The sequence below is a fragment of the Portunus trituberculatus genome, chromosome 50 (assembly GCF_017591435.1).
Source record: "Portunus trituberculatus isolate SZX2019 chromosome 50, ASM1759143v1, whole genome shotgun sequence".
Taxonomy (NCBI): Eukaryota; Metazoa; Arthropoda; class Malacostraca; order Decapoda; family Portunidae; genus Portunus; species Portunus trituberculatus.
In genome coordinates, this window is record NC_059304.1 from 25,929,678 (window position 1) to 26,052,825 (window position 123,148).

General features: G+C 40.2%; 1 protein-coding gene and 1 pseudogene across 3 annotated transcripts; both read right to left on the reverse strand.

Moving 5' to 3' along the window:
- Positions 1–29,866: 29,866 nt before the first annotated feature.
- Positions 29,867–34,358, reverse strand: LOC123500102 (annotated as a pseudogene).
- Positions 29,867–121,593, reverse strand: LOC123500101 (solute carrier family 66 member 3-like). Of its 3 annotated transcripts, XR_006673173.1 has the most exons (6): positions 121,276–121,593; positions 104,180–104,402; positions 77,715–77,835; positions 76,991–77,185; positions 47,711–47,916; positions 29,867–30,192 (listed from the first exon to the last, which is right to left on the reverse strand). XR_006673173.1 is itself a non-coding variant. In XM_045248762.1 (4 exons), the coding sequence occupies exons 1-4, from the start codon at positions 121,425–121,427 to the stop codon at positions 77,055–77,057; spliced, it is 627 nt and encodes a 208-aa protein (XP_045104697.1). In that variant the 5' UTR covers positions 121,428–121,592; the 3' UTR covers positions 75,121–77,054. The 3 variants fall into 3 exon arrangements, 1 of the variants encoding a protein (XP_045104697.1); XR_006673174.1 differs by lacking the exon at positions 47,711–47,916; XM_045248762.1 differs by lacking the exons at positions 29,867–30,192; positions 47,711–47,916 and having other exon boundaries at positions 75,121–77,185; positions 121,276–121,592.
- Positions 121,594–123,148: the final 1,555 nt, after the last annotated feature.

Consider the following 123,148-nt stretch of genomic DNA (forward strand, 5'->3'; position numbering starts at 1 on the left):
ACACCAGTCTCACAATATTTTTGTTTACCTCATCTGATAAAACTGCTGATCACAATAGCTATAGTGGGAACACCTACTATAGCTGGCAAAAAATAATCAATAACTTGTTAGAATTTTTTTTATATATTTATCCATTTTTTGGCAGGTGAAAGAAGCCCCATGTAGATAGTTTATAAGGCAATACTGTGAATTTCCCTTGAAACATGACACCTTTCCCTCCTCTGAGTCGTTCTTTCCCATTCTCCTCACATGAACAATGAGATACTGGTACACACCTCACAACACAAATAACGGATTTAAGTTTATTTTTAGATCACTTTGCAGCATAGTACAATACCTCTGTTCCTCCTTTGGTAAATGATGAAGTGATAGGTGTGGATGTGTGCCTTTGTTTGAGTGGCACAGGATACACGTCGGCCCTCGTGAAATCTTCATTTCTTATAATTGCTGCAATATGTTGTTAAGGATTTGAAAGGGATGTTGTTGTTGTTGTTGTTGTCAGGGCCACGAAGATCTTGAAATCCTTATGAGACCTGGAGTAGTCCTGTGTGGATATAACAGGCGCGATAGCTGGCCGGTCTTCCTCAAGAAGGCACAGGTAAGGCGAAAGACAGCAGATTGCCGGGAGGGATGGACACCTGAGCGGTCCCTCTTAATACCGAAATACACTGAAAGTAAGTATCACCAAAATATAGGTTCAGTATAGTGTGGTTTTGTTTTTAGGAAATTTTACCAAGCAAAAAGTTTAAATGATTTAATGACTGGTTATTAGGCTATGTCAAGGTTTGAAAAGTTAGTCTGATGTCCATAAAGTGTCCAAAATAATTTGTTTCTTCATATTTTCACCACCAGATTAATTTTCCATACTTAATGGTGTGCTGGCCTAAAGATTTACAGTCACTCCGGCCCCTAGTTCCAGCGGCCATCAGTCACTGCGGCCCCCAACCCTAGTAACTCCGGCCTACCACCCTAGTCACCCTAGCCTACCACCCTGGTCACTCCGGCCTCACCAATTATACTATGTAATCTAGAAAGTGTTACGTTCACCGGTTAAACTGGTAAGATTGGCATCGGAGAGCCGGTGAACAATAACAATAAAAAAAACACTGCAGGTTCAACTGGTGAGGAAATGTAAAAGGGGGTCACTTTAAAAAACTACTTTAATAACCCATAATGAAATTGACACATATATAACAAGAAACATGAAACACAGATATATAACATGAAACACAGGAAAATGACATACACATATACATATAACACAGTAATAAATACAACAATAAAGAACCCAACTTAATACCTAACAATAATCCTAATCCTATATAGAGGCAATGTGGAAAACACGGACGAGGGAAGTGATACTTATGCGGTGTCGCAGTGGTGAAATGCTGGGTGATGGTTGATCCCACGGTAGACCCAAGAGGCGTTGTGTTCACTGGTTGAGGCTTGGATCTCAACTCCCAATCCAGAAAACCAAGAGCTGGCTCAACACTTTCGGTTGAGTCGAAAGGGCCGCGTGAATCCAACTTCGGGACAGTAGCGGGCTTCATGAAACGGTGACGTGGAAGGTTCACGAGACGGTGGCGTGGAAGGTTCACGAGACGGTGACGTGGAAGGGAGGCGGAGAGGTGGCGAACGAGGTAACAAGCGGAGGAGGTGATGGTAGTAATGCATGTTACGGGCGGGCCGTAACATTTCCTCCCCCCTAAGACCTCCGTAATGGGCTCATGAAGGAGGTGAGACGGGAGATCTTGATAAGGCGTCGGCGATGATGTTGTCCACCCCACCACCAGACACAGCACCTCGCAAAGGAAGAACCTGCAGAAGCTTGAAGCGCACATCGGAGGAGACGATGACGAGGAGGCGATACATGAGCCAGACAGCGGTGATGGTGGTGAGAGAGACCAGCCAGAACCAGATGAAAATGTAGATCTTCTCGTTAATGATGTTAACCGCCAGCACACACATGGTGTCGTGGGTCTCGATGGTTCCCGAAGGGCCGAACTTCCTGAAGGTGCACTTGGTGACTCTGGGGGAAGATGCGTGTCATGGGATCGATGCGCTTCTCGGGGTCCATGTCAGGGAAGTTGATGACCTCCGTGCCGTAGGTGAGGAAGGTGCCGCCCAGGAACAGGTCGGTGAAGTAGATGTTGCCCTCCAAGTCCTGAGTTATGTAATTTATAGCCCTCTGGAAGGTGGTGGGAGCATTAGACAAGCAAAAGGGCATCACTGTGTATTGGTATAGTCCGAAGGGGGTGATGAAGGAGGATATTATTTGGGCCTCGTCCGAGAGGGGAATCTGGTAGTAACCTTTAAGTAAGTCTATAGTGGTTACAAATTTGGCTACTCCTATACTATCTATAAGGTCCTCTATCAAGGGCAATGGGTAGGAGTCTGGCACCGTCACTTTATTTAATTTCCTGTAGTCGGTGCAAAATCGACTACTACCATCTGGCTTAGATGTTAACAGGCAGGAGAAGCCCAGGAGATATACTAGGTTCTGCAAGGTGATGACAGAGCAGATAGTCTACCTCTTTTTTCATCAAGTCTCTTTTAATGGGTGAAATGCGATAGGCTGGTTGTCTTATAGGCTTGATGTCATTAGATGTTAATGTTATGTCATGTTGGATAGTATTACAAACTCCTGGAAGGTCACCTGTGATTTCAGAAAAGTCTAGCAATAACTTTTTAAGATCAGACTGTTGTGAAGGTGTTAAGGAAAGAAACACCTCATCAAGGTTGGACATGATTTGGCTGTTTGAGGGGCGTCCTTTAGGTGACAAGAAGAGGAAGTCGATGTCGGACTCTTCCTCGGGGGGCACAGGACCAGACTCCTTCCCTACCAGACATACAGGTACAGCGCGAGACAAGTCGTCCTCTGGTTCTCTGGAGTGGTAAGGTTTCATTAGATTAATATGAACAAGTTGGGAATCCTTACGACGGTCAGGAGTGTGGACCACATAATTTAATGGACTTAGTTTTTGAGCCACAACATAAGGTCCCATGAACTTACTGTGAAGAGCATTGCCTGGAGTGGGAGAAAAGTAAAACCTTGTCTCCTGGTTTGAAACTTCTCATGACAGATTTGGGAAGAGAATTCTGTTGCATTTTAGTTTGAGATTTGAGGAAGTTTGATTTAGCAAAAGATCTGACTTCACTGATTTTATTCTTAAGGTTACTGATGTAGTCAGACACACTGGGGCTTGAAGGAGTATTTTGAGTAAACCATTGATCCTTTAATATTTTGAGAGGCCCCCTGATCTGTCTACCATAGAGTAATTCAAAAGGGAGTAACCTAAAGAATCTTGAGGAGATTCTCTTAAAGCGAAGAGAAGGAAAGAAATACTTTCATCCCAGTCTCCTTGATGCTCCAAGCAATACTTCTTCATCATGGATTTTAATGTTTGGTGAAACCGCTCCAGACAGCCTTGGGATTGGGGTGGTAAGCCGAGGAGGTAACATGGTCGATGTTTAGCTCATTCACTATCTGTTGGAAAAAATGGCTAGTGAAATTGCTACCCTTGTCAGACTGAATTTGTTTTGGAATTCCTACCGAGGTGAAAAAATGTATTAGATGTTTTACAATGGTCTTTGATGTGATGTTCTTAAGAGGAATGCTTCAGGGTACCTGGTAGTGGGATCCATGAGGGTTAACAAATACTGATTCCCTCGTTTGGTTTTGGGTAAGGGCCCTACGCAGTCTAGTATGATCTTTTCGAAGGGCTCCGTCTGAACTGGAATAGGCGTCAGAGGAGCTGGCACAAGGCGTTCGTTAGGCTTACCCACAATTTGACATATGTGACATGTTTTACATAGTGTGACACATCCTTTTTCATTCCTGGCCAAAAAAATGTTGAAGAGCCTTCTTGTAGGTTTTTTGGATGCCTAGATGACCTGACAATCCATCATGAGCTAGTTCTATAATGGCTGGTCTTACAGACAAGGGATGACAACTTGATGTGTTTCTGACCAGGTGTCTAGTTGTTTCAGTTCAGGAGGTCTGTAGGAACGCATCAGGACTCCTTCCTGATAATAAAAACAAGGCAATTTAGACATATCCTTTGTCTCACTGGCCACATGTCTGATCTTAGCCAAAGTGAGATCCTGTTCCTGAGCATTAATCAAATTCTCCTTTGAAATGATGTTATTATACAAGTTGTCAGTAGAGGCAATCATTGGTGGAGGAGGTGATGAAAGGGCAGGGGACTTGGACTGAGACCTGGTGACTGCACACACTGGGAAGAAGTGAGGGATGTTTCGTCCAGGGTCTTAGTGGGACTTTCTGTTAAGGGAGAATCAAGAACAATTAAGTTTGGAACAGCCAAGTTACCCGCAAGATCATTACCCAGTACAAGATGTACCCCGGTACTGGCAGTTCACCAGGTTTAATGGCTACCTCAACCTCTCCTGAAATGAACGGGCACTGTAAGCTAATATTAGCCAAGGATAGGAGAGCTGTGATTCGAGACCTGTAAGGATCACCTTCTCCCAGTGAAAGCCTGTTTGATGTTAGGGATGACATCTTCCCTTAAGATGGATTGGGCAGCACCTGTATCACGCAGAACCTTGATATTTATTGCCTTGTCTTTACCATCAGTCAGGGACACTTTACCTTGATACATGTACGAGTCATAAAGTTCTAGAGGAGAGTTGACAGGGTTAGCTAGGGCCACTGGTTTCTTGTTCTCAAATGTGTTAGGTCTAGGGGACACAAAAGAAAATTGACGTTGAGAACCCTTGCAATTTGGGTGTCTACATTTCTGGATCGTGTGACCTGGCTTCTTACAGTATGTACACCAGGGGGAATTATATGCATTTGGCGAGAATCCGGTTGGCTTACCACCGCGCCCCAAAACCTTCCCCAAAGGAGGACCTAACATTAGACAGTGAACCACGACCTCTACTACCCAGGGATCCCATCAACAAAGCAAACGCATCAGCCACTTTAGCGGCAGACATAAGATCACTCTCTCCCGTTCTTCCACATGCCTCAGAATATTAAAGGTAACTTGTTCTTCCATTCTTCCAGGACCATTAGATTGAGCAACTCCGAAAAGGTGGTAATGTTAAGGCGGCTAACCATTTCTTAAATTGTCTTAGTTTCTCACTAGCGAATTCAACATAGGTGTGAGACTCTGGTTTCACATACTTTCGAAACTGCTGTCTGTATCCATCAGAAGTGATAGAGTAGGCGTCTAGAATGTTACCTTTGATCTCTTCATATTCTACCTCATCACTAAGGCCGTTGTATACCCTATAAGCTTTTCCTACTAGCTTAGGGACAAGGAGAGACACCCACTGATCCTTGGGCCATTTATTCCTATTAGCAATGCTCTCAAAAGCGCGAAATGACCCGTCAACATCAGATTCATCAAAAGGGGGAACTAGCGGAGCAGCTGTAGCAGGATTAAAGCTTGCTAACTGTTTCTTTATATCTATTTCTTCCCTCTAAACTTAGCGTCATTTCGTAGGGCTAACTCCTGAATTTCTAACTCTTTCTCCTGCCTTCTAAGTTGTAACTGAAATTCTCTCTCTTCCTTTTCTGCCTGTAGTTGCATTTCTTTCTTCTTTTTTGCCTGTAGTTGCATTTTCTTTTCTGCCTGTAGTCTGCCTTTGTTTTCCTGTAATTCTCTCTCTTTATCTTTATCTTCTTTCTCTGCCTGTAGTTGCATTTGTTTTCATGCATCCGGTATTCTAGTTTAAGCTTCTCAATTTCCCATTGACTTATCCTACTCTTATCCTGTTCTTCCTGGGGACTGTGTATTATAGTCCTCGTAGAGGCTGACATGGGAGTTAACTCTTCTATGGCATTTCCTAGCAACTGACCTTCTTGCACTAGATGTTCAACAACTACATTCTTAATGACCTCTTTAGTCATCTGAGACGTGATGGGAACATCAAAATGTTTAGCGATGGTCTTCCATTGGTCCTTCTTTATATTAGCATATTTAAGTTGTTCCAGAGAAGGGTCGGCACAAAATCTTCAACGTTAAACTGAGCGGAAGCCATATTAAATAGATGTTAAACCACAACAAAAAAATGATAAGCGAATTACTTAAGTGAGGAACTTGGCAGAGTGATAATAAAGGCAACCTTGAAATTACCTAGATTATACTTAAGTAAACACTTATGAGTACAATCACTAATGAGGGGTAAACTAGAGAGTTACGGCATTAAGAGGGATCCGGATTACTCTAGTTACGAGACTTGAGAGTGAGGAGCGAATTGTACTGAGACTTGTTATTGATAAGGAGGCGGATTAGTCTGAGAGACTAGTTAAAATGGCCGATTCTAACTAGCGAGAAAAATGATCCGCGAAGTGAGGGGATTGAGGGTTCGCATGAACATATGATGATCCCAACACTTGGATAACACTTATTACACACCTGCCTATGTGCAAAAATAGAGATAAGTGCTATCGGTGAACACGCCTTTCTACCTGGTTTCCTGCTCTACCACTGCTATGCGATACCAATGAAAGTCACGAAGCACGTTTAACCCAAAAGGAGCCACTTGATCGCACAAAGGTAAATTTAAACCACACGCAGAGTAAGTCACAGAAAAAACACATCAGAGTCACAACACCACAGAAACACAAGCAATCACAGAAAAAAGTCACTGGAAAAATGGAACACTGAACATGGGTTATAATGGTCCTGTCACGGTCGCCAATTGTTACGTTCACCGGTTAAACTGGTAAGATTGGCATCGGAGAGCCGGTGAACAATAACAATAAAAAAACACTGCAGGTTCAACTGGTGAGGAAATGCAAAGGGGTCACTTTAAAAGCTATTTTAATAACCCATAATGAAATTGACACATATATAACAAGAAACATGAAACACAGATATATAACATGAAACATAGGAAAATGACATACACATATACATATAACACAGTAATAAATACAACAATAAAGAACCCAACTTAATACCTAACAATAATCCTAATCCTATATAGAGGCAATGTGGAAAGCACGGACGAGGGGAAGTGATACTTATGCGGTGTCGCAGTGGTGAAATGCTGGGTGATGGTTGATCCCATGGTAGACCCAAGAGGCGTTGTGTTCACTGGTTGAGGCTTGGATCTCAACCCACAATCCAGAAAGCCAAGAGCTGGCTCAACACTTTCGTTTGAGTCAAAAGGGGCCGCGTGAATCCAACTTCGGGACAGTAGCGGGGCTTCATGAAACGGTGACGTGGAAGGTTCACGAGACGGTGGCGTGGAAGGTTCATGAGACGGTGACGTGGAAGGGGAGGCGGAGAGGTGGCGCACGAGGTAACAAGCGGAGGAGGTGATGGTAGTAATGCATGTTACGGGCGGGCCGTAACAAAAGGAATATAGTAACAGGCTTTCTCTTTTATTAAATGATTACGTAGTAGAGTCATACATATACACAATAACTACAACTAGCTTAATTCACCCTGCCCACAACAATATGGGAGCGCTGACTGGCTTCATCGTGACATAAACAACACCTCGCCACTGATACTAAAATATATCTTTATACAAAAGTATGCGTCTAAGTAAAAAACACACTCGACCATAAGTTCCCCGCGTATGATACGATGGTAATCATCCTGGTCACAATAAGTTTCAATCAGAGTTGCCACTTTTAAGCGTGTTTTGCTAACATGAAACTAAACCAAAGTTCGACCCAGGTCACTCCAGCCTCCCTGGCTGCACGCATGTGTGTGTGTGTGTGTGTGTATTTACCTAATTGTAACATACGGGAAAAGAGCTATGCTCGTGTTGTCCCGTCTCCATATCTATTAATGTCCAGCTTTTTCTTAAAATCATGAATATTCCTTGCGTTGACCACTTCCACGTCTAAACTATTCCATGCTTCCACCCTTCTATGAGGAAGCTATATTTTCACATCTCTCCTATAAGTGGCCATTTTAGTTTTTCCCATGCCCTCTCGACATTCTTTCATTCCACATACACAGATCTTCCCTATCCATTTTTCCATGCCAATCATCACTCTGTATATTGCTATCAGGTCTCCCCTTTCTCTTCTGTTTTCCAGGGTCGGAAGTTGCATTCTTTTCAGTCTGTCTTCATAAGTCAAATCTCTTAAGTCAGGCACCATTTTGTTGCAGCCCTCTGTACTTTCTCTAGTTTCCTTATGTGTTTCTTTAAGTTCGGAGCCCACTGTATTGTTGCATATTCAAGCCTCGGTCTTATCATTGCAGTAATTATTTTCTTCATCATTTCTTCATCTAAATATACGAACGCCACTCTTATATTCCTCAATAAGTTCAATACTTCTCCAATTATTTTGTTTATATGTCTCTCTGGCGATAGGTCATTGGTAATTGTCACCCCAAGGTCTTTTCTTCATGACTGGTTTTATGTCTTCATTTCCTATCTTGTACATACTCCTGATTCTTCTTTCACTCTTGCCAAACTCTATTTTCTTGCATTTTGTCGTGTTGAACTCCATTTGCCATGTACAGCTCCATTTCCATATTCTGTCCAAGTCTTCCTGGAGTAGTTCGCAATCTTTGTCACATCTCACTTTTCTTAACAATTTTGCATCGTCTGCAAATAGGCTCACATAACTGGACACCCCATCCACCATGTCATTTATGTAGACCGCGAACATTACTGGTGCCAACACTGATCCCTGTGGAACTCCACTCTCCACCAAGCCCCATTCTGATGGTCTGTCCTTAATTATTGTTCTCATTTCTCTTCCTACTAAAAAGTCTTCCATCCATTTTAGTAAACTGCCATGCACTCCTACCATTTCAAGTTTCCAGATCAGTCTCCGGTGTGGTACCTTATCAAAGGCCTTTTTTAAATCCAGATATATTCCATCAGCCCAACCATCTCTTTCCTGTATTACATCTATCACCCTCGAATAGTAACATATCAGGTTTGTCGTGCATGAACGCCCTTTTCTAAAACCAAATTGACACTCACAAAGTATGTCATTTTTCTCCAAGAAGTCTGTCCATCTATTCTTCACCACCCTCTCACACATCTTAGCTACCACACTTGTAAGTGACACTGGTCTATAGTTCAATGGGTCTCTCTTGTTACCTGATTTATAGATTGGGACAATGTTAGCTCTTTTCCAGTCTTGGGGCACTACACCTTCCCTTAATGAGGCATCAATTACTTCACAAACTTTTTCTGCCAGTTGCTCCTGCATTCTCTTAAAATCCATCCTGATACCCCATCAGGTCCCACAGCTTTTCTCACTTCTAAACTCCCCATCATATTCTTGATCTCCTCCACAGTTACTTGAAACTCCTTCATAATCCCTTTCTGTTCCATTACCAGTGGTTTGTCAAAAGCAGTCTCCTTTGTGAATACCTTCCGAAAGCATCCATTCATAGCCTCTGCCATTTCCTGGGATCTTCACTGCATACTCCATTTACTTCTAAACTTTCAATACTTTCTCTATTTTTGATGTTGTTGTTCACATGTCTGTAAAAAGCCTTGGTTGGTCTTTACATTTATCAATTATATCCTTTTCTTGTTTCTTTCTTTCTTCTCTTCTAATCAACACATATTCATTTCTTGCTCTTTTGTAACTTTCCCACTGCTTAATCCGTCTTTTCCTTCTCCACCTCTTCCATGCATCCTCTTTTCTTGTTCTAGCCTTTTCACATCTATCGTTAAACCAGTCCTGCTTTCCAACTTCTCTATGTTGTCTTATTGGTACAAATTTTTCTCACCTTCTTTGTATATTTTTATAAATTCCTTCCACTTTTCATTTGCTCCTTAGCACTCTTGAATTTCATCCAATTTGTCTCTTGAAAGAATTTCTTTAGGTTTCCAAAATCTGTCTTGGCATAATTCCATCTTCCCACTTTATATTCTTCATTTCTTCTAGATTTCTCTTCATCTATCACCTTGAACTCCAAAACTGCATGATCACTCTTTGCTAAAGGGCACTCCACCCTCATCTCCTCAATGACCATTGGCTCTGTACTAAAGACCAAGTCCAGTCTTGACGATGCTCCTCTCCTCCAAACCTAGTATCTTCTTTGACCCACTGAGTTAACACATTTTCCATTGCCAGTGTCAATAGTGTATTTCCCCATGTTGTCTCTGATCCTTCCATTGACCAGTCCTCCCAACACACCTCTTTACAATTAAAATCTCCCATCATTATAGTTCGTTCACAGCCACCCAACATTTCTTCCAGACATGTTCCTGTATCACTTATCATTTCTTCATATTCCTGTACTGACCATGCATTTGTCTTAGGTGGTACGTACACCACTATGTAGTGCCTCTTTTTCCTTCATTAGTTTCTGCTCTGATCTTTAGCACTTCTGCCTTTCCCATACCTTCTTTCACTTGATCCACCTTTATATCTTTTTAACCAGCAACATCACTCCTCCTCCCATCTTACCTACTCTATTTCTTTTCCAAACATTATATTTCCTTCTCCAACCATCATCAGGTCTTCTCCTCTCTCAGTTTTGTTTCAGTAAGACCCACAATATCTGGGTTCTTGTCCCTCAAGTAATCGTTGAGTTCTAAAATCCCGATATCACTCCATTTATGTTGGAATACATTACATTCCGCTCATACGTAAGTTTCTTTAGTCCTTTCTTGCTGTACTTTTCTGGGTTATGAACCACTTCCTCAGTCTCATATCCAAGATTCTCCAGAAAAACTCTTTCTTCTCCTCTTCTGTCCTCTCTTCATTTTTTTCAAAGCCTCCTTTCTCAACTCATTTAACATTTCTCTTTCCTTTTCACCGAGATCTCTTCTCAACCAAATCTTCCTTGTTGTTTCCTGCTGGGCTAGCCTCCATGACTTCTCCACCAATTCATCTACATCCTTTTGTGACTTAAGTTTGATTCTTATTGGCCTCATACCTTCTCTTGTGAACTTTCCAATTCTATGGAAGTCCTCTATTTCTTGTACTAGGTCTTTTCCTCCTCCTGCACCACATTAATGATATTATTTATCACCTTTTTATGTTTTTCTCTCTCCATTTTACTCGGTGTCTTATCCTCCTCCACACCAAATATCACCACACATCTCTTTTTGTCTACAGTTTCCTCACCAATGTCTCATTTGATTTAATAACCTTCACCACTTTCTCAGCAATCTTCTCTTCTATGATCTGTTGATTTATAATTTCAGCAAGGCCCAAAGTTTTCTCCCCAGACTCTTTGATTTCCTTTTCCAGACTTGCAACTTTGTAATTTACCTCCTTTCTTTCCACTTCCTGACTTTTTTTCCATTCAGCCTGCTTCTCCATCACTTTTCCTAGAGATTCTCCACATTTTTCGCAATTCACTTTAATTAGCTTAACTTCCTCTTTCAGTGCTTCATTTTCCTTCTTCATATCGGCACACTCTTTCATTACATTGTCATAACTCGTTTCCAGGCCCCATACTTTTCAAACAGTTTTCAATTTTACCTTCAACTCCAGAATTTTCTTCACATAAGCGCTCTTCTCCATTATTCCTTGAAATCCTGTGAAGTCTGATTCATCTTTCGAGTTCACGGCCGCCATGTTGCTCAGATGTAAACAAACCAGCTGATGGCTCAAACGCAGGCTACAGTTTATATTTACCTTCCCTGGACATTATTTTGCTAATCAACAGTTAACATGACTATATGGAGACGGGACAAACATTACCAGCTCCTTTCCCACCTTGGTTACTCTTAGGCAATGGTAACTGTAGAATTAGAGATGATTGCTCTGGAGCTCAGCGACCACATCCGCCATCGACGATGTCCCGTGTGTGTGTGTGTGTGTGTGTACTCTTGTTTGTTATCTGTTATTTGCCAACACGTCTCAAGGTCACAGTTCCCACTTCCCCTCCCTCCCTCATCTTCTTATCTCCCCTACTCGTATGTCTCTCTCTCTCTCTCTCTCTCTCTCTCTCTCTCTCTCTCTCTCTCTCTCTCTTACACGTGTAATAGTTTCGGGTTTCGAAACCAAAAATTACTTCCTGATCAGCGGGTATTGAACTTTAGTTTGGTTTCGTGTCAGCAAAACACGCTTAAAAGTGATAACCCTGATCAAAACTTATTGTCCACTTTACTTGTTTAAACTCAGTGCTTCCATTTTAGGGTAAAATACCCTAAACTAGGGTAATTGGACCCTTCTTAGGGTAGTGTTTAGGGTAATGCATAAACTAGGGTAATTTTAGGGTAATCTGCCGTCCTATGGATAGGTGTGCTTGGAATGGTGCCAATCTGGTGGCAGGCTGGTTCTCTTATTTCCTCCCAGTTAACGTTTTTAAAATAGCTCTTGAGGTTCTCAATATTAGACTTTCTGTAAATTAATCGGTCTCCTTTGTATGAATCGTCTCTATCTTCCTTTCCCTCTTCTATATCCATTTCTAATATTACATGGTCACTCTTTCCCAATCGGTACTTATGTCTTATATCATCGTTCATTTGTATACCCCTTGTAAAAACTAGGTCTAATCTCGCCGGCTCATCATTTCCTCTGAATCTTGTGTTTTCCTTTATTCTTTGGACCATCATATTATCTATCATTAGATTCAGGAATCTATCTCCCCAGGCTTCTTCTCCCATACCACTTTCATAACTTTCCCAGTCCACCTCCTTACAGTTGAAATCTCCTACTAATATCACTTTTCTCCTTTCTTTAATGATTCTCGTTAGACTCCTTATTGTGTCATCTATCATGTCTTTATATTCTTGATTGGTCCATGAATTTGTTTTTGGTGGCACTATATTTTCCAATGATTGTTAACTCCTTTTTATTAATATGTATCTTAATATACAGTATTTCTGATTTTCCTTCACCACATTCACTAGGTTTACCACCATCTCTTTCCTTAACATTATCATGACTCCTACTCCTCTTTCACCCACTCTGTCTCTCCTCCATATATTATACCTTTTATCTATGTCTATTTTTATTGCCTCATTTAACTTTGTTTCCACCAGGCATACAATATCTGGTTCTTCTTTCTTTATGTAATCTCTTAATTCTAATGTGTGTGAGTGTCTGTGTAATTCACCACCACCACGGTCATCTGTTGATCACCCAGCCAGCCTTCACCATTACGGAGCGAGCTCAGAGCTCATAGACCGATTTTCGGATATGATTGAGACCACAACACACTCCACACACCAGGAAAAGCGAGGCCACAACCCCTCGAGTTACAACCTGTACCTATTTACTGGTAGGTGAACAGAGGCTACACATTAAGAGCCTTGCCCATTTGACTCACCGCTTCCCAAGATTCAAACCCAGGCCTTCTCCATTGTGAGCTGAGTGTGCTAACCACTACACTATGTGGTGTGTATGTATTTACCTAGTTGTATTGTACAGGGTTCGAGTGGGGCTCATTGTGTCCTGTCTCCATATCTCCATTTATCTAATTTTTCTTTAAAGTTATGCACACTATGTTCTGTAACAATTCCATTATTCAATGCATTCCATTTTTCCACCTTTCTGTGTGGAAAACTTTATTTTCCAATATCCTTCACACACTGCCTTATCCTGATTTTCTTTTCACGTTCTCTTGTCCTTCCATCTTCTTCCGTCAACAGTACCAGGTCTTCTTTGTCTATTTTTTTCAATATCATTATCTTATACATTGTTATTAGGTCCTCTCGTTCTCTTCTATCTTGTAAGGTTGGCAGTCCCATTTCCTTCAGTCGTTCTTCATATGTGAGGTCCTTTAATTCCGGCACCATCTTAGTAGCAATCTTCTGTATCCTTTCCAATTTTCTTATATCCCTTTTAGAGCTCGGAGACCATACCACTGTTGCATATTCCAGCCTTGGGCATATAATGCTTGTGATGATTTTTTTTCATCATATCTTTATCCATGTAGTGAAATGCCATTCATATAACATAACATAAATAATAGGATAACAAAGGGCCACCAGGGCCCATCTAGGTTATCCTGTATCAGTCGCACAGCGACCTCGTCATCAGTCAACATCTTATGTGATAGTCCAAATATCTTGCTTATGTATTTATCAGGGCTCAGATTTTCTTGTATGATCACTCCAAGATCTTTTTCCTCTTTAGTCTTCATTATTTTCTCCTTCCCCATCAAATAGTTCCATGCTGGTCTTCTTTTACTCTTTCCTAGTTCCATTATGTGGCATTTCTTGGCATTAATCACCAATTTCCACTTCTTGCTCCATTCATAGACCTTGTTTAAATCTTCCTGCAACAGCAGACAGTCCTCTCCGGTTTTGATAACTCTTAGCAACTTTGCATCATCAGCGAATAAATTTATATAACTGTTTATCCCAATGTGAATGTCGTTTACATAAACTTGAAACATAATGGGGGCTAACACTGACTCCGCTAGTTACTTTACTCCAAGATGAGCATGTATCTCTAATCACAGTTCTCATTTCCCTATCCTTCAAATAATCTCTTGTCCATTCGAGCAAGGTTCCACGCAGTCCTCTTATATACTCTAGTTTCCAAAAGAAGTCTTCTGTGCAGGACTTTATCAAAAGCCTTTTTAATGTCCAGGTATGCTGTGTCTACCCATCCATCTCTGTTTTCAAGTCCTGTAATAGCTCTGGAGTAGAAGCTTAACAAGTTTGATACATATGATCGCCCTGTCCTGAACCCAAATTGTCTGTTCGATATGACTTGCTCCTCTTCTAGAAATTTAACCCATTTTTCTTTCGTAATTATTTCACGCAACTTCCCCAAGACACTTGTAAGTGACACTGATCTGTAGTTTAGTGGTTCAGTTGCCTTTCCTCCTTTAAATATCGGTATTACGTTGGCTCTCTTCCACTCTAGTGGAACTTTCCCTTCATTTATTGAACTTGTAATTATTTCCTAAATTGGATCCAGTAATTGCTTTTTACATTCTTTTAACTTTCAACTTGTCCAGTAATCTTCCAATATCTTGTTTGTGCACTGTAATCTCCTGGAATCCTTGGCAATTCAATGTCCTATTAGGTTCTGTGAAATCACCATCTTCAGTGAATACCGTTTTGAAGCTCTCATTCATTATTTCACACATTTCCTTCTCTGTTTGGTATGTCTTCCCTTTTTTAATTATTTTTTCAATTGTTTCCTTATTCTTTATTTTGCCGTTTATAAACTTGTAGAAAAGTTTTGGTTAATCCTTGCTTTTATCCACTACATCTTTCTCAAACTTTCTTCTTCCTCTCTCCTTACTCTAATATATTCATTTCTAGCATCTTTGTACTGCTGACTATTATAGTAATTTTTTCTGCTTTAAGAGTTTCTTCCATGCTTTATCCTTTGCCTTTTTTGCTTGTAAGCATCTAGCATTGTACCAAGTATGTATATATTTTTTTTTTTCAGAACTCAATAAATAGGAACAAACTTTTTTACTCCATTGTATTCCTGTAAGAATATGTCATATTTCTCTTGTACAGTCTTCCTGCACATAATATTACTACACTCAATATCAGCAAAATAACTTTTTCAAAATCCGCTTTTGCATAATTCAATCTCTCTCCTTTATAGTCCTCTCTATATCTTATCTCATTTTCCTCCTGCATTTGCATCTCTAATGTCACATGATCACTTTTCCCCATTGGACTAAGGTATTATTGTATGATTGGAGGGAACTCTGGTTTCTTTGTGAATACTAGGTCAAGCAATGATGGTTCTTCTTCCCCCCTGTACCTTGTGGACTCCTCCACCCACTGGTCCATTGTATTAACCATAGTCAACTGTAACGCTTTCTCACTCCACTGCCCAGCATTATCCATTACTTCCATCTCTCTCCAGTTTATTTTTGTACAGTTGAAGTCTCCAACTAAGAGTATTCTATCTCTTCTTATCATGTTATCTAGGCACTTTATTACCTCTCTTTGCATATCTTTATGCTCTTCTGATCCCCTTGTATTAGTATTTGGATGAACATATGTAACTATAATCTTTCTTTTCTTCAAGTTTTCTGTTCTGATTGTTACTCCCATTACATCCACTTTGTTCTCCCCATATTGCACATCCTCCACACATATGTTATCACGAACCATTATTAGCACTTCTCCTCCCCTTTATCCTTCCTGTCCCTCCTCCAGGTATTATGTTCCTCCTCTTTAAAGTTGACATGGATCTCTTTTTTCAGTTTTGTTTCAACAATACACATTACATCCGGCTTTTTCTCTTTCAAATAATTCTGAACTTTCAATATACTTGATAACAAACCATCTATGTTAGTATAAGTCACTCTTAATTTATTGCCTTCTTAATGACCTCTTCTTTTTTCCTTAGGTACCACTTCTTTAGTCTCATATCCAGAACCCTCCAGTAAAAATTCTTCTTCTCTATCTCTGTCCTTTTCTCGTTTTTTTCCTTAGCTTCACTTCTTAGCACTTTCTCCTTTTCCTTTTCCTCTATGTTCATATCTCTATTTATCCATATTTCCTTGTGATCGACATCATCAGCCAGCTTCCCTTTCCTAGCCATAATTTCCTCTACAGCCACTTGAGATCTCATTTTCACCTTCATTGGTCTCTTACCCCCTTCAAAGTACCTTCCCAGTCTAATCACTTCCTCCACCTCCTGGTCAAATTCTTGTGTGCTGTCTTGTACCCTTTTGATAACCGTTTTGGCCATTTCCCTTTCTTCATTTTCTCTTGTGAATTTACTTAGGTTTTTCTTTTCCCTCATCCCATAAATAACAAAGCTTTTTTTCTTGTCCACTGCATCCCGCACCATATTTTCCTTTTCCTTGATAACTTCTATTACAGTGACTTCTGTGTTCTCTTGAATTTGTCTCTTTACCACTTCTGAAAATTTGACTTTTTCTTCTTCTTACTCCAGTTTCCATTCATTTCTTAGTTCTTTCAATTTGTTATCACCTAGACCACCTTCTGCCCTGTCTATAATCCCATCCTGCACTTTATCCTGCAAGCTCTTTAAAGAGCTTTCATAATTCTGGCATGTGGTTTTTAGAGCATCATTTTGCTTCCTTATTTCTAGAATTTCTTCTTTCAATTCCTGGTTTATTCCACTGACCTTTTTACATTCAGCTACTCTTAGTTTCAGGGCTGTGTTTTCCATTATCAGTCTGTCTTGCTTGTCCATGAGACTGGACATCACCTCTTTCATATATCTTAATTCTTTTTCTACATTAACAAGCCTTCTCATATTACCTCGTTCATCCCAGAAACCCGAGAAATCCTTTTCCATAGTATCTTCAGTCAGTTTCCTTAAACTAATAGGGGTTTCTATAAAGCATTGGTTTTCATTCAGCGTATGTTTTGGTTCTGCCATGTGCCTGGCAGCGCTACTTGGTTCCATCTCTCTCTCTCTCTCTCATTATTCATTCCTTAGCTATATGTGATCTAACACTTATTTCATGTGGAGATAGGAGAACCTATGGCCCCCTCTCCCCCTGTACAAACGTCTAGGCCTGAGTCCAAGTCCTTTTGTAGTATCTCTGCGAGCTGCTCAGATGCGTGTGTCCTGTTTGACGGCTCTGCTCCGTGTGTGTGTGTGTGTGTGTGTGTGTGTGTGTGTGTGTTTTATGAAGGGAAGAGAGCCAGCCAAGGGCAAAAAAAAAAAAAAAAAGAAAAGATTAAAGAAAAAGGTCCTCTTGAGTGCTGGCTCTCTACAAAAGGAAAAACGTCAGCCAAAATTAGGGAGCAAATGCCTTGATATGTGTGTGTGTATGTGTGAATATGTATTTATTTAGTTGTATTGTACAGGGTTCAAGTGGGGCTCATAGTGTCCTGTCTCCATGTCTCCATTTATCCAATTTTTTTTAAAGTTATGCACATTATGTGATGTAACAACTTCATTATCCAATGCATTCCACTTTTCCACAATTCTATGTGGAAAACTGTATTTTCCAGTATCCTTCACACACTGCCTCATCCTGATCATCTTTACACGTCCTCTTGTCCTTCTGTCTTCTTATGTCACCAACACCAGGTCTTCCTTGTCTATCTTTTCAATGCCATTGACTATCTTGTACATTATTATTAGGTTTCTTCATTCTCTTCTATCTTGTATTTCCTTCAGCTGTTCTTCATATGTTAGGTCCTTTAGTTCTGGCACCATCTTTGTAGCTATCTTCTGTATCCGTTTTAATCTTCTTGTATCTTTTTAGAGCTCGAAGACCACACCACAGCTGCATATTCCAGCTTTGGATGTATAATTTTTCATCACATCATTGTCCATGAATCGACTCTCGTGGGCGGCGGAAGCGAGAGGACGTGCTGGCATTGCTCTCCACCTCAACACTAGCGGCTGTTTTTGAACTTGCCCTGCCTACCTGTAGCCTATAGCTACCTCAAGAATGCAGATTACCATTCTACTCTTTACCTATGGCTGAAGGACTACTGTACTGGACGAATTGATGCTGTCCGGCTCTAGCAGTGACTCTGATGCCCATTACTCTGGTGAGGAAGATGATGCTGGATTTCTTGAGGTGGTCAGCAAGTCGGAGAAGAAGAGGAGGCGCAATGTGGCAAGACTAAGTGAAGACAGTGATACTGGCAAGATGAAGAATGCAAAGAAAAGTCACGCTGGTAGGGGAAGCAGTTATGGTGAGAGGGATCCATGTGGTACCACTGTGGGGATGGATGCCTCCTGCAAGAAGAGGATTGGCCCAAGGTTCACCGATACAGCTCACTCTTGCCTGAGTGACAGTGATAGCGAGGATGAGAATACTCCAGGACCTAACCAGGGCAGCAGAGGATTACCAGAGTCGAGTCGTAGTGGACGGCAGAGGGTGTATTTTCCTCTCACGGAAGGCTTAGACTACAACAAAAAACTTCAGTGGACAGTCAAGCTTTGTAAGTACCACAAGGATTTTGAGGTTTTGTTCAAGGATGGGAAACACAGGCCATATGCAACTGTTAAAGATGAGCAGGCTGTTGATTTTTTAACAACTGAAGGTATTGATGGCCTTGTGATGGAAAAGCCAGATGGAAGGGAGAAAAGCCAAAAGGTTATAATATATGATGTTCCTACCTGTATAGATCCTGATGACCTTCCATTTGATGAGAGATATGTGTGGGTTAAGTGACGTGAAGTGAAACTGAAAAATGCAGTCTCACCTAAGCCGCAGCTTATTGCTTTGATGAAAGGATCAGTCCCTGAGGTGTTTATTCCTTGCATTGGATATAAGTATGTCTCTCTTGACAATGAAACTCCTGTTTTGTGCTATAAATATAGTAAGTGAGGTCATATGCAATATAAGTGTTACAATAATTACTGCTGTAGGTTCTGCGGTAAAAATCATGACTCCAGGGAATGTATTGCTAAATTGAAGGAGAATGTCAAGATTGTACCTACCTGTTGTAACTGTGGTGAGAGTCATAATGCTAATTCATGGCACTGTAAAAAGAGACCTCAAGGAAACCATCACAAAAATTCTGGAGATAAGGCTAGTGAACCTACTAGACATGCTCAGACCTTGCAGGGTTCACAGCCAGATATGTGTGGCAGCGAGGGCTTGAGCAAAGGCAGGTAACAGTTCAAGCATCTATGCCAGGAAATGTAACAGACCAGCTAGGTACAGTTCCTCCTACAGCACATGCTAATGAAGATGTTTCCTTGAGGAATGAAATTGATGATTTAAGGAATATTATGGTAGAATTACAGAAACAAATAGTAGAATTGCACACTGTAATTATGAGGCCTAGCTCTTATGTAGATACTGCTGTGGATTCTGCTGCTGAAACTGCTATGAACAGTACTGTCGAGACTAATGGATCAAATAAATGATAATGCTGTAGTGTTGCAGAAGGAGAACAATCTCCCAGTTGCCACTAGTGAAGTGAAACACTTACTGGAATTAATCCGGGCCTATGTGGATAACCCTAAGAGTAAAGTGAAATGAAAATTGTTAACCCCCTCAGTATCATCCCGTACACCCATACGTGATGGGGAGGTATGGTACTACATACCATCACATACACTGGTACGGGATATATTCGGAATAAAAGTTAAAAACGGTTTGGCTGCCTTGTTTGGCATCTGGCATGGTGGTATTAGCAACTAGGATGGTCTAGGCTCCGCCTACTCTGTGACAGCAGCAAATCAGAGAGTGATACATCACGACACGTCACGATGGGGTAGCGTGAACCAAGAGTGACGTAACGTAGTGCCGGTTTGTCTGAGTAGGATTATTGTGCTCTGTGCTCCTGCTTCCATGCCATTTTTGTCCAAGGAACTGTGCTGCCTTCTCTGATAATGGAGGTGGATAGTGACTGTAGCTCTGGCTCTGAGTACTTGCCTGGTGCAGTCTTTTTTTGAGAGAGGGAACACCTTATACTATAGAGTTTTTTTAGAATTATTATTATGTGTTATTATAGTGTCTATTATGTGGAAACCATTTATATTCATATGTACAGTGCACTTATACAATAAAAATGAATGAAAGTGACAAATACGAGCAAATTTAGTGAGCGATTATTCGGGCGGTATAGAGGCGAGTCTCACGCCTAAGGCGATCAGTGCCGAAGGGGTTAAAGGTTGCCACATCTGTGGGGAACAAGGTTCAGCAAAATGAAGGTTAGAAATCTGTGCATACTATCATGGAATATCAACAGTTTACAGAAATGGTCTACTGATGTGCATGCCTTTGTTCTTGAAAATAACATTGATGTAATAGCAATGCAGGACGTTGAGATGAAAACAGATTGCATGACCTTACGAGGATATCAACGCTTTGAGCTTCCAGCTGATTTACATACTAACACGCGAGGTTTAATCATATATGTCAAAAGCTGTATTCCTGCCACCTTACACTCTGCTTATAAGGTTAATGGTACAGAGATATTGTGTGTAAATGTTCACGTTAAGGATTGTGTGGTAATTATTCAATTTGTTAATATGTACATACATGCAAATATGCTAAGATCTGAAGACCTTCCTGATTGTTTATTTAGTGATAAAAGTCTTTTGGTTGGAGACTTAAATGCAAGGCATAGGAGTCTAGGTAGCTTATTTGGCAGCCAGAATTCCAATGCTTTTGCTCTATATGATATTCTTGATGCCTTTGGGAATGTACAGATATTAGGGAATGGTAAACCCACTCATGTCAAAGGTGGCAGACTTGATTATGCTCTTATTTTTAATATGAATGAAGTTCAAGCCTGTGCAGATATCTTGTATGAGCTTGTGAGTGATCATTTTGCTTTAAAGGTAACTCTTGGGCTAGATAAGGTGTGTGGTCCTACCACCAGGGCAAGGTATAAGCTGCAGGATGGCCAGCATAGGCAACTCATCATTGAAGTAAGTGGTTGGTACCAAGATTACAAACATACTGTGCATAATGTGGATCAGTTTTGTGAAGATCTGGTGGAAATAATTGACTGTATTTTAAGTAAGGCTAACAGTCGGCAAACTCATTCAGGTAGAAGGTATAAGTCAGCTTACTTCACTGATAAGCAAGTTAAAGGATGGAACACATTGCTTAGGAAAGCAGAGTCAATGGAGTAAGAATCCATGTGATATCCAGAGTAGGACAGCCATGATTCAAATTGCTGAATGTATGACGGATGTGAGACAACAAACACGTACCAGGTATTGGAATGATTTCCTAGAGAGCATATCTAAGACAAAGAATTTGACAAGCATATGGAGGGAGGTGAACAAAGTTAGGGGAATAAAGAGTACAACTATTGCACATCCTGACCCACAAACTAAAGCCAGTAAACTTATAGATAAGTGGGCTCAAGCATCCAGCATTGTGAGTTTGCCAGATGATACTCAAGAATGTCTGAGAAGTTATCAAACTGGCAGAAGACATCTTTTTGATGTACAATCTAAACTTTTAGATGATTCATATGTACCAATCACTAAAGATGAACTCCTGCTTGCTATAAAAAAGGGGAAATCAACAGCTCCTGGACAGGATGGGCTGATCTATGATATACTAAATCACCTTGTTGCCATAGAAAACAGTTCTTTATTGGATTTATTCAACATGTCTTATGAGACAGGAAAGTTACCAGATCAGTGGAAGGTTGGTCTTATCCGTCCCATTCCCGGTTACAGGCCTATATCACTAACTTCTTGCATGTGCAAAATGATGGAAATAACTGTGTTGAACAGATTGTTGTATAAATTAAGTGATCTTATGTCTGATAATTTATTTGGTTTTATCAAAGGTAAAAGTACAACTGACTGTGTTATAAAGTGCTTGGATAACCCTAACATTAACTGCAGAGTTTTTGTGGATTTAAAGGGTGCATTTGACAAGGCAAACCCAGATGTTATTCTTGAAGAGTTGATAAATAAAGGCATCAAAGGACGCTTGCTCAAATGGATTGGTGACTATTTGCTTGGACGCAGAGCAAAAGTTTCTTTTCAAGGCTTTGAATCTGAAGAGAAAAGTTTTGAGTTAGGCACCCCACAAGGTGGTGTTTTAAATCCAACACTTTTCAATATATTAATGGATCGGATAGGGAGACACACTTTTCCACAAGGCACTCAAGTCTTGATTTATGCAGATGACATCCTATTAAAATGTGTTAATGAAAGGATTATGGTGCAGGCACTTGCTGAACTTGAATCCTTGTGCTTATGTATGGGATTAGTGGTGAATGTAAGCAAGACTAAATTTCAATCACGAGATGTGACTGACAGAGATCTCATGCTTAATGGACAAAGCCTTGAATGAGTAACTACCTATAAGTACCTAGGAATGCATGTTAGCTTTAGTTCAACCCAAAGTGCTGTGAACTATATTAAGAATATTTGTAAGGCAAGGTTGAAACCTTTAAAAGTAATAGCTAATAATGGATGTGGGGTAGGTATACCAGTATTACGGAACATGTACATCAGTACTGTTAGGTCAATTATCGATTATGCCACTCCTGTCCTTGTATCTCTTCCACAGAAAAGCCTAAAAGCTTTTGGAAGTGGTGCAGAATGAGGCAATGAGAACTATATTAAGATGTGCAATGACAACTAGAATTGACATTATTTGAATGGAACTGTATCTTCCAAGTATTCATTATACGGTTAAAGAGTTGGTGGTTGCTGCTGTCATTTGGATGGCTAGAAGAGGTGATGATGCAATAATATCCTTAGTGAACACCTGCCAGAATACCCGTAGCTCTGTTAAAGTTAACAGGTATGGTAAAAATGTGTATGCAGCCCTGTATGAGTATGGTGCAGTACAATATTGTGCATCTTTGAAGAAAACTGACAGTATTCCACCCTGGTTGCAGGATAAAATCAAAGTGGATATTCTGCAAATGCATGCTAAGAAAGATGAATTGTGTTCTCTAGAGCTAAAGCAAATTTTCTTATCTAAAATTAATGTTTTGCCAAGATATAATGTTGTTCATATGTATTGTGATGGTTCAGTAAGTGGTGCTAAGGCTGGGTGTGGTGCAGTAATTAGGGAATATTTTGAGGAGGGTGTATGTACTGATCAACATATATCTAAGAGACTTGGGTTTTTTTTTTGTCTACTACAACCACAGAACTGCAAGCTATATATGAAGGATTGCTAGTTGCATCCCGGAAAGGCAAAGATATTTATGTTTTTGTAGATAGTCAGAGTGCTTTGTCCTCTCTTAATAGTTTTAATGGTGTAAATGAGGCCTTGGTGTCCCACTGTAAAGTTATTGTCTTCCAGCTAAAAGATGCTGGGCACATTGTGCAATTTATATGGGTACCGTCTCATGTTGGCATTTGCCTCAATGAAACCACTGACAAGCTTGCAAAGGAGGCATTAAAGAAGACCTCCATTGATTCTGAGGACACTATGAGTCTAAGCAGAATCAAGAGTGTCTTGTCAAGTAGGCGGAGACAATGGGACTATGAAAATATTGGCAAACTCACGGATAGTGGAAGTGAGAGTGTGAGACACTATGTGACTGTTTACAACAACACCAATGTATGCTACGGTAGAACATCCACCCGAGTTTATACTGTTGTTATGAGGCTAAGGTTAGGGTATAAGTATTGTTGGCAGTAGGCCTATATCACTAGTGAAGATGGCATACCCTGCAAGTTATGTAATGAAGAAAACTCTCATACTTTGCAACACTATGTTTTTGTCTGAAAACTGAAGAGTTCAGGGATCCTGAAATCAGTGGTGCAACCTTGCAAGTTGTCACTTGATAAATAATAATATTGTGCCCAGCATCTTAAAAAAGTACAAGTACTTTGCCTCAAGAGTTTAATTTATTGTAAATATATAGTGGACATACATATTCAGCTATAATTTTGTATGTTAAATATTGTGTAAGGCCTTTCAAGGTCAGCTGGGTGGGCATCTCAGCATGCTGACTGCCCCCTTTGATGTTTTTATGTCAATAAACCATTTGAATTTGAATTTGAATAGTCCATGAATTAAAATGCCATTTCCATGAATTAAAATGCCATTCTTATATTAGTCAACATTTTATATGATAATCCAAATATCTTGCTTATGTGTTTTTCAGGGCTCAGATTTTCCTGTATAATCACTCCCAGATCTTTTTCCTATTCATTATCTGTTCCTCTCCCATCAGGTAGTTCCATACCGATCTTCTCTTGCTCTTTCCTAATTCCATTACGTGTCATTTCTTGGCACTGAACTCCAATTTTCACCTCTTACTCCACTCATAAATTTTGTTTATATCTTCCTGCAACAGCAAACAGTCCTCCCAGGTTTTGATAACTCTTAGCAGCTTTACATTATCAGCAAATAAATTAATATAACTACTTACCCAGTGTGAATGTCATTTACATAAATTTGGCACATAATGGGGGCTAACACTGACCCTTGTGGCACTCCACTTCTTACTTTACCCCAAGATGAGTACACTTAACCCTCGGCTATCGCGCCCAATTGGGGCCGAAATAGCCGCAACATAGCCGAATTGACCTTGGCGGAAAGGCGGTTTTGGCCAATGAGTGCTCAGATATTCCGTGACGTCATGGCTGGGCGCGCGATAGCAGGCATCTGAGATCGCGATAATGAAATTTTAGCAGCTTTTCATGGGTGCGTGATAGCAATAAAACGCGATAGCCGAAGTCGCGATAGCCGAGGGTTGACTGTATGTATCTCTAATTACATTTCTCATTTCCCTGTCTTTCAAATAATCCCTTGTCCATTCTAAAGAAGTTCCTTGCAGTCCTTCTATGTTCTCTAATTTCCTAAGTAGTCTTTCATGAGGGACTTTATTAAAAGCCTTTTTTATGTCTAGGTATACTGTGTCCACCCATCCATCTCTGTTATCCAGTCCTTCTATTACTCTCAAGTAGAAGCTTTATAAATTCGACACACATGACCATCCTGTCCTGAACCCGAATTGTCTGTTTGTTATGACTTGTTCTTCCAGATCTTCAACCTATTTTTCTTTGATAATCATTTCACACAACTTTCCCATAATGCTTGTAAATGACATCAGTCTGTAATTTAATGGCTCATTTGCTTTTCCTCCTTTAAATATTGGTATTATGTTGGCTTTTTTCCATTCTAGTGAAACTTTCCCTTCATTTAGTGAACTTGTAATTGTATTCCAAATTGGACCCAGTAGTTGCTCTTTACATTCTTTTAGCATCCAGCCTTGTGGAAATGTGGTATATAAGTTTTGTATCTGGTACAATGATGCACCCTTTGTTTACATTCCACAGGTTGCCAGCTAGAGTATTTCCCACTCCACTCTCCCTCCCTTCATAAATTCAAGATCATCAACATTATAAAGTTACTTACATACATACATTAGTGTACATTATAATGACTTAGTCTTAAATCAAACTGCTTAAATATTTAACTTTATAATTTTTACTTTCATTAAACCTTTCACTGTACTATGATTCACTCTTGCTTTGTTTACTCTCAATGGAAGCTCAAGTCAGGGGTCAAACTTGTTATAATTGGTTCGCTTAACAAAAATTCACTTAATGAAGGTTTTTTTTTAGGAACGTAACCCCTTTGTTAAGCGGGGGTTGCCTGTATGTTCCCAAAATGAGATCCAGTGAGAGGAAGAGAAAGGAAGACTGTTATAACACAAGATGCAAATTAGCAGAAGGGAAAGGAAGCTGCATGAATACTCGTAGATGAAGAAAAAGAGGACATAATAACTGGGAAGAATTTAAGGTAGTAAGAAATTAATGTGTCTAACCCTTAAGAGAAAAACAAAGGAACTATGAAAAAGATATAGTTGACAAATGCAAGAAATGAGCTGAAACTCTTTTATAAATATGTTAATGGGAAGATTAAAAGCAGCAAATAATAGATAGATTAAAAGTTAATAATGGCACATACAAGGGTGCAAGGTCACAGGTAGATATAATGAATAGGTGCTTCCAATCAGTATTCACTAAAGAAAATTGAAAATAAGTTTGAGGGGGCACAAACGTGTCACAAGGACAATGAAATGAAGGAGATCCATGTGGAAGTCAAAGAAATCAAGATTATGAAAACCTTGGATATGAATAAGGCTCAAGAACCAGATGGGGTGTCAAACTGAATACTAAGGGAATGTAATGACCAGCTGGCAGAGATATTACACAACATCATAGTATATTCCTTTAACCCCTTCGCGCCGGATGTTAAAAAAGCCCGCCTGTATGATATACGGGTGGTAGTGCCGCGCGCCCGAGCACGGGAAACTCGTGCAAGCTTGTCATACTTGTCGTCTTTGTGTATTATGCTGCTATTTTTTAGTTACTATATCGCCTTCGAAGAGGAAAGTGGACGCTTCTCTCTTCGGAGAAAGAGAGAGAGAGAGAGAGAGAGAGAGAGAGATTAGAAAATTTGTTGTGTGTGTTGTGTGTGTGTGTGTGTGTGTGTGTGTTTTCATGAATGTTACAAGGCGGGACGCATGTAACTTATCTTTCGAGAGGAGAGGGAGGAGGAAGGGAGATGGGGAGGAGGAAAGGAGATGGGGAGGGAGGAAAGGAGATGGGAGGAGGATGAAGAGAGAGAGAGAGAGAGAGAGAGAGAGAGAGAGAGAGAGAGAGAGAGAGAGAGAGAGAGAGAGAGAGAGAGAGAGAGAGAGAGAGAGAGAGAGAGAGAGAGAGAGATGGGAACAGTCTATGGCATTGGGTAATTTTAGACACAAGGCGGGATGCATGTAGCTTATCTTTAGTGATTGGTGGAGACAAGGATGGTGGGAGGAGCACTAGGATTTCAAGGACAGCATACTATGGCGTGTGTAGTTGGTATCCCACACACTATACAGGACAACTGAACTGAAAAAAGCTCAGAAAAGAAATATGACGCCTACGTAGGTGTCACCGTATATGCTACTGGGGCTTCATAACGCCTACATAGGCGTCACCATATTGAAGGGGTTAAGAGGAAAAAGTCCCTCTAGACTGGAAAAGGGCTGATATTGTACCAATTTTCAAGGGAGGTAATAAAGAAGAACCACTGAATTACTGACCAGTGTCCCTAAAAAGTGTGACTGCACAAATGGCTGAAAAAATAGTCAAAGGAAGATGAATGCAACAGCTAGAAGAGTCATATATAATAACTGGAAGACACTTTGGCTTCAGAAGTGGAAGATCTTGTATCACAAACTTATTGAGTTTCTACAGTAGAACAATAGATATAATTCAGAAGAATGACGGATGGGCAGACTGTGTCTACCTAGACCTAAAAAAAAACTTTTGATAAAGTACCACATCAAAGATTGCTATGGAAAATTAAAAAACATAGGTGGTTTACAGGGAAAAGTACTAGATTGGATAACAGACTTCTTAAAGGACAGAGAAATGAGAACAGTGATAAAATATGAATCAAAATGGTGTAGAGTTATAAGTGGAGTTCCACAGGCAACAGTTCTGGCCCCTGTAATATTCATAGTATGTACATATATCATTGATATGGTTGATGAGGTGGACAGTTATATAAGCTTATTTGCAAATGATGCAAAGTTACTGAAACGAATGAAAAATGACATGGATTAAGAAATGCTACAGAAAGACTTGAATAAGATACACGAGTGGAGCAAGAAATGGGAAATGGAATTTAATGCAAAAAATAACATCTGTCACTTCACAATCTTCTGTCTGATCGCCAGTATGGCTTCCGTCAAGGTCGCTCTACTGGTGATCTTCTGGCTTTCCTTACTGAGTCTTGGTCATTCTCTTTTAGAGATTTTGGTGAAACTTTTGCTGTAGCGTTAGACATATCAAAAGCTTTTGATAGAGTCTGGCATAAAGCTTTGATTTCAAAATTACCCTCCTATGGCCTCTATCCTTCTCTCTGCAACTTTATCTCAAGTTTCCTTTAAGACCGTTCTATTGCTACTGTGGTAGACAGCCACTATTTTTCTCCTAAATCTATTATTAGTGGAGTTCCATAGGGTTCTGTCCTGTCACCCACTCTCTTTCTATTATTCATTAATGACCTTCTTAACCAAACTTCTTGCCCTATCCACTCCTACACTGATGATACCACCTTACTTCTTTTCACTTCCTTTCAGAGACAACCAACCCTTCAGGAAGTCAACGGATCACGCAGGGATGCCACAGAACACCTGACTTCCGATCTTTCTAAGATTTCTGATTGGGGCAGAGAAAATCTAGTAGTTTTCAATGCCTCAAAATCTCAATTCGTCCATCTATCAACTCGACACAAGCTTCCAGACAACTATCCCCTCTTCTTCAATGACACTCAACTGTCTCCCTCTTCCACAATGAATATCCTCGGTCTGTCCTTTACTCATAATCTTAACTGGAAACTTCACATCTCATCTCTTGCTAAAACAGCTTCTATGAAGTTAGGTGTTCTGAGGCGTCTCTGCCAGTTTTTCTCGCCCCTCCAACTGCTTACTCTGTATAAGGGCCTTATCTGCCCGTGTATGGAGCAACCCCTACTTAACAAAGGTTCACAAAACGAAATTTCGCTACAACAAAGGATTCCTTTTACTACCATCTGCTCGTTTAACGAACACCAAACTCGCTTTAACGAAGTTTTATCCAAGTAATTTTTTCCAAGTTTGAAAGGCCTGCCTTATCACGCAAGCCGACAGGCTTTTGAATACACCAGTGCCTCTCGTGGAAAACACGCGCACCACTCACTCTCCCTGTTCAAAACAATAACAGCGTCAGCAGCAGCTCATCTTCCCTCACTCAACTTACCACCAAAACGCTCTGCAATATCGCCAAGCATTGCTAAGAAGACCAGGAAGTCTCTTACTCTCGAAGTACAGCTGGATATTATTCACATACACGAGAAGGGCAAGAAAACTAATAGCATTGCTTGCCACCATCTTGACTCCATCTACTGTCTCTACTATTTTCAATTCAGGAGACTCTATTAAGAAGGCTGGTGAGACAGTATTTTTCTTGCAAGCTAAAAGAACCACCTGAACTCGTGACTCTACAATGGATAAAATAGAAAGCCTTGAGAAAATGTGGTACATAAGTTTTGTATGTGATACAATGATGCGCACTTTGTTTACATTCCACAGGTTTCCGGTTAGTGTCTTTCCCATTTCACTCTCCCTCCCTTCATAAATTTAAGATCATCAACATTATAAAGTTACGTACATACATACATTAGTGTACATTATAATGACTTAAATTAAACTGCCTAAATGTTTAACTTCATAATTTTTACTTTTATTAAACCTTCCACTGTACTATGATGCACTCTCGCTTTTAGGAACGTAACCCCTTCATTAAGTAGGGGTTGCCTGTACTCATGTTTGAGGGGGTTCCAGTCACACAGTTTTACTAAATAGGGTGGAATCAAAAGCTTTTTGTCTCACCAACTCCCCTCCTCTGACTAACTGTCTTCAGCCTCTATCTCACCGCCGAAATGTTGCATCTCTTTCTATCTTTTATCGCTATTTACATGCTAATTGTTCTACTGATCTTGTTAACTGCATGCCTCCCCTCCTCCTGCAGCCTCGCTGTACAAGGCTTTCTTCTTCCTCTTATCTCTGTTCTGTCCAACTCTCTAATGCAAGAGTTAATCAGTACTCTCAATCATTCATCTCTTTCACTGGTAAACTCTGGAACTAGGGCGTAACTCGAAACACTGTTCTCCCAATTGCAGTTTATTACAGAGCACAGAACTAGCAGCACAGCAGGCACCACAGTCTTGGTGATCACACGTCTCCAACGTCGTGTCTCCCTCCTCTCATGGCCGTCTCCTCCACTGGCACGGCGGCAACACATGTAGGGAGTCCCACGCACTCGTAAGGGCCCACAACTCGCCCACACTGGCTCCTCGTGCTTGATCCCGTCGCTCGTGCCTCTCCTGCGGCACGACCTCGCACACAATCTTCGCTGGACAGAACAGGGGTAGTGGTGTGTATGGCGGCTGGTGTCCGTCTGCCGCTGCGCTGGCTAGCCTGGAAAACGTCGCCTCCTCTCATAGCTGCCGGCAAGAGCCACGTCAGTTTGGGGGGTAAACTACCTTAATTTAACCACAAACGAGCGGTAGTGAGCCAACAACACTCCGTCAGTCCACACTCCCCCCTGATATCTAAATCACCCAGGCACTCAGTCACCCATCTTCCACAAGCCCTCAATCACACAGCAGACACCTGGTAGATTGTTTGATTCTAGCAGAACGCCTCAGCACCACACTCCCAACATCTTCACCGTTTCTCTCCGGGTCCTCCTCCTCACGCTGCTCTTCTGGAGTAGGAAACGTAACCACCAGATCCTCGCAGTTATTGTCCGAGTTGCCTACTACTCTGTCCTGGTGTCTTGGTGGTGAAACGCGATGTCGCAGATCACGAACGTGACGAGGTGTACCATCAACTTCGGCGACTTGATCCGATACCACTCCAGTCACGACGCCCTCTTTGTATTGCTCGTCGCAGCGCACGCCGGGAGGCTTTACCCAAACTTCTTCTCCTACATGGTGAGGGTTGTTTTCTACTGCAGGGTTGCTTCTGCTCGCGTCTTCTCCCCGCACTCTCACCGAATACCCGTACAACATGCTCGCAGGCGCAGAGGTAGGCGAGCAGTCATCCCCGGGCGTGATGTTGTAGAGGTACACCGCTTCTGCTATGGAGCATCCTTTTCTTGCCGCGATGACCTTCACTGTCCTGTGACACCTCTCAACGACACCATTTCCAGACGGTGAATACGCTCCCGGAAGTGCATATTCACGTTCCAACGCAAGGCAAACTGAGCGAACAACTTGCTGCGGAAGGCGGTGTCATTGTCAGTCAGAATCTCGTCCGGAGCCCGCGCTCACAGAAAACTGCTTCCAACTGCTCGATGATGTTATCGCTCGTTTGTAGCCTCAGCGGGCGCCAGATGGTGAAGCGAGAAGGCCCGCAGTCGATGAGCGTGAGATATGACCTTCCTCTACAGTGCGTGATATCCATCCCAACCCGCTGCCAGATTCCCTCCACCGACAGGTTGCCTTTACTCCACTTCACTGGCGCTGGGTCTATAGACTGGCATATCTGGCAGGAAGCGACAACAGCACGCACCTGTCCTTTCGTCACTGCCGCGTTGACTCGTTTTACAAAGTACAGCGTTCTTCTTACCCCAGGGTGGCCACGGGAATGGTGGATGTCCGTCACTAATTGGTCAAGGGACGTTTCGACAGCTGCCGCACACACTGGCGGTGGTTCCATGACGTTGGCCGCGGACGTCCTTAACCATCGCTGTGGCACGCGGGTGAGGACATCTGCCTTGTTCTCGCTTGAGGGCACCAGAGAAACTGTGAGGACGAGTCCGCACTCCTTAACCAGAGACATCACGATCTCGAGTCGTCGGCGAATCAGCATCTCGCTGGCAGCTTTTGTTTTTAGCCTTGCTCGTCCAGTGAGGCAGTCGTTAATCCAGCGGTGGACAGTAGAGGAATCAGTCACCAATTCAACCTTACTCATCTTCCATGCCAGAGCAAGGTTGAGTCCTTTGATGACCGCATCAAGTTCAGCCATGTTGATATGGCTGGCGCCGTCAGGACGCAACCAGCAGGCGTCCTCGACGATCTTACCTTCCACCTCGACTGCTGCTCCCATAGCTAAGGAGCTAGCGTCCACCCACACTTTTGCCTCTGTTCCTCCTACATCCCATCTTCCTCGAACAGGGTCGTCCTTCAGTAACTTCCCTGCTATTTCCTCCAGGATACTTCGCAGGCCGGCATCGACGATGATGTCATCCCAGGTGTGCGTAGCCGCGTTAGCTCTTCTTTTCACGTAGGCCGCTGCCGCTCTCAGCCACCCACACACTGGAAAATGGCCAGTTAACTTGCCGCAGTAAGAAAATGCTGTTCGCCGCGTCAGGCGGGTAGGCACACCACCCACCTTGCCATCACGTCCCCAGAGCAGCATGCCACTCTCCCCCCAGACCCTCAGGCCCAGCACTCGAGCGCCCTCTGTAACGCGCTCATAAGCCTTGGTGGTTAGGCCGTAGCGATGAAGGTGCTCCGCCACCCGACGAGCCGTGACGATGTCCTCGTTAACGTAGACGTCATCAATGTAGGCCGAGGTCCCACGTTTCACGTCGGGGTCTTGTGATAACGCAGAGCTGAGGACAGTCTTCATTATTAAGGGGGCGACGTTCAGACCAAAACCTAGACGTGTGAGGCAGTACTTTCGCCCTTTGTACATAACAGTCTGATATGGCCAGAGCGACTCGTGAATGTGCACTTGTAAGTAGGCATGCTTAAGATCTATGATGGACACATTCTTACCTTGCTTCCGCCACTCTCTTAGTCTGTCGGCGCAGACATCAGAATCTGCCGTGTAGGTGTCTATATGAGTGTTCAGCTCCTGAAGTCAAGAACAGGCCTCACCTTTCCTTTGTTGTGCTGCACAACTGCCATAAGAGGAATCAGTCCTTTTGCAGGACCGTGCTTGTACTCGTCGTGCGGCACCAACCATCCGTCTGTTATCCACTTATCCACCTCCTCCTCATACCGCGATCTTATTTCACTTGGCACAGCGTACTCCTCCACCTTGTTCAGCAAGACGCCGGGCTCGTCTCCCCCCGACCACTTCCACGCCGCCGTCCAGGTGTTACTTGCAGTATCATAGGCAACACTGAAGTCCTGTTCATCCACTTGTATGTCAGTGGTAGCGCCGGCAGCCGCGCAGATCGGCGCGTCCTCGACACCGAACCGTACTTGCCGGTGCGCATTGACAGCAACTCCCCCCAACGCCACAACACCGTTCATCCCTAACACGAACGGGAACCCCAGGGCTTGTCACTCACCACAAACACTTTTACGTCAACAGAGGCACCGCTGTCAAGTTGGAGGCGCACGACACCCGTACCCTCGCATTTCTGCTCCTCACCGCTTATGGTCAAAATAGCCACATCTTCTTTCCTCCACTTTTTGCAGCACGAGACGTGAGCCACGCACCGCGAGCACCCAGTGTCCACCAGTACTTTGCGCCGGTTCCCGTCCAGCCACACCTCCGCGATGGGTAGCGCCTCATTCACTGCTTGTCCAGAGAGGAGGCTGGCGCTGACGCCTCCCCTCCACGGTCGTTTCCCGGGCATGCCAACGCGATGTGGCCCAGGACACCACAGCGGTAGCACCTCACACCACGTCTTGAAGTGCGTCCAGCGCTCCTCTGGCTCCTGCCGCTATAGGTGTCTTGACGAGCCAAGCAGTCTCTGGCAAAGTGGTTCACACCATTGCAGACGAAACACCGTTGATCTGGGCCAATGTCCGTATTCCCAGCCCTGGCGCCGAGACATACTTCATGGACACCACCGGCACCGATGTCACGGACCAATGCCCTCGTCCGCGCCAGGATTTGAGGCAGGTCAAGTGTCTCCATCCGCGAGCCCGCTCTCAGTAGTCGCCTGATGCCTTCCGGAAGACCAGCGACGAAAGCACAGGCGAGTCCCTTCTCGGACATACCTCCGAACAGTGATGCCAGGCGGCGTAACTCCGCCAAAAAGACATCCGGACTCTCACCAGCTTGTAGTTTCCGGCAGATGAACTGTTCGTATGCGATATACGAATCCACGGCAAAAGCGCCCACAAGCGCCGCCTTGATCTTCTCAACTTTCTTCCTGTCCGCCTCTGCAAGCTGCAAGTATACGGCGAATGCACCTCCCGACAGACGCAGAGGGATAACACTGGCCACATCACTGACGTTGCGCAGCTTACAGATGAGCTCGAGCTTTTCTATCCATTCCACCACAGACTGCGCGCCTGAGCCGTCGTACTCCGGTATCAGTCTCAGATCAAGGGAGGGCTGGTCTGCCATAATGCCTAGATAGCTTGTAGCAGGGCGTAACTCGAAACACTGTTCTCCCAATTGCAGTTTATTACAGAGCACAGAACTAGCAGCACAGCAGGCACCACAGTCTTGGTGATCACACGTCTCCAACGTCGTGTCTCCCTCCTCTCATGGCCGTCTCCTCCACTGGCACGGCGGCAACACATGTAGGGAGTCCCACGCACTCGTAAGGGCCCACAACTCGCCCACACTGGCTCCTCGTGCTTGATCCCGTCGCTCGTGCCTCTCCTGCGGCACGACCTCGCACACAATCTTCGCTGGACAGAACAGGGGTAGTGGTGTGTATGGCGGCTGGTGTCGCGTCTAGCCGCTGCGCTGGCTAGCCTGGAAAACGTCGCCTCCTCTCATAGCTGCCGGCAAGAGCCACGTCAGTTTGGGGGTAAACTCGAACTATTACTTAATTTAACCACAAACGAGCGGTAGTGAGCCAACAACACTCCGTCAGTCCACTAGCTTGGACCTGCACGTAGTTGAGTAGATAAAGAGAGTGTGAAAGTATATTTTTGTTACTTTTCATCATTAGTTTATATTTTTCTTTACCCTGTTAGTTTTGACTTGTTAAAGGGAAAATAGAGAGGGTAAATGGTCTGTACCTGGTACTTGGGACCAAGACAGTGGTGGCAGCATTTTTTTTTAATAACCATGTAATCTGAAGAGTGCTACCTTATGGGCTACTTAGGGTTAATAAGTTGGTCTTTCCCCGGTTAATAATTTTGTACTTATAAGATAATTAGTATTAAATTGTCTATTGTCTTTCTAGTGGTATCAAGTGTCTTTTTGCTGTGTTTGATTTTTTCAAGTGCCAGTGATTATTATTATTCTTACTTATTTATTTTTTTTATGTACAAAGTGGCCATTGACATGGTCGAAGGGCCGCTCATGGTCTCCCCTGTGGGCACAGAACCCAGGCAAAGTGAATCGCAACTCTCGGGTCACTGGATGACTTTTCCACCAGGAGTTAAATTTTTTTTTTTTTTATGTGTATTCATCTATCTATTGCTTATTTATCTTTTTATTTTTCATTGTAACTTAGTCCTTGATGATAAATTGTGATTCTAACTTTTGACATGGATTTATTAGATGATGATTTGTGGAATTCCCATGAAGGAACAATAGGAGAAATTGTGGGTGAAGCACCAGCTAAGGGGCACAGTGAAACCAGAAAATCTGAAAGAAGATCATTCAGAAGAAGGAAAAACGGAGTCATTAGAGTCATTAAAAAATATATTTTTCCAAACAGGAGCATAGAAATATGGAACAATTTGCATGAAACAGTGGTTCAAGCAAGAAATATTCCTGACTTTAAGACTAAACTGGATGACTATAGGTATGGAGACAGGACGGCATGAGCATAGCTCTTTTCCTGTAAAACACAACTAGGTAAATACACACACACAAACATACATACATGCACACACACTTTGTAATTATTACTATTTCATGTAGTACATAACTTTTAAAGTCACAGACAATTTTTTTTATTATACAATCAGTATATGTTCATGGGCCACAAATAATTAGCTAATAGAACACTTGTGACTGCATGAGCATGTAGTTAGATCATGCTGTTCTAAAATATTAATACTTTATTACATTTTCTATCAAAATTACATTCTATCATTTTGGATGTCAGACAATAAATATGCAATACAGCACGGTGTTTCTGGAGTATTGAAAAATCAATAAATAAAAATGCAACATTTTATATTATTTTTAAACATTTCACAACCATTGGAGAGGTAATCTTTCTAAAGAAAGTACCTTAGTGTCATGGTATGTACAAGCAACTAATAACATATTGTTGGAAAATATTACAAAAAGAAATACAATTTTTTTAGGTTCATCTGAATAGTAGTCATGCAAAAGTATACAACTGGCACTAAACAGCAGCATATAATGGTATGTAAAAGACTTTACATTAGCATATGTCCTTGTCTTTGGTAGAATGAGAATGCACGATGCCATTATTTTTAATTTATATATATATATATATATATATATATATATATATATATATATATATATATATATATATATATATATATATATATATATATATATATATATATATATATATATATATATATATATATATATATATATATACAGAGGTTGAACCTCCCAAATCCGGCAACCGCCGGACCTTAGACTTGCCGGACCATGGAATATTCTGAACTATAGGTTGTCCCCAAAACACCCTCTATACACTTACCCTGCATTATACAAGTGTAGCTGTAACATTGTTTTGATATATGATAGTTGTAGATGAAAATATACATGCAGAAGTATATAGAAAAACACATTGTAAATTAAGTTGAGCATGGAAAATGTTTCCCTGCGCCATTATCATCTCGCCGGACACAGGGACGTTACCAGCGCGCCGAAGCTAAAACCACTGTATGAGAGCACTGTCCAAATCACTGCTTTTACCCTCCTTAAGTGTTCTATGAACCTCCATGTTCTTCTTGCTCTCACACTCACTGTAAAACTTGAGAAATTAATTCTTCTGCTTTTTTATATCATAGACGGTTAATGAGTCAATGTTGTACTGCTGGCATAAGGTTCGCACTGAAACACCTTTATCTAGCTTCCTCAATAGGTCCACTTTCTGTTGCACTGATATTGTCATATGTTTGTGCTTTTTCTTTGGTTCACACACAACACTATCACTTCTTGGTCGCTTGGAAGCCATGTTTAGGGGCAAATATTACAGAAAAAAATGTTTATGCACCAGGGGGGTGTTGCTTGCAATGAGCGGCAGCGTGGTACTGATCCAAATTTGACCCAAAATGCAGTACAGCGCTGCTGCGTCCCAGTGGTGGTCCGGCAAATTACTTCGGCCAATTAAAAAATTACAGCAAAGAAAAATTTTGCTGGATTACAGGTGTTTCCGGATGAAAGAATACTGGATTAAGGAGGTTCAACCTGTGTATATATATATATATATATATATATATATATATATATATATATATATATATATATATATATATATATATATATATATCCACATTTTGTGAAAAAGATATTCCACAGGTACTGTGAGCATATAATCTAGAATACATTTCAACACCAGATAGTACATGGAAGTTTATAGAAGTTAATGCTTAATGGGAACTTCTTCAGTTACAATTTCATCAACAAAATGTGGTAAAATTTTCTTTAAAATCATTCACACAAACCACTATCTCTATATAAATAGTGAAACTTTCTTTTCATTGAATGAGGTGGTTCAGTATACTTAATGTGATTTTTCTACAATCTTAACAATATATCCTCCCTGAGAAGCTTTGGCAGTGTTTGAAGTGGTTGGAATCTCATATTCATCACCATTCTCAGAACTCATTTCTTTTAAAAAAGATATTAAGGAATAAGCATGATAGCTATGAATGATTTTTTTTTTTTTTTCATTCAACAAAATTTTTATGATTTGGAGGGCTTCTTCAAAATTTGAGATGATACCCCTTTATGATCTCTCATGTAGTGTTCTAGGTTTAAACAGGAAAGAAGAACAAAAGAAGCTGGAAGGACAAGAGGACATGCAAAGAATATCAGGAAGAGACAATGTGTGAAGGATATTGGAAAATACAGTTTTCCATACAGAATGATGGAAAAGTGGAATGCATTGAGTGATGAAGTTGTTACAGCACATAAAGAAAAATTAGATAAGTGGAGAAATGGAGACAGGACACTATGAGCCCTGTTCAAATCCTGTACAATGCAACTAGTTAAGTACAACTTTGGGCCTTGCTGAAATTATAGATCAACAGATCATAGAAGAGAAGATAACTGAGAAAGTGGTGAAGGTTATTAAGTCAAATGAGACATTGGTGAGGGAAACTGTAGACAAAAAGAGATGTGTGGTGATATTTGGTGTGGAGGAGGATAAGACACCGAGTAAAATGGAGAGAGAGAAAAACATAAAAAAGGTGATAAATAATATCATTAATGTGGTGCAAGAGGAGGGAAAAGACCTAGTACAAGAAATAGAGGACTTCCATAGAATTGGAAAGTTCACAAGAGAAGGTATGAGGCCAATAAGAATCAAACTTAAGTCACAAAAGGATGTAGATGAATTGGTGGAGAAGTCATGGAGGCTAGCCCAGCAGGAAACAACAAGGAAGATTTGGTTGAGAAGAGATCTCGGTGAAAAGGAAAGAGAAATGTTAAATGAGTTGAGAAAGGAGGCTTTGAAAAAAATGAAGAGAGGACAGAAGAAGAGAAGAAAGAGTTTTTCTGGAGAATCTTGGATATGAGACTGAGGAAGTGGTTCATAACCCAGAAAAGTACAGCAAGAAAGGACTAAAGAAACTTACATATGAGCGAAATGTAATGTATTCCAACATAAATGGAGTGATATCGGGATTTTAGAACTCAACGATTACTTGAGGGACAAGAACCCAGATATTGTGGGTCTTACTGAAACAAAACTGAGAGAGGGAGAAGACCTGATGAAGGTTGGAGAAGGGAAATATAACGTTTGGAAAAGAAATAGAGTAGGTAAGATGGGAGGAGGAGTGATGTTGCTGGTTAAAAAAGATATAAAGGTGGATCAAGTGAAAAAAGGTATGGGAAAGGCAGAAGTGCTAAAGATCAGAGCAGAAACTAATGAAGGAAAAAAGAGGCACTACATAGTGGTGTACGTACCACCTAAGACAAATGCATGGTCAGTACAGGAATATGAAGAAATGATAAGTGATACAGGAACATGTCTGGAAGAAATGTTGGGTGGCTGTGAACGAACTATAATGATGGGAGATTTTAATTGTAAAGAGGTGTGTTGGGAGGACTGGTCAATGGAAGGATCAGAGACAACATGGGGAAATACACTATTGACACTGGCAATGGAAAATGTGTTAACTCAGTGGGTCAAAGAAGATACTAGGTTTGGAGGAGAGGGAGCATCGTCAAGACTGGACTTGGTCTTTAGTACAGAGCCAATGGTCATTGAGGAGATGAGGGTGGAGTGCCCTTTAGCAAAGAGTGATCATGCAGTTTTGGAGTTCAAGGTGATAGACGAAGAGAAATCTAGAAGAAATGAAGAATATAAAGTGGGAAGATGGAATTATGCCAAGACAGATTTTGGAAACCTAAAGAAATTCTTTCAAGAGACAAATTGGATGAAATTCAAGAGTGCTAAGGAGCAAATGAAAAGTGGAAGGAATTTATAAAAATATACAAAGAAGGTGAGAAAAATTTGTACCAATAAGACAACATAGAGAAGTTGGAAAGCAGGACTGGTTTAACGATAGATGTGAAAAGGCTAGAACAAGAAAAGAGGATGCATGGAAGAGGTGGAGAAGGAAAAGACGGATTAAGCAGTGGGAAAGTTACAAAAGAGCAAGAAATGAATATGTGTTGATTAGAAGAGAAGAAAGAAAGAAACAAGAAAAGGATATAATTGATAAATGTAAAGACCAACCAAGGCTTTTTTACAGACATGTGAACAACAACATCAAAAATAGAGAAAGTATTGAAAGTTTAGAAGTAAATGGAGTATACAGTGAAGATCCCAGGAAATGGCAGAGGCTATGAATGGATGCTTTCGGAAGGTATTCACAAAGGAGACTGCTTTTGACAAACCACTGGTAATGGAACAGAAAGGGATTATGAAGGAGTTTCAAGTAACGGTGGAGGAGATCAAGAACATGATGGGGAGTTTAGAAGTGAGAAAAGCTGTGGGACCTGATGGGGTATCAGGATGGATTTTAAGAGAATGCAGGAGCAATTGGCAGAAAAAGTTTGTGAAGTAATTGATGCCTCATTAAGGGAAGGCGTAGTGCCCCAAGACTGGAAAAGAGCTAACATTGTCCCAATCTATAAATCAGGTAACAAGAGAGACCCATTGAACTATAGACCAGTGTCACTTACAAGTGTGGTAGCTAAGATGTGTGAGAGGGTGGTGAAGACTAGATGGACAGACTTCTTGGAGAAAAATGACATACTTTGTGAGTGTCAATTTGGTTTTAGGAAAGGGCGTTCATGCACGACAAACCTGATATGTTACTATTCGAGGGTGATAGATGTAATACAGGAAAGAGATGGTTGGGCTGATGGAATATATCTGGATTTAAAAAAGGCCTTTGATAAGGTACCACACCAGAGACTGATCTGGAAACTTGAAATGGTAGGAGGAGTGCATGGCAGTTTACTAAAATGGATGGAAGACTTTTGGTAGGAAGAGAAATGAGAACAATAATTAAGGACAGACCATCAGAATGGGGATTGGTGGAGAGTGGAGTTCCACAGGGATCAGTGTTGGCACCAGTAATGTTCGCAGTCTACATAAATGACATGGTGGATGGGGTGTCCAGTTATGTGAGCCTATTTGCAGACGATGCAAAATTGTTACGAAAAGTGAGATGTGACAAAGATTGCGAACTACTCCAGGAAGACTTGGACAGAATATGGAAATGGAGCTGTACATGGCAAATGGAGTTCAACACGACAAAATGCAAGAAAATAGAGTTTGGCAAGAGTGAAAGAAGAATCAGGAGTATGTACAAGATAGGAAATGAAGACATAAAACCAGTCATGAAGAAAAAGACCTTGGGGTGACAATTACCAATGACCTATCGCCAGAGAGACATATAAACAAAATAATTGGAGAAGTATTGAACTTATTGAGGAACATAAGAGTGGCGTTCGTATATCTAGATGAAGAAATGATGAAGAAAATAATTACTGCAATGATAAGACCGAGGCTTGAATATGCAACAATACAGTGGGCTCGAACTTAAAGAAACACATAAGGAAACTAGAGAAAGTACAGAGGGCTGCAACGAAAATGGTGCCTGACTTAAGAGATTTGACTTATGAAGACAGACTGAAAAGAATGCAACTTCCAACCCTGGAAAACAGAAGAGAAAGGGGAGACCTGATAGCAATATACAGAGTGATGATTGGCATGGAAAAATGGATAGGGAAGATCTGTGTATGTGGAATGGAAGAATGTCGAGAGGGCATGGGAAAAAACTAAAATGGCCACTTATAGGAGAGATGTGAAAAAATATAGCTTCCCTCATAGAAGGGTGGAAGCATGGAATAGTTTAGACGTGGAAGTGGTCAACGCAAGGAATATTCATGATTTTAAGAAAAAGCTGGACATTAATAGATATGGAGACGGGACAACACGAGCATAGCTCTTTTCCCGTATGTTACAATTAGGTAAATACAATTAGGTAAATACACACACACACACACACACACACACGGTCTCCTCTCTCCCTTCTTTGTTCCAAGGTTGGTAGATCCATAGCCTTTAGTCTCTCCTCATATGTCATCCCTTCAAGTTCTGGGACCATTCTTGTAGCCATTTTTTATAGCCTCTCCAATTTTCTTATGTGTTTCTTTTTATGAGGGGTCCACACTACTCCTGCATATTCCAATCTAGGTTTTATTATAGTATTTATCAATTTCTTCATCATTTCTTTGTCCATATAGTGAAATGCTACTCCAATATTCCTCAGCAAATTATATGTTTCTCTAAAAATTCTATCAATATGGCTTACTGGTTGATTGTTTTCTTCCATCGCCACTCCTAAGTCCTTTTCCTTTTTGACTTTCTCCAGTTCTACACCATCTCCCATCTTATATATTCCCACAGGTCGTCTTTCACTCTTTCCCATTTCCATGACATGGCTTTTGTTCACATTGAATTCCATTTCCCACTTCTTACTCCATTCCCAGATCTTATTTAGGTCTTCTTGCAGTATTTCACAATCCTCCTTTTGCTTTATAACTCTGCACAGTTTCGTATCATCTGCAAACAAATTTATGTAGCTGTTCACTCCTTCTGGCATTTCGTTACTATAAATGAGGAAAAGTATTGGTGCCAATACTGACCCCTGTGGCACTCCGCTTTCTACTGCTCTCCACTTGGACTTCATATCTTTAACTACCGTCCTTATTTCTCTCCCCCTCAAATAATTTTCTATCCATCTCAATGTGCTTCCTTTTAAGCCACCCTTCTCCTCTAACTTCCATAGTAATCTTGCGTGTGGCACTTTGTCAAACGCCTTTTTTAAATCCAAGTAGATGCAGTCAACCCATCCCTCTCTCTCTTGTACTCTGTCAACTATTCTAGAATAGAAACTCAATAAATTAGTTACACAAGACCGTCCTTTTCTAAAACCAAATTGGCTATTTGATATTAATTTGTTGTCTTCAAGGAACTCGATCCATTGTTTCTTTATTATTCTTTCACACATCTTGCATATTACACTAGTTAGTGATACCGGTCTGTAATTTAAGGCTATGGATCTACCAACCTTGGAACAAAGAAGGGAGAGAGGAGACCTGATACAAGTCTATAAATTGATCAACGGAATGGACCAAGTGGATAATGAGAAACTGATCTTGAGAAGAATATGACATCCGAAGCACAAGATCGCATAGTAAAAAGCTGAGAAAGGGAAGATGTCTGAGAGATATTAAAAAATATAGTTTCCCGCAGAGATGTATTGAGACGTGGAACAGTTTAGATGAAAAAGTAGTGTCTGCAACAAGTGTGCACACTTTTAAAGTAAGATTGGATAAGTGTAGATATGGAGACGGGGCCACACGAGCATAAAGCCCAGGCCCTGTAAAACTACAACTAGGTAAATACAACTAGGTAAATACACACAAAGGAGTGAAGAGAAAGACCTGGAGTGATTATACAAGACACTCCGACTCCAGAAAGATACATACCGTATTTGATGGCATATAGGACACACCTTTTTTTCCAAAATTTTAGCTCTGAAAATCACCGTGTCTAATATGCAACGTTGAGACTTCCTGTAGCCTTATCTTCTCCCTGATGCTCACTAACCTAGCTTACAATCAGTACCTCTACCTACCCTAACTGCATGCATCATTATTTTATTGATGGCATTGTTATTATTACCCGGCAGCAGGGTAGATGAGTGAAGTACCAAATAAAAAATCGTCTATATATAGATTCTACTGACTTTCATCTATACATCTATATATCGATTCTCAGCAATTGGGTACTCCAGATTGACATCTATATATAAACTCTGTCGCAAAACTGAACAAACAGTTGAATCTCTATATAAGTGTTGTTTGTGTTTGATTGGTGATAATATACAGGTAGTCCTCGATTTATATGAATTTACTTTATACGGTGTCCAAAAACAGGGGTTATTCATCACATTGTACGAATTCCTCAGAATTATACGGTTTCAAGAAAGTTAAAATTCGCATGGCGATTTAGTTCAGAAATGCAGGTGTCACTAGCTAGCTGTTTCCCGCCACCCGCATCCCTCTCACCCTGGCCACACGCCAAGCAGCCTCATTGTTCACCTATGCGTGGTTGTGGCAACATCTCCCTCTCTCGTGCCTAGTGTTTACCATGGCTCCCAAGCGCCCTTCTGGATCTCCAGCTGGTGGTGATACGCCAGACACATCGGGACAACCTCAGCGAGCCCTCACAGCAGCCAACTTGTCTAAGTGTATGGACTTGTTGGTGCAGCCAATGAAAATTAACCCAAATATTGAAAGAAGCACCGCCGTCATCAGAGGGGTCATGGAAAAAATGACGTGCTATGAGGTTCTTCTCAAAGAAAAACAACAAAAGAAAAAAACAGCAATCGATAACAAGCTTCTTCAGACCGCACACACCAAGTCAAGTAACAGAATCGGAGACAGACTACGACAATGGTGACACATCAGAGAAGGAAATAACAAAAAAGAGGAAGAAGGTACTAATAAAATTATTTTGTGTTTAAACATTTCCCTTTTACATAGTCATTTCTATGTCTTTGTAAGTTTATTAATAAAAGCATTAATAAGCATAATAGAAATGTGTTTAATGCAAAATGTATACATAGTGGTGGTGGTGGTGGTGGTAGTAGTGATGCGAGGACGTCCCTGAGCCTCGCCCTGGAGGGCGAGGCTGTTCAACCAAGGGATGAAGTGGATGTGCTAGTAGTCACACTCATGAGGATCGCGTGGTTGCTTGATGGAAAGGGGCTGGAGGTACTATACAAAGCTTAGGTCTGCTCTTTAATACTAAAAAAAAAGTCTAGGGAGTTGGGTATTCATTCCTTACTTTATACAGTCCCTTCTGGAATGCATCTACCGTATAAATCGAGGACTACCTTTATGTCAATATAATTGTATGAATATTTTAGTTACTCACATCCAGGACTTGTGACCTGGATGTAATTTACTTATACTTTTCCTCCTATTTTTCACATATATACTTTTTTGTACCTATTCATTTTTAGGCAACATTTCTGGCATGTGGTACAGTTCTTTCTCTTTGATACGACAGGCTAATAATAAAAAAATGTAAAAAAATGGAAAAATTTCCAGTATTTATGTGTGTAGCACATCCACCATAAACAAAGCATAAGTGGTGACTGACCTTGATAGACCATATTGACCAGTGTTTGGGTATTTGTGATGCCAAATAATGATTTATTTTAAGAATTTTGTTACTTGTAAGGAATCATCTATATATAGACCATGCTACAACTTAGTGCAGTAAAATAAGAACAAGTGTCTATATATAGACAATTTGACAAAGTCCCGTTTTCGAAACATCTCTATATAGATCCTCTACTGAGAAGTGGTTAGTAAAGGCAACGCCCGCTTAACGAACGGGTTACGTTTCTAGAAAAACGTTCGTTGCAAGAAATTTTCGTTAAGGGGGTATTCAGGGAAATTATCAAAGTTCCTGACCCAAAATGTGTTTTTGAGCTTCCCGCCTCAAAAAATCAAGTAATGTTCTGGCAACATCGTGTAAAAGTTTCATAGCTCTAAGTTTACCTCATTTAAAGCTATTAAAGGGCATTTAAAGGGACCCACGTGCTCACTGGCGATTTAAATGACAGGCCGCGATGAGTCACGTGCTTCCTGCACAACCCTGGATGATTTTTTTTCAATAAAAAAATCAGGCAAAGTTTTGCTAACTCACGAAGAATGGCAACTACACCACCAGATGCTGTCCCTCACCCCACTTCCTCAGTCGTCCTTGAGACGTCCTTAAAACGGGATGGTGTTGTCCAGCGTGCGTAGAGCACATTCCTTCCTGCTACAAATGCATGCTTCATTTATCATGCCATGACCTTCTAAGCTTCTTCTGAAAAGAATGGAGAGCCTTGCCATGGCAAGATCAGCTCTAGAACACCTGAATAAGCCAGAGCAACAAGTTCAGACACGCAAGGCAGCTGGGGGGACCGAGACAGCTGGGAGGGCGGCCGCTGCGGCCTCCCATATGTCACCACCAAGCGCTCAGCCGTCAACCTCTCTTCCAAAGCTCATTAGTGCACAGAAGAGGAAGAAGCTTTCACCAAAGACCAAAGAGCAGAAGAAATATACCTCTGAGAATTTTATAATTAAGAAAGAAGATATGGTGAAGCTTTGTGAAGATGTGGCTTGCAAGTGGTGCTATGAGTCTCGGCTTGAGTGCAAGTTCATCCACCATCAAGTGGACATCCATGTGGCAATTACATGTGGAAATTGTCACAGGCATGTGATGAACACTGCTCCTGAGCCTGTAGTGTCCGAAAATGCTCGCTACTTCCCATTTACACTAATTTTAGTGTACATTGTAATGCTGTTGGGTGTCGGATACAGTGGTATCGAGACGGTGTGTGGCATGCTGAGCTTGAAACATTTCACCTTTGAAACATATGTGCGATATGCTCAGTATGTGATGTCGAAGGCTGTTGAACATACGAAGGACATTCTAATGGACAGTAGGAAGGCAGTGTTCAAGTTTTATGCCGAAGAACTTGGCAGATACCCAGATGAAAACGGAGCGCCTCCAGAGAGACATCTTCTACTCCCCGGGCGGCCACTAACTCGAGCGTCGTTTTCTCAAAAGTAAGTTTTTTTACTTCAAGTCATTATGGCGCCATTATTTCTTGACCAATCATCTTTATATTTTTATACATTAGTTTCCTATGTATGTGCTACGTTTTCATGAGAGCAGATTTTCCTTTTGCTTGAATTGTGCCAAGATATTAATATTTTAATCATTAAAATTGTGTCGCACAAAAAACATAGTTCTTTATGATTTTTTTAAAATTCTCACAATGCGTAAATGGAAAATTCAATCACATGACGTTATAAACAACATATCACACTATAGAAAGACAAAATTTCATGGAGTTTGGCGATTTCCTTTTATTGCTGTTATGGATAATGTGGAGGTATTCAATTTAGCTATAAAATATTAATTAAAATTTTTCTATTGCAGATATCATCTTCCTGTTGCTGGAATATCATCACTCCATCAACATCTTTTTTCAATAAAATTTTCATAAGGATCAGATAATTTTTCATTACCCTTGGTCTAAAAGCCTGGATATCCCTGGATACCCTTAAGCGAACCAATTATAACAAGTTTGACCCCTGCCTTGAGCTTCCATTGAGTAAACAAAGTGAGAGTGCATCATTGTACAGTAAAAGGTTTAATGAAAGTAAAAATTATGAAGTTAAACATTTAAGCAGTTTAATTTAAGACTAAGTCATTATAATGTACACTAATGTATGTATGTACGTAACTTTATAATGTTGTTGATCTTAATTTTATGAAGGGAGGGAGAGTGAAATGGGAAAGACGCTTGCCAGCAACCTGTGGAATGTAAACAAAGGGTACATCATTGTACCGCATTAAAAACTTATGTACACTTTCACAAGGCTTTCCATTTATCCATTGCAGTCATGAGTTCAGGTGGCTTTTTTAGCTTGCAGGGAAGATATGGTCTCACCAGCCTTCTTAATAGAGTCTGCTGACTTGAAAATAGTAGAGACAGTAGATGGAGTCAAGCCATGGTGGTGAGCAATGCTATTAGTTTTCTCTCTTCTCTTGTGTCAGAATAATATCCAGCTTCACTTCATGAGTAAGAGACTTCCTGGGCTTCTTAGTAACGCTAGGCAACATTGCAGGGCTGGCTGCAGAGCGTTTTGGTGGCATGTTGAGCGTGAGATGACGAGCTGGTGCTGGACCCTGTTTTTGTTTTGAACTGAGAGAGAGGAAGGGTAGGGGAGCGAGTGATGTGCGTTTTGTCCACCAGAGGCGCTGGTGTATTCAAAAGCATGTCGGCTCGAGTGATACGGCGGGGCTTTCAAAGTTGGAAAAAATTACCTGGATAAAATTTTGTTAAAGTGAGTTTGGTGTTCGTTATATGAGCAGATGGTAGTAAAAGAAACGTTCGTTCTAGCGAAATTTCATTATGTGAATGTTTGTTAAGCAGGGGTTGCCTGTACTACAAAACTGATTTGAGAAAATGAAAGCAATTTAACCTGAGAGGTTGTGATGCATGTCAATAAATATCAGCTGTTTGGTTGGAACCCTGACTCAGTGCCATCTGACAGGGATGAGTAACAGTAAGTTTATCATCATAAAGTTGATAGTGAAAGAAAAGAAGAAAATATATAAAAGTTGGTTATGAAAAAAGAAAAAAAAAAAAAAAGTAAACCAGCAACAACAAAAGCAAAAACAACATGAGGGGCTGTTGCAAAGGCTATTCCTTAACTCTACATCTGATCTGATGCGATCATAACAAAACACATCAACACCCTCACTGTTACAGCAGAAAGAGGAAAAAATTGAGCTACACAATCTCATACAAACTACAAGTGGTATATTAAGTCAAGGAACATGGCAATAAAGCAGCAGCAATTATACCGTCGCATGCGAAGAGGCAGGGATCATTCCGGGAATCATGATTTTTCTGTGCTAAACGTTTGAATCTCTCCCCCTCACTATTGGTCCTGGGGCTAGTGGAGTTATCTGGCATCTTTTCTTGCTCGCCTCCTCGAGCCTTGAGACATGTTCCCTTACAATAGGTAATTTTTTCCTATTTCGAGGCAACATCTGGCAAGCCCTGTGACCTGGAGGGAGGAAATGGGTTACTCTGAGTGATGTTATGTCACTGTTACTTGGTATTGACATTGAGGACAGTGATGAAAATGAAGACAGTGATTCTCTTTATTGAGACAATAAAGTGATGAGGACAGTGATGAAAATGAAGACAGTGATTTTTTTTATTGAGACAATAAAGTGAAGACTCCAGTAATGATTCTGATAGTGACCTGGGAGACAGAGACCAACCCTCACAGCAACATTCATAAACCTCCTCACGTACTCCTCTCCAGCAATGCGCTGGTGTGTGTCACCCATGGTTGCCTCTACAGGACTGTGCTTGTCGGCCAAGTCATGTGAATTCCATTGCTAATAAGAGTTGGCAGATTCCAATTATTATAGAAATCCACAATACTTGTAATATGTGGTTTCTTTTTCTTTTCCTGTTTTGCACATCATTTCATATATCTGAGTTCACATTTTCATGACATAAAAGTGCAAAAGTTCTTACTTTTTTCATCAAATTCAAATGAGAGAGAGAGAGAGAGAGAGAGAGAGAGAGAGAGAGAGAGAGAGAGAGAGAGAGAGAGAGAGAGAGAGAGAGAGAGAGAGAGAGAGAGAGAGAGAGAGAGAGAGAGCAGGCGCCGCTGTATTATTGAAGCTTGGGGGTATTTCTTAGCGGCAGGTTCTGCCACAGGTTCGGGGAGAATTTTTTTTATATGCAACAACTTTGCTCTCAGAGGTCATAACAAGTTGAAAACTACATCGTTGTACTCAGAATGCTTTTATAAGGAAAAAAATCTTTTATCATTTTTGACAGGTGTGGTTTTTCCCTGCTTTAACAGATGGAAAGTAAATCAGCTCCCCGTACTTCAAGGGTTAAGGCCACCTCCTACAGAAAGAATTGTGTCAGGCAACACCATGAAGAGTACAAGGAAAGGTAAATATAACATTCAATGCCCAGCCCAACATCAGCCAAAACTTGGTTGGAACATTGCTTGGTTTTTAGGTTGGGTTTTGTTTAGTATCCCTTGCAGGCCATGGTGTAATGGATACAGCTGGAAGTGTAGTGTTGGCAATGCTGTTCGATGTAAACATTCCAACAGCTAGACTGCCACGTCCATCTACTGTCTCCACACCCCACTGCTATAAAAACATTTTCAGATATTTTTTTTATTAGATTTTGTTGATTTCAGACCTCTTTTGTAATTCACATTACTTCATGTAATGCTCCCCCACCCAAAAACCCCAGTTTCCTAGATTCCCTAAGATTGTTGGGAATGAGAGGTAGGCATAAGTTGGAGTTTAAAAAACAATCATAACTTGCAAAATGTTCGTCTGTGGTGGACATGACATATATCATCAATCATTTCACATTTCTCACTAAAAAAAACCATAAACCATATACAGTAAGTCCTCGTTATACGGCACTTCTTTATCTAGTAAATTCACAGTTACAGTATTTGGAAATTACTACCCTCGGTTCGATATACGGTAAGAAAAATTCACAGATATGGTATCCACTCATGTCATCTGAAAGGGCCCAGCGCGGGAGAGCAGGGGTGATGACATCATCCACACCACACCTCCCCGCCACTCACAGTACTGACTTTAACTTGACCACCCTTGGAGCCTGTTATCTCTTCCCCTCTCCCCCCTTTTTTTAACTGCATTACAAGTTACTTACATGCATTACTAATTAGATGAATAAATGAAATATCAAAGGGTCTATTTTAAGCATAAATATATTCATAATAATTATGGCAAACAGTAGTCATAATACAAAGAAAAATTAAGTTCCCACCATTCATAATGTTAGCATAAATATTCAATATTTGTTATTGAATATAATCCACTAATCATAACATAAACAACAAAGGAAAACAGGTAATAGTATAGTCCATGTGAAAAAATAAACTACATATCATTCATGTGGTCAGTTTCATTAGCTTTCTATTCTGACCTTTGCATGACTTATGTTTTTTCTTATTTGTCTTAATGTTATTATTTAGATTCCTAATTCTAAAGTACACAGATATTTTGGCAAAAAATGATATGACATCATCAGTGAAAATGAGTTGGGGCTGAAACTGAAGTAGGCTTATACCTAAATAACACTGGTAATACTTTCGCTTTACAGGTAGGCTATATAGCACTATGAACAGTACAGAGGCATACAATAATTATTTAGAAAATTCATCAATTTAACCTACCTTGAGGTAAATCAAGGGATGGAACTGCAGTATATGTCAGTGGCCTGTAACTCTTGGATGCCTCAGTGCCTAAGAGGCAATGCTTTAAATCATCCTTGTAGTCAGAACTTGTAAAATGCATAGAACATATCACTGCATTGTCTACATTCAACACATCACCTCGGGAACAAGCTTGAATCCACTGCAATCTGCGATTTTTTTCCTTGGGAAACTTGAAATACTTAATGCCTAAACCTGCTGTTTTTCTTTTCGTGTTATTGCATCCAAACACTGAGCAATTGTTCGGCATATTTAGTTGTTTACAGCACTGTGGAGAGTTTGACGAACACTCCAGCTAGCCCAGTGTCCACAAGCGATATGTAAACAACAGGAAACCTCAGGTGTCACACCAAAGTGCCCGAACATCCCGCCAAAAGTCAGCTGTCAGTGAGCACTGAGCTGGGGTGGCACAGGAAGTGTGACGTGGATGACGTCACAACAACAATCAGTCTCTTCCCACATTTCCCACTAAACACTAGTGAAATCCTTACGTGTGTTTTTTGTGGATATTATCACAACGCACAGTGATGCACCCATAATGGCCCAAAAACTTTACATTTTTTTTATATGACTATTTTCATGTATTTTAATTTCTGTAGGGGTGACTTTTGATGTGCTGGAACGCATTCCCTATTATTACATGTTATAATGGGTTTGGTATACGGTAATTTCTATTTGTGGTAAGGTTTTCAGGAATGCATACGTATTGTATAACGAGGACTTACTGTACCAGATTCCATGGTTGGATGAAGCTACAAATTGATAGTGTTTTCTGAATTTGACCTGCTGAAGTGGGGGTGCGTCTTATATGCCCTTGCGTCCTATATGCTGTCAAATAGACTATTTGCTTCAAGCTGCCATGGTACAGTGGAACCATGCATGCTTTGGGGTCCGAGGGGTCTCCAAGCGCATGGGTTTGAATCCTGTCCATGGTCCGAGTATAAGTTGGGCTTCCTCACTCGGGGCAATGGTTTCCTTGCGGGCTTTGAGATAGGAGGTACCACAAAAATGATCCCCTTTAGCCCATAAATTCCTGTGAAAAAGCTCGCATGGTATTATAAAAAAACATACAAGACACTAACTAACATCAGGGTGGCATTCAATTACATGGATAAGAAAATGATGAAAAAGATCATAACCACTATGATAAGACCTAGACCAGAATATGCAAGAGTGGTATGTTCACTATAAAGGCAAAAAGGCATTAAGAAACTAGAAAGAATCCAAAGGACCGCTACAAAGATGCTCCCAGAAATAAAGGATCTTCCCTATGAAGAAAAATTGAAGCATATAGAACTACTAACTTTGAAGGAGAGAGGGGAAAGAAGAGACCTAATAATGATGTATGTATAAGTTAGTAAACCGTACGAAAAAAATAGATAGACAAGACAAGGTAACATAGATTAACAAGAGGACATTCCAAGAACATCATGAAGGGTCAGTGTATGAGGAACTATAAGAAGTTAAATTTTCCACAGAAGACAGTTGACATCTGGAATGGATTAAGTGAAGAGATTGTAACAGCAGATAGTGAGCACAAATTTTAGGAAAAGTTGGATAAATGTAGATATGGAGACGGCACTATGAGCCCTGCTCAAACCCTGCAACATACAACTAAGTAAACACACACACACACACACGCACAAAGAGAGTGCTACAAAAGGACTGGACCCAGGCCTAGACGTATGTACAGGGGGAGGGGGGGCCCATAGTGTTCTGTCTCCAAATGAAATAAGTGTTAGACTACGTATAGCCAAGGAGTAGATAAAGAGAGAAATATGGAACCAAATAGCGCTGCCAGGTGCATGGAGGAACCAAAACATACGTCGGCCAAAAATCAACGCTATATAGAAACACCTATTGGTTTAAGAAAGCTGACTGAAGATACTATGGATAGGGATTTCTCAGGTTTTCGAGATGAACGAGGAAATACGAGAGACTTGTAAATGTAGAAAGAGAATTAAGATATTTGAAGGAGGCGATGTCCAGTCTCATGGACAAACATGACTGACTGGTATCAGAAAACACAGCCATGAAATTGAGAATAACTGAATGTGAAAAGGTCAGTGAAATAAACCAAGAATTAAAAAGAGATTTTAGAAATAAGGAAGCAAAATGATGCTCTAAAAAACATATGCCAGAACTTGCAGGATAAATTGCAGCAAGGGGTTACAGACAGGACAGACAGTGGTCTAGGTGAAAACAAATTGAAAGAACTAAGAAATGAATGGAAACAAGAACAAGAGGAGGAAAAAGTGAAATTTTCATAAGTGGTAAAGAGACAAATTCAAGAGAACACATAAGTTGCTGTAATCGAAGTTATCAAAGAAAAGGAAAGCATGGTGAGGGATGCAGTGGACAAGAAAAAAAGCTTCATGATCTACAGGACGAGAGAAGAGAAAAATCCAAACAAATTCACAAGAGAACGTGAAGAAAGGGAAATGGCCAAAACGGTTATCAAAAGGGTACAAGACAGCACATAAGAATTTGACCAGGAGGTGGAGGAAGTGGTTAGGCTGGGAAGGTACACTGAAGGGGGTAAGAGACCAATGAAGGTGAAAATGAGATCTCAAGTGCCTGTAGAAGAAATAATGGCTAGAAAGGGAAAGTTAGCCGATGATGTTGATCACAAGGAAATATGGATAAAAAATGATATGAACTTAGAGGAAAGGGAAAAGGAGAAAGTGCTAACAAGTGAGGCTAAGGAAAAAAAACGAGAAAAGGACAGAGATAGAGAAGAATTTTTACTGGAGGGTTCTGGATATAAGACTAAAGAAGTGGTACTACTTAAGGAAAAAAGAGGAGGTCGTGGAGGAGGCATTAAATTAAGAGTGACTTATACTAACATAAATAAATGGTTTGCTATCAAGTATATTGGAAGTTCGGGATTATTTGAAAGAGAAAAAGCCAGATGTAATGTGTATCATTGAAACAAAACTGAAGAATGAGATACATGTCAACTTTAAAGAGGAAGGATATAATGCCTGGAGGAGGGACAGGAAGGATAAAGGACAGGAGGAGTGCTAATAATGGTTCGTGATAACATTTGTGTGGAGGATGTGCAATATGGAGAGGACAAAGTGGAAGAATTGGGAGTAAAAATCAGAACAGAAGATTTGAAGAAGAGAAAAATTATAGTTACATATGTTCCATCAAAGACTAATACATGGGGATCAGAAGAGCATAAAGATATGCAAAGAGAGACGATAAAGTATCTGGATAACATAATAAAAAGAGATAGAAGAATACTCTTAGCTGGAGACTTCAACTGTAAAAAAATAAACTGGGGAGAGATGGAAGTAATGGATAATGCTGGGCAGTGGAGTGAGAAAGTGTTACAGTTGATTATGGTTAATACAATGGACCAGTGGATAGAAGAGTCAACAAGATACAAGGGGGAAGAGGAACCATCGTTATTTGACATAGTCTTCACAAAAAAACCGGAGTCCCCTCCAATCATACAATATTTTAGTCCAATGGGGAAAAGTGATCATGTGACATTAGAGATGCAAATGCAGGAGGAAGACGAGATAAGATATAGAGAGGACTATAGAGGAGAGATTAAATTATGCAAGAGCAGATTTTGAAAAACTAAGGAGTTATTTTGCTGATATTTAGTGGAGTAATATTATGAGCAGGAAGACTGTACAAGAGAAATATGACATATTCTTACAGGTATACAATGAAGGAGTAAAAAAGTTTGTTCCTGTTTATAGAGTTCAGAAAAAAATACATACTTGGTACAATGCTAGATGCTTACAAGCAAAAAAGGCAAAGGATAAAGCATGGAAGAAACTTTTAAAGCAGGGAAATTACTATAATAGTCAGCAGTACAAAGATCCTAGAAATAAATATATTAGACTAAGGAGGGAGGAAGAAGAAAGTTTGAGAAAGATGTAGTGGATAAAAGCAAGGATAAATCCAAACTTTTCTACAAGTTTATAAACGGCAAAACAAAGAATAAGGAAACAATTGAAAAAATAGTTAAAGAAGGAAAGACATACCAAACAGAGAAAGAAATGTGTGAAATAATGAATGAGAGCTTCAAAACAGTTTTCACTGAAGAAGATGACTTCACAGAACCTAATAGGATATTGAATTGCCTAGGATTAGAGGAAATTGCAGTTCATAAAGAGGATATTGGAAGATTACTGGACAAGTTGGAAGTCAAGAAAGCAATAGGGCCAGATGGTGTATCAGGCTGGGTGTTAAAAGAATGTAAAGAGCAATTACTGGATCCAATTTAGGAAATAATTACAAGTTCAATAAATGAAGGGAAAGTTCCACTAGAGTGGAAGAGAGCCAACGTTATACCAATATTTAAAGGAGAAAAGGCAACTGAACCACTAAACTACAGACCAGTGTCACTTACAAGTGTCGTAGGGAAATTATGTGAAATAATTATCAAAGAAAAATGTGTTAAATTTCTAGAAGAGGAGCAAGTCATATCGAACAGACAATTTGGGTTCAGGACTGGGCGGTCATGTGTATCAAACTTATTAAGCTTCTACTCCAGGGTTATTGCAGGACTTGAAAGCAGAGATGGATGGGTAGACACAGTATACCTAAACATTAAAAAGGCATTTGATAAAGTCTCTCATGGAAGACTTCTTTGGAAACTAGAGAACATAGGAGGACTGCGTGGAACCTTGCTCGAATGGACAAGAGATTACTTGAAGGATAGAGAAATGAGAACTGTGATCAGAGATACATACTTGTCTTGGAGTAAAGTAACCAGCGGGGTGCCACAAGGGTCAGTGTTAGCCCCCATTATGTTTCAAGTTTATGTAAACGATATTCACATTGGAGTAAACAGCTATATGAATTTATTCGCTGATGATGCAAAGTTGCTAAAAGTTATCAAAACCAAAGAGGACTGTCTACTGCTATAGGAAGATGTAAATAAGATCTATGAATGGAGCAAGAAATGGAAATTGGAGTTTAATGCCAAGAAATGTCACATAATGGAACTAGGAAAGAGTAAGAGAAAACCAGTATGGAACTACAGGCAACCCCCGTTTAACGAAGGGGTTACGTTCCTAAAAAACACTTCGTTAAGCAAAACTTCGTTAAGCGAACCGATTATAACAAGTTTAACCCCTGATTTGAACTTCCATTGAGAGTAAGCAAAGTGAGAGTGCATCATAGTACAGTAAAAGGTTTAATGAAAGTAAAAATTATGAAGTTAAACATTTAGGTAGTTTAGTTTAAGTCATTATAATGTACACTAATGTATGTATGTACGTAACTTTATAATGTTGATGATCTTAACTTTATGAAGGGAGGGAGAGTGAAATGGGAAATACACTAACCGGCAACCTGTGGAATGTAAACAAAGTGCGCATCATGGTACTGCATACAAAACTTATGTACCATATTTCCATAAGGCTTTCCATTTTATCTATTGTAGAGTCACGAGTTCTGGTGGTTCTTTTAGCTTGCAAGGAAGATGAGGTCTCACTAGCCTTCTTAATAGAGTTTCTTGACTTGAAAATAGTAGACAGTAGATGGAGTCAAGCCATGGTGGGAAGCAATGTTATTAGTTTTCTGGCCTTTCTCTTGTCTGTGAATAATACCCAGCTTCACTTCGAGAGTAAGACACTTCCTGGTCTTCTTAGGGACGTTAGGCTACATTCCAGGGGGTTTTGGTGGTAAGTTGAACTAAGGAAGATGAGCTGCTGGTGACGCTGTTATGTTTTGACTGGGCAGTGAGTGGTGTGTGTGATCTTGATCTTGATCTTGATCTTGATGCTAAAGGTGACACAGAATTTCTTCTGAGTCAGGCCTTTGTATCGGCAGAGCCTGTGTTGTGCACGAGAGGCTTGATCTTGATCTTTATTCTACAGGTGTCTCAGGATTTCTCCTGAGGCAGGCCTTAGTACCAGCAGCTCCTGATGTATTCAAAAGCCTGTCAGCTTGCATGATACAGTGGGGCTTTCAAATTTGGAAAAAAATTACCTGGATAAAACTTCGTTAAAGCGAGTTTGGTGTTCGTTAAACGAGCAGATGGTAGTGAAATGAAACCTTCGTTATTGCGAAATTTCGTTGTGTGAACCTTCGTTAAACGGGGGTTGCCTGTATTTGATGGGAGAGGAGCAAATAACGAAGACTAAAGAGGAAAAGATCTTGGAGTGATCATCCAAGAAAATCTGAGCCCTGATAAACACATAAATAAGATATTTGGACTATCATATAGGATGTTGACTAATATAAGAGTGGCATTTCATTACATGGATAAAGATATGATGAAAAAAATCATCACAAGCATGATACACCCAAAGATGGAATATGCAGCAGTGGTATGGTCTACGAGTTCTATAAAAGATATAAGAAAACTGGAAAGGATACAGAAGATTGCTACAAAGATGGTGCCAGAATTAAAGGACCTCACATATGAAGAACGACTGAAGGAAATGGGATTGCCAACCTTACAAGATAGAAGAGAACGAGGGGACCTAATAACAATGTATAATAGAGTAAATGATATTGAAAAGATAGACAAAGAAGACCTGGTGCTGTTGGCGGAAAAGGATGGAAGGACAAGAGGACATGAAAAGAAGATCAGGATGAGGCAGTGTGTGAAGGATATTGGAAAATACAGTTTTCCACACAGAACGGTGGAAAAATGGAATGCATTGGATAATGGAATTGTTACAGCACATAGTGTGCATAAATTTAAAGAAAAATTAGATAAATGGAGATATGGAGACAGGACACTATGAGACCCGCTCGAACCCTGTACAATACTATTTTTCATACTTAAAAAATGTTTTTGCTACTTACCTGCTTCACATAACAGGAATAGAGTGGAACACGGGTTACCTGACTGTAGAATGTAGTCACCCCTCAACCCAGGGTTGTGGGGGAGAAGGTAAAGAAAACGGGAGTTGTACCTCTCCCCCACAACCCACCCCACTCAGCCCACCAACTCCATTCCTTCACGAGGAGTCAGAGCAGTGGGGAGGTAGGGCGGGCATGTGTTATGTGAAACAGGTAAGTAGCGAAAACATTTTTTAAGTATGAAAAAATAGTTTATCGCTACCCTGTTTCACATAACAGAGGAATATAACGGAATCCCACATTGAGTGGAGGGTGCTCTGAGACAGAGGAATGGCATCACCTGAGAATCAAGGAGAACAGTATAGAAGATAAAACTAGAACTAACCCCATAAGATCCATCGGTGGGTGAGGTGTGGGACTGGTCTTGAGCACCGGAGTAGACACCTTGAGGTTGGAAGGTTGGGAGCAAGGTTAGAGCACAATGTTGCCAACCCTACCACATGTCTCAGGAGAGGGACACGACAGAAATCTCACCCGGTCTTCCAGGAACATAGGTGAAGCTGAAGTTGTCACAAGGCAGGAAGGCAGGGCCTGTGACTGGGCTAATGCACAATGTCACCAGCTGCCACAATAGGACCCAAAGAATAGGTATCCCCATCTATTCTCTCCAAGTCCTTCAATGGTTGGCAAAGACCGAAGGAGTCTTCCAGGAGGCTGCTTCCAGGATTGCTGTAAATGAATGGTTCCGGGAGAGGTTGAGTGAGGTTGCAATTCCACGAATGTCATGAACCCTTACTTTTAGTGGTTGCTGAAGTTCCTCTGGAAAGGACTCATGAGCCTGGAGGATGATTTCTTTGAGAAGAAATGACAAAGCATTCTTAGAAAGAGGCTTGGCAGTATTTGATGGTGAGAGGAACAAGTTCCTGGGTTTGTGTGAGAAGTTTTTCGACCTCTCCAGCATGTATGTAAGGGCTCATACTGGACAGAGGAGACATTCTTGATCATCGGAACCTACCAAGGGTGCGAGACTTTTCAACCGAAACTCTTTAAGGAGACGGTTAAAGGCACTCTCTGTCTTTGCAAGGAACTCTGGCAGATAAGAGAGGAAAAAGTCCTCACCTTGCGAGGCAACTCTCCTGGACAAAGCTTGTAGTTCGCTAACTCTTTTGGCGGTGGCCAGGGAAACGAGGAAGAGTGTCTTCTTTGTGAGGTTCCTAAAGGAGGCAGAAATCATTGGTTCAAAAGGTGGTCGAGAGAGTGCCCTCAAAACAACGTCCAGACTCCATGAAGGAGTTCTCACTGACTGGCTGGGTGCCTGTCTCTCAACTGATCTGACCAGATTGAGAAGTACTAGGTCTTGCGAGAGGTCAAAGCCTTTAAGGGTAAAGACACTATTAACCCCTAAAGGGCCGGAGGCGGCTATAGCCGCTTTTCCACGGAAGGGCCGGGGGCGGTTATAGCCGCTTTGCTTTTTTCGCGCTAAATTTACTTACTTTTCGATAATTTTCGATGACCATTCATTGGCAACACTGCCAGAGATATGTTTAGGCTACTGCTTCAGAATCTTGCCCGCTCTCATGATGGACAGGCGTACTGACACGGATTCTGACGCGTCCGATTTCCTGCCAGACCCTGCCGAGCCCAGCACCTCAACGCCTAGACATATTCCCGCCCAAGCTCGACCACGTGCTTCACTTCTTAGTGACAGCAGAATACTACGGGAACTCAATAGAACTGTCTCCTCGTACTTATCAAGTGATCCCGAGGAACTTGAACTAAGTGACGTGAGCATAGAGAATGAAGGTAGTGAAGATACAGATACAAGTACAAATGATTCTGATTTTGCTCAATCAACACCTGAAGCAGCTTCAGAAGAACCTGCACGTCCTTTTACATCTACTGTGAGGACAGTCGCTGTTGATGATGGTGCTACTCCCTCTACCAGCATGGGAGTGGGGATTGCTCCTTTGTCTGCTGCTTCTGAACTGGCAACAAACACTGTTTCACCCATTGTAGGAGAATGCAATACAGCTTTGGGTAGTCATGCTTCGCTTTCCTCCTCGTCGTTTCCTGAACCACTTACTGGTAAGAGAAGCCGCAAGAGACTACATTTCTCATCTACCAGCAGTAGTGAAAGTGAGGAAGTGGAAGATGATCCCCAACCGAGTCTTGGTGTGAAGAGAGGGCGAGGTAAGCGACGGCGTACATTGAGGACGGGTGGTGAGAGGGGGGATCGCGCTATCTCCTCCCACGCCCAGCCACCACCACCACGACCACCACCACCACCACGTGCAGCCGTTTTACATCAAGCTGCTGCTCCACCCCCACAACATCAGGGTGTGCTGGATGCTATCGTTTGGACGGAAGGACATGACTTTACTCCTGCCGCTTTTGATTTTGATAATCGCGAGGCAGGTGTACAGCCTGAACTTGGTTGTATTGCAACCTCCAAGATTATGGACTATTTTCTTGCATGTTTTGATGAAGCAATAATGAATATCATTGTGGATGAGACAAATCATCACAGGCAGCTTTATGGAACTTGGAGGATCCTGCAACAACAAAGATACATTCAAAGAACCCAGACTGGAGTGATGTGACAATCCGTGAATTGTATGTGTGGTTAGCATTGACGATGCTGATGGGACACGTGAAAAAACATGTCTTGAAGGAATATTGGAGCAAAGATGAGCTGATAACCACACCTATCTTTGGGAAATATATGTCAAGATTCAGATACCTGCAGATTTTCAAGTTCTTACACTTTACAACCAACATGGGACCCTATCCATGTGATAGGCTTTGGAAAATAAGAACAGTCCTATCCATGTTTCAGGAGAGGATCAGAATTTTTTTCAGACCATATCAAAAACTAGTTATAGACGAGTCACTTGTTCTCTTCAGGGGCAGACTTGGTTTCATTCAGTACATTCCATCAAAAAGACATCGTTTTGGTTTGAAATTCTTTGTTTTGTGTGATTGCAAGACGGGATATGTGATGGACTTTGTAATATATACCAGTACAGAAGTGGACATAAAGAGCAAAGATGACCCTCACGGCTTTTCCGGGGCTGTTGTGAAGACCCTCATGGATACACATTTCAAGAAAAATCACATTTTGTACACTGACAATTATTATACTTCTCCATCACTAACCAAATTCCTACTGGAAGAAGAAACTGGCACCTGTGGCACAGTCAGATCCAACAGGAAGCACTGGCCAGCATTTCCTGCAGACAAGAGGAGGAGACATATTCAAGAAAAAATCGGGAAATATGCTGGCAATCCAATGGATTGACAAACGACCAGTCAACATGTTGACGACGGCGCACAGAGGTGCTATGGAGGACAGTGGAAAAGTAGATCGCCACACACATGAACCTGTAATGAAGCCTGATGTGGTGAACGATTATAATATCAACATGCGTCTTGTCGACAAAAGCGACATGATGATCAGTACTGTGGACTGCCTGCGGAAGAAAAGGAAATGGTATTTGAAGATCTTTCTTCACCTTCTTGACCTGGCAGTGCTGAACTGCCACATTCTCCATCATGAGGTGTCACAGAAGAACATTTCACTACGTCAGTTTGAGAAGGAGTTAGTACGGCAGCTCCTTGAAAAGTTTGTAACTGTTCAACCCCAGCAACTTGCCAGACCAGCAGCAGCTAAACAACCTGACAGACTGTTTGCAGCAGACTACCTGAGCAGGCACCACTTGGAATACCTTGAACCAACTAGGCCCCAACGTAAGACTGGTACACGTCGCTGCCACGTATGCCGCACTACAACACGTAGGCCTCAAAGGTTGAAAGAAACAAATGTCAGGTGTCAAGAGTGCCAAGTTGCCTTGTGTCCTACAGACTGTTTCAGAGACTATCATATGTTAGAAAACTATTAGAATCAAGTGTGGAGCACTGTAAACATTGCAGATATCTGTAACACTACATAATCTCAGTATCCTCTCTCTCTCTCTCTCTCTCTCTCTCTCTCTCCAATCACACACACACACACACACACACACACTCACTCACTCACCATCTCGAGAGAAGCAAGCGACCGTGGGTGAATAACACACAAACACACACTCTCTGCATGTCTCTCTCTCTCTCTCTCTGTAGTATATTATGAATTATGTGTATTATGTACCATGTATTATGTATTATGATTGAATAATGTGTGCACACACAAACTCTCTCTCTCTCTCTGTAGTATATTATGAATTATGTGTATTATGTACTATGTATTATGTATTATGATTGAATAATGTGTGCACACACAAACTCTCTCTCTCTCTCTCTCTCTCTCTCTGTAGTATATTATGAATTATGTGTATTATGTACCATGTATTATGTATTATGATTGAATAATGTGTGCACACACAAACTCTCTCTATTATATTATGTATTATTATTGTAGTATCTATGTATTACATATGTATGCATTATGTATCTTGTATGTATTAGGAAAATTGAAAATAAAATAATAAAGCATTTGTTTAGTGAGTGTAAATGAAACCCTACATGATAAATAAAATAAAATAAAGGAAAAAGTCAGTAGTGTACGAAGTGAGTGTAAAAGTACACATACCTAAGTGATGGTATATACTTTTCATATAGTTATTACTGAGTGTAAGAGCAACACGAGAATGAGAAGAGTATGCTACAATGACTCCCAAACCACACATCACAAGACTGTGTTACATAGAGAAAGCTTAGAGTATTGACTATATATAAGAATTAGAGCATGGGGGCATCCGTTTTCATTACGCACTAGTCAAGGCCACACAAGCGAAACGAACGCAGAGCGGGCAAGAGCCTCGCTAACTCCAAAAGTCTCTCCTCTTCAACTCGATATTTCTCCAAAACCAGAGCACATAGAAACGTTTTCATGCAATAATTAAAAAGAAGAAGAGTTGATGATGACTATGACGACAAAGTAATTTGTTATTGCATTGTAGTTCAGCAGAATCAAGTGTGTGAATATAGGCTATTTTCGGTGTTTGGTGCTGAGGTGCCGGTCCTGTGGATGTTGTAGATGACCACCCAGGCCGGCCCTTTAGGGGTTAAGCATTGTCCTATAACCTTTAATGGCAGAAGCCAAAAGCTGGCAAGACTGGTGGAGAAAAAGAATGAAATCCGCAAACTTCTGACTGGAAGGGCATGACACCGAATGGCCTGTGTCCAAACACCACTGTCGATACTTCTTCCACTTGGATTGACAGTTCAGAGTTGTGGAAGCCCGTCTAGATTCCGCCACTGCTTGCGAGACTCCTTGGGAATACCCCCGAAATCGGAGGAGTCGCTTGACAGTCTCCACCCTACTAAATGTAGCACGTGGAGATTGAGGTGAAACTGATGGAAGTGTGGTTGTCGTAGGGAGGTCCTTCCTGAACGGTAGTCTGCGTGGAGACGCTATGGCCATACCCACCAGATCTGGGAACCATTCCCTTTGAGGCCAGAAAGGGGTGATCAATGTCAGCTTGGTTCCTTTTGATGAACGGAGCTTGTTGATGACCTTTCTCATGATGGCGAATGGTGGAAATGCATACATCTTGTGATCCCAGGGAAAAAGGAAGGCATCTGTCGCCACCGCAGTTGGAAATGGGAAGGGGGAGACAAAGTTGGGCAGTCTGCTGTTCAGCCGTGTGGCAAACAGGTCTAGGAGAGGGTAGCCCCAAAGTTTCCACAGGTCAGCACAAACCTGGTGGTGCAACATCCATTCTGTTGGCAACACTTGGTTCTTTCTGCTGAGGCCGTCCACTAGAACATTGTTCTGGCCAAGTCAGTATGGTGACCGAATTGTCCTCTGCCCACTGGAGGATCTGCAGGGCCTCTCGGTTGAGGGTGGCTGATCTCGTGCCGCCTGCCTTCTGTTAGTAGGCCACCGCCGTGGTATTGTCTGACATCACAGCTACAGTCTTCCCTCATAGGTGTGACTCGAAGGTCTGAAGCCCCAGTCTGACAGCCCTTAATTCTAAGAGGAAGATGTGCTCCTGAAGATCCCTTTCTGACCAAGGGCCACTGTGTTTTTCGTCGAGAAGAGAGGTTCCCCAACCCTCCAAAGAAGCATCTGTGTATAGGAGAAGATCTGGATTGGGAGTCCGTAAGGATTGGCCCCGCAGAAGATTGGAGGGGGTTGACCACCACTGGAGGTTCTGCCGAACTTCCTGGGAGATGTGAACTGGAAAATCAGTACAGTAATGGTATCTGTCCCAGTGGCTCAAGAGCTGAAACTGAAGACTTCTCATTCTCCTTCGACCCCCTGGTACCAGATGGATGAGAGATGAAAGATGGCCCAGGAGGGTGAGCCAGTCCTGTGCTGGGGGAGCATCTTGGGAAAGAAAGTCCTCTATGTGGTTTAAAAGGTTGTCTATCCTCCTCTGTGAGGAGAATGCCACTATGGTTCTTGAGTGGATCTCCATCCCCAGGAAGGTGACAGATTGTCTGGGTGTAAGGTCGGACTTCTCCCAGTTGACGATGATGTTGAGGGAAGTACAGAGATTCAAAAGTGTCCGCCTCAACCTTAAGGCTTCTTCTGTGGAGGAGGCTAGCACTAGCCAGCCGTCCAGGTAGCGCAGCAGGCGAATGCCCTTCCTGTGAAGAACTATTGCAGGAAGAGCCATCACTCTGGTGAAGACCTGAGGGGCCGTGGACAAGCCGAAACAAAGAACCTTGAATTGGAATGGTTGTTGTCCCCACACAAACCGAAGGAACCGTCTGCTGTCTGGGTGGACAGGGATCTGAAAGTAGGCTTCCTTCAAATCCAGAGACATCATCCAATCTCCTTGCTGGATGGCCATCATGACGGAAGTGTTGGTTTCCATCCGAAATGGTGTCGTGAAGATGAAGCGGTTCAGTGTCGACAAGTCGATGACTGGGCGGAAGCCCCCTGTAGCTTTTGGAACTACAAACATCCTGCTGTAGAAGCCTGGATTGTGTGGTGCTGGCTCCATGCACCCTTTTTGAAGGAGGGTGTGAAGTTCTTCCTGTAGCACTCTCCCCTTCCTGGAGTCGAGAGCATAGCTGTCGAAGGCCCTTGGGAAGGCTGAAAGTGGTGGACCACAGGAGAAGGGAATGTGGTAGCCGTGCCGAAGGACGTTGACTACCCACAAGTCTGCTCCCTCCCTTTGCTATACTTCCCAACTGTGAGCAAGGGAACTAGCTACAGGAACGGTTGAGGCTAGTGGGTCCTACTTCCGAAAAACTGCCTTGGCAGGGGCGGAAGGACGACGACTTTTCGGTGGAAGTCGGGAGGAGCTAATCTTTTTGAAAGGTTGGATATTGGCTTGGGGTTGAGGGCATTTGAAACCCGAAGTAGAGGGCTTGGAATAGGGCCGAGAAGATGATGATGAAGAAAGGGTGGAAGGAGGCTTCCTCTTAAGGGCGGCGACTGTCGCTTCTTGTAGCTTCCTGGTTGAGAAAAGGTCCGATTGTCTATGGGCTTGATCAACTTTCTCCTCAACAAAAAGGGTGGGGGCATCCAAAGGAGTCAGCATCAGATCCAGTTTGTCAGTAGAGGAGAAGGATGCAGATAAGGAGTCCAGGAGGGACTGCCTTCTCATTAGAATGTTAGAAAGTGCTGTGGTGGAAACTTTGGCTGCTCTTTGCATCGCCAATTGCATGCTGTAGACCGCTTGGTTCATGAGGAGGTCCCTAACTGGTACAGAGTCACTCAGCTTGAAAAGTTTGGAAACTGCACCAAAAATCCAGAACTGAAAATTCTGGATTGAACGTAGATATCGAAGGGCTTCCTCCAATTGTGTTAAATCCTTGCTGGAGATGGAAGAGCGCACATCTAAAGGGTTCCTCGTTAAGAGGCGAGCAAGGGACGAATTCACTGTAGCAGTCTTGCAGTGCAGTGTCCTCGTCAGCCCTGTAGAAGGATTTCCCTGGAAGAGTGAAGGGAAGAGCAGAAGAGCGACCAGCTGAAATCCGTTCTGAAAGAATGTGGTTGATGGACTCGGTGGACTGCCTCATGGGGCCAGACCAACGGAAGGGGCGGAGAGGACTCCTCTTCTTCTGAGCTACAAATTCCTCTTGACCGGGACCCAAGGGTTTGTCCTGGGAGGTAGGGGAAGAGCCCATGGAGTCTGGAAACTGGTTAAACACAAAGTGTGTCAGTTTGAGGAAGGCGGATTCCTCATCAGTGGTTGTCTCATCCTCTCGACGTCCGCCAGAGGACACAGGAAGTGAAGGCAAAAATGTCCGGTAAGTGTTGTCGTGCGCATCTCTTGTGTGGCTGGCAGAAGGGGAGGGCACGTCAGTCTCTAAGTGAGTCCTATGGCTGGGGTACTGCAGAGCGGCGCCAGCTTGGGAGGGAGAACGTAGAGACAAGTGTAAGTCGTCATGGTGAGGACGAATCAGGTGGGGGGAATTGACAAGTTCCCGCTGTTCTGCGTGGTGGGCTGAAGGTGAGACGACAAGAGGGTGAACAAGAGAGGTAGAAGTTTGTACTTGTTCCCTGCCACTGGACTTAGTGTGCACTGTGCGGGACCGACTGCCAGAAGTAGGTGGCAACAGCTGGGGATCAGCGCTTCGAGATAGCGTGCAGGAGCCACCAGCGTCGCCCCCAACCTGTATATAAGCTGACTCAACCTTGTGGTGAACTTCAGCACAGGATGTGAGGGCGACATTAGGTTGCAAGACAAAACGGGCCTTATTATTGTGGCAGCAGCCTGACTCCGCAACCGTCGGCCGTGGGAGGGAGAAGTGTGTCGTGGAAGGCATAACTTCCCGATCATCCCCCATAGCAGCAGTGCGGGAGCATTTCACCTTCCCCTACAGGTCCTTCGGTATCCTCTTGGGGGTGCGGGAAGGAGCGGCAGGTTGTAGAGTGCAAAACTCCTGCTGAAAAATGGAATCCTCCAAATCTACATTGGTTGGGGGGGCTGCCTCCCCTCCCCAACAGCTGTGGGAAGGTGGATGTCGGTAGAAACGCTGCCTCCACTCATAAACAACAGTGGAACATTAGAGGAAGGAGGGACATGAGGTACAGAAATCATGCTGGTTAACTCGTCTGCTAACGAATCTCTTACCATATCTTTCACAACATCCTTTAAACAAGTGTGAGAGTCATCACCTGAAATTCCCAGGAAGGAAGCCATCTTGTTAATCACCGTCAAAGCCTGAGAGAACTGGGCTTGTGGATCGTCCGAAAAATTTACCTGGGAGACAGAAGGGCCAGGAGAAGGGGGAGGAGAATCAGAAGAAGCACTGCTGTCTGCAGGGACCGGTGCCACATCTGGGTTCGAGGCAGAAGACACATATGACGATGGGGAAAGAACTGGTAAAGACTTACCGCCCTCCTTCCCTTTATGGTAAGCCAAGCGTCTGGATTGACGGGAAACTTGGTGTCTTATCTAGAGAGCATGTGCCGCCCCTGCAACCCACACAGAGAGTATGTGGGTCACCTGACTCGGCACATAAGGGCTTATCACACTACATATCCTCCCAGGGTGAGGATTGGAAGGTGCTGCTGTGTGTGGAGCCGGTGATGAAGCCATGAGACCAAGGCAGGAGCATGGTGTCAGGTACGTCCACTCCGAACAGACCGTAGTGAAGGAATGGAGTTGGTGGGTTGAGAGGGGCGGGTTGTGGGGGAGAGGTACAACTCCCGTTTTCTTTACCTTCTCCCCCACAACCCTCGGGTTGGGGGGTGACTACATTCTACGGTCAGGTAACCCGTGTTCCACTCTATTCCTCTGTTATGTGAAACAGGGTAGCGATAAACAACTAGGTAAATACACACACACACGCACACACACACACAGGAGGAGTCATGATAATGTTAAGGAAAGAGATGGTGGTAAACCAAGTGGAATATGGGGAAGGAAAAGCAGAAGTACAGTATGTTAAGATACATATTAATAAAAAAGAGTTAACAATCACTGTAACATATGTGCCACCAAAAACAAATTCATGGATCAATCAAGAATATAAAGACATGATAGATGACACAATAAAGAGTCTAATGGGAATCATTAAAGAAAGGAGAAAAGTGAGAGAGGAGACTTCAACTGTAAAGAAATGGACTGGGAAAATTATGAAAGTGGTATGGGGGAAGAAGCCTGGGGAGAAAGATTCCTGAACCTAATGATAGATAATATGATGGACCAAAGAGTAAAGGAAAACACAGAATCCAGAAGAAACGATGAGCCAGCGAGATTGGACCTAGTTTTTACAAGGAATATACAAATTAACGATGATATAAGATATGTGCCCATTGGGAAAGAGTGACCATGTAATATTAGAAATGGATATAGAAGAGGGAAAAGATGATAGAGACATATCATACAAAGGAGACAGATTAAATTACAGAAAGATTGATATTGAGAATCCGAAGAACTATTTCAAATACGTTAACTGGGAGGAGATGGAAAACTCAGAGACAGTGAAAGAGATATATAACATTTTTGGAAATATACAAAACAGGAGTCAGGGAATATGTCCCAAAATATAGACCCAAAGAAGAAGGAAAGAAAGATTGGTTTAATGCAAGGTGTGCCAGAGCAAAGGAGAAAAGAGATGGAGCATGGAAAATGTGGAGAAATAGAAATCCAGTAAATAAGGAAAACTTCAAGACAGCAAGAAATGAATATGTTAAAGTGAGGAAGGAAGAGGAGAGGAACTATGAAAAGGACATTGTCAAAAAATGTAAGGAGCAACCAAAATTGCTCTACAGATTCACCAATGGGAAAGTAAGGCAAAAAGAAACAATAGAAAGGTTAAAAGGAGAGAACAGGATGGTGGAAGACCCAAAAAGTATGGCAGAACTGTTAAATAGTAAATCCAAATTTGAAAGGCCACAGGGTAATAGAGAGACCATCTATATGAAAGAGATTAAAGCAACCAAGCTTGAAATAAAAGAGTTAATGAAGAAATTGGATGAAGAGAAGGCAATGGGACCAGATGAAGTCTCAGGGAGAATACTGAAAGAATGTAGGGAAGAACTAGCAAGTCCTATAAACATCATAAAATGCTCAATAGAAAATGGAACAGTACCAGTACAATGGAAAAGAGCTGAGGTGGTTCCCATATATAAGAGTGGAAGGAAGGAAGAACCCTTAAATTACAGACTCATATCACTAACTAGTGTAATATGCAAGATGTGTGAAAGAGTAATAAAGAAACAATGGATCGAGTTCCTTGAAGACAACAAATTATTATCAAATAGCCAATTTGGTTTTAGAAAAGGGCGGTTATGTGTAACAAATTTACTGAGTTTCTACTCTAGAATAGTTGATAGAGTACAAGAGAGAGAGGGATGGGTTGATTGTATTTATTTGGATTTAAAAAAGGCATTTGATAAAGTGCCACATGCAAGGTTACTGTGGAAGTTAGAGGAGAAGGATGGCTTAAAAGGAAGCACACTGAGATGGATGGAAAATTATTTGAGGGGGAGAGAAATAAGGACGGTAGTTAAAGATATGAAGTCCAAGTGGAGAGCAGTAGAAAGCGGAGTGCCGCAGGGGTCAGTATTGGCGCCAATACTTTTTCTCATATATATAAAAGACATGCCAGAAGGAGTGAACAGCTACATAAATCTGTTTGAGGACGATGCGAAGCTGTGCAGAGTTATAAAGCAAAAAGAGGATTGTGAAATACTGCAGGAAGATCTAAATAAGATCTGGGAATAGAGTAAATAATGGGAGATGGAATTCAATGTGGACAAAAGCCATGTCATGGAAATGGGGAAGAGTGAAAGACAACCAGTGGGAATTTATAAGGCGGGAGATGGAGTAGAACTGGAGAAAGTAAAAAAGGAAAAGGATTTGGGAGTGACGATCGAAGAAAATAATCAACCGGTAAGTCATATTGATAGAATTTTCAGAGACATATAATTTGCTAAGGAATATTGGAATAGCATTTCACTACATGGACAAAGAAATGATGAAGAAATTGATAAGTACTATAATAAGACCCAGATTGGAATATGCAGGAGTAGTGTGGACCCCCCATAAAAAGAAACACGTAAAGAAGCTGGAGAGACTACAAAAAATGGCTACAAAAATGGTTTCAGAATTTGAAGGGATGACACAGGAGGAGAGACTAAAGACTAAGGATCTACCAACACCTGGAACAGAGAAGGGAGAGAGGGGATCTGATACAAGTTTATAAATTGATCAATGGAATGGAACAAATGGATAATGAGAAACTCATCCTGAGAGAAGAATATGACATTCGAAGTACAAGATCGCATAGTAAAATGCTGAGGAAGGGAAGATGTCTGAGAGATGTTAAAAAATATAGTTTGCCGCAAAGATGTGTTGAGACGTGGAACAGTTTGAGTGAAGAAGTGGTGTTAGCAACGAGTGTGCATAGTTTTAAAGAAAAATTGGATAAGTGTAGATATGGAGATGGGGCCACACGAGCGTAAAGCCCAGGCCCTGTAAAACTACAACAAGGTAAATACACACACACACACACACACACACACACACACACACACACACACACATCACATGATAGTGATGATAGTCAGAGACTTTAATTGTAAAGAAATAGTGTGGGAAGACTACGAAGTGGTGAATGGTGGTGAGTGGGCAGAATTGTTAAAGGTAGCAACAAATAACTTGATGACACAGTGGGTGAGATCACCAACAAGGTGCAGGGGACAAGATGTTGCAGCAAGGTTGGATTTGGTATTTACTAGGGGCATCTCTCTAAAAGAGGAAATTGAACATAAATGTCCCTTGGGGAGAAGCAATCATGATGTCCTAAGCTTTGAGCTGGATACGGAATTAAGCACGAATAAGATTGTGGAACGCAGGGAGGAAAAATTAAATTATATTACGGCAAATTATAACCATATAAGAAAGTTCTTTAATGAAATTGACTGGTCTGTGGTATACCAGGAAAGGGATATGCAATTGAAATACGATAAATTTATGGATTTGTATAACTCTGCTGTGAAAAAGTTTGTGCCATATTACAGAAAGAGGACTTTAAATAATAAACAGTGGTTTAATAGAAATTGTGAAGAAGCAAAAAAGAACAAAGAAAAGGCATGGAAGAAACTTAAGAAAAAACAGTGATGTATTATCAAGAGAAGTTTACAAAACAGCAAGGAATAGATATGTTGAAGTAAGGAGAACAGCACAGAAGGAATATGAACAGAGGGTGGTGGAAAACTGTGATAGTGACCCAAAAATGTTTTACAAATTCATAAATGGAAAACTAAATATAAGGGAGGCAATAGTAAAGGTAAAAAATGGGGAAGAAGTATAGTCAGCGCCAAAATACTTGGTGCTAAAATCGTGCACCAAGTTTTCCTTCGATTTATTAAGTACCCACTATAATCATGTAACAAAAGCCAGATTTCTTGGGAGAGAGATGGTAAAAGGCGGAGCTTAATCAGTTGAGTGAGTTTCAAGGGCTAGTCTGAGTCACTTGTGGGAGTGGATTTAGTCTGTATTTTTACAGCGACAGGAATGACCTTGACCTTTGTGCCTTTTTGTGCCTTATGTGGGATAATGGGAAGAGGCAAAGACTTGACAGAAGACCAGATAGCTGCCATAACTTCCCTGAGCCTTGTGGGGAAATCTAATAAGGAGATCTCCATAAAAAGTGGAGTAACACTGCGCTCCGTGCAGTGCTAGACCAAGAAAAAAAGGGAGGCGGGAGACGCTGATGTACCGCTTCACAAGAAGAGGCCAGGAAGGTCACGTAAGAACTCACAGAGGACCCTCAAGTTACTTCAACGTCAAGTGGAACAGGAACCTCGAATTACTGCAATAGAACTCAAGGAAAGGAACACGCAGCTTCTCGAAAATACCTCTGTTAGAACAATCCAGAAAGTGTATGTGATGGGTTCCAACATGTGAAGAAAGCCGCTGCTAACAAACCAGCAAAAGAAGAAAAGGGTGATTTTTTCAAAGAAATATCTCAATTGGGATCTGGAGAAGTGGAAGACTGTATTCTGGAGTGACGAAGCAACGTTCACGGTGACTAGCAACTGTGGGGGGAAGGTGAGGTTGCAGGTGCAGATCCTTCCAAAGTATACAGAGGGACAGTGAAACACCCAGACAGTGTTATGGTGTGGGGTGCCTTTGGGTACCACGGGGCTGGAAAACTTATAGTGCTTAAGAACCTTACAGTGAATAAAGACAGGTACTTAGAGCTGCTCGCTGACCATGAGGACTGTTTTACCGTTTGTCAAAGTGAAATTTTCCAGCATGAGGTGGCTCACACTGAAATTAATCCGTGAATGGTTTGAGTGGGTGGTGTAGACTATATCAGGGACTGGCCAGGAACAGTGATCTGAACCTTATCGAGAACCTGTGGGGTCTGATCAAGCGTCTAAGGGGACGTGACATCAACAGTAAGCTGGTTAAGGAAATAAAAGACATCTGGGAACACTTTGAGCCCTCACTCCTCCAGAACCTCGCCTGTCGGTATTACGAAAGAGCTGCGTGAAAAGAAAGGGTCACCCGACAAAGTATTAAAGTCTAGGTAAGTACCCCATGAATATCTCTAACCATTCGTGAAAGGGCGTCACGAAGCGGAAAATGTTTGGCGCTGACTGTATATGAGGATGCTGGAGATATAGTTGAAGTTTTGAACGACAACTTTTGCAAAGTGTTTACAAAGGAGGAGCATTTTATGGGAGGAAGACCTACGGAAATAAAGCAAATGCAGGACATCATGGTTACTAAGGAAGATGTAAGGAAAATTATAAGCAATCTGGATATTAATAAATCAATGGGGCCTGATGGCATATCTGGGAGGTTGCTAAATGAATGTAAGGATCAATTGTTGAACCCCGTATTTGATATTGTGGAAACCTCCATACGAACAGGATTAGTCCCGAAAGAGTGGAAAAGAGCTGACATTGTGCCTATATATAAGAATGGTAGTAGAATGGAACTGCTAAATTATAGACCAGTATCGTTGACTAGTATATTGTGCAAGGTATGTGAAGAAGTAATTAAAGCTAAGTGGAGTGAGTATCTAGAAAGTGAAAACATTCTGAGTGAAAGACAGTTTGGTTTCAGAAAAGGAAGATCGTGCATATCCAATTTATTATGTTTTTATTCAAGAGTGACTGACATACTACAACATAGAGAGGGATGGGTGGATGCTATCTACCTGGACTTGAGAAAGGCCTTTGATAAAGTACCACACAATAGACTGATGTGGAAACTAAAGAAGATTGGAGGAGTAAATGATAAACTAGCAAAATGGATGGAAAATTACTTAGTGGGAAGAGAAATGAGAACAGTGGTGAGAGGAAGGAAGTCCGAGTGGAAGAAGGTAACCAGTGGAGTTTCACAAGGGTCAGTGCTTGGTCCCATCATGTTTTTTATTTATGTTAATGATACGCCAGTAGGAATTGACAGTTACATGAACATGTTTGCGGACGATACTAAATTTATGAGGAGAGTAAGGAATGTGGAAGATTGTAACAAGTTACAGGAAGATCTTGATAAAATATATGAGTGGAGTAAGGAGTGGCAGATGGAATTTAATATAGACAAGACCCATGTTATGAAAATGGGACGGAGTAGATACAGACCAAAATGGGATTACAGGCTGGGTGATGAGAAAATTAAAGAGACCAATGAGGAGAAAGACTTAGGAGTAACCGTGCAAAACACTTTGTCACCGGAGAAACACATTAACAAGATTTTTGGAAAACATAACATACTTCAAAATATTGGCCTTGCATTCCACTACCTAGATGAAGGAATGATGAAGAAGATATTATGTACCTTAATAAGACCCCAGTTAGAATATGCAGCTTGTGTCTGGTCACCGCATATGAAGAAAAATGTGAAGAAGGTAGAAAGGGTACAGAGGCTGGCAACAAGGATGGTACCAGGACTCAGGGAGTTAGACTATGAGGAAAGACTGAGGAAGCTGGGGCTGACCACATTAGAAGAGAGAAGAACAAGAGGAGACATGAAAACTATGTATAAATTGGTGAACAAGATTGACATACTGGACAGAGTGTTGATAAAGGTGACCACAAGTAATCATCTCCGAGGACATGGAAAAAAGCTAATAAAAGACATCTGTCTAAATGACGTGAGAAAATACAGTTTCCCGCATTGTAGCATTGATAAGTGGAATAAACTGAGCAGTGATGTCGTTGACGCGGTGTGTCAATCAGATGAAAGAGATATGACAGGAATGGACAAGGAGACAGGACACAGAGAGCTTAGCTCGGGCCCTGTAATACACAAATAGGTAAATACACACACACATACACACACACGCCCAGTAGCTCAGTGGTTAGAGCGCTGGCTTCACAAGCCAGAGGACTGGGGTTCGATTCCCTGGCCGGGTGGAGATATTTGGGTGTGTCTCCTTTCACGTAGCCCTGTTCACCTAGCAGTGAGTAGGTACGGGATGTAAATCAAGGAGTTGTGACCTTGTTGTCCCGGTGTGTGGTGTGTGCCTGGTCTCAGGCCTATCCAAAGATCGGAAATAATGAGCTCTGAGCTTGCTCCGTAGGGTAATGTCTGGCCGTCTCGTCAGAAACTGCAGCAGATCAAACAGTGAAACACACACACACACACACACACACACACACACACACACACACACACACACACTATATATATATAATGGAGAAGTGACCAGATGTGGTATATAAAACAGACTAAGTTAAGGGCATGCTGAGGTCAAAATTTGAAAAATTAATAAAAAAAAAAAAAAGTTATAGGATTTATCACTTGAAATTTTCTCAATATTATAAGGCACTGGTTGTCTTTGACGTGTATGAATATGAATGTGGTACAATAATGACATCATGACTTCATGACATCATGCATACAGTTGCTTTCAAAATGTCGTACAGGCTTTATTTCAATTGTTTTTTAAATGTGCTTTGGCATGGATATACTTGAAAGATGTCTAAAGAAATGCAGAGAATGCTTTTTTTTTTTTATTTCTATGTCGTAAGATATTATATTTAAAATGTTCTGCATTTTATGACATAATCAAAACAGCATGAAAAGCTGTTATTTTACCTCATTAAAACTTTCTAATCACTGAAGGGAAAAACTGGTCCCAATTCATGTCAATCAGTACATCAAGTTCAAGGCAACATGTATAATGGTTTATTTTATACAGTTTTTATATCACAAAAAATCATGTTTTGAGATACAACTCTTTAAAGTTTTAAAATTTTAGCACCCATACTATGTGTTTAATGAAATTAGTAGATTTATTATATGCTTAGTATTGTTTTGGGAAGTATTTACCTTGTGGTGATACTATCAGAATTCATGGCTCTGATTCTTTGTGCCTTAGCTGGTACATTTAGCTCACTGGTGGCTGTCCTAAGAATGCTATTTCATTGAATTATGATTTATTCTAACTGTCAGCACCTTCCCTGTTCCCCATGAGACAATCCTCTCCAAGTAGATTTTTGGTCCTAATCAAGATCGGCACCTCCAGGTATGTAAATTTCTCTCTCTACTTTCCTCTTCTCCTTCTCCTCATGTATTTTTCTCATTTCTTTTCTTTGATTTCATCTTCTTAGCTTCAATTATTGAAAGTGAGATCTTCTTCCGTGAAGAAAATAGGAAGCAGTACAAAGTGGCATGAAATGAATATGTTAGAATAAGAGGGAAGGAGGAGAAAAATATAGAAAGGGATGTAGTAAAAAGATGTGAAGAGGAACCCAAACTATTCTATGATAGAAAGATGATGAACAGAAAGATCTTCACTAAGTTAATTTAGGGAAATAGGATATATGAAACAATGGAAGAAATGAGTGAACTTATGAATGAGAGCTTTAAATCAGTATTTAATGTATATGTAGATGTAAATTTCATAAAACCAAATGACTAAGTAATGCAGGAAGGATTAAGAAGCATTATTGTGTATAAACAGAAAATTAGCAAATCACTAGAAAAGGTGGATGTACGAAAAGCAATGGTGCCAGATGGAGTGTCAGAATGGACACAGAGAAAATGTAGAGAACAACTGGTGGAACCAATTTGGGATGTGATCAACAGCTCTTTAATGGAAGGGAAAATACAAAGGGGATGGAAAAAAGCAAATCTAATCCTGATATACAAAGGAGGAAAAAGACCGAGCCCCTACAACCCCACAATACTAGTCAGTGACCAGTGTCACTGACTAGTGTTGTGGGAAAGATCTGTGAAATGGTGAATAAAGAAAAATGGCTGAAATATCTGGAAGAAAATTAAATCATAAATAACTTCCAATTTGGATTTAGAAAAGAAAGACCAGGTAAAACATATTTATTAAGTTTCTATACAAGAGTAATGGATGAGGTACAAGGGAGAGATGGATGGCTTGACACAGTCAATTTAGATATTAAAAAGGCTTTTGGTGGAGTAACACATAGAAGACTTCTATGGAAAATTGAACACATAAGAGGAATACAGGAAAGTATCTTAAGCTGGATGACACACTACTTAACAGAAAGAGAAATGAAGAGTGATAAGAGACACCCCATCAAGTTAGAGCACAGTAACTAGTGGCATACCACTAGGTTCAGTGCTGGCACCAATAATGTTCTAAATACATATGTATTAACAATATATAAGAGGGCTTGAGTTGTTACATGAATTTGTTTGCAGACAATGCAAAACTCTTGAGAGTAATAAGGAACAATAATGACTGTACGAAAATGCAGACAGATATTGACAAGATCAGGGAATGGATCCAAAAGTGAAAATTAGAATTTGATGCCAGGAAATGTCATGTGATGGAAATGGGTATAAGTAATGGAAGACCTATGTGTGAATATAAAATGGGAAGATTATAATGAAGAGGAAGAGAAAGAGTGGTTATAAAAAAGACCCTGATCCCAGAAAGACACATATGCTTCAATGTACAAGACTCTAACAAATATCAGGGTGGTGTTCAATTACATGGATAACAATACGATGAAAAGATCATAACCACTATGATAAGACCTAGACTCAAATATGCAGCAGTGGTGGGGTCACCACACATGCACAAGGACATCACAAAGCTAGAAAGAATTCAAAGGAAAACTACAAAGAAATAAAAAAAAAAAAGACCTTCCCTATGAAGAAAGAGTGAAGGAAATGGAACTATCAACTTTGAAGGATAGACAGGAGAGAGAGAGCTCTAACAATGATGTATAAGATAGTGAATAGTATGGAAAAGATAGACAGACAAGACCTGGTATCACTGATTGAAGATAGAGATACATGAATAAGAAGACACTCTAAGATCATGAAAAGTCAATGTTTGAGGAACACTAAAAAGTTTTGTTTTCCACATAGGACAGTGGACATCTAGAACGGCTTAAGAAAAGAGATTGTAACAGCAGAAATGTGCATAAATTTAAGGAAAAGTTGGATAAAATTACAAATAAAGACAGGTCTTTATGAGTCCCACTCAAACTCTGTAATATACAACTAGTTAAATACACACATATAGCAGGCCCAAAACCAAGTAAGATTCAGGTAATAAAGAGAATGAATAGGAAACTAAATTATTAAGAAATATCATTTATATAACAAAATTTTGAATAATGAGTTTCTCCAAGTCAAGCAACTGTCTATACCACTAGTATATATATATATATATATATATATATATATATATATATATATATATATATATATATATATATATATATATATATATATATATATATATTACACACACACAATTTAGATTGTATTTACTATGCTTCACATGGTGTAACAGACAGCATGTGGAAACATCACCATACCCTTATAAAATAAAAAGCTAACTGTTACAACTTCAGTAAAAAGTGAAAAATTGGAATGGTTTCATTTGTATGTGTGATGAGCTGAAACTAAGCTGTCCTGTTAGAACAGTTTGACAACTCTGAAAGCATAACTCACAGATGTTTATACAAAATTGTAAATTGATTTTTATTTTCTATTTAGTTCCTAAACTTAAAAGTTACATAATTTCCTTTGGGAATGTTTCACACCTCATCTAACTGTTGCTTAAATATAACAGGACAATATCCTTTACTCTTTTAAATAGGAATATGAAAAATATAAGAATAACTAAAGATGTCTGTCCTCCCAAAACAGATACAAAACATGAAACTGAACAACAGATATCAGTCCTATTGGTGTCTTACCTTAGTGTTATTATTATCTACACCTCCCTCTCTCTCTTCTTTTAAGTGATGTGATGAGGAGCATTTAGTCATCTTTCTTTTTTGGTTTGTAAATGATGGCTGCAGTGATGAGACAAAAGTTGAGCATTAGACTCATTCCAAAATTCATCAGAAGTGCTGGATCTGCTGACTCCACATAAATGGTGAATAACCGAGCTGTTGAAAATAGATACTAATTAGTTGCATAGCAGATTATTAGTAGCACCATGCAATACAGCAGAAATTGATTCCAAATTTGTGTTTGCTTTCTTGAAGAGACTTAAGCAATACAGTTAGGCAATGACTGTACAAATGCTTAGTTGAGTTGATAAAAACTCTTAATTGCAGATAATAACTTTGTGCTGAAGAGATTGGTGGAACTTCTAAACATTTTAATATAAAAATGCCACACTTGATAATGCATCAATCATCTATTACTTGCAATTTCACCATTCATGGATAAATGTGTGGATATTTTCAATATGACAGACATTTTTACAGCAAAACTCCAAAAATTCATAGTCACTGGGCTGCTATCTTCTTGAATAAGTATTAATCCAGTATCTGTTGTTGAATTGGTGTAAAGTGCTGATTATCATCAATTACTAGTGTGCTGAAAACTGCACTGTAGTTTAAGTAAACTTATAGTAACTTGTTAGTAACTTGCAAAAATTCATATTAGCAGTAACACTGATGACTAACTTACTGAAACAGGTGTAAGCAGAGATAGACAAGGATGACACAGACACAGTAGCCGAGTTCTTGATGCGAATGATAGTGAAGAGTGCCATCACCTTGCTGCTGGCTGATATGGGTGTACACAGACCCTGTCAAGATCAAGCCACTATATATATACAGGCAACCCCTGCTTAACGAAGGGGTTACGTTCCTAAAAAACATTTCTTTATGCGAAACTTTGTTAAGCGAACCGATTATAACAAGTTAAACTCCTGATTTGAACTTCCATTGAGAGTAAGCAAAGCGAGAGTGCATCATAGTACAGTAAAAGGTTTAATGAAAGTAAAAATTATGAAGTTAAACATTTAGGTAGTTTAATTTGTCATTATAATGTACACTAATGTATGTATGTACGTAACTTTATAATGTTGATGATCTTAACTTTATGAAAGGAGGCAGAGTGAAACAGGAAATACACTAACCGGCAACCTGTGGAATGTAAACAAAGTGCGCATCATTGTACTGCATACAAAACTTATGTACCACATGTCAACAAGGCTTTCCATTTTATCCATTGTAGAGTCACGAGCTCAGGTGGTTCTTTTAGCTTTCAAGGAAGATACAGTCTCACCAGCCTTCTTAATAGAGCCTGCTGACTTGAAAATAGTAGACAGTAGATGGAGTCAAGATGGTGGCAAGCAATGTTATTAGTTTTCTGGCTTCTCTCTTGTCTGTGAATAATATCCAGCTTCACTTCGAGAGTAAGACACTTCCTGGTGTTCTTAGGAACGTTAGGCCACATTGCAGGGGGTTTTGGTGGTAAGTTGAACTAGTCAAGATGAGCTGCTGGTGACGCTGTTATGGTTTGACTGGGGAGTGAGTGGTGCGCGTGATCTTGATCTTGATCTTGATGCTACAGGTGATGCAGAATTTCTTTTGAGTCAGACCTTTGTATCAGCAGCGCCTGTGTTCTCCACGAGAGGATTGATCTTGATCTTTATTCTACAGGTGTCTCAGGATTTCTCCTGAGGCAGGCCTTAGTACCAGCAGCTCCTGGTGTATTCAAAAGCCTGTCAGCTTGCATGATACGGTGGGGCTTTCAAATTTGGAAAAAATTACCTGGATAAAACTTTGTTAAAGCGAGTTTGGTGTTCGTTAAACGAGCAGATGGTAGTAAAACGAAACCTTCATTGTAGCGAAATTTTGTTGTGAACCTTCATTAAACGGGGTTGCCTGTATATATATATATATATATATATATATATATATATATATATATATATATATATATATATATATATATATATATATATATATATATATATATATATATATATATATATATATATATATATATATATATATATATATATATATATATATATATATATATATATATATATATATATATATATATATATATATATATATATATATATATATATATATATATATATATATATATATATATACCTATGCCAATCCCAAAATTCCTTTTGCTACATGCATATATTATGTGAAAATAAGTGTATTTATACTTTTTGCAGTTTTATTCTTTCACTACAAAAGAAATAAAAAAAACACTTTCTGGTATAAAAAAATAAACTTTTCTTTGGTATATTATCATGTCAGACTGGACGATGTATGTGGGAATAAGCGATCAACTCTCATTCTAATGGAGTGCCTCGCCACATTGCACCATACTCCCACATGTTGCGTCAGATATATATATATATATATATATATATATATATATATATATATATATATATATATATATATATATACAGTAAAACCTCCCTTGATAAACGTCTTTAAGGATGAACAATTCAGGAGACAACCAAAAAATTTGCCAATATATCGACCCAGGGGACGAACGATATTTCGGGGGATGAACACGGTTAAATGGCTCGCGGCAGGCGAACCGTTAGTGTGATAGCCAATCCAGCTATCACACAACAACCAAACAAAATATAAGCACAAAAGAAAATAGAAACAGGAACATATGAAAAATATAACAATCTCCGTGCCACCACGATTTTCTCCTGTTTTTCTTGGGCATGGTGATGTTACCGGCGCGCTCTACTGTAGCTTCCTCGGCGTTATCCTCACTGCTCTGGTGGCTCTCAGTGTTGCTGTTATCATCATCCTGGCCATGTCCAGGTACTGCAGATTGTGGCACATCCATCGCAGCTGTTTCCTTGCTTGCCTGGCAAGGAACACCACCCTACTGCCCGCTCCTCTCACACTGAGCATCACCTCCGAGGATCAAAGGAACTTCCTGGCCATGTACCTTTAACTTCCCTTCTTGGAAGTCCAAATTTGCTCCCACACGCTTTAGGAAGTCAATCCCCAGCAGACAAGGGTCTTCCAAGGCAGACACGAAGAGTGGCAATCTTTCCAGGTTTCCCACGCCGATGTTCACTATAACAGGGCCCCACATAGCGGCACTGACTTGTGACGCTACACAGCTGTTGTGTAGCTCTGGCATGCTGCGCACATCCAAAGTCCTCTCTCATGACTGTCTTCTCGGATCTTGTCTGTCTTCCTCCCCATCCTCCTCTCCTCCATTCCATCATGTCATCAACGTCCAGTCTCTCAAGTAAATAACCTTTTCTTTTTTATTCATTTTATTATCATTTTGATAGCATTTAGGTAAGTAAAACAATTTAGGCTTTCTATAATTATTTCGTTCATGTCATGAATACATTAAAGGTCTATTTTGAATAGGTTTTATGGACAAAAGTATGATTTTTTGGGGGGTCTGGAATGGATTAATGGTATTTCAATACATTCTTATGGGAAAAATTGATTCAGGGGACGAACAGGATTTAGGAACGAATTATGGTCATGAGCTGAAGTTTTACTGTATATATATATATATATATATATATATATATATATATATATATATATATATATATATATATATATATACAGTAAGGTCTCGGTTTACATCAGAGTTACGTTCCTGAAACATGACGTAAGTCGATTTTGTACATAACTCGAGTTTCCGTACATTTCAAAGCATATTATCGAGTTTTCAACCAATCATTGTTTATGGTCATTCAGGTAAGTTAAAGGTTATATTGTTATATTATTTACAACTATGTAGGAATATGAAACACAAGCTTGTTTTTGTTGTTGATTAGGGCCACGAACGCGAAGGACTGCAGGTTGCCGAGAGGGGTGGACGCCTGAGGCCGCCAGGAGGGTGGGCAGGTCGAATGTTGTGACGCCCACAGGGCGGACAGCTGGGAGCGTAGTTCAGTGCGGTGGGAGTAGAAGCGTGGGCAGCAGGGCAAGAAATGCAATAGGAAAGGGCAATAGGGATCAGCAGACAGGCGCAGACGGTGCAAGTCAGCTGCGAGTGTCGTGTGGCCCAGGCGAAGGCTCCGGAGTTGTTATTGTTGCGATGGGTGTGCGAGCCCTCAAGGTTGTCAACCTCCCCGTTGTCATGGTAACGGGCTTCCCATTTTCTACTTCACTCCCTCACACACAGCTGCTACCTCCCTTCTCATGTCTTTTAATTATGTCCTCTTTTACTTGTAGCATAATGGTTTTCCTTTTCTTAGCATCACTGCTGTCACTAAGAAGTTTTCTCTTTGGTGCCATTGAGCAAGATACTAAGAACTTGAGTCAGTAAACGCAGAAGTAGGATAACACTCTTGCCAGGGGCGATGGTGTGGTGGAACTGAGGCATGGTGTTATTGTATTCAAGTGTGAGGCGGGCGGTGTGGCGGGCAACCACCAACAATAACAATAAATCCCGCACTTTACGATTTATAAATTTTCAATTTTTTTAATCTTAAATTGCCTTATGGTGGGCTGACGTAACTACGAGTTTGACGTAACTCGAGACTGATGTAACCTGGGACTTAACTGTATGTATGTATGTATGTATATATATATACATATATATATATATATATATATATATATATATATATATATATATATATATATATATATATATATATAATCCATATTTCATAAACTGTAATGGGTGTCCAGACACATATTTAGTGTTTGAAATAAAAAAAAAAAAACATTCCACTACATATTGTCAATAAACTCTAGTTTCCCTTGCAAATTGCTATTTTCCCAGTAGGCATCCCCTACCCCCTATATTAGGCTAAAATCATCTACTGTAGGGGATTTTCACTATGAGTGGCAGCCTTGGCATAGGCAGCATTGGTTTACACTTCCGCCTGGCGGGCTGGCGGCAAATTTGGGCTGGCGGCAGATTTGACCGGGAGGGTAGCGCGCGAGATATGAATGTCGAATTGACAAGTCAGTTGGTCGAACCTTGAGGATTGGGTATCAATTAACTGAGTTTGAATTGGCGATAATTCAAACTGCGAACAGTCAAATCACAAGGATTCCCTGTATCTCCCATCCCTATTTACCCCAGATTTTTATTGTACCAGGAGCCATTTTCTGTTGCCCATAGTGAGGAGGTTAAGGGAATAAAGGCAGGCAAAGCAACAGGACCTGATGGACTAAAAACTGAATTTCATAAAGCTATTTTGAAGAGTGAAGTGTGCATGGAATACCCGAGAGAAAGCCTAAGTGTAATATTGAGAAGTGGCGAGATCCTGGAAACATGATGGGAGTCAAGAACAATTATGGTTCTGAAAGTTAAAAATCAAGAGGCCAAAAAACTAAGACCAATTTTCCTGACTAATATATTATATAAGATCTTCATGGAAATCATAAGGGAAAGAATAGATTTTTTTTTTTTTTCATGTAGGAAAGAGGGCCAGCCAAGGGCAAAAAAAAGAAAGTTAGAAAAAGGCCCACTCGAGCGCTGGCTCTCCAAAGAGTACAAAAAGTGCCAAAACCGTCAGCCAGAATTAGGGGAGCAAATGCCTCGATACCTCCCTCTTAAAAGAAGACAAGTTGTAGGAATTCAGAAATACAGATGCAGGGAGGGAGTTCCAGAGTTTACCAGTGAAAGGGATGAATGATTGAGCATACTGGTTAACTCTTGCATTAGAGAGTTGGACAGAATAAGGATGAGAGGAAGAAGAAAGCCTTGTGCAGCGTGGCCGCAGGAAGAGGGGAGGCATGCAGTTAGCAAGATCAGTAGAACAGTTACCATGAAAATAGTGATAAAATATAGAAAGGGATGCAACATTTCGGCGGTGAGAAAGAGACTGAAGACAGTTAGTCAGAGGAGGGGAGTTGATGAGACGAAGAGCTTTCAATTCCACCCTATCAAGCAAAGCTGTGTGACTGGAACCCCCCCAAACATGCAAAGAGTTCTCCATACAGGGATGGATAAGGCCCTTATACAGAGTAAGCAGTTGGAGGAGCGAGAAAAACATGAACATCTAAGGATAAACAACGAAGAGAAGGAAAAACAGGCAGGTTTCACGACAGGGAAACGAACAGAAGACAACTTATATATGAGGCGTTCAGAATAGTAGTGACATAAGCACCAAAAATAAAAAATGGAGAAAAACGCAGTTAAAGTTTTGCAACATTCAGAATGCAATAACTTTTTACTGAGATAAGCTAGAAAACTCTAGTTTTTTGCAAAATGAAGCTCTATAATAGGGCTTTGCAACCATCGTAAGCAAAATGTAATTACGTTCTGAAGTTGCTTATTAACTGAAGGTAAGGACAGAGGGAATGTGAGGGGAGTGACAATGGCGGGCTCTCATTGACCGTCGTCAATGACGTAACCGCATCCCTGCCTCCCCATTGGTCGCTGAGCAGCCCAGATGGAGATACATTGGTGTAAAATTCACTGTGTGGTCACTTTAATGTGATGCTGATATGGTCGATCAATGCCTTCACTACTAGCAGAATTTCACCCTTATTGTCATAATACTTATGATGGCACAGATGCGAGCCAAACACAATAGGAAGAAGACAGTGCTGAGACACACCAGGGTGAAAATGCAGGCCTCCCATTGCCTGCCTGAGTACGTATGTCATTACTGAGTGAGCGCAAGAGTTTTTTTTTTTTTTTTTTTTGTCGACAGCCACATGGCCGTGCATACCCCTCCAAAAAATGGGAATTTTGACCATGTTGCAGGCTGAATTTTGACTTGGACGTTGCAAATTCGGAAAGCTGAAGGCGAGATGAAGAAAATGCTATACAAACCTCAAAATCGGCCAGGGTGGCGCTTACGTCACTACTATTCTGAACGCCTCATATACTCCAGTATTACATGAGGAACTGTTCGGAAAGAAGAAACCAATCATACATAGTAGCAATAGATTTTAAGAAAGCCTTTGATTATGTAAGCTGTGAAAGGCTGATACAAGCTATGATGAGATATAAGAAAGACAGCAAATAACTGAAAGTGTTAAAGAAATCTAGTGCGATGACAAGAACAGAATAAGAATTCACAACAAAGAAATGAACATAAATATCACAAATGGAATATGATACAAATGCACTGGCTCAACAATATTTAAATTGACAACATACACGATCCCCCCCAAAAAAATCAAAGAAATGGATGAGGTTGTTCTGACAACCAAGTGTTCATAAATACACTCTAAAGCCCCGTCCACACGGAGCATCACGCATCAGCGACTTGATTCAGTAGTGGTGTTGAAAAATTGTCACTAACGTCCAAATGGGCTGCATCACTGCGAATTTCATACTTGTGCGATCAATCAGATCTCAGTCATCATTTGGCTTTCATGGGGTGAGGATGTCTGCCGACACTCTACTCTGCCAAGAAACTGTACTGTGGAGTATAGTTGCTGTGTGTGCAGCTAAAAAAAAAAAACTTTTGAAAAAGAAGCATCGGACTTTGTGGTGCAATCAGTGGCTTTCTCGGTGGTCTCTGCGAGGGAGCTTAAATAAAATATTTTTAGAGCTACAAGCAGAAAACCAGACAGACTTTGAAAATTATACGTGAATGCCATTCACTGCATTTCATGAATTGCTGAAGAAGATACATCCATATATCTGCAAGCAGGACACCGGCATCCGAGACAGCATAACACCGGGTGCTCGTCTTGAAGCGACACTTCGCTTCCTTGCCGCAGGAGGATCCTACACAAGTCTCCAGTATTCCACTAGAATTTCAAAATGAGAGCTTCAGTCTGATCATCCCTGAAACCTGTGCAGCCATCTATATTACAATGGTTCCCAAACTTTTTTCTGTCATTTACCCCTGCACCCAGTTCAACCATCCAGATTTCCCCCTTCATGTGTATGAGAGAAAGAGCAGTTAAAACACACTGAGACTATTTACTAATTTATTTTTCAAATGTACAAATAAACTGATAAACTTATAGTTACAGAGTAAAGTGGATAGACAGCAGTTAGTAACAACTAAGCATAGCCATAGAGAGCAGTTAGTAACAAATAAAAGAAATTTTGATTTGACTTTGATAATTTTTTTAGTTAGTAGGTAGTGTATTTCCCCCTGATAGTTTCAAATTTCCCCCCAGGGGGAAATTTCCCCCAGTTTGGGAACCACTGATCTATAATGTCCTAAGGGAGGATTACCTTAAGATGACTATACTTTGTATCCGCCCTATGAAGGGCGGATACAAAGTATAGTGATAGTTTTAATTTCTTTATAATTTTTACATATCACATGAACAATAAAAAAATCTTCATAATAGCTATGTAAAATTGTACTTTGTACAGTAATATGCTATAACCTTAATATAAACCTTTTCATACCATTAATTTGTCTGAACCTTCTACTTGCAATATCTGATGTTCCTTAGTAAGATCTCCCATGTCACCCATGCTTAGAGCATTGAATATTAGCTTCTTGGCCAATTTCTGCTGGTCTTCACTCATATTCATGTATTTCATTGTATGAAAATAGTAGAGCGGTACGGGAGAGAGAGCGTGTGCATCCTCTCACTGCAACTGTCATTGACACACTGCTCAGTGATTTGAAATAGCTCCGTGTCATGACTGTGTTCATGATACTGCGACGAGTTGAAAGTGACGTTTTTCAACTCGTTGCTTCAATACATTGCGCATCAAAATGCTCCTGTGTGGACGGGGTCTTATTTGCTGGTGATGGACTGCAGAAGTCAACAAGCAGAGAGGAAGCAGAGAAGAACATTAAAAGGACCGAATAAAAATAAGTTAAAACTGTGGATTGGTACTAAATAAGGAAAAAAGTTGCTTCATGCTTTTTAATGATAGTGAAGAGATAAATGAAACTGAAGGAATAAAGATAAAAAATACAATGAAAGACTTAGGCATAACCATAACAAAGCAGACTGTTTTAGAGAACATAAAAGAGAAACTAAGCACAGAAAATGGCCAACCCAACATATAGTATTATCCAAAAAAGCTGCAATAAGTTGATGATAGGGAAAACCTATTGTAAATCAGTAGTGATGCCAATGCTGATTCATGAAGTGTGTGCGCTAGACTTTAACAAAGAGGAAATAAAAAAATTAGTACAAAAGCATAAAAATTTCAGTGTTCAGAATTATATTGGGAGCCAGAAGGTATACAACAGAAGATATAAGAGTGGAAATGGGAGCATCACTTTTTTTAAATAAGATTAATGAAAAAAACAGATGACCTACATTTAAGGTGGAAATTCGTTAATTTGGTCAAAAAAATTGAAAAATTGGAAACTTGGTACTTGGGTTCGTCTCTGGAGAGGGAAGCCATGGCCGAAGTTGCCAGGCACATAACGCACTGCTTACCTGGTAATGGCGGGTTTAAAGGGCCGGCCCTTTCAATACCCAAGCGTGCATACGCCCCTTTTTCTTCTAGTCTTTGTTTTGCTTGTATTTATTTTTTTTTTTGAGCTGTTTTATTTATTTTTGCGTGATGTACGATAGTTTAGTATCAGGCAGTGAGGGTGAGGAAGACGCTGCTCCCTCAGTACCAATCGATACAGCCTTAGGAAGTGCGCGTGCGTGCAACCTACCTGTTGATCGTATTTTACACGTGTTGGGTTCCCAAATTGTGACAATGCCACGTGTAAGGCCATGATGTAACATGGCATGAAACTATCTAAACAGCCACTACCAGCCTCCAAGCAGTTGTCAAGGGATTATGTAAGTACATATCTGAGTTTGGTACATATTGGAGTGAGTTATTTATTTATTTTTTTTATACCATGTGGGCTTTTCACAGGAATTTATGGGCTAAAGGGGATACTTTTTAGGGTACCTCCTATCTTAAAGCCCACCTGCTAGGAAACCGTTGCCCAGTGAGGAAGCGAGTTATGTGGGGTTTTGAAGATGTTCACAGAAAATGCGTTTTCTCGACTTTCAGTTTTTCAGCATATACTGTTGAATAACTTTTTCAGTAATTGGTCAATTTCAAATATTTTTGCAGCAAAATGATCAACAACCTCATCTTAACAAATGCCAGCATGATAATGCATGAACTCACTCAAATAAATTTACAACAGGCTTATAAACTCAAATTTTGATGAAAAAAAAGGTAACAATTTGGCGTGTAATGAAATTGTTATAACATAGGTTATGTGTATGCCGATGCTAACATTTATTTGTTGTTATGTATATTATATGTGGTTAAGAGGAAATTGCCACACTGTTATTAGTTTTGATTTTATAATGGTATTTTGAATTATTTTCTTATCGCCGAAAAAATATTTATTGCAAAAAAACTACGCCACATTTGTGTACCAAATTAACACTGAAGACGTACACCATAAACGTACACCTTGTGTATAAATATTATTGAATTCGGTGAAAAAATAGCAATGGGAGAGCCAAAAAACCGATATTGATATCGAGTCATCGAATTACCACCTTAAAGCACACTCAAAGGGGAAGACATGAAATTGAAAAGAAAAAGATGAAGAACACTACAACATGAAGAGCAGACGTTTGGTCTATGTACACCATGAAAATTCTTGACAAAATAAGGACCAGTATACATCAAATGGAAAGAATGAAAAGAAGAGAACTAGAAGAGAGTTTGCAGCAGTATGACACAAACAGATGGAGAGAAGGGATGGCACAGAAGACAAGTCTACAGGTATACAGACAGTGCAGGGAAGAGATAGAGGGGCTGACCATCTGTATGACAACAGGCCTGCCTCTACTATCCTCTTCTAGTCAAGAACAAACAGCCTCCCCCTACATGACCGAGTAGACTTCCTTTGTGTGGTGGGGAGAGGAAGGGCTTAGAACATTGTTATACTGTGAAGGATACAGAGAAGACAAAGAAAATTGGAAAATTGCAGTGACCATATCAATAAAAGACACTGGAAACTTACAAACATAATACATTACACGACTTTTGGAAAAAAAGAGAAAAGAAACCAGAAAAGTTAGTAAGTGAAAGGAAAGGAGTAAATTGATAAAAGTTGATAGAGAAAGAAAAGAGGAAAATAGATCAAAGTTGATAGTGAAAGAGGAAAATAGATCAAAGTTGATAGAGAAAGAAAAGATGAAAATAGATCAAAGTTGATAGTGAAAGAGGAAAATAGATCAAAGTTGATAGAGAAAGAAAAGATGAAAATAGATCAAAGTTGATAGTGAAAGAGGTAAATAGATCAAAGTTGATAGAAAAAGAAAAGATGAAAATAGATCAAAGTTGATAGTGAAAGAAAAGATGAAAATAGATCAAAGTTGATAGTGAAAGAAAAGATGAAAATAGATCAAAGTTGATAGTGAAAGAAAAGATGAAAATAGATCAAAGTTGATAGAGAAAGAAAAGATGAAAATAGATCAAAGTTGATAGTGAAAGAAAAGATGAAAATAGATCAAAGTTGATAGTGAAAGAACACAAGAAAATTGATAAAAGTTGTTAGTGAAAAAGGAAAATATTGATAAAAGTTGATAGTGAAAGAAAAAGAAAATAAATAAAAAGTTGATAATGTAAAGGAGAAAATAGATCAAAGTTGATAGTGAAAAGGAGAAAACAGATAAAAATTTATTGTTAAAAAAGAAGAAGACAAATAAATCAGCAACAACAAAAGAGAGAAAACAACATCAAGGTGGTCATTGCAAAAAGCTAACCCTCAACTCTATACAGTAAGTCCTCGTTACACGGTACATATGTGTTCCTGAAAACCTTACCGCAAATCAAAATTACCGTATACCGAACCCATTATAACATGTAATAATAGGGGATGTGTTCCAGCACATTGAAAGTCACCCCTTCAGACATGAAAATACATGAAAATTATAGTCATATAAAATAATGTAAAGTACTGCGCAAAAAAAATAAACAAAATGTTTTTATTTACCTTTCACTCGCCATGTATTCTATCAGATGATGTCCCTCCTGGGGCTAAGGGACAGTAGGGATTTCAGCCCTTACTCATCTTCCACTGAGTGGGCAGACAAGGCTCTGCTCTGCAGATCCATTACATTCTCCCTAGCTTTTTTTTATAGCCTCATGATTCTTTAACACCGTCCAGACTGTTGGCTAGGCTAGGCCCAAGTTTCGACTTATGGTAGACGTACCTTCTCCCTGATCTTTCCTCTTCAAAATATCTAATTTTACCTCCAATGTCAGACTATTCCTCTTTCACTTTGCCTTTTCAACTCCAGCAGTGTCTGCAGAATGTTTTGGGGCCATTATGGGTGTGTCACTGTGCGTCATGATAATAATATCAACAAAAAACATGCCGTAAGGATTTCACTTGTGTTCAGTGGGAAACGTGGGAAGAGACATTGTTGTGGTGGCGTGGTGGCGCTACAGTACTGTGTAAACAAAACACAGGCGGATACCATATATGTGAAATTTTCTTACCATAAATAGAATTGAGGGTAGTAATTACCAAACACTGTAACTGTGAATTTACTGGATAACAAAGTACTGTATTAGGAGGACTTACTGTACCTGATCTAATGAGCCACTGCTTTGAAAACTGACTGCCAGTCGGCAGATGGTCACTTTGTTTACATCAATGTAACAACATGTGAAACTCAATGCTGTAAAGTTTTTGTCCTTTCTCTGTGTTGTGTTTGAATTATCTACGGCCATGACATCTGGGGGAAAACTAGACAAAGAGGAAAAGGTTGAATTTAACAGTAGCTTAGAAGCTTTAATTAATAAAAAGTTAGAAAGTGAAGCATCTGCCAAGTACAGTCGTAGTGGAAAGTTTGGGAGCAAAATTACAGGCCACCCAAACTTTTCGCTAAACTCAAAACACAAAAAATAACTAATCTGTGACCAAACTTTTTGCTATTTTTCAATGGTATAGTTTGTACCACTATTTAGTAGAGACAATATGCATGACTTGGCAACTCTGTTGAGTCACTCCCAGGCCCATGTGGTGTCAATGTGCAAGAATATATCACGTGGATTGCACATTTTTTTTGCGGTGGTCTTTGTGTGTTTTTGCCTCAATATCTCTGAAATGGGAAGTGGTAAAGAGCTGGGAAGAAACACAATTGTTGTTATTATATCCCTCTATAAGGAGGGCTAGAATTGTAAAGATATAGCCACTCGAGTGGGAATAGGAGTGTGGCAAGTTCAAAAGTGTACCAAGAAATTTCGAGATGAGAGAGGTGATGCTATTTCCTATCCCCAAGCCTTGCTCTGGTCAGCCAAGGAAAATATCAAATTGTACTTCTAAGGTCATTAGGAGGCAGTTGAATAAAAATCCAACACTCACAGCTAGAAAACTGAAGGAAAGTAATCCTTCACTGATTCAGGATGTGTCTGTAAGAAGTACAGCCAACTGCCGCTTAACGAAGGTTCACACAACAAAATTTCACTACAACAAAGGTTTCCTTTTACTACCATCTGCTCGTTTAACGAACACCAAACTCGCTTTAACAAAATTTTATCCAGGTAACTTTTTCCAAGTTTGAAAGCGCCGCCGTATCACGCAAGCCGACAGGCTTTTGAATACACCAGCGCCTCTCGTGGACAACACGCGCACCACTCACTCCCCTAGTTCAAAACAATAACAGCGTCAGCAGCAGCTTGTCTTCCCTTGCTCTACATGCCACCAAAACACCCTGCAATGTCGCCTAGCATTGATAAGAAGACCAGGAAGTCTCTTACTCTCGAAGTGAAGCTGGATATTATTCACAGACACAAGAGGCGAGAAAACTAATAGCATTGCATCCCACCATGGCTTGACTCCATCTACTGTCTACAATTTTCAAGTCAGCAGACTTTATTAAGAAGGCTGGTGAGATCATATCTTCCTTGCAAGCTAAAAGAACCACCTGAACTCGTGACTCTGCAATGGATAAAATGGAAAGCCTTGTGGAAATGTGGTACATAAGTTTTGTATGCAGTACAATGATGTGCCCTTTGTTTACATTCCACAGGTTGCCAGCTAGCATATTTCCCACTCCATTCTCCCTCCCTTCATAAATTTAAGATCATCAACATTATTATAAAGTTACTTACATACATACATTAATGTACATTATAATGACTTAGTCTTAAATTAAACTGCTTAAATGCTTAACTTCATAATTTTTACTTTCATAAAACCTTTCACTGTACTATGATGCACTCTCACTTTGTTTACTCTCAATGGAAGTTCAAGTCAGGGGTTAAACTTGTTACAATTGGGTCGCTCAACGAAAATTCGCTTAACGAAGGGCTTTTTTAGGAACGTAACCCCTTCATTAAGCAGGGGTTGTCTGTATCTCTGATCATTTACTTAAAGATTTATAATATTGTAGTAGTTGTGCAGGGGTTGTCTGTATCTCTGATCATTTACTTAAAGATTTATAATATTGTAGTAGTTGTGCCAAAGTTCTTCCCTTGCTAAGTGTAAAAAACATGGGTGATTGCATAGCTTTTTGTAAGAAATATAGGGATAGGACCCTATAAAACTGGAACCAAGTCTTGTGGAGTGACGAGTCAAGATTTGTGGTGTCGTCGGGCTGCAGATCGAAGCGTGTGAGGTGACCCAGGGGGTCTGACCCTAATGACCCACACTATACAGCTGAAGTGGTAAAGCATACTCCAAGTGTTATGGTGTGGGGTTGCTTTGCATTTGATGGAGTTGACACTAGTGATTCTTGAAAAAAATGAGAATATAAATCAGAACAGTTATTTCAAGTAATTGTGTGATAACCTGCCTGAAAGTTCAGAAAAGGGTATCACTAGTTGGTTTATGCAAGACAGAGCTCCTGCTCACACAACTTGGTCTGTTACCCAGTGGTTACAGGACTATGGTGTAAACTATAGGGGATCCTTGCAATTCGACAGGGTTAGGGTGGTTTTTCATTGGTTGAATCAGCATTTATTCGAATCATGAAGCAATTTTTCCCACAAGATACTTAACCCGTAAACTGCGCCAGACATCTTAAGATGCTATTTAACCAACTGCGCCAGATATCTTAAGATGACAGGTTTTCTAAGCTGCATTTCAAAAGTTCCTGCAGAGCCACCATAAAATCCAATGAACATCATGTGGCAACATCATCCCTCTTTCGCTCCATATAGACATTATTATCTCAGTCAGCCTTAGGCAGTCATGGAAGACAGTAATTCATCATCATCTTCCAATACTGGCCAGCCTCCTGGCTCCCACATTCATGGCCATGGGGGAGGCAGAAGATGTCATAAAAAGGAGATAGTAAAAAGAAAGCTTGCACTAGGCCCTGATGATGTAGATTATTTACAGCAATCAACTTCTGGTGCTGTGAGAAAGCCCAAGAGATGCCATAAACACCCTCTTGCCTCTCAAGGTCACGAGCGCGCTAACGCTCCCTCGCTGCCAGGCAAAGCGCGTAATATGCCATTGACACCATCAAAATTTTTACCATTGATTGAAGATTGTGAGGAATCACTCTCATCACTTTCTGATGATCCACATTGGCAGAAAGAACAGGAAAACGACAGTGGAGGTATAGGAGAAGAACCAACAGATGAGCTGAGTGAGGGAGAGATGTCAGCTGATCAGACACTTCCCAAAGAACTTCAGCTAGCCATCACTGCCACACAATGTATTTCTTTTTCATTTTTTTTTTCACTTTTCAGTGCTCTACTTGTCTCCTTTGAGTTTCATAAGATCAAAGATAGTTTTCAAGCACATTGATTTTTTGCCTTTTTTTGCGCACCCTGCAGCTGTCCTGAAATCATAATTGCGCAGTTTAAGGGTTAAGAATTAGGGGGGGGTAGGGACCAACCTCAAGCCTAGACCCCCCAAAACATCACTATAACCTCTAAAAACACTAACTTAGACTGAACCAGTACTATTAAAGGCTTCATTTATATCTAACTTTTTTTTATTAAACACATTAGGGTGCTGTACAGTACATTTTTGGAAATAAAAACACTTGCAAAAAAAAAAAAAAAATTTATTTTCTGACAAACCCATCTCTGTTCTTCCAAACTGTTGATACTGTTGATCTAGGGACACCCATTTGCGCTGCAACAACACTGTTAGCTATACCTGCCTCACACTTTCTTATAAGCTCAAGCTTATCTTTGAAAGGCAGGAAATTGTGCTTCTTAGGGCTGGGGCTGGAGGTGGCTTTGCGTGGCATGGTTGAAGGAGCGAGGAGGCAGGAAGTGGAACGGTGAAGTGTGGCCTGCATGGACAATGGCTGGGGCGATAGTGAGGCAGAGGAAGTGATGCATCGGTTTACACTTCCGCCTGGCGGTGAATTTGGGGTTGCGGCGGATTTGACCAAGTGGATGGCGCACAAGATATGAATATCAAATTGCTGAGGGTGCATATGGTGGGACTCTCTGAGACAAGGAGACCTGGCAGTGGCGAGACCAGTAGCAAGGGTTTTACTTACTATTGGTACAGCATGAGCAATGGTCACCATGTCAAGGGGGCAGCCATAGGCGTCTCCAGCAGACTGCAGCCGTCCGTTGTAGAGGTTACTCCAGTTGATGAGTGTATAATGCGATTAAGGCTGAAGCACAGTCTAGGCTTCATGTTTGTTGTTGCAGTATATGCTCCTACCGAGGTGTGTGAAACTGAAGAGAAGGAGACGTTCTATGCAGAACTCGACTCTGTACTGGACCAGTGTCCCTGTTGTGGTGCACTTGCTGTCTTGGACGACTTTAAAGCTGTCACTGGCACTGAGAGAGCTGGCTACAAGTTATGTGTTTGTCCCCATGGCTCTGGTACCAGGAACGACAACAGCTCTTTCCTTCTGAATCTTGCAAGATCCAGAAGGTTGAGAATTGCAGGTTCTTGGTATCAGAGACCAGGGCTGCACCGCTGGACATGGTATAGCAATGCCGGAGGGGTAGCGAAGGAGATCAACCATATCTTTGTTAGTACTCATTGGAGGATCCTTCAGAACTACAGTGGTTTTTGGGAGTGCTGAGTTCTCTGCGACTGATCACAGGGTTGTTGTTGCTACACTCAAGCTGCATGTCAAGTCCAGAAAGCCTCCAAGATGTGACCACACTGTGTTTCATTTTGAGAAACTGAAGGACATGACATGTGCCCAGGAGTATGCAGTGACAGTCTCCAATTGGTTTGGAGTGCTCGACACCATCGAAGACCTGGTACAAGGCCGCCTGGAGACAAGGACAGGTCACAGTTTTGCGGGTCTCCTGATACGTCTTCGTCCGACGATCAGCTACCGGTCGTCCCCTCAGTTAGTTTTGAATGGACAGCGGTGGGGTACGCTCAAGGCTGCCTGGAGAACACGCTATGCGCGCACTTACTTTCCATTATAAAACTACTTGTGACAATGCCTTCTACTTGTTGTGTACCATACTGCAAAGGCAATTACAAAACTGGTCCAAGAGTGAGTGTGTACCAATTCCCTCAACAGCCTGAGCTTCGGAGGAAATGGTTACAAGCCATCAGGAGGAAGCATTTCACTCCAACTCATCACAGCAGGGTAAGCACTATACAGGTATTTGTTGTTTTGCATGATCTACTTGCTAAGTTACGAATTGGGTACTTTCCTGTTATTGTCCCACCACTAATTTTAGGTTAGGTTAGGTTAGTTTAAGATACGAGTAGGTTAGGTTAGAAAACTAGTTAACCTAACCTAACCTATCCTAACCTAAGATGAAGAAAATCAAATACAATAGAAAAATCTGAAAATTAGTGGTGGGACAATAACAGGAAAGATACTCTTTAATATATTAACTGTAATTAAATACATGTATAAGATGCTTAAAATAGGTAAAGATTTGTGAATATTAATACTTGTTGGTAGAAGGTGTGTCTTGAGGAGCTTTGATGTACCACAGAGCCTTAGGTAAGACTATCCAAGTGTTGGAAAAAAGTGAAGGATTTAGGTGATCTTGAACTTCAATAATTGAATCAATCCTACACATGTACCTTAATTGAGTGCAATTACCTATCCAAGCATTCTGTGATAATCCAAGCTTTGAAATGAAAATTATTCACTAAGTTTGTCTTTACTCAGGCAATGTGACTTTGCTAGAAGATTATTAGGATTATGTTACTAGTTACTTTATTATTTTTATTATTATTAATATTATTATTATTATTGTTATCATTATTATTATTATTGTAATTATCAATATTATATTATTACTTATTACTAGAGTTTTTTCTATACAAAAGCAATTGTATAGACTTGTGATGGATCGAATAGTTATTAATAAAATGTACTGTGTTTCTAAAGAACTTTTCGTTTAATATTTGATAACCTATCCTTGAGTGTTTTGTTCTACAATAATGTGTGTATTTACCTATTTGTATTTACCTATTTGTGTATTACAGGGACCGAGCTAAGCTCTCTGTTTCCTGTCTCCTTGTCCACTCCTGTCATATCTCTCTTTCATCTGATTGACACACACTGCGTCAACGACATCACTGCTCAGTTTATTCCACTTATCAATACTACGATGCGGGAAACTGTACTTTTTCACGTCATTTAGACAGACGTCTTTTATTAGTTTTTTTCCATGTCCTCGGAGATGATTACTTGAGGTCACCTTTATCAATTCTCTGTCTAATATGTCAATCTTGTTCACTAATTTATACAAAGTTATCATGTCTCCCCTTGTTCTTCTCTCTTCTAATGTGGTCAGCCCCAGCTTCCTCAGTCTTTCCTCATAGTCTAACTCTTTGAATCCTGGTACCATCCTTGTTGCCAGCCTCTGTACCCTTTCCACCTTCTTCACATTTTTCTTCATGTGCGGTGACCAGACGCAAGCTGCATATTCTAACTGGGGTCTTATGTGTGTGTGTGTGTGTGTGTGTATTTACCTAATTGTATTTACCTAATTGTAACATACGGGAAAAGAGCTATGCTCGTGTTGTCCCGTCTCCATATCTATTAATGTCCAGCTTTTTCTTAAAATCATGAATATTCCTTGCGTTGACCACTTCCACGTCTAAACTATTCCATGCTTCCACCCTTCTATGAGGGAAGCTATATTTTTCACATCTCTCCTATAAGTGGCCATTTTAGTTTTTCCCATGCCCTCTCGACATTCTTCCATTCCACATACACAGATCTTCCCTATCCATTTTTCCATGCCAATCATCACTCTGTATATTGCTATCAGGTCTCCCTTTCTCTTCTGTTTTCCAGGGTTGGAAGTTGCATTCTTTTCAGTCTGTCTTCATAAGTCAAATCTCTTAAGTCAGGCACCATTTTCGTTGCAGCCCTCTGTACTTTCTCTAGTTTCCTTATGTGTTTCTTTAAGTTCGGAGCCCACTGTATTGTTGCATATTCAAGCCTCGGTCTTATCATTGCAGTAATTATTTTCTTCATCATTTCTTCATCTAGATATACGAACGCCACTCTTATGTTCCTCAATAAGTTCAATACTTCTCCAATTATTTTGTTTATATGTCTCTCTGGCGATAGGTCATTGGTAATTGTCACCCCAAGGTCTTTTCTTCATGACTGGTTTTATGTCTTCATTTCCTATCTTGTACATACTCCTGATTCTTCTTTCACTCTTGCCAAACTCTATTTTCTTGCATTTTGTCGTGTTGAACTCCATTTGCCATGTACAGCTCCATTTCCATATTCTGTCCAAGTCTTCCTGGAGTAGTTCGCAATCTTTGTCACATCTCACTTTTCGTAACAATTTTGCATCGTCTGCAAATAGGCTCACATAACTGGACACCCCATCCACCATGTCATTTATGTAGACTGCGAACATTACTGGTGCCAACACTGATCCCTGTGGAACTCCACTCTCCACCAATCCCCATTCTGATGGTCTGTCCTTAATTATTGTTCTCATTTCTCTTCCTACCAAAAGTCTTCCATCCATTTTAGTAAACTGCCATGCACTCCTCCTACCATTTCAAGTTTCCAGATCAGTCTCTGGTGTGGTACCTTATCAAAGGCCTTTTTTAAATCCAGATATATTCCATCAGCCCAACCATCTCTTTCCTGTATTACATCTATCACCCTCGAATAGTAACATATCAGGTTTGTCGTGCATGAACGCCCTTTCCTAAAACCAAATTGACACTCACAAAGTATGTCATTTTTCTCCAAGAAGTCTGTCCATCTAGTCTTCACCACCCTCTCACACATCTTAGCTACCACACTTGTAAGTGACACTGGTCTATAGTTCAATGGGTCTCTCTTGTTACCTGATTTATAGATTGGGACAATGTTAGCTCTTTTCCAGTCTTGGGGCACTACGCCTTCCCTTAATGAGGCATCAATTACTTCACAAACTTTTTCTGCCAATTGCTCCCTGCATTCTCTTAAAATCCATCCTGATACCCCATCAGGTCCCACAGCTTTTCTCACTTCTAAACTCCCCATCATGTTCTTGATCTCCTCCACCGTTACTTGAAACTCCTTCATAATCCCTTTCTGTTCCATTACCAGTGGTTTGTCAAAAGCAGTCTCCTTTGTGAATACCTTCCGAAAGCATCCATTCATAGCCTCTGCCATTTCCCTGGGATCTTCACTGTATACTCCATTTACTTCTAAACTTTCAATACTTTCTCTATTTTTGATGTTGTTGTTCACATGTCTGTAAAAAAGCCTTGGTTGGTCTTTACATTTATCAATTATATCCTTTTCTTGTTTCTTTCTTTCTTCTCTTCTAATCAACACATATTCATTTCTTGCTCTTTTGTAACTTTCCCACTGCTTAATCCGTCTTTTCCTTCTCCACCTCTTCCATGCATCCTCTTTTCTTGTTCTAGCCTTTTCACATCTATCGTTAAACCAGTCCTGCTTTCCAACTTCTCTATGTTGTCTTATTGGTACAAATTTTTCTCACCTTCTTTGTATATTTTATAAATTCCTTCCACTTTTCATTTGCTCCTTAGCACTCTTGAATTTCATCCAATTTGTCTCTTGAAAGAATTTCTTTAGGTTTCCAAAATCTGTCTTGGCATAATTCCATCTTCCCACTTTATATTCTTCATTTCTTCTAGATTTCTCTTCGTCTATCACCTTGAACTCCAAAACTGCATGATCACTCTTTGCTAAAGGGCACTCCACCCTCATCTCCTCAATGACCATTGGCTCTGTACTAAAGACCAAGTCCAGTCTTGACGATGCTCCCTCTCCTCCAAACCTAGTATCTTCTTTGACCCACTGAGTTAACACATTTTCCATTGCCAGTGTCAATAGTGTATTTCCCATGTTGTCTCTGATCCTTCCATTGACCAGTCCTCCCAACACACCTCTTTACAATTAAAATCTCCCATCATTATAGTTCGTTCACAGCCACCCAACATTTCTTCCAGACATGTTCCTGTATCACTTATCATTTCTTCATATTCCTGTACTGACCATGCATTTGTCTTAGGTGGTACGTACACCACTATGTAGTGCCTCTTTTTCCTTCATTAGTTTCTGCTCTGATCTTTAGCACTTCTGCCTTTCCCATACCTTTTTCACTTGATCCACCTTTATATCTTTTTAACCAGCAACATCACTCCTCCTCCCATCTTACCTACTCTATTTCTTTTCCAAACGTTATATTTCCTTCTCCAACCTTCATCAGGTCTTCTCCTCTCTCAGTTTTGTTTCAGTAAGACCCACAATATCTGGGTTCTTGTCCCTCAAGTAATCGTTGAGTTCTAAAATCCCGATATCACTCCATTTATGTTGGAATACATTACATTTCGCTCATATGTAAGTTTCTTTAGTCCTTTCTTGCTGTACTTTTCTGGGTTATGAACCACTTCCTCAGTCTCATATCCAAGATTCTCCAGAAAAACTCTTTCTTCTCTTCTTCTGTCCTCTCTTCATTTTTTTCAAAGCCTCCTTTCTCAACTCATTTAACATTTCTCTTTCCTTTTCACCGAGATCTCTTCTCAACCAAATCTTCCTTGTTGTTTCCTGCTGGGCTAGCCTCCATGACTTCTCCACCAATTCATCTACATCCTTTTGTGACTTAAGTTTGATTCTTATTGGCCTCATACCTTCTCTTGTGAACTTTCCAATTCTATGGAAGTCCTCTATTTCTTGTACTAGGTCTTTTCCTCCTCTTGCACCACATTAATGATATTATTTATCACCTTTTTATGTTTTCTCTCTCTCCATTTTACTCGGTGTCTTATCCTCCTCCACACCAAATATCACCACACATCTCTTTTTGTCTACAGTTTCCCTCACCAATGTCTCATTTGACTTAATAACCTTCACCACTTTCTCAGCTATCTTCTCTTCTATGATCTGTTGATCTATAATTTCAGCAAGGCCCAAAGTTTTCTCCCTGACTCTTTGATTTCCTTTTCCAGACTTGCAACTTTGTAATTTACCTCCTTTCTTTCCACTTCCTGACTTTTTTTCCATTCAGCCTGCTTCTCCATCACTTTTCCTAGAGATTCTCCACATTTTTCGCAATTCACTTTAATTAGCTTAACTTCCTCTTTCAGTGCTGCATTTTCCTTCTTCATATCGGCACAGTCTCTCTTTACATTGTCATAACTCGTTTCCAGGCCCTCATACTTTTCAAACAGTTTTTCAATTTTACCTTCTAACTCCAGAATTTTCTTCACATAAGCGCTCTTCTCCATTATTCCTTGAAACCCTGTGAAGTCTGATTCCTCTTTCGAGTTCACGGCCGCCATGTTGCGCAGACGTAAACAAACCAGCTGATGGCTCAAACGCAGGCTACAGTTTATATTTACCTTCACTGGACATTATTTTGCTAATCAACAGTTAACATGACTATATGGAGACGGGACAAACATTACCAGCTCCTTTCCCACCTTGGTTACTCTTAGGTAACTGTAGAATTATAGATGATTGCTCTGGAGCTCAGCGACCACCTCCGCCATCGATGTGTGTGTGTGTGTGTGTGTGTGTGTGTGTGTATTTACCTAATTGTATTTACCTAATTGTAACATACGGGAAAAGAGCTATGCTCGTGTTGTCCCGTCTCCATATCTATTAATGTCCAGCTTTTCTTAAAATCATGAATATTCCTTGCGTTGACCACTTCCACGTCTAAACTATTCCATGCTTCCACCCTTCTATGAGGAAGCTATATTTTTCACATCTCTCCTATAAGTGGCCATTTTAGTTTTTCCCATGCCCTCTCGACATTCTTCCATTCCACATACACAGATCTTCCCTATCCATTTTTTCCATGCCAATCATCACTCTGTATATTGCTATCAGGTCTCCCTTTCTCTTCTGTTTTCCAGGGTTGGAAGTTGCATTCTTTTCAGTCTGTCTTCATAAGTCAAATCTCTTAAGTCAGGCACCATTTTCGTTGCAGCCCTCTGTACTTTCTCTAGTTTCCTTATGTGTTTCTTTAAGTTCGAGCCCACTGTATTGTTGCATATTCAAGCCTCGGTCTTATCATTGCAGTAATTATTTTCTTCATCATTTCTTCATCTAGATATCGAACGCCACTCTTATGTTCCTCAATAAGTTCAATACTTCTCCAATTATTTTGTTTATATGTCTCTCTGGCGATAGGTCATTGGTAATTGTCACCCCAAGGTCTTTTTCTTCATGACTGGTTTTATGTCTTCATTTCCTATCTTGTACATACTCCTGATTCTTCTTTCACTCTTGCCAAACTCTATTTTCTTGCATTTTGTCGTGTTGAACTCCATTTGCCATGTACAGCTCCATTTCCATATTCTGTCCAAGTCTTCCTGGAGTAGTTCGCAATCTTTGTCACATCTCACTTTTCGTAACAATTTTGCATCGTCTGCAAATAGGCTCACATAACTGGACACCCCATCCACCATGTCATTTATGTAGACTGCGAACATTACTGGTGCCAACACTGATCCCTGTGGAACTCCACTCTCCACCAATCCCCATTCTGATGGTCTGTCCTTAATTATTGTTCTCATTTCTCTTCCTACCAAAAGTCTTCCATCCATTTTAGTAAACTGCCATGCACTCCTCCTACCATTTCAAGTTTCCAGATCAGTCTCTGGTGTGGTACCTTATCAAAGGCCTTTTTTAAATCCAGATATATTCCATCAGCCCAACCATCTCTTTCCTGTATTACATCTATCACCCTCGAATAGTAACATATCAGGTTTGTCGTGCATGAACGCCCTTTCCTAAAACCAAATTGACACTCACAAAGTATGTCATTTTTCTCCAAGAAGTCTGTCCATCTAGTCTTCACCACCCTCTCACACATCTTAGCTACCACACTTGTAAGTGACACTGGTCTATAGTTCAATGGGTCTCTCTTGTTACCTGATTTATAGATTGGGACAATGTTAGCTCTTTTCCAGTCTTGGGGCACTACGCCTTCCCTTAATGAGGCATCAATTACTTCACAAACTTTTTCTGCCAATTGCTCCCTGCATTCTCTTAAAATCCATCCTGATACCCCATCAGGTCCCACAGCTTTTCTCACTTCTAAACTCCCCATCATGTTCTTGATCTCCTCCACCGTTACTTGAAACTCCTTCATAATCCCTTTCTGTTCCATTACCAGTGGTTTGTCAAAAGCAGTCTCCTTTGTGAATACCTTCCGAAAGCATCCATTCATAGCCTCTGCCATTTCCCTGGGATCTTCACTGTATACTCCATTTACTTCTAAACTTTCAATACTTTCTCTATTTTTGATGTTGTTGTTCACATGTCTGTAAAAAAGCCTTGGTTGGTCTTTACATTTATCAATTATATCCTTTTCTTGTTTCTTTCTTTCTTCTCTTCTAATCAACACATATTCATTTCTTGCTCTTTTGTAACTTTCCCACTGCTTAATCCGTCTTTTCCTTCTCCACCTCTTCCATGCATCCTCTTTTCTTGTTCTAGCCTTTTCACATCTATCGTTAAACCAGTCCTGCTTTCCAACTTCTCTATGTTGTCTTATTGGTACAAATTTTTCTCACCTTCTTTGTATATTTTTATAAATTCCTTCCACTTTTCATTTGCTCCTTAGCACTCTTGAATTTCATCCAATTTGTCTCTTGAAAGAATTTCTTTAGGTTTCCAAAATCTGTCTTGGCATAATTCCATCTTCCCACTTTATATTCTTCATTTCTTCTAGATTTCTCTTCGTCTATCACCTTGAACTCCAAAACTGCATGATCACTCTTTGCTAAAGGGCACTCCACCCTCATCTCCTCAATGACCATTGGCTCTGTACTAAAGACCAAGTCCAGTCTTGACGATGCTCCCTCTCCTCCAAACCTAGTATCTTCTTTGACCCACTGAGTTAACACATTTTCCATTGCCAGTGTCAATAGTGTATTTCCCATGTTGTCTCTGATCCTTCCATTGACCAGTCCTCCCAACACACCTCTTTACAATTAAAATCTCCCATCATTATAGTTCGTTCACAGCCACCCAACATTTCTTCCAGACATGTTCCTGTATCACTTATCATTTCTTCATATTCCTGTACTGACCATGCATTTGTCTTAGGTGGTACGTACACCACTATGTAGTGCCTCTTTTTCCTTCATTAGTTTCTGCTCTGATCTTTAGCACTTCTGCCTTTCCCATACCTTTTTCACTTGATCCACCTTTATATCTTTTTAACCAGCAACATCACTCCTCCTCCCATCTTACCTACTCTATTTCTTTTCCAAACGTTATATTTCCTTCTCCAACCTTCATCAGGTCTTCTCCCTCTCTCAGTTTTGTTTCAGTAAGACCCACAATATCTGGGTTCTTGTCCCTCAAGTAATCGTTGAGTTCTAAAATCCCCGATATCACTCCATTTATGTTGGAATACATTACATTTCGCTCATATGTAAGTTTCTTTAGTCCTTTCTTGCTGTACTTTTCTGGGTTATGAACCACTTCCTCAGTCTCATATCCAAGATTCTCCAGAAAAACTCTTTCTTCTCTTCTTCTGTGTGTGTGTGTGTGTGTGTGTGTGTGTGTGTTATATTACAATCTTCATTATAACATAACACATTACATTTTGTAAGCTTAAAAGTGAGAAAACAACAGGTTAGTAAGCTATAAACATTAGGGGAATGATGGGAGACGAGGTGTAGGTCACTGGTAAACACCATAGCCAGCTGCGAGCGGCGAGCGGGATAGATCATCGGGACGTGACGTCACAGGGATGTGGACCGGCCTTGTTCTCCAAGCGTCCTTGCCTGGTAGAGCTATGGGATACCTTCAAACATGAGACTCTTGAGGCTACCAAGGAATGCATTGAGGAGCATCCAAGATCACGGAGTTGCTTCACCTTGGTAGGAACACTAGACAGTATTGAGGAGAGTCGTGCTAGCACGCCAGACTTGCTGGGAACCGCGACCAGTACAGGACTCTGTCACGTAGGACTAGAGGTCTTCTGAGGAGAGACAAGATGTATGTCAGGGCTTTTGCTGAGGATGTAGAGTGTCATTTAAATGCTAATGACCTCCAACCTGCTTATCAAGCCCTAAAAAAACTCTGCTTCAAGTCTACATCTCAGGCAAGCACTATCCGAACAGCAGATTGCCGCTTCGTATCGGACGCAGATGGGCAGATGGCTTGTTGGGCTGAGTACTTTGAGTAGCTGTTCACGGTGGATCCTCCAACCAGACAGCTCCAAACTTCAGGGTTACAGATGCTGGATGCTGATCCACTCATTGGTACTAGATGCCTTCACAGGATCATGGGGTACTGTTGGTATGACTTTGTGTCAAATCAGCGATTGCTCCGTGAGACTGATTTGAGACCGATTACCATCCAGCATAGTCCATCAGTGCCAACTTCAACTATATGGGCATGTGACATGCTACCCGTAAGCCAATCCTTCATATCAGGTCATCTCCAAAAGAGATAACGCAGCATGGAGAAGGCCAAGGGGACGTCCACAGAACTCATGGCTGCGGCAAGTCAATGCCTCCTCATGGGAGTTACTTGGCATGGGAAGGGAGCCTGCATGGAGACTCATGAGGCATGACCGCCTGGAGTGGCACCATAGGGTAGGTGAGGCAACACGCCCCCCGGCGTATGGCCCCCATGATTGATGATTGATTGATACTGCTAATGTCAATAAATTTTATAGCATATGATGTTAATACTATAAATGAGTTCTTAATTACCAAAGAAATCCAATATTTTCTATTTTCCTTTCCATGACAATAGTATAAAAAAGTTATCTGGAAAGCATCAGCCTTCGAAACACTTATTTGTAAGTTATAAATCCTCTTTAATGATCATATAATTATATGCTCACTTCTTTATAGGTATAAGCTCTGACCCATAAAGTTGTTATGATGTACATACACCAACTAGTTACATATAAAATTTTAAACAGGCACTTACCACAAGAGTAGTGATGAGAGCATGAGGAAGGCTGCCTGAAGCTACAGAGTATGCAAAGTAAACGGCAGCAGTAGCTGGTACTAGGAGAGTTGGGGAGAGGCGGCCAGTGAATAAAAGGAACACCACTAGCATCACCACATCTTGAGTAACCATTAAAGGATATTCAAAGTAGGAGCTGAAGGAGTAGCCAGAGTAAATGTTGTAACTCAACATGATGGTGTAACTGAAAAAGAGAAGGACTGTGAATGATAATATTCTAACTAAATTCTTAAAAAGAAAAATTATGAGACTGCAACCATAATATGCATATAACATTTCATGTAAACTGCATACAATTTGGACATGGAAAATTTTCCAGCTGTAACCTATTTAGAATCTGCAAACAATTGCAAATTACACCTATAACCTATACAGAAAATTTACACAAAAATGCAGAAGTTTCTGAGTTTACATGACTTGCATCCTGAAAACAGGTAGTTTACAAAAGAGGGGGGTCTGGTCTAGGGCAATAAAACAACTGAAAAATGTACAGTAGTCTTAATAAGGAAAATTTGAAAGCATTGTGATATGAATTAAAACCTACCTCTAGGCAGCACTTCAACCATAGAAATAAAGTACAAAAGCATGCATAGTTCCAAAGTTTACCTCAAAAAGAAGTAAAAGACTGAGAATACTGGTTAGCTATCACATGAAAGAGATGAACATAATAGGAATTATAGAAAGTAGGTCTTGCACAGTGAAGTAGTAGAAGATGGGAAACACAATTGGTAATGTCAGAGGAGCAGTTTATCATGAAAGTTATATAAAAAAAAAAAAAAAAAAAAAAAAAAAAAAGACAGCAAGAGATGCAGCAAAGAAAGGAAGGTTGAAGGCATTCATTTGGAGGAAAGGGTTGATGAAACATAATGCTTTTGATCTAATGCTGTTCTAGAGAGCAGTATGTGGGGACACTGCCCAAAGTCTACATATACAATTGAGGTGTTCTCCATACATGAGTCTAATTACAAAGTTAAATGGAGGAATGGGGGGAAAACTGCCAGAAATGGCTCAGAACATGAAACTTCATAAAAGTTACATTAGTGAGTCAAAATTTTAAGTCCCCAGTTCAGTTTTTTGGAAAGAACAGATTAAAGATGTTCAGTGTAGAGGAGGGGGAGAGTTGAGTATCAGTGAAGAGGAGAGGACAGCATTTTGTGTTGAATGGTTAAATGGAGAAAACAGATTTTTGAGACACAGAACTGGACTTGAGTTTCCTCCTTTAGTTAGATATTATAGAAAGAACAGAGGTCAGGCATTCTATGGCTTTCTGGCAAGAATCATTCACTTTCTTAAGGGTTGCACATTTGAGAAAAAAATATGAGATGCAGAGTACTGTCATCAGTATCAGAGTGGATAGAGCAAAGTTTGGTTTAGAAAATCAGTGATGAATAATAAAAGTTGGTGACAGGAGATAACTCTAAGGAACACTGTCAGCAATCTTGGAAGAACAATTACCATATATACAGCAAAAATAAAATAGCTATAGAGAAAGTTTGAGAAGTTATAGAGAAAAAGAAACTCTTGGACAGGGGTTCCCAACCAGTGGGTAACGACCCCCTAGGGCAGTGGTACTCAACTGGCGGACTGTGGTCCAAATCCGGACCACCGATAGCTGTTGTGCGGACCCCGGTACACACACACGAGGGCAAGGTTTTGGAAAGATTTTGGAGTATCAGAAAAGAAGTGCAAGAATTCCTTAGAAGCCAAGAAAGTGCTGCCAAAGCAAATAAGTTTTTAGACTTTTTGGAAGACGAAAAGGAGATGGAAAAGACAGCATTCTTAACAGACATCACTTTTCATCTCAATTACAAGAAAAAAACAACACAGTGTGTGATCTTATTTCATATGTTCAAGCTTTTCAGAAGAAGCTGGAACTTTTCAAAAATGACTTGCAGGGAGAACTTCATCACTTTCCCAGACGTTTGGAGCATACCAGTGGAGAGAAAGGTCATAATTATACTGAATTTATTGATAAACTGATTGGCAACTTCAAAGATCGTTTTGGTGATGGTGATTTTTCACTAGGAACCCCTTCATGGTTTCAAATTTAATGTAACCTTGTTTTCACACGAAGCAAAACAGGCGTTCAAATGGGTAAATGCTGCATCAGTTCAAATGGAACTAATTGATCTGCATGAAAATATGATCCTAAAAGAGGAGTGTGTTCAGTGTGATCCTGTCACATTCTGGACGCAGAAGGTATCACACGATTCTTTTCCTAGTTTGCTTAAAGTTGCAGTGCATGTTCTGACAATGTTTGGATCTACTTACAGTTGTGCTTTTTCTACAACGAATTTAGTGAAAAGCAAATACTGCTCTAGAATGACCAATGAACACCTTCACCAATGTCTGAGATTGGCTGTCACATCCTTTGTTCCTAAGTTCAAGGACATTGCAAAGAACAAGAAATGTAACTTTTCACATTAATGAGCATTTGCAAAATTCAATCATTCTGTGACAAATGTACCTGAGTAATGTTTACAAACTTTACGTTTTCAGTTAATGCAGTACCGGCATTATAATGAATTTAAAAGATATTTTCTTTGGATTTCTCTTTGGCAGTTAGAAAGGATTTCTTTGCAAACATAGTAATAGTACTATTATTATTATTGTAGAATTGATTTTTTTTCTGAAGTTGGAATTATGAATAACTTTGAAGTTTAAAGTTGTGTACTTGTAACATGAAATAAAATGTTTTGCATGCTTATGTGTATCAGATTTATATCCTTATTTTATCAATCATCATTCGGACCTTTGACATATAGAAAACCCTGGACCTTCACTAAAAAAGTTGAGCATGGGGTTGCATAGCCTTGCCAGAAGTAACTTGGGATAATATTACTTTTATATCATCAATTACATTTTTTATGCTCTTATATTTTCTTTTTTGTTTCGGTGCAAAAACTAAATGTATGCTACATTAGTTCAATGTCATTAGGTGATATTATGGGTGGATGTAAGTGTGCCTGTGAGTGAATGTGCCTGTGTGAATGTGTATGTGCCCGTTAAGCTGCTGATAGTAAGGCCTAAGTAAGGGGGGGTGGGGGTTACATGGGTTTCAAACTTTTAGGCAAGGGGTTGCAAGTGCCAAAAGGTTGGGAACCACTGAGCTCATATATCTAAGGCATATAAAGTTTAACTTAGCGGTAGCTGCGGTGGCGAGTGGACGTGTTGTGTGTGCGCTCCGTGTTTGGTTGTTGTTTTTATAGTTAGCAAGTGGTGTTTGTGCTTGGTGTCTGTGTGTGGTGCTTTTGAGTGTTAGTGAAGTGAAAGTGTGTACTGCAAGTGTTAGATTAGAGTGAAATAGTGGTTAGAATCAGTGTTTGTGAGTTAAAAGTATTTTGGTAGAGCGAGGAGACTAGGCTTGTAACCGTCAAGTTGACCTTGAAAGAGGATTAGTTGACCTCACTTGGGCCCCCCACCACCGCGGTTCCCCCACCCCGCCATCACCAAGTATTTTTATTTGTTTGTTAGCTACGTATAGTGTTCTTGTGAGTTAACAGATTGTAAATTAGTATGGTGGTAGCTACTGAGGTATATCAGTGTGATTGAGTGCGTGAAAGAGAGTGTTGAGGTGGGATTGGGCGAGTTTGTTGTGTGTGAGATGTGTGGGCATGACAGGAAGGTCGTTGACTTTTCTGAGTGTATGGTGGGTAGGCTCAAGAGCGAGAATTTAGTTCTTTCTCTTGAGCTCCGAGAATTGCGAGAGGAAATGAGAAAGCTAAGTGAGGGGAAAAGTGCGAACAAAGTTCTCATCTTTGAGTTGAAGGAGGAGGTTAAGAGGCTTGGGGAGGCAGTGGAAAAAATTAGGCAGATCAGTGTTAGGCCGAAGGTTGGACCTTCTGTGAGCGACAGGGTGGCTTGGCCCTCTGTCGGGAAGAGCAGAGTGGGGAAGAGGGAGCAGGCGAGCCAGACTGGGAAAGATAGTAGTCAGGATGGGCAGAGATGGCAGGTTGTGAGGAGAAGGAAAGCGGAGGCAGTTAGGGAGGATAGGACTAAACCTGTTGAGTGTGAAAATAGGTTCGGTTTGTTGGAGGGGAGGGGAGGGAGTGAGAGTGGAGTGAATGAAGTGGTTGTGGTGAGTGAAAGGAGAGAGAAGGGGGTAGAGGAGAGGAGGAGGGGGGTTGTGCCTAGCACACCTCAGGTGTGTGTGGTGGGTGACTCTCAGGTTACTTAGATAGCACTTTCTGTGGGAAAGACAGGGATAGGAGGACGAATGTGTGTATGCCTGGTGCAGGTGTGAAGGCAGTGAGTGAGGAGGTGCAGAAGAGAGTTGGGGGGATGGAGAGGGAGGGTGTAGTAGTTTTGCACGTAGGTGGGAACGATGTCAGAGCAGGTGGGTCGGAGGAGTTAGTGGCAAGATTTCGGGAAATGTTAGGCAAGATAAGGGAGAGTGGTAGGAGGTGTGTAGTGTCAGGAATCTTGCCTCATGTGTATGTTAGCAGGGAATGGTTGTCTAGGGCCATTGGTGTGAATGATCGGGTAAAAGGGATGTGTAAGGATGTGGGTGTCAGCTTTGTGGATGTATGGGATAGGTTCTATGGGCGAAGGATTTGTATGCTAGGGATGGTGTGCATCTGAGTAGGAAGGGTGTGGATGTGCTGAGTGGATGTCTGGAGGGGAGTTGGGATGGAGTGTAGGGGTGAGGTAGCAAATGCATTCCAGAAGAAAGATGTTAGACATAAATTAGATAGGATAAACAGAGATAGTGAAAAGATTAGGAAAGATTTCCAGGTGCAAATAGGAGAGAATAAGATTAGGATTCCAAATAAGGAGACAGCATCTAGGAAGGTAGCAGGACTTAAATGTTTTTATGTAAATGCCAGGAGTCTTAGGAACAAGAAGGACGAGTTATCTAGTTATATAGTTGAGGAGGACTTAGATGTTGTATGTGTCACAGAGGCATGGGTAAATGAGGAAAAGTTTAGGAAAATAGGAAAGAATATGAAGTAGATGGATACATTATGTATTTACACCAGAGAATTGGTAGGATAGGTGGAGGAGTAGTTATTTATGTAAAAATCCTTCATTTCCAGTCAGGTTAATGGTATTAAGGTAGATAACAGAGTAGAGTCCTTATGGCTGGATGTTAGAGTAAACAAAAGTAAGGTTATTAGAGTAGGAGCTTTTATAGACCACCTAACCAGTCAGCAGATGTAGACAACCTTATGGTAGATGAGATAAATAGGGGTGTACTAGTCAGACAATTATCTTAGGGATTTTAATCTTAAGTCAGTAAACTGGGAGAGGATGGTAGGAGATGCTAGTGAAAATAAGTTTATGGAAAGTTTTCAGGATAACTATTTAGTGCAGATGGTAGATAAACCTACTAGGGGGAGGAAGGTTTTAGACATAGTACTAACAAATATTGAGCATTGTTTAAAGGAAGTTGAGGTAGGAGAGACTTTAGCAAACAGTGACCATCATATAATTAGATTTATCATTAATTCCAGTAGGGATAATATAGTGAATAAGACTAGAGTCCCAAACTATCAGAAAGGCAATTATGGTAGGTTACGTCAGTTATTAGGAGAGGTAAACTGGGAAGATAGTTTTGGAAATAAAACTGCACAGGAGATGTGGGATATTTTTAAGGTTGTAGTAAAGGGTATAGTGATGCAGTGTATCCCTTACAAAGATATAAGGCAGAGAAACAGGAAGCCATTATGGTGGACTCATGAGATAGGTAGACAGATCAGAGAGAAGAAGAGGGCATATAGAGAGTTGCAGAAAAGTGGGAAGATGTAGATTTGATTAGGTACAGACAGGTCAGGGATGATTTGAGTAAGGTTATAAAAAAGTAAAAGGCAGGCAGAGATAAAACTAGCTAGAGCTGGGAGTAAAGATCCCAAAAATTATATAGTTATTACAAGGTCAGTGATAAAAGAAATAAGGATAGGATTGGACCACTCAGAAAAGATGGTGTAGTAGTGGATCAAAATGAAGACATAGTAGAATTATTGAATGAACAATTTTCTTCAGTATTTACTAGGAAAGAATAGGAAATCCTGTTACAAACAGTGCGACGAGTAGTTTAAGAGCTTTAGAAAATATTGATATAAAACCGGGAATTATTAGGAAATTTATTCTTGAACTAGACGATAGGAAAGCTAGTGGTCCTGATGAGCTACATGCCAGAGTACTTAGGGAGGGTGTAGACAGTATTTCTGAAGCACTTAAGTTAATCTTTGAAAGATCACTTAGGTTTGCTGAGATACCTCAGGACTGGAAGTTAGCTAATGTTACACCAATATTTAAAAAAGGTAGGAAGGATGATGCGAATAATTATAGACCGATCAGTTTAACTAGTATAGTATGTAAGATACTAGAGAAAATCATTAAGGGTAGTATTTGGGAGCATTTAAATGAGAATAGATTAATTAGAGATACCCAACATGGCTTTAGATCAGGGAGGTCCTGTCTTACAAATTTGCTCGATATCTTAGAATATATTACCAAGGAGTTAGATGATGGAAATAGCATAGATGTTATATATCTAGATTTTAGCAAGGCGTTTGATAAGGTACCGCATAGGAGGCTAGTGTACAAATTGAGACTACATGGGATAGGGGTAGGTTAGTTGATTGGATTAGTGAATGGCTTTCTGATAGGAAACAGAGAGTAGTATTAAATGGGGCAATGTCTGAGTGGAAGGAAGTGGTTAGTGGGGTACCCCAAGGATCAGTGCTAGGACCTCTTCTTTTCTTGGTGTACATTAACGATTTAGATATAGGAATTAGTAGCAAAGTATCAAAGTTTGCAGATGATACTAAGATAGCATGTGCAGTACAGGGTGAAAAGGACAATTACAGAATACAACGAGACCTGGACAGGCTGATAGCATGGGCAGACAGGTGGCAGATGGAGTTTAATTCTAAAAGTGTCAGGTTATGCATTTAGGTAAAGACAACACAAACTTTAGCTATGAGATGGAGGGATGTTGGCTAGAGGCAGTAGAGGAGGAAAGGATTTAGGAGTAGTGATAGACAGGACTATGAAATTTTCAAAGCAATGTTTAGAAGCAAGAAATAGGGCAAATAGGATCCTGGGTTTTATAAATAGAAATGTTAGTTATAAAAGTAAGGAAGTGGTGCGTAGCTTATATAATTCCTATGTTAGGCCCCATTTAGAGTATTGCATACAGGCCTGGTCACCCCATTATAGGCAGGATATCAACATGTTAGAAGCAGTTCAGAGAAGAGCAACTAGGATGATACCAGCATTAAAGCGCCTGGAGTATAGAGATAGATTAAAGGAATTAAACATGTTTTCATTTGAGAGGAGATGTATAAGAGGGGATATGATAGAGTTATTTAAAATGTTCTCAGATACAAACTACATAGATGTGAGATCTTTCTTTACCTTAGAGGAGGAAGTAGGACTAGAAATCATGGCAGGAAGATTAGAAAGCAAGGCTGCAGGTTAGATATAAGAAAATATTTTTTTAGTCATATGGTGGTAGACTTCTGGAATGCATTGCCAGAAGGTTGTAAATAGCACTAGTTTGACAATGTTTAAAAACAGATTAGATAAGCACTTAAATTTATTAGATTTATAATTATGTATAGAACTGCATGATAGTTTTTATAAGAAATTTACTATAGTTAAACAAGACATGATCCCCATGTATGGGGATCACAGATTGTAGAGGAATTCGCTGCAGGACTTAGCCCTGTTAATGGGCCAAATATTTAGAATTAGTATATAATGTATTGTGTAGTACTTGTAAGTGTATCTTTAAGTACTGATGACGAGGTCGCTGTGTGACTGATACAGGATAACCTAGATGGGCCCTGGTGGCCCTTTGTTATACTATTATTTATGTTATGTTATGTTATGTTAACTTAGATTTCTAAAAGAAGATAAAATACCATCAGTAGAGCAGCCACGATAGAACCCATACTGGAGATCAGATATATCAGACATAAGGTTGCAGAGTGATAAATGTTTTAAAATCTTCCTGCTGAGCATATAAACTTTATAAACATTGTAAACCAAAGCCAAAAGAAGATAGCTTGAAATGTTACAGATGCTACCCTTTTTAAGTACAGACTTAATGTAGCAAATTGTGTGTGTGTGTGTGTGTATTTACCTAGTTGTATTTACCTAGTTGTAGTTTTATAGGGCCTGGGCTTTATGCTCATGTGGCCCTGTCTCCATATCTACACTTATCCAATCTCACTTTAAAAGTATGCACACTCGTTGCAGACACTACTTCTTCATTTAAACTGTTCCACGTCACAATACATCTTTGCGGGAAACTATATTTTTTAACATCTCTCAGACATCTTCCTTTTCTCAGCTTTTTACTATGCGATCTTGTGCTTCGAATGTCACATTCTTCTCTCAGGATCAGTTTCTCATTATCCACTTGGTTCATTCCATTGATCAATTTATAAACTTGTATCATATCTCCTCTCTCCCTTCTTTGTTCCAGGGTTGGTAGATCCATAGCCTTTAATCTCTCCTCATATATCATCCCTTCAAATTCTGGAACCATTCTTGTAGCCATTTTTTGTAGTCACTCCAACTTCCTTATGTGTTTCTTTTTATGAGGGGTCCACACTACTCCTGCATATTCCAATCTGGGTCTTATTATAGTACTTATCAATTTCTTCATCATTTCTTTGTCCATGTAGTGAAATGTTTCTCCAATATTCCTTAGCAAATTATATGTTTCTCTAAAAATTCTATCAATATGGCTTACCGGTTGATTGTTTTCTTCCATCGTTACTCCTAAGTCCTTTTCCTTTTTTACTTTCTCCAGCTCTACTCCATCTCCCATCTTATAAATTCACACGGGTCGTCTTTCACTCTTTCCCATTTCCATGACATGGCTTTTTTTCACATTGAGTTCCATTTCCCACTTTTTACTCCATTCCCAGATCTTATTTAGGTCTTCTTGCAGTATTTCACAATTCTCCTTTTGCTTTATAACTCTGCACAGTTTTGTATCATCTGCAAACAGATTTATGCAGCTGTTCACTCCTTCTGGCATGTTAATATAAATGAGGAAAACTATTGGTGCCAATACTGACCCCAGTGACACTCCGGTTTCTACTGCTCTCCACTTGGACTTCATATCTTTAACTACCATCCTTATTTCTTTCCCCCTCAAATAATTTTCTATCCATCTCAATGTGCTTCCTTTTAAGTCTCCCTTCTCCTCTAACTTCCATAGTAATCTTGCATGTGGCACTTTGTCAAAAGCCTTTTTTAAATCCAAATAAATACAGTTAACCCATCCCTCTCTCTCTTGTACTCTATCAACTATTCTAGAATAGAAACTCAATAAATTAGTTACACAAGACCGTCTTTTTCTAAAACCAAATTGGCTATTTGATATTAATTTGTTGTCTTCAAGAAACTCGATCCATTGTTTCTTTATTATTCTTTCACACATCTTGCATATTACACTAGTTAGTGATACCGGTCTGTAATTTAAAGGTTCTTCCTTCCTTCCGCTCTTATATATGGGAACCACCTCAGCTCTTTTCCATTCTACTGGTACTGTTCCATTTTCTATTGAACATTTTATGATGTATATAGGGCTTGCTAGTTCTTCCCTACATTTTTTTAATATTCTGCCTGAGACTTCATCTGGTCCCATTGCCTTCTCTTCGTCTAATTCTGTCATCAACTCTTTTATTTCAAGCTTGGTTACTTTAATCTCTTTCATATAGACGGTCTCTCTATTACCCTGTGATCTTTCAAATTTGGATTCCTTAGTAAAGACCTCCTGAAATTTACTATTTAACAGTTCTGCCATACTTTTTGGGTCTTCCACCATCCCATTCTCTCCTTTTAACCTTTCTATTGTTTCTTTATGCTTATTTTTCCATTTATGAATCTAGAACAATTTTGGTTGCTCCTTACATTTTTTGACAATGTCCTTTTCAAAGTTCTTTTCCTCTTCCTTCCTCACCTTAAAATATTAATTTCTTGCTGCCTTGAAGTTTTCCTTATATTCTGGATTTCTATTTCTTATTTACCTTTTCCATGCTCCATCTCTTTTCTCCTTTTGCCCTAGCACACCTTACATTAAACCAAACTTTCTTTCCTTCTTCTTTAGGTCTATATTTTGGGACATATTCCCTGACTCCTGTTTTGTATATTGTGTGTGTGTGTGTGTATTTACCTAGTTGTATTTACTTAGTTGTATGTTACAGGGTTCAAGCAGGGCTCATAGTAACCTGTCTCCATATTTACATTTATCTAACTTCTCCTTAAATTTGCACACACTTTCTGTTGTTACAATCTCTTCACTTAATCCATTCCAGATGTCTACTGTCCTATGTGGAAAACTGAACTTCCTGATATTCCTATAACACTGATTTTTCATGATTTTCTTGGAATGTCCTCTTGTTTGTCTGTCTCCCTGCTCTGTCAGTGTTACCTGGTCTTGTCTATCTATCTTCTCCATACAGTTTACTAACTTATACATCATTATTAGGTCTCCTCTTTCCCGTCTATCCTTCAAAGTTGGTAGCTCCATCTCCTTCAGTCTTTCTTCATAGGGAAGATCTTTTTATTTCAGGGACCATCTTTGTAGCATCCCTTTGTATCCTTTCTAGTTTCTTGATATCTTTGTGCCTATATGGCGACCATACCACTGCTGCATATTCTAGTCTAGGTCTTATCGTAGTGGTTAATATCTTTTTCATCATACTTTTATCCATGCTACCCTGATGTTGGTTAGTGTCTTGTATGTTGAAACAAATAATCTATTTATATGTCTTTCTGGAGTCAGGGTGTCTTGTATAATCACTCCCAGGTCTTTCTCTTCTCTTCTTTTCATTATAATCTCTTCTCCCATTTCATATTCCCTTGTAGGTCTTCTATTACTTTTACCCATTTCCATTACATGGCATTTCTTAGTACAGGGGATCCTCGTGATTCAACCGTTCGCAGTTCGAATTATCGCCAATTCGAACTCAGTTAATTAATACCCAATCCTCAAGGTTCGACCAACTGACTCGCCAATTCGACATTCATATCTCGCGCGCTACCCATCCGGTCAAATCCGCTGCCAGCCTGCCAGGCGGAAGTGTAAACCAACGCTATCCCGGGCCTGTGCGTCGATTAATATGCATCACTCTCGCTCCAGCCGGCGTTCCCCAGCCTTAAGAAGCACAACTTCCTGCCTTTCAAAGATAAGCTTGAGCTTATAAGAAAGTGTGAGGCAGGTATAGTTCACAGTGTCGTTGCACTGCAAATGGGTGTTCCTAGATCAACAGTATCAATAATTTGGAAGAACAGGGACAAGTACCGCGAGACTGTTGCATCATGCAAGTGTTTTTATTTCCAAAAATGTACTGTACAGCATCCTAATGTGTTTAATAAAAAAAAGTTAGATATAAATGAAGTACTGATTTAGTCTAGGTTAGTGTTTTTTAAAGGTTATAGTGATGTTTTGGGGGGTCTAGGCTGGAGGTTGGTCCCTATCCCACCTAATTCTTAAGTATCCTATGGGAAAAATTGCTTCACGATTCAAATTAACGCTGATTCAACCGATGAAAGACTGCCCTAACCAGTCAAATTGCGAGGATCCCCTGTATTAAATTCTAATTTCCACTTCTGGCTTCATCTCCAGATCTTATCAATATCTTTTTGTAATTCCATACAATCATTTTTTTTTTTTTACAACTCTCAAAAGCTTGGTATCATCTGCAAACAAATTTATGTAGCTACTCAAACCCTCTTGTATATCGCTGACATATATTTGGAACATCATTGGTGCCAACACCGAACCGTGTGGTACACCACTTGTTACAGTGCTCGAACTTGATGGTATCTCTTATCACTGTCCTCATTTCCCTATCTGTTAAGTAATTGGTCATCCAATTTAAGATATTTCCCTTAATTCTGCCCATGTGTTCTATTTTCCATAAGAGTCTTCTGTGTGGTACTCTGTCAAAAGCCTTTTTAATGTCTAGATACACTGCATCCACCCATCCAACTCTTCCTTGTACTTCATCTATTACTCTTGTATGAAAACTTAGTAAGTTTGTTATACAAGATCTCCCTTTTCTAAAACCAAATAGGGAGTTATAAATGATTTCATTTCTCTCCAGATATTCCAACCATTTTTTCTTTGATAACAATTTCACAGATCTTACCCACCACACTAGTTAGTGACACTGGTCTATAATTTAGGGGCCCAGTCATTTTTCCTCCTTTGTATAATGGGACAATATTGGCTCTTTTCCATTCCTTTGGTATCTTCCGTTCCCTTAAAGAGTTGTTAATTACATCACAAATTGGTTCTGCCAGTTGGTCACTACATTCCCTTAGTGTCCATCCTGACACTCCATCTGGTCCCGCGGTAATTTTCAGACCACTCTCCCGCCAGTCACAGTGCAGCTATGAGAGAGAAATCACGTAGGTACCTTTGCTCCGTCCCAATGACTCGTATGCACTGATAAAATTGGTGTCTCACCAGTGGCCCAACACGCGGTATTACAATATTTTCTTTCCCTATTGCGTCTTGAACCACCAGTGCACCACTCAACTTTTGTACCACCAGTGGCCCAATTCACCACATTTGAATATGTTGGTCTTCTGTCTTCTCATTGGAGAAGAGCCTAATAACATTAGACCTGGAAAAAGTCCTGGAGTCATATCAGGAAAAAGAAATCCTCATAGACTGACTGAGAAAGGTGGGCCTAAGAGAAACACAAGAAAAAGGTGTCGTGGCTGCTATGAAAAGATCTCTCTTTCTGAAGGCTTCAAGGAAGCTAGAAATAAAGCGAGAAGGGTGAACACATTCTACTCTGAGTGTGAGGATACGCCACACCTATGTATTACATGCTTTGCAGAGAAGCATGATATATAAAATACGTCTTTCTTTTGCCTGTAAGGAAAAAAAAAAAAAAAAAAAAAAGAAATTCAGGATATATGTTACTGTACTAAAAATTATTGTTATTTTGAGTCCACATATTGCAATATCTTTGAATGTTATTGAAAGGATTTCAGTGGCATAGTGTTTTTGTTTTTTTCATATGTATCATTAGTCTTGTTTTTTATTCACATTTCCAGTTCAGCGTGGGGAGATTGTATCTTTTTATGAATTATCTTTTGGATATCATTGGAAGAATTTGGGTTTTGGAGTCTCAACATATTATTTTGAAAATATATTGATATACAGATTAGTATTTGACTTTGAATTCTTTTCCCACTTCTCTACACCCTTTGTTACTGTATGAAACACTGAGAAATAACCAATCATTATTTACAAATGAGAAAAAAATCTATAAATATATTCTTTTGTTTAATCTCATTTGTGCCACCAGTGTACCACTTCCCCATGAAAAAATATAATCATTGGTACACCGGTGTACCACGACACAGGTAACATGTTAATCCTTCCTGTGCCGCTGGGTTGATTGGCTTTATAAACTCTCCTTCTTCATTAAATACTGATTTAAAGCTGTCATTCATAAGTCCACTCATTTCTTCCGATGTTTTGTGTATCGTATTCCCCTTAATCAACTTAGTAATGGTCTCTCTGTCATTTTACCATTTATATACCTACTTATTTACATTTATATACTTATTGTGTGTATGTGTGTGTGTGTGTATAATTCACCTCAGTCGCCTGCTGGTCACCCAGCAAGTCTTCCCCATTACGGAGCGAGCTCAGAGCTCATAGACCGATCTTCGGGTAGGACTGATACCACAACACACTCCACACACCAGGAAAGCGAGACCACAACCCCTCGAGTTACATCCCGTACCTATTTACTGCTAGGTGAACAGGGTCTACACATTAAGAGGCTTGCCCATTTGCCTCACCACCTCCGGGACTTGAACCTGGACCCTCTCGAGTGTGCGTGCGTGCGTGTGTGTGTGTGTGTTTACCTACTTACCTAGTACGAGTATATTACAGGGTTTGAGCGAGGTTCATAGTAACCTGTCTCTATTTCTACTTTTATTCAACTTTTCCTTAAATTTATGCACACTTTCTGCTGCTACAATCTCTTCACTCAAGTCATTCCAGATGTCCACCATCCTAACTGGAAAACTAAACTTTTTAATGTTCTTCAAACATTGACTTTTCATGATCTTTGAATGTCCTCTTGTTCTCTATCCTCAGTCAGTGATACTAGGTCTTGTCTCTATTTTTCCCATACAATTCACTATCCTATACATAGTTATTAGATCTCATCTTTCCCATGTATCCCTCAAAGCTGGTAGTTCCATTTCCTTCAGTCTTTCTTCATAGGGAAGAGCCTTTATTTTTCGTACCATCTTGGTAGCAGTCCTTTGGATTCTTTCTAGTTTCCTGATGTCTTTTTTGCATGTATGGTGACCACACCACTGCTGTATATTCAAGTCTAGGTTTTACCATAGTGGTTATGATCTTTTTCATCATACTGTTATCCATGTAATTGAATGCTACCCTGATATTTGTTAGTGTCTTGTATGTTGAAGCAAATAACCCATTTATGTGTTTTTCTGGAGTAGGGTTGTCTTGTATAATCACTCCCAGGTCTTGCCTTCCCTCCTTTTCATTATAATCTCTTCTCCTATTTTGCATTCTCATATAGGTCTTCTATTACATTTACCCATTTCCATCACATGGCATTTCCACTTTTGGCTCCATTCCCAGATCTTGTCAATATCTTTCAATTCTATACAGTTCTTGTTATTTATTACTCTCTTAGAGTTTTGCATTGTCTGCACACAAATTTATGTAGCTACTCAAGCCCATTTGTATATTGTTAATATATATTTGGAAAATTATTCGTGTCAGCACTGAACCCTGTAGTATGCCACAAGTAAATGTGCTCAATGAACTAGCTGCAACAACCTCATCCTCAGGGCTCATTCCTGACAGTCATTTGACATCAAGGATTAATCTCAGAAAAATACAAGGCCATAAAAAACTGAGACAACTGGTAGTTACATTAGATGTTGCCAGCTTCAGTATCTTGATTCCAGCATATTGGGGTAGGCAGCTACCTTGGGCCCGGTGAAGTCAACAGCATCCTACTTAATAGGATTGCATAACTGGCTGGGGAGTACAGTCTTTCCAAGTGACTTCCAACGAAGCACATTTAGCAATGGTGTTATGGTTCTAGTGTATCATACCATAATAACTGGTTGTTTGGTTCTAATAACAAATAAGTTCTTTGATTCCTGTTGCCATCCCTAAAAATTAAAAATGGTGAATTTGAAGAAGTTGAAACAAGTAAGAAAGAAACTTCAGGAAGACATATCCACCTTCAACAAGGATCTACAAACATTAATTTATATTATTGATGTGTGAGAGCTAAAGGTTAGACAATCAACTACTAAAAGTACACAATAATGTAACTAAAAATAACGCTAACCATGAAAAAGTAGCTATAAAAATTTTTAGAAGAGGCTAATTTGCAGTAGGCAATTGTGGTGGATATATCAAATAAACTACATGAAGAAAGAAATGAAATCCTAAAAAAATGAAATCCTCACCAAACTGAGTCACTCAAGAAACCCTGAAACAAGAAATCAAGGAAATAAAATTAAATTTGTCTAAACTAGATTCACCCTCTTTCATTGGTGACATGACCAATTGATTAAAGTTCTGGGGCACATATAAATGTTCTGGTCATCAAACAGGCCTTCAAAACCTTACATACCTTAAGGACCAATTTAAGGGGAGGCACCACAATTAACATCAGGTTAAACTTTACACATCAAAATGTGTAGCTACCTGCAATTGAACAACTGAAGGATACCTATGGAAAGGAAAATATAATTAGATATGCCCTAGTAACTGAAATTTTCAGAAATCTACACAATATATCACCAGCCTCAAAAAAAAAATTAACTACCAAATATGAGTCTAAATCTATAGATACTCATAACATGTCAATACCAAAGAGAAAGGATGATCTAGAACGATCCCATCACTAGGCCGTCAGCTCACAGCTGGAATGGTTTGTGGGATGCCAGCAGTCACCAGACCTTAGCTAGATATACACTGTTGACAATCAAACAAAAGCACACACACACACATCTCTCTCTCTCTCTCTCAAGCAAAATGGTCTCCTTCACCCTCCCCTCTCTCTCAACTAACCTATATTTACTTTAACGTACCATAATCTATCTAGCTAATGTAACCTAATTCAGGTGATAAGCACCACTGATATGTCTTCCTCAGAACCCTTCTGGGCACTCTCTTAATGTGCACATCCTGTGAAGAATAGGATATTAGAACATTGCCATTTGGCCACATGTGTGTGTGTGTGTATTTACCTAGTTGTATTGTACAGGGTTCGAGTGGGGCTCATAGTGTCCTGTCTCCATATCTCCATTTATCTAGTTTTTCTTTAAAGTTATGCACACTATGTGCTGTGACAATTCCATTATCCAATGCAGTGGTGTGTGTGTGTGGTGTTGACCAATAGTGTGGCTTCATATATGGGAAGTCAAATCAGCTAGATGGAGGAGTTGCAAAGGGAATCGAGGAGAGCAGGCGGAACATGTACATTAAGAGAGTGCCCATTTTATTGACATTAGGAAAGGTCTATGGAGATCAGAAGGTTACTGGTCAGTCTTTACTATTCTAATCCCCACACAAGTTTCTGAAGCTGTAAAGAATCACTAAATAGTAAGCAGAAGGAATATGAAAATGCATCCTGGTACTGAAGGAGTTAATAGAAACAAAATGTGCTCAATCTTCCTCAAAAACAAAGCTCTCATAAAAAATAGATAGAGTTAAAGGAACAAATGTTATAAATAGGTTTTATATTTACAGAACATGAAGAACCTAAAGAAACCACAATAATAACAAACATGCAAGCAGGAAACTGGCACCACTAGCTAGATAATACACCAAAATCCTCTGGTAAAATAGCAAGGCAATGACTTATTATTGCGTGGTGAGGTAACAGTTTGGTGGTGGTCATTTTGTACATGTAAAAAAAAAAAATAATAATAATAATAATAATAATAATAAATAATAAAACAAAATAAAATGAAATAAATACATTTACCACACCAAACTTAATCTCACAACGAAATAATAACATACCATTAAATACCACCTGACGTTACCCATCACCACTCACCTGGTCAGCTCCAACATCAAACTCGTCAAACTTAGCCCCTTTGTTGATCTCGCCTTTATGATGGCAATGATCTGGGGAACCTTCATAAAGCCACACAGGCCTATCGTTGATACATTGCAGATTGTAATGAGGGAGTCTATCAAGAGAGACATGTTGCCAGGCAAGTATACGGGTCTAAGGAAGGACAGCAGGCACGTACTCCTTCCGTACCGGTGAGTCTTCAACTGTAAGTGCCAAGCGCTCGGCTCGAGTCGAGTGGCGGGATCAGCTGACAGTCGCAGTGGCACCAATTACGTAAGAAACCCCAGACAGCGGCCGTCCCCTTCCAACTCACTAACCCGGCCACATTTTTTTAATCATATTCAAGGCAGAAAAATTAAAACAAAGAGGAAATGGATGCAAAGATTTCGTAGCTAAGTGTCAGGTGAAGATGACGATCCAGCAAGTGAATAAATGGGAGGAGAATTAATTGTTTTGAAGATGTTCCCCGCAATTCTTCAACTACAACAGTGTTACCTAGTACCTACTATTAATTTCATCGAACTTTGATTTCCTTGCTCATGAAATATATAATTCGAATAGAGCTATTTATACAATATGAACTTCAGTTTAACTTTTTTTATACATCTATTAATTCTCATTATCTCACCATCTTCATATTTACGTTGCTTCCAGTATTTCAGCTGTCCTATCCACTGTTATGCTGATGATATCGCCCTACACTTTCCTACGTCTTTTTAGAGACAACCAAAACTTGATTAGCAGATCACGCAGGGACACCGTCACATCACAGAACGCCCAGCTTGCGATCTCTCTAAATAGAGATATCTGATTATGGCAGAGAAAACTTAGTATACAATACCTCAGAAACTAATTTCTCCCATCTATTATCTCGACATAACCTTGTAGAACACTATAGCCCCCTTCTTCAATGGCACAACTGCCCCTCGATCTAATCATTGAATATAATGGATCTGTCCTTTACGTCTAATAGTAGTAGTAGCATTATTATTATTATTATTATTATTATTAGTAGTAGTAGTAGTAGTAGTAGTAGTAGTAGTAGTAATAATAATAATAATTATAATAATAATAATAATAATAATAATAATAATAGTAATAGTAATAATAATAATAATAATAATAATAATAATAATAATAATAATAATAATAATAATAATAATAATAATAATAATAATAATAATAATAGTAGTAGTAGTAGTAGTAGTAGTAGTAGTAGTAGTAGTAGTAGTAGTAGTAGTAGTAGTAGTAGTAGTAGTAGTAGTAATAATCGTAATAATAATAATGATAATAATAATGATAATAATAATAATAATAATAATAATCATAATAATAATATACCTTGTTTTCCAACTGGGACAACAAAATGTATATACTATGTTAAAGCTCAAGGGATAAGGTAGCCTATCTTTATTCCTAAACAAAGATCCAATAGTATTTATATTAACAAAAATAAATTAGAATCTACTTTTATTACAATTGTTTGGATCGGGCAGGTGTTGACAGATGTCTGTGCAAGGACTAGGATACATAGGATTTTTCGTTGTCCAGGACCTCTAACTTTGTTCTGGAGATCTTTATAGGGTAAACACGTTTCCCTCACTTAAAATGTCACAAGTGTTTGAATAGAAATGGTGATCTTACTGCAGCTTTTCTTGAACATTTACGCTTTGGCGGATCTACACTCAACTGTTTATTTATCTATTTATCTCTCTATCTATCTATCTATCTATTTATCTATCTATCTATCTATCTATCTATCTATCTATCTATCTATCTATCTATCTATCTATCTATCTATATATATATATATATATATATATATATATATATATATATATATATATATATA

Bases quoted from the DNA above. Each gene is read 5' to 3' on its own strand.
- LOC123500101 (XM_045248762.1), bottom strand. From the start codon at position 121,427: ATGTCTCTCTTGATAGACTCCCTCATTACAATCTGCAATGTATCAACG. The intron at 104,403-121,275 runs GTGAGTGGTGAT...TCTCTTTTTCAG, and splicing joins TTGATGTTGGAGCTGACCAG to TTACACCATCATGTTGAGTT. The intron at 77,836-104,179 runs GTAAGTGCCTGT...TGATCTTGACAG, and splicing joins CTCTCATCACTACTCTTGTG to GGTCTGTGTACACCCATATC.